The 139,283-nt window shown below is 52.7% G+C and overlaps 3 protein-coding genes, 1 long non-coding RNA gene, 2 other non-coding genes and 1 pseudogene across 8 annotated transcripts; 4 read left to right on the top strand and 3 right to left on the bottom strand.

Moving 5' to 3' along the window:
- Positions 1-8,963: 8,963 nt before the first annotated feature.
- Positions 8,964-19,216, top strand: SGCA (sarcoglycan alpha). 2 transcript variants are annotated; one of them, XM_045889115.3, is made up of 10 exons: positions 8,964-9,077; positions 10,173-10,292; positions 10,394-10,548; positions 10,706-10,778; positions 11,135-11,333; positions 11,723-11,885; positions 12,835-13,043; positions 13,246-13,272; positions 18,568-18,760; positions 19,063-19,216. In XM_045889115.3, the coding sequence occupies exons 1-9, from the start codon at positions 9,044-9,046 to the stop codon at positions 18,746-18,748; spliced, it is 1,161 nt and encodes a 386-aa protein (XP_045745071.1). In that variant the 5' UTR covers positions 8,964-9,043; the 3' UTR covers positions 18,749-18,760; positions 19,063-19,216. The 2 variants fall into 2 exon arrangements, with proteins under 2 accessions (XP_045745071.1, XP_045745070.1); XM_045889114.3 differs by having other exon boundaries at positions 19,037-19,216.
- Positions 19,217-26,277: 7,061 nt separating this feature from the next.
- COL1A1 (collagen type I alpha 1 chain) lies at positions 26,278-43,467 on the bottom strand. Its single transcript, XM_045889116.2, has 51 exons — positions 43,245-43,467; positions 41,538-41,732; positions 41,411-41,445; positions 41,272-41,307; positions 41,077-41,178; positions 40,192-40,263; positions 39,899-39,943; positions 39,681-39,734; positions 39,429-39,482; positions 38,845-38,898; positions 38,671-38,724; positions 38,307-38,360; positions 38,172-38,216; positions 38,002-38,055; positions 37,845-37,889; positions 37,627-37,680; positions 37,262-37,360; positions 37,126-37,170; positions 36,931-37,029; positions 36,744-36,797; positions 36,491-36,598; positions 36,357-36,410; positions 35,996-36,094; positions 35,797-35,850; positions 35,605-35,703; positions 34,961-35,014; positions 34,763-34,816; positions 34,605-34,658; positions 34,447-34,500; positions 33,962-34,006; positions 33,771-33,869; positions 33,389-33,496; positions 32,846-32,953; positions 32,590-32,643; positions 32,365-32,418; positions 32,020-32,127; positions 31,878-31,931; positions 31,704-31,757; positions 31,401-31,562; positions 31,203-31,310; positions 30,979-31,086; positions 30,820-30,873; positions 30,605-30,712; positions 30,173-30,226; positions 29,953-30,060; positions 29,593-29,646; positions 29,200-29,307; positions 28,826-29,108; positions 28,495-28,685; positions 27,938-28,180; positions 26,278-27,827 (listed from the first exon to the last, which is right to left on the bottom strand). Exons 1-51 carry the CDS (start codon positions 43,333-43,335, stop codon positions 27,681-27,683), a joined length of 4,383 nt encoding a protein of 1,460 aa, XP_045745072.1. The 5' UTR covers positions 43,336-43,467; the 3' UTR covers positions 26,278-27,680.
- Positions 43,468-48,552: 5,085 nt separating this feature from the next.
- On the bottom strand, positions 48,553-65,646 carry LOC123853516 (uncharacterized). Its single transcript, XR_006793159.3, has 3 exons — positions 65,536-65,646; positions 65,191-65,286; positions 48,553-49,346 (listed from the first exon to the last, which is right to left on the bottom strand). It is a non-coding gene; the product is annotated as an uncharacterized LOC123853516 (long non-coding RNA).
- Positions 65,647-71,028: 5,382 nt separating this feature from the next.
- On the bottom strand, positions 71,029-71,496 carry LOC123853517 (small nuclear ribonucleoprotein G-like; annotated as a pseudogene).
- Positions 71,497-77,986: 6,490 nt separating this feature from the next.
- LOC123854822 (small nucleolar RNA U2-19) lies at positions 77,987-78,066 on the top strand. The gene has a single exon (XR_006793380.1). It is a non-coding gene; the product is annotated as a small nucleolar RNA U2-19 (small nucleolar RNA).
- A 150-nt stretch (positions 78,067-78,216) lies between these two features.
- On the top strand, positions 78,217-78,286 carry LOC123854820 (small nucleolar RNA U2-30). Its single transcript, XR_006793378.1, has one exon. It is a non-coding gene; the product is annotated as a small nucleolar RNA U2-30 (small nucleolar RNA).
- A 19,492-nt stretch (positions 78,287-97,778) lies between these two features.
- On the top strand, positions 97,779-103,159 carry TMEM92 (transmembrane protein 92). Of its 2 annotated transcripts, XM_045888095.3 has the most exons (5): positions 97,786-97,974; positions 100,808-100,833; positions 101,926-102,000; positions 102,168-102,363; positions 102,591-103,159. In XM_045888095.3, the coding sequence occupies exons 1-5, from the start codon at positions 97,906-97,908 to the stop codon at positions 102,705-102,707; spliced, it is 483 nt and encodes a 160-aa protein (XP_045744051.1). In that variant the 5' UTR covers positions 97,786-97,905; the 3' UTR covers positions 102,708-103,159. The 2 variants fall into 2 exon arrangements, with proteins under 2 accessions (XP_064438220.1, XP_045744051.1); XM_064582150.1 differs by lacking the exon at positions 101,926-102,000 and having other exon boundaries at positions 97,779-97,974.
- Positions 103,160-139,283: the final 36,124 nt, after the last annotated feature.

The following is a 139,283-nucleotide window of genomic DNA, read 5'->3' as shown; positions in this document are numbered from 1 at the left end:
TCTCTTTGAGAAAACTTTTCTTCCTTTAAAAAAAAAAAGCATGCATATATATATACATATATATATACATGTATAATGTATATATATATGTTATATATGTCATTTTAGTTTGAAAAGTTTCTTCAAAAATAAGAAAAGTTCAGCAAATCACATAACAAACAGAATTTATAAATGCTGGGGCGCCTGGGTGGCTCAGTGGGTCCAGCATCTGCCTTTGGCTCAGGTCATGATCCTGGAGTCCTGGGATCGAGTCCCGCATCGGGCTCCCTGCTCTTCAAGGAGTCTGCTTCTCCCTCTGCCCCTCCCCCTGCTCGTGCTCTCTCTCTCTCTCTCTCTCCCAAATAAATAAATAAAATCTTAAAAAAAAGAATTTATAAATGCTAGCATTGTGTCATTTTTGCTTCAAGTTCTTTCATAGGAAAGGACATGAAAGTTGGTTCTTTCTCTTTCTCTCTGTCCCATTGCCCACTATACCCATTGTCACAAATTTGGGATGCACCCTTTATAGTCCATAATTTATTATTATTATTTAAAGATTATATTTATTATTTATGAGAGAGAGTGCGTGCGCACGAGTGGGGGAGGGGAAGAGGGACAAGCAGACTCCCCACTGAACAGGAAGCCCCACAAAATGAGGGCCTCCATCCCAGAACCCTGAGATTACACCTTGAGCTGAAGTCAGATACTTAACCGACCAAGCCATCTGGGTGCCCCTATTATAGTTATTTTTAATTGTAAGATACATAAAATTTGCTCTTTTAACCATTTTAAGTGTCCAGTTCAGGAGCACGAAGTACATTCACATTGTTGTGCAACCATCACCACCATCCATCTCCAGAACTTTCTCATCTTCCCAGCTGAAACTCCATCCCCGTTAAACACTAACTCCCCACGTCCTCCTCCCCGCCAGCCCCTGGCAACCACCATCCTACTTCCTGTGTCTATGAATGTGACAACTCTTGGTACTGCATGCAAGGGGAATCATACAGCATTTGTTCTTTTGTGCCTGGCTTATTTCACTTAGCATAATATCCTCAGGGTTCATTCGTGTTGTAGCATCAGAATTCTCTTCCTTTATAAGTCTAGCCCATAATTGGATTTTTTCCCTACACGTTGAAGTATTCATAAAATAGCAGACAGTAGGGCGCCTGGGTGGCTCAGTCGTTAAGCGTCTGCCTTCGGCTCAGGTCATGATCCCAGGGTCTCGGGATCGAGCCCCGCATCGGGCTCCCTGCTCCGTGGAGAGCCTGCTTCTCCCTCTGCCACTCCCCCTGCTTGTGTTCCCTCTCTTGCTGTGTCTCTCTCTGTCAAATAACTAAATAAAATCTTAAAAAAAAAAATAGCAGACAGTAATGCTTTCTGTATTATTAATACGTACAAAAGAACCATCCTCCTGTGTGGATCATCTTGCAACATTTTTTCCATTCGGTGTCTTTTTCACAAATGGAGCCACACGGATACATGTGGATTCCTTCACTTTAACTTCTGTTTGGTATTTCATCATAGGAATAAGCTACAATTTATTTATCAGTTCCTCTACTGAAGGGCATTTGAGGTGTTGCTGTGTTCTGCTATTATAAACAGGGGTGCGGTGAGCATCCTTGTATTGGTGTGAATCCACCGGGAGAGCAGATACCTCGGAGTAGAGAGAGCCAGGGCTGTGGGCAGGCACACTTTCTACTCCTCTCTTCCACTCCTCTAGTTCTGCCTGACTACTCTCTCCGGCTACAGCGCCACTTTATGCTCTCGCCACCAGCATTGTACAAGGTGTCCCTTCTGACCACATCCTTTCCAACATCTGCTCTTGTGAGACTTTATTTTTGCCAGTCTGATGGGTGTGAAGTGTGATACCTCATTTGAATCTGCATTCCCTGCCTATGAGGTCGAGCCTCCTCTCATGCTCAGGGGCCATCCGGGGTTCCTCTGGGCGAAATGCTTACGTCCATATCCTTTGCTAGCTGTTGCATCATTTTTTTTCTGGTGCACCTTTTGATATGAGTTATAGAAAGCCCAACTAAATGTGGTTTAAGCAAAAAAGAAATTTTATGATTTCACATAACAAGAAGTCTTAAGGTTCGTTAAATTCAGAATCTCAGCTGGGACCGTCAAGAACCATCTTTCCACAAAATCTTCCTCATCGTGTTGGCTTGCCTCTTAGACCGGCCCCCTCAAGGTCCACAATGGTGGCCTCCCCTCAGGTGTCTTTTGCAGACAAATGTCCAGATGTAGAAGAAAGTGGTCATTTTCTTCTCAGTGTCTCTTTCCCAGAGGCCCCACAGGAGATCTCCCTTCCCGTCTTGGTGGCCAGAATTCCATACATGTCCACACCTAAACCAACCACTGACCGGAGGAACTGAATTATCATGCTGTTTTTAGACCGATCATCATTTACCTGATGCAGCTGGGGAAGGCCCAACCTCCCCAAAAGCCTAGACTCCGGATTCCTGAATCAGACCAGGGTTCCATTAGCAGGGAAGAAGGGAAGGAATGCTATTTGGGGTGGCACGCAAAAGGTCTGTGCTTTCCTTATTGATTTGTAGGGCATCCTTTATATATCTTGGATACTAACCTTTTAGTTGTTTATTTATGTATTTTTAATTCTAACAATTTTTTTAGTACAGTTGACACATGTTACATTATTTTCGGGTCCTTTTATCTGTTTTACATGCTGCCAACATTGTCACCCAGGCTGTTGCTTGTCTTGTAACTTTGTTTATAATGTTACAGCAGAAAGCTTTTTCTTCTTCTTCTTCTTCTTTTTTTTTTTTTTGTAATGTAGTAAAATCAATCTTTTGTGAGTTGCATCTCTTCTTATCTGAGAAATCTTTTCGTATCCTGAGATCTCCTACATTTTCTTCTGAGTATTTTAAAGTTTTGTTTCTTTCACTTTTAGGTCTTTAATCCATCTGGAATTAATATTTATGGATAGTGCGAAGATTTTTCATTTGAAAAGCCAATTGTCACAACACTTTCTATTAGTCTGTCCCCTCTCACTGAGTCGCAGTGCCACGGACATCATAAATCACATTCCCACATATGCTTGGATCTGTTTCTGGGCACTCTGTTCTATTGATCTCTTTGTCTAGCCCAGCACCAATACCACATTGTTTTAATTACTATCGCTTCTAAATAGGTCTTGGTATCTGTTAGGGGCTTATTCTTTTTCAGAATTGTCTAGCCTCTTTTTGGTCCTTGGCTCTTCTGTATGAATTTTAGAATCGGCTTGCCTAACTCTCTGAAAAATCCTATTGGGATATTCATTGGACTCGCACTGAATCAGAAGATTAATATGGAGGGAATTACCTTCCTGACATTGAGGCTTCTCATCCCTAAACTGAATACATCTCTCCACTTATTCCTTTTAAACCTATAGTTTTTATACTTTTACAATCTATCATTTTGCTTCATAAGTATCTGTGAGTTTTTTCGGGGTTCTGTACAATTTTGTTATTGTTAATGATGTATTTTTAAAAAGATATTACAGTTTCTAATAACTTATTGTTAGTGTATAGAAACACTGTTGGATTTTGTATTTTATTTGTATTTGGACACTAAATTTTGTCCAGCAATCTTGCCAATCTCTCTTAACAACTCTAATAACATGCCTGTAGAATGTCTTGGATTTTCTATATAAATAATCATACCATCTGCAAAAAACTGTCAGAGATTTTGTTTCTTTTATTTTCCTAATCCTCCTATCACTGAGCGGTGGCTTCTAAATCGGACTTCTCCCAGCTCTCAGGCTGTGCCAGTGGCTTGGCCCTGGGCAGCTACAGTCTTGCACCTTCAGTTCTAAATAAATAAAAGACCCTTTACTTTCTCCAGAGCTTTACAGTTTACAAAGCACTTTTGTTTTTCATTATCTCATGGATCCTCATTACCCCCACTTTACAAAGACGGAGCGTCTCTTCTCCATGTCCAGAGATCTAGCTGGGCAGAATACTGTGCTGTGAGCCCTCTGACAGTCCCTCCCCTTCTCTGCTTCTCCTGTAAGCTAGAAAGTTTGGCCAGGGACGGTCTCTGGTATTCTCAGACTCATGATTGATTGCTCTGGGCGGTCACAAGGCTCAAGTAACCTCTTTGAGCGCTGAAGGCCAAAGATAAAAAAAAAGGGAGGAGGAATCTGGGTACACTTAGGTCCTCAGACTCGTGCCCTCAAACGTCGTGGAGGGTGGGGAAATAGGGACATGTCCTTGGAAGTCGGAGGGTTGACACAAATGATGGGGATGGTGGGAAAGAGGGCATTGTGTCCAGCCCCCCGCCTCCAGGCGGGTTCTCCTCCCCGCTTGGTAGGACATCCTCTGGACCCGGAAGGGGAGGACGAAGTAAGACTCGGGGCCGTGGGCCTCCTCCTGCGTCGCCCCCTCTAGCTACAGCGCTCAGCAAACACTTCTGACGCGCAACCCCAACCCGGGGCGGAGCGCTCCCACCCCTCCACCCAACCACCCCCCGCCCCGCCCCGCCCCAATGTTGCGCAGGCGCAGGTCCAGGCTGCGGCCGCGAACGCGCCCTCTCGTGGCTGACTGACAGATCGCATTCTTTGTTGCGGCACCGGGGGCGGCGAAGGGGGGGGAGGATGGGGGTGGAGTCTGGGAGGCAGATGCGACAATCAGATCACAATGATGAGAATCCCTTTCCTTTGTCCCTCATGACAACATATAATCCCCCGTTGTAGATGCAGATGAAGAAAATATGGCCCTCAGAAATCAGGAGGTTCATAGAGACAGAAGTGGAAGGAGAGAGTTGGGGAGATGATGCATTCATTCGATCAACCATTCATTCATTCAGCAGATATTCACTGAGTGGGAAGAGCCAGGGACAAAGGACCAGAGGAATTAAATTGGGACACTGACAGGCGGAAATCCGGCAGAAAGCTGGGGAGACAGGTATGGAGAGGCAGAGACCTGACCCACCTGTCCCCCCAGACGGATGCTCTGACTGGTGAGAGCCGCCTTGGGAGCTCAAGAAGGGGACAGCTTGAGGACCAGGAGGGACACTAGTCACAATGGACCAAAGCAATCAAATATGCTTAAAGCCATAAATTCATAATTATGCTACTGTTTTTGAAAAGCTAACAGGCTGAAGTTTGAGGGATGTTAGAGAATCAACTCATTATTTAGAAATTGGCAAATACAGGAAGAGAATCAAGTATTTATCCTATCTTTCCTATATGAGCTATAACACTCAGTAACCAAACAGTAAGTGAGGGGCAGTTTCTGTGTCGGGAATTATTCTGGCTAATAAAGGAAGGAATGATTGGATGTAAGTATCACCATTTGGGGTTGGAGGGGGAGACTGATGGATGAGGCACAAAGCATCCACGGTTGCTGTGCTTCTGGATGGAAGAAGCAATACCACCATCTGTGAAGTGGTCTTGCCAAAGAAAATAGAACCTACAACTGATCAGGACTTTCAATCCAACTACAATTTACAGGAAATAACAATGTACAGGAAATATAATTTACAGGAAGTGCAGAGGTCAGAAAGATGTGTTAAAGAACACCCTAGAGATGCAATCAGCAAAACCCAGACTGGAAAACTGCACGGCAAATGGTCTGGTTCTCTCAAGGAAAAAGACAGAGAGAGAGAGGTTTGGATGGGGAACCTATGGATTTAAAGGAGACGCATCAATCAGTTGCAGTGTGTGCGCCTTATTTGGATCCTCATTCAAACAAATACACTTTAAAAAAAAAAAGACGTTTATGAGAAATTGGAAATCTGAACACTATAGGTCTGATATTAAGGAATTATTATTAACTTTAAGGTATACTAACGGACTAGGTGTAACAATCGTGATTGTTTAAAAAAGAGTCATTCTATTAAAAATAATAAATAAATAAGTCATCATCTTTCAAAGATACATGCGAAAATATTGACAGAGGAAATGAAACAGGAGGGAAAGTTGGGGGGGAGGTACAGGTGACAGGAGATTGGCCAGAAGTTGCTGACTGTTGAAGCTGGGGGATGGATATATGGAGGTTTCATTCTTTTATTCTGTAGGCTTTGGTTTTGTTTAAAATTTGCAAACTAAGGGGCACCTGGGTGGCTCAGTCAGTTAAGCATCTGACTCTCGATCTCAGCTCAGGTCTTGATCTCAGGGTCGAGTTCAAGCCCCGCAATGGGCTCCACACGGTGTGTGGAGCCTACTTAAAATAAAATAAAATTTGCAAACTAAGAAGTTTAAGGGCCCTGTGACCCCACTCTTTATGCCCAGGCCCCAACGAACAGAGATGCTGAGTCTTCTAGCAGCAGCTTGCAATCTGGTCAGCTCTGAGGTGGGGACGTCCTCTAGTCGGCCACAGGGACTTCCAGGGGACTTCGGGCTGGCTGCTGGCACAGTCCCTGGTTGCAGGGAGGGGGAAAGAAGGATCCATAAGGAGACACGCCTCTGGGGGCCTGGTGGCACTGGGTTTGGGCACTTCTACCTTAAGACAGCTGGGGGTGTGAGTGGGGGACTCCAAAGAAGAGCAGGGGAGTCACATGGAGCCTCTGAGGGGCTGAGGCCTGGGCAGCCGGCCAGACTCTGGCAGCTCTGCCTGCTCCCTCAGCACCCTCTGACTCTCGCTCTGCCTTGAGAATTTTCCTCCCTCATGCCCTCCATCTCCGTCTCTGAGAAGGCGGAGAGGCGCCAAGGTGATTCTGGGACAAACCCTGCCCTGTCTGAGAGCCTGAGTGGATGCTGACTCTGGAATTTGGTGGCTCTCCAGGGATGGGTGGGATGGTCAGGCAGGGAGAGAGAAAAAAAGGTGAGGACTAAGTAACCTGCCCCTGGTCATTCCAGTTGGCAGGCCCACATCATGCTCCTCAGGCCCGACCAGAGCGGGTCCCAGGCGTCCATGTTTGGGGTGCTAGGTACGGTGGGGAGGTGGCGATGCCCAGGAGGGATGCTCACGCACACACCAGGAATTTTGGAATCCTGGCACCTGCGGGTCCCTGCTTCCTCCTCAGGACATCTAGGGAGAGTCCCCTCTGCCTGCTCTGAGTGAGAAGCCACCAAAGAGAAGGGCATCCCACCCCCTTCACACCTGGACCCAGATCCTTGACTGAGGCAAGAAGGAGGGGGCGGGCATCAAAAGGAATGAGATCTTGCCATTTGCAACGACGTGGATGGAACTGGAGGGTATTATGTTGAGTGAAATAAGTCAAACAGAGAAAGACATGTATCATATGATCTCACTGATATGAGGAATTCTTAATCGCAGGAAACAAACTGAGTGTTGTTGGAGTGGGGGGTGGGGTGGGAGGGATGGGGTGACTGGGTGATAGACACTGGGGAGGGTATGTGCTCTGGTAAGTGCTGTGAATTGTGCAAGACTGTTGAATCTCAGATCTGTACCTCTGAAACAAATAATGCAATATATGTTAAGAAAAAAAAAAGAAGAAGAAGAAGGTAGCGGGAGGGGAAGAATGAAGCGGGGGAGATCGGAGGGGTAGACGAACCATGAGAGACTCTGAAAAACAAACTGAGGGTTCTAGAGGGGAGGGTGGTGGGAGGATGGGTTAGCCTGGTGGTGGGTATTGAGGAGGGCACATTCTGCATGGAGCACTGGGTGTTATGCACAAACAATGAATCATGGAACACTTCATCTAAAACTAATGATGTAATGTATGGGGATTAACATAAGAATAAAAAAAATTAAATTAAATTAAATTAAAAAAAAAAAAGAAGGAGGGGGCGGGGTGCCCCGGCAGCCAGGGACTGGCCTCAGCTGGTCGGGAGGTAGTACGGCTTTGGGGGGAAGGGGGGGGTCACGAAGCACTGGTGCCTCACTCTTCTCATCTGAAAATGGGGAGGAAAGCACTCCTGGGAACTGCAGGGACGGAAGGAGTCACTGCACGTCCGTGAATGTAAAGCCCGGCGCACGGTGGCAGGCGGGGGTTTGGCAGTGCCCGCCCGCGTGCGAGCTCCGTGGGACAGGTGTCTGTCCCCCCCCACTTCCTCTGGGCCCGGCACACAGGGGGTGGCCTGTAAGTTCGCGCGGAGTTCATGAGGCTGTGGCTTTGTGACAAGCACATCGAGAGGTGAGCACTATCCTGCCAGGCTGTAGTTGTGGGAACAGAGCCAAGGCAGGGCCGTTGAGTTTTTCAAGGCCACGTCTCCAGCGAGGGGTCAAGGTGGGCTTTGTGTTGGGTTGGCTTACAGCCCTGGCTCTCCCTGGTTAGTCCTGTCCAGGGCCCGCTCTCTTCCCAGACCTGGGGTACACACTGGGGGTGCCTGCTCTGGGGATGAGGGCTGGGTGAATAGGCACCCGGCTGTTCTGTGTGCCATTAAGGAGGCTGTCGCCCAGGCCCCCCTACACCTGCGGGGTGCCGGGCCCTGTGCCAGGTCCGGGGACAGGAAGATAGTAAGATTCTAGACGCCCCGCCCTGCAGTGCTGGGCACAGGGGCCAAGCGGGCACCCAGCTCGGCCTAGCGGAGGAAGGCAGCACAGAAAGCCCGCAGGGCGGAGAGGAGGCCTGTGTTGAGTCTTGCCTGGTGAGTGGCAGTTGGCTGGGGGGATGAGAGCGGGAAGGGAACCCCAAGCAGAGGGAACAGCTTGTGCAAAGGACTTAGTGAGCATGTCAGTTGGGTGGGGGGTGGCCGCAGAGTGAGGCTGGGCAGGAGCCTGGGGTAGTGTGCGTGCGTGTGTGTGCGTGTGCGTGTGTGTGTGTGCGTGTGTGTGTGTTTGTGGTTGGCAGAGGTGAGAGGAGAGGATTCTGGACACGATGGCCAAGTCCAGGCAGGGTTGGAAAGCCATCAACAGCTGGGGACTCAGGGCAAGGGGATCCCTTAGTGTTTTCAGGGGGGACTGAGGTAGTCAGGTTGGTGGTTTACAGAACGTTCTCTGGCCACTGGGAGGGGATCACTGGAGAGACCCGGTCATGTGAGGAGAGTGTTCACACCAGATTCAGTGCCTGCTCTGGGTGGGGATGGGGAGGGACCCACTGGCAGAAGCTGGGGTCAGCTGCTCTGGGACACCTCCCCCGTCATCCCTCCCTCCCTCTCTCCTCCCCCCTGCTCCTGTCTCTGTCACTCACAGGGGCCGGGCAGGCTGGGGCAGCCATGGCTGAAGCTCTAATCTGGATTCTTCTTGTGGGCAAGTTGGGGCCTTCTTCTGGGAGAGGCCCAGAACAAAGGGACGGGATTTATGGGTGAAGAGGTGGACAGACAGAGGTCCCTCAGGGGAGGGGTCTGGGCCCAGGGCCCAGAAGGACTTTGGGGTGTTCATGCTGTATCCAGGGGGAGGTCCAGGGAAATGGGACTGGGAGCGGGGCTCTGGGATGTGGGGGACAGGGAGCTCTGAAGGGCGGGGTGTCCTAGGCCGAGGTGGGGCTGGCACAGGCCTGGAGTGTCGTTGGCCCTTTAATGGGCTGGCTGGTCTGCCTTCTTTCTAGGCCCAGGCTAAATTTGGCCTTGGGAGGGTGTGGGGGCCCGCTGGGGCGGGTCCTTTCCCTGGGGCTCAGGATCCCATTTGCTCAGCTTCTATTGGTTTCTACTGTGGGCCCCTTTCCCCCTGTGTATTAGGGGAGTTGGGAGGGAGTCCCAGAATGGCTACTCACCTCCTCCTTCACTCTCCCCCTCCCCTCCAAGCTTCCCAGACACTCAGCATTCTTTTTTAAAAATTGTTTTTATTTATTTATTTTGAGAGAGAGAAAGCAGGGAGAGCGACTGAGAGTGCCCTTAGGGGTGGGGAGGTGCAGAGGGAGAGAAAGAGAGAGAATCCTAAGCAAGCTCCATGCCCAGAGTGGCAGAAGCCGACCGGGGCTCGATCTCAAGACCCTGAGACCATGACCTGAACCGAAATCAAGAGTCAGATGCTTAACCGACTGAGCCTCCCAGGTGCCCCTAACACTGCATTCTTAAGGGTTCTGTTTTACAAGTGCCCATAACACGCATCCACCCCCACACACCCCACACCCTTCTCAGCCAGACAGCAGTCCCTGCCCGGGGTGACCCCTCAAAGGGAGCCTAAAATGAGGCCTGGAGGAGGGGGTTCCCATGAATCCAAACCCAACAAAGGTCTGGGACTTGTCACTGATCTAAGTTTGTGTGGCACAGCGAGGACCCCTCCACCTGTCCTTTCCTGGGAGCCCCCCACAACTTCTCCTCTCTCTTAGGGGCACCAGGAGCTTCTCCCCTGTCCAGGATTAAGGCTGAGGCATGTGTTTTGGGGGTTGTGGGGTCCCCACAGGTCTCTTGGCAGGGCTGGGGGACGCCGAGGCCCAGCAGACCACCCTACAGCCTCTTGTGGGCCACATCTTTGTGCACACCCTGGACCGGGAAACCGTCCTGCGTCGTCCCGAGCATGTCGGTGAGAGGGGCCTAAAGGCCATCAGCGGGCTGGCGGTGCCTGGCCAGGGGCCGGTGGAGCCTCCTGTCATTTCTCCAATCCCCTGTCCTCCCTTCCACCAGATGTGCCCCCCACCACCCCTGTCACCTACCACGCCCACCTCCAGGGACACCCAGACCTGCCTCGGTGGCTCCGCTACACCCAGCGCAGCCCCCACCAGCCTGGCTTCCTCTACGGCGCCCCCACCCCCGAAGATCGTGGGCGCCAGGTCATCGAGGTACAAGCAGGGACCCCAGTGGCTGTGTCCCATGTGGGCATTCGTGCATGTTCATTTACATAATTTAGATGCCTCTAATTGGAGGGTGTCTCAGTCCCCTCCACGTTTCTCCCCTCGCCCCATCCCTCAGCTCTCTTCTGCATCCTCCCCACCCCAGGTCACAGCCTACAATCGGGACAGCTTTGACACCACCCGACAGACGCTGGTGCTGTTGATTGGCGACCCAGAAGGTACCGTCAGCCCCGCCTAACCCCTGCCCCACCTCCACCCTCCCCCAACTCCAGTCTTGGGGGTTTCTCTTGGAAGGAGGGAGGGGGGTGTGAAGGGCATACTTGGGAGTAGCAGGAGCAGGGCGTCCTGGAAGGACTCTAGATTTGTATTCTTGGCCGTCCTACTGACAGTCTCTGGGGCCTTGGGAAGTTGTTGAGGCTGTGGGAAGGGCATTTGGGGCTGTGAGGGATGGGAAGTTAGGGAGGAAAGAAGAAGCCTGAGGGGGCGTGGGGAGGAGCTTGGGGGGGGGGAAGGCTTGGGAAGGATTCGTGCAGGACTCGGTGTGGAGCCTCAAGTGCCAACCTGGCATTTCCAGGCCCCCTGCTGCCATACCAAGCTGAATTCCTGGTGTGCAGCCATGATGTGGAGGAGGTGCTGCCCTCAACCCCTGCCAGTCGCTTCCTCACAGCCTTGGGGGCGCTCTGGGAGCCGGGAGAGCTCCAGCTACTCAACATTACCTCCGCCTTGGACCGTGGGGGCCGCGTCCCCCTTCCCATTGAGGGTCGCAAGGAAGGGTAAGCGTGCAACCCCGGAGTGCTTCCTGGAGGAGGTGGCGGCAGCTGGCCTGCTTGGGGGGTGGGCGGGCATGGAGCACCTTTGTGCACCTTCACACCATGTGTATCTCTCACATCACCGTCCACTTCCCTCCAGCCACCCCTTCATCTTCTTGCCCTTCCTGGGCCCAAACCCTAGTTACCCTGAACTCTATACTCCCTGATGCCCCGTGAGGACATAAAAGATCCAGCTATCAAAAGACATTCCTGGGAGTATAAGGCCCCCAGGAAGGCTGGGGTGTTCTGTGTACTTTCACCATAACCCAGGTCTCAAGGTGGTCCTGCAACCCCAAATCTCCAGTGCCCAGTGCCCCCCCCATATGTTAATGGTGGTTTCTATCTGGGCCCAGGGTTTACATCAAGGTGGGCTCTGCCTCACCCTTCTCCACCTGCCTGAAGATGGTGGCATCTCCCGACAGCCATGCTCGCTGTGCCCAGGGTCAGCCTCCACTTCTGTCCTGCTATGACACCTTGGCACCTCACTTCCGTGTTGACTGGTGCAATGTGTCCCTGGTGAGGAGGGACCCTGGATCCGGGTGTGGGGATGGGGCATGACCCCCATCACAGTCTCCTGCCTAGCCCTATTCCCACCCCATCCTGTTTCTTTCTCTGATTATGGTCAGGGTGGCGAGCACGCGCACACACACATACACACACACACACACGTGCGTGCTTGCGCGCTCTGAAGTTCCACCTCATCCCACAAGAGGGCGACAGAGTCCATAATCCAGAAAAGGGATCCCAGGGTCCAGAAGTCCTTGATGCGCACAACCCAACAGCTAGAACAATCACTCCAATAGGGCAGTTCTAAAAACCCTTTCCCCACCAGGGGACTCTTTAGGACAGCTCTGCTTCCTTCTAAGGTGTCACCTAGCAAATCTGCCTGCAATAAGGAACAGATACCTCTCACCTCCAAGTTATAAACCAAAGATGCTCACTACTGCTCTTTGGGATGTTGAGCACAATTATCTGGGGTCCCTAGAGACCCTGACTCCCCAGGTTGGGAACCCCTGGAGTACTCTGTTCCTGTGAATTGACCAACAGTGCAGCCAGGGACAGATCAACATCCTCGAGCACTTGCTGTGTGCTAGGCTCTAGCCAATCAACATGCTTTACCCTCACCACCACCCCAGAAACAGGGTCCACTATTAGCGTTCTGACATTCCAGGTGAGGGAAAGGAGGCACCTGGAGGGAAGACATCCAGCACAGCACTTGTCTGAATCGGGATTCAAACCCAGGCAGTCGGGCCCTAGAGATGCGCTCTAACCATTGTATGGACCTGCCTCTCCTCGTCCTTCTCTCTGGGTTCCTAGTCCAGTGCTTGTCCTGAGAGGTCACCCAAGCTGGGGGAGACAGGCAGGAGGAAACCCTGTGGTTGTATGGGCACCCCTGCCCCGTCCCCCCAGGGGGTCTCTGTGTCCAGCCAACGGCTCCTCAGTGAGCCCTGGGCTCTCTGAGCAGGTGGATAAGTCAGTGCCAGAGCCCGCAGATGAGGTGCCCACCCCAGGCGATGGGATCCTGGAGCATGACCCGTTCTTCTGCCCACCTACTGAGGCCACGGCCCGAGACTTCCTCACCGACGCGCTGGTCACCCTCCTGGTGCCCCTGCTGGTGGCTCTCCTGCTCACTCTGGGGCTGGCCTATGTCATGTGCTGCCGGCGGGAAGGACGGTGAGTGTGGGGGACAGATGGGCAGGGAGGGCACTGCTGCTCACCCCCATGGGGCTCTTTGGGGCGCTGTGCTTCCTGGGGACACAGACTCCTCAGGGAGCGGGGTCCTCAGCCAGGAAGGGGGTGGGGACCTCTTGCCTCGCCTGGCACCAGGAGGGAGGGGTGTGGATAATAGCTAACCCCCTCCCTCGATTTTCCACAGGCTGAAGAGAGACCTAGCCACCTCGGAGTAAGTAGGGGAAAGCTGGGGGGGGCTGGGTGGGAGCACCCCTAGACTGCCAAGCTAGACCCCCCTCCCTAACCTCCATGAGCAGCACAGACAAGCCAGATTACTCTGAGCTGATGGGGGCCACGCCTGGCCTCCGAGCTCCTGGTCTGGGCTGGCTGGTTGCTGGGTCTGACCTCTTCTGACCCGGCCTTCTCATTTTCTGCGTCTCCGTGGAGGACTCCAACCTGGGATGGGGCACAGGAGGGGACCCGGCCAGGTGTGGGGGCCTGCGGCCACCCTGGGGGAAAAGGTTCGAGAGGCCACTTAAGAGGCTGCGTGCACACGCACACACGCACACACACGCACACACACGCACACTTCCCTGAGTCAGACATTAGGTATGGCTCCAGCCTGGCTTCTGCCCCACAATCAGCATGATGCTCTCTGGCCCTGGTTTCTGATGACGGGGTCAGTGAACTAGCTAATGTCTGTGGATGCTTTCAATTCCTCCAGCCCTTTCCCCAAATCCATCTCACTCTTCCTTTGCTCAGGTTCCCACCCCCAACGGCCTTACTCCTCCTCTGTCCCCAGCTTCCTTCCACTCCCACTCCCCTGAGCTCCAAAGATTCCAGGAGGCAGGTGTGAGATAAGTTAGGCTCCCTTTATTTCCACTGCACTGAGCCTGTGGTGGGCCTGGCACCCTTGCCTGCTTGCCTGGCCTGCCTCGTTAACTGCGGCGGCATTTGGCCACCCTGCGAACCTCCTTGCGTAGCCGCTTGCGCCCCCTTCGGGAGCCCACTAGCAGTCGGCGCTGCCCAGGCCGGCCCTTCCGAGGCCGGCCCTTCCGAGGCCGGCGCTGCCCAGGCCGGCGCTTCCGAGGCCGGCGCTGCCCCGACTGGCGTTGTCTCTGGTCCCTGAGCTTGAACTTGGAGGCAAACTTCTTGCCCATGCGGAAGGAGCCCAAGGCCCCCTTGCCGGTCACCTGCTTGAGGACGCCCTTGTCCACCAGCCCCTTGAGCGCTCGCTTGAAGTGCCAGGCGTTCCGGGTCGTGTTGTAGCCCATGGCGGTGACCGCCTTCTTCAGGGTGGCTAGACTCACGCGGTTGTGCATGCCCTTGTCCGCCACAACCCCCAGGATCACCTTGGATATGCTGGGCTTCTGGCGGGTTTGGGGGCTGGTGCGGCGCCCACTCTCATTCTTGCTAGGGGCCCCAGGGGCGCTGGCCTGCCTGCCTGCACCCTGGGCAGTGTTCGAGACCAAGGGTGCAGATGGGGGAGAAGCCGAAGTGTCTTTCTGTATCTCTCCCTGGGGCGGTTGAAGGGAACTAGGTGCAGGGACCTCCAGGGTGGCGGCTGGAAGTCTCCACTGGGCTGCTCTTCGGTGGGTGAGGCGAGTCTCTGGTCCTGGTTCCCTCAGAGGCTTCCTCGGAGAGCTCCAGCCCCAGCCTCCCCCTGGGTGGCCAGAAGTAGGACCAAGGATGATCACCCACGGCTGGCCTCAGCAGACTTGTGCCTCAGGGGCAGGGGGTGGCAAGGTTACCTCTGTGGTGACCTCAGGGGGACATTGTGAGGCCACCAGAATCCTGTGAAGGTCACAGTGGTCCCATTGTTCCCTCCCGGGAGGTGCAGACAGGAGTTGCAGATAAGTGTGGGCATTTGACAAGCCAGGTACCTGGGAAGAAGGGCTGAGGCTGTGTGGGTGGATGGGTGGACTCATGTGGTGTGTTCATGCACGTGCATGTGTGTTTAGAAACGTATGCACCTGGACCAGCTGATTTCAGGGTGTTCTGAGACCCCAGTTTTTAAAAAAGATTTTATTTATTTATTTATTTATTTGAGAGAGAGAATGAGAGCAAGCGGTGGGGGGTGGGGAGAGAGGGGAGAGAGAGGGACAAGCTGACTCTGCACTGAGTGTGGAGTGTGACATGGGGCTCCATCTCAGGACCCCAAGCTCATGACCTGAGCTGAAATCGAGGGTCAGACACTTAACCGACTGAGCCACCCAGGTCCCCCCTGAGACCTCAGTTTTAAACCCACCATCTTGACCTATCTCAACCCATTGGGTTGAGGAATACAAATATTTTTAGCAACAGAATTATACCCACATTTCTGAATTGTTATGGGGAAAGTATTTTCCAGAGTGAACAAAACTATAATTCCTTGCTCTGCCCAGGTCGATTTGATTCCTGGGTCACCTTTGATCACAAAGCAATGGAAAGGCTCTGCTTTGCTTTTTTTTTTCCTATTTTCATTTTTATTTGATAGAATTCTTTTTCCCATCGGGATGAATGATTTTCCATGTCAGTTTTTCAAGGAACATTTCATTCCTCAATTTTTTTGGCCTGTGCCAAATTTGATCAATTATACCTTCTGCCATTGTGGAAATTCTCTTCTGACCAGTGATTTTGAGCACGGCCTGGTTCTGCTGGCTCAGTTTTGGAGCTTGGAAGCTCTCAGGAAAATCTGCTTCCTCCATCAATGTTGACTCAATCACCAGGCTTACCGTGTGCCATATTAGCCCTTGTTGGTTTGGATTTTGAGTGGACTTATTTCTACAGATTCCATTTTTTTTTTCTTGTTCAATGTCTACCATTTTTCAAATTATCCACAAATTGTGATTCTGCTGCCTGTATCAGAGTTTGCTGGTCAGAAGGTCCTCCAGCCTGACCCTTTACTGTGGTCTGTGTGTCAGAAACAGGGCTCAAGGGCTGTGTGTTGGTGGTGGAGAATGTGTGTGTGTGTGTGTGTGTGTGTGTAGGAATGCCCGCCTATTCGTTTGTCTGCCCAGGTGCTGATGTGGAAGGGCTGTAGGGGAAGGCAGCAGCGGGGCTGGCTTTTGCTCCTTCTGCTCCTGCTCTGGAAAAACATCCCCAGAACATTTTCCACCTGTGTGTGTCGCCAGAGTAATGAGACCCAGATGTGGGGCTGGGGGTGGGGAGGGGGCCTTCCCCTGCCAGGGCATTACCTGCCTGGCTGCCTCTGGCCCTAAGCATCCACATGCTTCTTGCTTCCTTACTCCCTCAGCCTCCTCTTGCCTGGGAATGGAAAATTGTGTTTTGGACAGCTCTGCTTGCCAAATTCCAGTCTCAAGAGCTCATCTTGATCCTCCCCTGGCCTTAGAGGCTGACTCCACCTCTTCCCGCCAACCAGACAGGACCTGGTCCTGCTCTCCGCCCCCACCAAGGAGTGTGGCCCATTCAGCAGGAAGCCAGAAAGTCTGACCTGTCATCTAATCTCTCAGGCTCTAGCTGGTGTTGGTATCCACTAACTGAGACTTGGACAGGGGTGGGGATCATTGCCCCTCCCCCATTTGATCAAGTCAACCCAGGCCCTGCCTTGGGCCCCCACCCCTTTAAGGAAATGAATTCTTTTTTTTTTTAAGACTATTTATTTGAGAGCAAGAGAGAGAGCGAGCACAAGCAGGGGGAGGAGCAGCCGGAGAGGGAGAAGCAGACTCCTTGCTGAGCAGAGAGCTCGATGTGGGACTCGATCCCACGACCCCGGGATCATGACCTGAGCCGAAGTCACACACTTAACCAACTGAGTCACCCAGGAGCCCTCTTTTTTTTTTAAGACTTTATTTATTTTGAGAGTTGGTCTGGTGGGGGGCTGGGCAGAGGAAGAGGGAGAGAAACAGACTCCCAGCTGAGCGTGGAGCCCCACTCGGGGCTCAATCTCAGGACCCTGAGTTGATGACCTGAGCAGAAATCAAGAGTCTGATGCTCAACCGAATGAGCCACCCAGGCGTCCCAAGGAAACTAATTCTTTTTTTTTTTTAAGATTTTTATTTATTTATTTGAGAGAGAGAGAGAGAGCATGAGAGAGGGGAGCGTCAGAAGGAGAAGCAGACTCCCTGTGGAGCAGGAAGCCCGATGTGGGACTCGATCCCAGGACTCCAGGACCATGACCTGAGCTGAAGGCAGTCGCTTAACTAACTGAGCCACCCAGGCACCCCCCAAGGAAACTAATTCTTATTGTTTGTAATGAAGAGTCCCTGCTATCTGTCTCACCTGGCAACCAGGTAGTCCGGGAAAATATCTCCAGGCTGGACCCACAAATGTGGGTGGGTTCATGTAAAGGGGCTTGGAAACATCCCACTACTGGAGGCCAAGTACATCAATGAACCTACTATAATAAAATAACACTGATGATGTTGATAGCCATGTCAGGCTCCCTGTAATATTAGCTACCACTTGCTGTGAGGCTGACCAGGAGACATCGAAGTATTTCCTGTATTAACTCATTTCATTTGTACAAAAACTGCATTGTAATTGAGGAAATAGTGGCACAGAGAAGTTAAGTGACTTGCATACGGTCACACAGGCAGTAAGTGGCAGAACTCACATTCAAACCCAAAGCAAGTCCTCCTGCTTGGTTACACTGTGCTACCCTACGTCCCAGAATGAACTGAAGCTTGCCCCCCACAGCAGAAAGCAAGCTCGTGAGGATCTCAAATGAGAATGCGGCTGAGCTTTCTGAGAAGAAAGAAGAAAATCTTCTTCTAGAAAGACTAGAACTCAGAAGGGACTTCCTGACTGCCCTGGGGATTTCAGGCCCACTGAGGGCGGAGCCAGGGGAGCTGTGGTCCGGAATAAAGCCAGAGAGCAAAGACTCAGTGTCCAGAGCTAGTCCTGGCGTCGGGTGGGAGAGGTCCAGGTACAAAGGCCAGGGAGGCCAGCTGGGAGAAGCAGGAAGATGAGACCGTAGAGGTCTGGCTGGAAACAGCAGGAGCCAAAGCAGGAGGTGGGAAGAGATGGAGGGGGGGAGGTTTGCCAGACTAAGACAGGCATGAGACAGGGAAGACTGGATGGTCAATGGTAGGAGAGAGTATTAGGGGAGGGAACTGAGTGCTAGAAGGGACCTAGAGGGTCATGGGAATATAAAGCCCAGCAAATGCTGGCCTCTGGAAATATGGATCCACTGTGGGTATCTATTCATGCCGAGTATCGCGGGAGCTCTTAGCATGCGCCAAGCACTTGTCTAAACATTTTTCTCATTTAATTCCCACCACAGTGCTAGGAGGTAGGTTCTAGTATTATGCCCATTTTACAGTTGAGCACACTGAGGCACAGAGTGGTTCAGTACCTTGCCAGGGACACACAGCTTTGAATCCAGGCTGTCTATACCCACAGCCTATGCCAGTCACTGGACGCTGAGCTGGCACCAAAGACCTTCCTGTCTGTCCTCCCCCCACGCATCATGTGTGTGAGTGTCCCCCTACCTAGCAGGTAGGGAGGACAGGCAGGGTCACCCTGGGTCTCGGTGGGGGGGGGTTGACTCCCAGAGCTGACGACTCTGCCGGCTCTGTGCACCCAGCATCCAGATGGTCCACCATTGCACCATCCGCGGGAACACAGAGGAGCTGCGGCAGATGGCATCCAGCCGGGAGGTGCCCCGGCCGCTGTCCACGCTGCCCATGTTCAACGTGCGCACAGGCGAGCGGCTGCCTCCACAAGTGGACAGCGCCCAGGTGCCCCTCATCCTGGACCAGCACTGAGGGCACAGCCAGGTGGGCCTGCGGGGCGGTGCCAGCCTCATTTCAGGGAACAAGGTGGCTTCTGGCTCGAGGCTGGGGCAGATGGTGGGGAGGGCGAGGTCCAGGGAAGGGGCACCAGCCCCGCCTGCTCCTCTGAGGCAGCTGTGGGGTTTGCTCAGCAGGGCCAGGGCTATGCCCCCCAGGGCCCAACACTCGGGGTCGGAGGGCTGGGCTGGGGAGGCAGGAGGACCAGTCGGAGGCCTGGGCATCACAGCCCCTCACACCCTCCCTCTGCTGTTCCGGTCCCAGACCCGGCCTCCTCCTCCTCCCGCCAGGCACAGAGCAGCTGGCCCACAGCCACATCCTTCCTCAGGATCCCGGGCCCTGGCCGGACGGCCCCAGGCTGGGAACAAGCAGAGAGATGGCAGCGGGGGAGGTGAGGGTGTCTGGGGTCAGGACCCCCAGAATAAATAGATGCCGCTCTGCTCACTTGTGGCTGTCAGCTCCTTCTTCTCAGCAGCCTCCCACCAGCACTCGCTGCCTCAGTTTCCCTTTCTGCCTCCGGGAGCCCTCAGAGGCAGCCAGGGGCTGCCAGCCTGCCCTTTGGACTCTTGGCATTTTGCTGTTTTCTCAACTTCTCTGGAAGAAAGAGCGAAGGACCTGCTATCTGCGGCCCTGGTCTTAATCCTCGGACAGAACCTGACAGTGAGGTATTACTGGCTCCTCATCCCCACTTTACAGAGGAGGAAACCGAGGCCCAAGGAGAGTAAGCAACTTACCCAAGGTCACAGAGCAAGCGAGTGGCAGAGCTTGGGTTAGAACCTGGTATGTCTACCTCCACGCTGCCAGGGCTGAAGGGTTCTGGAAGCAAGAGGTCCGGGCTCTTATCTGTCCGGATCCCCTAGAGGAAGAGCCCCTTTGTAACTCATGCTGTGAGGGAGTCCAGTCTGTATATGGAGAGAGGGGTTGGGATAGGGGACCCTGAATGCCTGGGCTCAGTGGCCCATTACTGGTGGGCTTCCCCAGGGGCCGGGCAGAGGTCAGGGGACACAGCACGACCTGGCACCCTTGTTGAGCTGAATGTCACTCACCAGCTTGGCCCTGGAGAGCTCAGCTGGCTAGGAAGACGCCCGAGCTTGTTTCTCCCAGGTGGATACAACCACACCAGACCAGCTGGGCCCCTGCCCACTGCCGTCCTGAGCCGCACCCAGTCTCACATCTGACCACTGCCTTGGGAGGCCAAGCCAGAGATCAGGCCCGAGAGGGGACCCAGATAAAGGAGGGATGGCAGAGGAGCTGGGATTTATGGCCTAGGTCTCAGGCCTCTAGATCTGGGTGGCAACTCCAAGAAAATCCAAACAAGGACAAGACGTGCTTCGTGGTGACCTCAAAATCGCTTTTTGAGTTTGACCCACCAGGCCTGGGATCCACCCACGGTCCTGGGGCTGACTCTCAACCATCCCTCTCCCTTCCCCCAGGGGGCAGTGGGCGGTGGAGATGGGGGGCTGCACATGGAATTTTCCCCCTTACCTGGAGACAGGGGCCCAGGCTTGGGGCTGATGGGGAGGGCAGCCCCCAGTCTGGTGGTGGCCCCTCCTAGGCCAAGGGCCTCTGAGGATGGCTAAGTTTCTGAATACTGCTTCCAGGTGTTCAGAAATGTACAGGCAAGGGGGTGGTGAGTGTCCCCTTGGACCCCTCCCCTTTCTCTCATTCCCCGGAATCCCCCCCCTTCGAGTACGGCCTGAATCCATCCACTTCTCACGGCCTCCACTCTGACCTTCCCTGTGCAGCACCAGGATCTGGCTCCTGGGCCCCTGCAACAGCTTCCCCGTGGCGCCCCATCCCTTCTGCCCCTCCAGTCTCAGCTCCAGCAGGAGCCGGGACCCATCCTTTCAGAAGAAAGATCGGGTATCACTCCCCCTGCTTTTGACCCTCCAATGCCTTCCGGTCACACTGAGAGTAAGATCCATGCTCTTGACTGGACGTGCCGGCCGTGCCCAGCCCTCTGATCTCCTTCCTACTCTTCACATGGCCACTGCAGCCTGCCTCATAACCCGGTCCTGCCTCAGGGCCTTTGCCCCTGCCCTTTCCTCTGCCGGGATCCCCCAGCCCCCTCCCCCCATCCACACAACCGCCCCCCCCCCACTGCCGTCGTTTTGGTCTTTGTCCAAGTGGCAGCTCCTCAGAGAGCCCCCTCCGGCCCCCCTGCTTCCAGGGCACCCTGCACCCCCCTCGTGCCCTGTTCAGGCTGGCTTCCCACCCTAGATAGAAGCTCCAGGAGGGCAGGTTTCTGGGGGCCCTCTGCAGATGGGGGCAGCACCTGAGCACAGGAGGTGCTCAGGAAGGATGCTCTGATGCTGGGGTCTGGTGTGCTCAGAGCTCTTACGGAAGTTGCTCCTCCTCTCTGAGCAAAGGGGGTGCACAAGGCCATTGCTAGAGCGTCTGCCGTTATATTGGGGTTGCCCTGCCTGCTGGGCATCCCATCCCTATTAGTTAGTTAGTTATCCCATAAGCATCTCCAGAGGCGGGCAGAGGCTCAGTGCTGGCACAGGGGAGGTGCTCAGTAGATGTTTTTGACCGAGTGTCTGTAGGGGTGGCCACCCCCCACCCACATGGGTCCTCTGACAAGATGGTGTCTCTGTCTCTTCATTTCCTCCTTTGCCTCGAGGCCCCTCATCTGGCCAAAATCTGGACTTGCACAGAGTCTGCCCTGGCTGGAGGCTCTGAGCCGCCAGCCTGCTCTCCGGGGTGCCCCTCCTCCATCCCCGCCCCCTTGAAGAGGGGGCTGCCCTCTCCATGTCTCTGCGCTCCTGCCCGGGGCAGCCAGGGCTGGGAGCGTTCCCGGCCGGCCCCGCGCTTCCCTCCGCCACACGGCTTTGCCTTGAGATCTTGGCTCCGAGGAGCACACGGGAGCCTGGCTGCTGGCCTGGGAGGAAGTGGCCCAGACAAGTAGCTGGGAGGATGGCGTGACTGCGGAGGACACGGAGCCTGGGCACACACACGCGCTCACCCAGGCGCCCTGGCAGTGCGTTGGACAGGCGCGGCCGGACGCAGCACCTCTCTCCTCGCTGAGGGGCGAGCTCCCACGGCAGTCACGCCCAACCCTCCACAGCCACGGGAAACCAGCCCCTGTGGCCCCCCAGTGCCCTCCACCCTGAGATGCGGCCTCATGCCCTGCCCCACCCTCGGCTCCTCCAGCCCCACGGCCAGCGCTGCCCGGAGACCCAGGGGCCTCCACCTTCACCCTAAACAGGGCCCCACCGTGGCCTGACTCTCAACCTTCCCTCAGCACCTCTCAGTCCGGGAGGAGGATGTCTGCCCAAGGGGAACACAGGGCCCTACCTACAGCTGGCTTCAGTCCCCACAGGGCCTGTGTCTCCCCGATTCTTCACACACACACACACACACACACATTTACAGGGTGGGTTTGTTGGGATTTGGGCTCAGAGCGAGCAGGACTCGAATTGCGGCTCTGATAGTTCCTTTAGTCGTAAGACATTAATCATAACTGCCTGGGGGCTGTTGGGAGGATTTGTGAGCCCCGGACGAGTGCCCAGCATCTGACAGCTCCCAAGAAAGGAGACATTATTACACATGAACCCTCGCGTGAGCACGGCCAAACCAGAGGCCCGTGGGGTCCCCCTGCCCCCTGAGGTCCAGCTTAAATGAGCTCCATTTACACCCTGTGCCCTGTGAAGGGTTCACGCTCTCCTTCTAAGTCTGGGGTGGAGGCTGAAATTCTCCTGCTTCCTGGTGCCGCTCTGCTGGCCAGTGAAGTGATGTTCTGAGGTATACTGGGTTAAATAAAACATGTTATTAAAATTAACTTCACCTGTTTCTTTTTATTGCCTTAATACGGCTGAAATGAAAAATTACATCTGTGGCTCGCATACTATTTTTACTGGGCAGCGCTGGTTTCACGGCTCTTCCTTTATCTCCACTCCAGATCGACCCAAACCCAGAACTCGGCCCCTATCCTCGCTTTCTCCAGAACACCTGCTTGTACCAGACCTCTGTGCATGCATGAATTTTCCAAAGCCTGGAGGAGTTGAGGGGGGTGGGGGTCTGCCCCACAGCAGTGAAGTCACCTAGAGTGTGAATATGTGGCCTCTGTTCTAAAATGTGCCATCCCGCCCCATCCTCCTCTTCCTCCCACTGCCTTCCGCCGAGAAAACCCTACTCTCCGGCACCTGCAGGCACCAAACTCACCTCCCTCCGGGGCTTGCTGCGCACGTGCTCTGCAAAGGCATTGAAATCTCCGCGTGCGGAAGGGTCTCATGACCCTGCTAGACCAGGGCCGTCCTTCTCCCCAGGTCTTGCCCCCTGGTCCGTGGACATCTCTCAGCTCTACTTGGAACCCTCTGGAGCGCGCAGCGGGAAGGGGACAGAGACACGTGCTCACCAGCGCTAGGGCTCCACGGGCCCTGACACTTTAGGACGGTGGTCTCTCCCCACACCCAGCCTCTCCTGGTTTTCCCCCCATATCCTCCCCGATCAGCTGCCCGCATTCACCCGCAGGCCCTCCCGTGCCTTCTGTCCCGCCTATGCACGCACACGTCCCTGCTGCTAGACCCTTACCTTCTCAGTTCACGCAGCATCTCTTGCGCCCCCATGTGTGTGGGGAAGCGGTCCCCTCGTACACAGACCCCCAACCCCGACCCATCCCCAACACACCCGCCCGCGTGGGGGGCCCCTTTGAACACGGCCACGTTTGTTTATGGGTGGGCAGACACATTCTCGCGCGCCTCACCCACTGACACAGCCTCCCACACTCACAGCCGCCGAGCAGCCTTCCCCTGTGGCTCCCGGTTTTAAGAGCAGCCCCACATTTCCTCTCCCGCCCTACACACGACCCCGCTTGTCCCCCTCACCTGAGGCTCCCACACTCTAGCTAGGCGGCCCCCCCAGCAACCTCTCCCCTCCTCACCCTCACCCATGTCCATCCAGGAAAGTCTTGGAGGCACCAGGGCAGCTGGGGGTAAAGAGCTGACCCCAAAGAGGAGGGGACATCTGCCACGTTTCAGTCAGGAAAAAATCCTGCCAGGAGATGGGCTCCCCCCACAAAAGGGACCCAGGATTCTGAGAGAGCAGCAACAATAAAAAAATCCAGAAGAAGCCTCCTTCCTTTCTAGAATTTTCCATCTGAAGTTGACTGAGAAATCCGCCCTAGGAATGTGGCCCATCTCGTCACAGAGAAGACAAAGGTGAGTCCCGTGGAGCCTCGGTGGGAGCGGGGGCGGCCGGGGTCTGGGGCAGCGGGTCCGGGCAGCTCTATTTAGGGCCGCCGTGATGTCAGCAGAGAGGAGGGCTTGAGTCGGGGATGTGGTACAATGGCCCCTTTGTCCCGCTCCCCTCCAGCCTGCACACACACCGAAATCGCATTCTGGCCTCGCACCACAGCACAGCCCGGCCACACGGTGTCACCTCATGTGCCCTCCCCCGGGCGTGCGCACACACACGCACGCACACGTTCGTGTCCCCGTGTGGAGATTTGTGCATACCTAGTAAGAGGCATATTCACTCATTTGTCTAGAGATGCCCGACACGGCGGCCACTAGCCGCTTGCAGCTATTGAAATTAATTACAGTGAGACACAATTTAAAGTTGCATTCCTCAGTGGCACTACCCACATGTCAAGTGCTCCCGAGCCATGTGTGGCTAGTGATTACGCTGCTGGGCCCCCGAGAGAGCACGCCACGCGGGGGCAGGAAGCACTGGCCTGGGGCCTTCCACCGCCGTCTGCTCCCCCAGGGGGGCTGCTTTTCATTGCTCCACCTCTCGCTCCTATTCCCAACGGCCTAGGAAGCCCCCCTTGCCACCTCACGCTCTCGCTTTAGTCTCCCGCTGGGCCCGGGGAGCATAACGGTGGAAAACGTGGAAAGCGGCGGGGAAATGAGGGGACACGTGGCCTGGAGTGTGGGGGGCTGAGCAGGCAGAGATAAGGGCTGTCAGCTCAGGCTGAGGAAGAGGCATAAAGAAAAGCCTGGACGTGGAGAGTGGGGTGCATACATGAGAACTGTGGTCACCCTTTCTGGCTGGTGTGATAGGTGTGGGTAAGGGAGGGGACAGTGAAAAGGGACAGGTGGGTAGCAGCCAGGTAGAGCCTCGGTTGCCCCCGGGGGCGGGGGGCGGCCTGCTGGAGGCCGGGGTCGATGGGGGTTACCAAGGCATCACCCACCCATCGCCGCACAGGTCGGGTAGTTCGCCTACGATGAAACCCTCATTTACGTGTCATAATTTCTTAACCACTCGAGACTAATTCCCTTTCTACACTGTCCAGATTGTGGTAGAAGAGCTAATGATGAATTATTAAAGCACAATTAATCGTTGTGGCCACTTGTTGACAACAATGGAATTAGCGTCACTGCCGATGGCCTCTTCCACCCCGTTTCCCCGAGACCCGAGGGAGGGATGAAGTGGGGGGGGGCCCTTCCTGCCTTGAATGTTTAGGCCCTGAGACCTTGGGTGAGTGGGTGGGTGGGGGCACAGCTCCAACGTCTCCCTGTCTCCAGGTCTCTGGGTGTCTGGTATGCTCCAGACTTCTGGAAACCTGTGTCCCCAATGACTGCTCACGGCTGTTCCCCTTCCCTGAGATTGGGGAGCTGGCCAGTCACCGTCCCTCCAGGGGCCTCAGGTTCTCAGGCAGGCAGAGGGGAAGGGAGAAGGGAAGGAAGGGAGAAGAAGGAGGCAGAGGAAGCAAGAATTTTTTAAAAAGATCAGGCATGGGCAGGAGGCGAGGCTGGGCAAAAGGACCTCCTAGGCCACCCGGCACCCAGGTGTTATGGGGACTTAGAAGGCCAAGAGGGACCTGGTACCTGCCCAGTAGGGTCAAGGCCTGTTGCTGGCAGGACAGCACCCTGTAAGTGCCTTGACTGCAGTTCTCCGAGAGCCCTGGGGAGGCTCCTCTGAGGGCAGGCCAGCTCCCTCCCTCCTTCCGTAGCTCCAGGCAGACTCAGGGAGGGACCCTTCTTGAGCTGTTCTGCTTATTGCTCCTTTGGGGGAGCTCAGAGTGAGCAAAGAGAGAGGAGAGGCCAGACGACCCTCCATGTATGCCCAGGGAGAGGCCTTGCTGAGGGGCTCCCGGGTGGTCCTCGCCAGTCCCACCTCCCTCAGCCATGGGCCGGCCTCCCGGTGCCCCCCCAACCCTGTGCCCCCACCAACCCTGCAGGGTGCCCACAGCCATGGAGAGCGGAGTTGATGGTGTTGATGGAGAGTGGGCCTGAGGTTTGGGCAGCCCAGGATCTGAAGCGAGGCGTGTGCGCACGTGCATGTTGCGGCCCGTGGGGGTGGTCTGTGTGGCACTGTGAGGAAGAAGGGCATTGGGGAGACATGCCAGGAAGACTGCATGAGGGAGGGGGAAAGGGTTAAGGCATAAGAAAGGCAAGAGGAAGGGGGGAGCCACTGTGGAGGGTGCTAGATGAAGAGGAGGAGGAGGGAAGGGGCAAGAACAGGAGAACCCGCCCGCCCCCAGCCAAAGTGCCCACCCCAGGCTCCCCACCCCGCACCCCCCAGACTCCAAGGCAGGAAATCAGGAGGCCACTGCAGATATGTTTGGGTCATTTCCACATGCTTTATTCCAGCAATCAAAATAATTAAAAACATCTCAAATTATTATACACATACAAAATAGGTACAGAGTCTTGCTTCCTCCCACCCCTAGGGGGAAAAACTGCTTTGTGCTTTGGGAAGTTGTGCTCTGAAACCCAGAGAAAGGACACAGGATAGAGAGGCCGTGAGGATGGGGTGCAGCTGAGGAGCGGGTTTCAGAGAGAGAGGTGGAGAGAGGCGGCAGGTGGGGGGGTGGCACGGAGAGGGGTGGAAGGGAGCACTGAGTTGCGACACTCTCTCCCCCCAAGTTAAGTAGCACCTTTAGAAAATTCACAAGTCCCCATCCGCAAGGAAAAACAAAACAAAACAACAAAAAAAACCCCAAAGAATAAAAAAAAGACTTTGAACAAAAAGGAACATTTGCTGGCCTGGGGGGTGGGGCGCCCCGACTTCTATAGCACCAGTCATCCTTCCCCACCCCACCCCATCACAGAGATGTAGCACCTTTGATATAAAATGGGGAGCCCCTTCGGCCCTGCCCCCACCCCGCCCCCACGCAGTTGCCCCGGTGACACAAGGAGACAAGAAGAGGTAGTCCTTCAGCAACACAATTACACAAGGAACAGAGCAGTCTCTCCCACCCAGCCCTGTCGCACGCATGGGGGAGGGGGGAACTGACACGTGTCCCCGAATGATCCGATGCTTCCTTCCGCTCTGTCGTGGCCCCTCCTGACTTCCCTCCAAACCCGGCAGGCAGCGAGGGGCCCGTGGTCCCCCAGCATGCCCCCTCAGAAACGAAGAGGGGTTGTTGCAGGAGCCACAGGGATGCCAGATGGTGAGGCTTCTTCGGCAGTCTGAGAACCTCAGGTCCCCCCAGGGTCTGGGGGTGCTGGGTGAGGGGAGTGGGCTGGGAGTGTGGGGGGTCACTTGGGTGTTTTAGCATTGCCTTTGGTTGCTAGGCAGACAATCCATTGTTTCCTGTGCCTTTTGGGGAGACTTAGATTTGGGGAGCAGTGGAGGGGAGGCCCCAAGGAGAGATGGAGAAAGGAGCAGAAAGGGCAGTGTTGGGGTATCATAAGCCCAACGGGCAGAAAAGGACTTACCCCCATATGGGTCTTCAAGCAAGTGGACCAAGCTTCCTTTTTTTAAAAAGTTATTTATTTATTCTTTTTTTTTTTTTGGTAAGGTTGAATGCGCTTTTGGTTTTTGGTCATGTTCGGTTGGTCAAAGATAAAAACTAAGTTTGAGAGATGAATGCAAAGGAAAAAAATATTTTCCAAAGTCCATGTGAAATTGTCTCCCATTTTTTGGCTTTTTGGGGGTTTCAGTTTGGGCTGTTTGTCTGTTTCCAGGGTCAAGGGTGAGGGGGTTGGGTGGGAGGGAGCCGGGTAGGGTGGGAGGGAGTTTACAAGAAGCAGACAGGGCCAACATCCATGCCGAATTCCTGGTCTGGGGCGCCAATGTCCAATGGTGCCACATCGATGATGGGCAAGCGGGAGGTCTTGGTGGTTTTGTATTCGATCACTGTCTTGCCCCAGGCTCCGGTGTGACTCTGGGGAGACAAGGGGGGAGGGGTGTCACCGGGCGGGAGCGGTGGGGTGAGGGCAAGTATGGCCTGCCAGGAAAGCCAGAGCCCAGACAGGGGCCCGGCCTGGGACTCACCGTGCAACCGTCGTAGGTGACGCTGTAGGTGAAGCGGCTGTTGCCCTCGGCCCGGATCTCAATCTCGTTGGAGCCCTGGAGGAGCAGGGCCTTCTTGAGGTTGCCAGTCTGCTGGTCCATGTAGGCCACGCTGTTCTTGCAGTGGTAGGTGATGTTCTGGGAAGCCTCGGTGGACATCAGGCGCAGGAACGTCAGCTGGATGGCCACATCGGCAGGATCGGAGCCCTGGCCACCATACTCGAACTGTAGGGGGGTGTGGGGCGGGGGGAGAAGCGAGTGAGCGACCATGCTGGAGCCTCTAGTCCCAGCCTCCCTCCCTGGAGTCCACTAAGAGCATCCCCGTGGCCCCTCTCCCATCCAGAAGTAGCACCCCTTGCTCATCCATGGGCACCCTGTGTCTGAGCCAGGATCAAGGACCCAGGACTCCTGCCTCCCAGCCCAGCTCTGTCCGTCCCCCTTAGCAGAGGTCTAGTCCACCCAGGACCTCCCCTCCTGCCCCTTCTGAGCTCTGGGTCAGCCCCATCTCGGGAGAGCGGCTCCAGGTCCAGCTGACGCACCTGGAATCCGTCAGTCATGCTCTCGCCGTACCAGACGTGCCTCTTGTCCTTGGGGTTCTTGCTGATGTACCAGTTCTTCTGGGCCACATGAGGCTGAGTGGGGTACACACAAGTCTCGCCTGTCTCCATGTTGCAGAAGACCTTGATGGCATCCAGGTTGCATCCTTGGTTGGGGTCAATCCAGTATTCTCCTGCAGTGGGACAGAGCAAGATGGAGTCAGGGGAGGTATGGGCAGTGGGGCACACGTGGGCATCTGGGCCCCTCAGGGCTCAGCGCTGTCATGGCAGCAGGAGGACGAGGAGGAGGGGCACCCTTGGGGCAGGCCCTCACCGCTCTTCCAGTCGGAGTGGCACATCTTGAGGTCGCGGCAGGTGCGGGCTGGGTTCTTGCGGCTTCCTTCAGGGCTCCGGATGTTCTCGATCTGCTGGCTCAGGCTCTTGAGGGTGGTGTCCACCTCGAGGTCACGGTCACGGACCACGTTGGCATCATCGGCCCGGTAGTAGCGGCCGCCATCGTGAGCCTTCTCTTGAGGTGGCTGGGGCAGGAAGCTGAAGTCGAAACCGCCGCTGGGAGGACCGGGGGGACCAGGGGGTCCAGGAGGGCCGGGGGGACCCTGCACAGAGAGCAAGAAGAGCCGGGATTACCAGGGTCCAAGTGCCCTTGGGGCTGAGGGCCACAGGTGGATGGGATGGGGGGCTACGTACAACAGGACCAGCATCACCAGTGCGACCACGAGGACCAGGGGGGCCGATGGGGCCTGGGAGACCGTTGAGTCCGTCTTTGCCAGGAGAACCAGCAGAGCCGGGGGGACCCTGAAAAGGGGAAGACGGTTGGAGGAAACCTGCTAGAAAGCACAGGGCCACCAGCCCAACTCTGTGGAGAAGCTCACCAACCTCCCTGCCTGGCTCGGCCTCCATGGCCTCATCCTTGTTCATTCTCACAGTCAGGCAAGATTGTCCAGCATTCTTCTTCCCTTCTCCCAACCCCTGCCCCCAGACCCTTCTAGAAAGAGATGGGGACACCTGTGTCCCAGGCAGAGGGCCCCGAAGTGAGCCTGGCCTTGGGCCCTAGCAAGGGAAGATAGAGGCATGACTTACTCGGGGACCAGCAGGACCAGAAGCTCCAGAAGGACCTTGTTCACCAGGAGAGCCCTGAAGGACAGATGCAAAGGCAGTAAGACCCCGTGTGGGTCAAACATGGCCAGCAACCTGCCCCCTGCCCCATTATTCTGGACCTCTAGTCCCAAGGTGTCCACAGGCTAAGACCTCCTCCACCCCCTCTTTGTGTCCCGCACCCTCCCAGAAGCCCCTTGGAAATGTCCATAAATCTTTATACCTCGGCCCCCGCTAGGGAGGAGTGAGAATGACTATCCAGAGGGGAAACTGAGGCAACATCCCCCCTCATTGTATAACAGGGCTCAATGGCAGCTGGGGCTGGGGGCTGCTGAGCATACTCACAGGAGGACCAGCGGGACCCTGGAGACCAGAGAAGCCACGGTGACCCTTTATGCCTCTGTCACCCTGTTCGCCTGTCTCACCCTTGTCACCACGTGGACCTTGGGGTCCCTAGAAGAGAAGAGGGACAGGCTGTCAGATGAAAGGTTCATTAGCACCGAGTGGGGTGTAGTCCATATCTGGGCCAAGTACGAGGACATGAGGGCCAGAGCTGGGCACTTACAGTGGGACCACGAGCACCAACGGGGCCGATTGGGCCGGCAGGACCAGCAGGACCCTGGGGAGAGCACAGAGCGTGTTAGATCCTGCTACGGCCTGAGCTGTGGGATGAAACCACCCCTCGGCCATGGCCATCCTTCCTCACATCCTTTCCCGCCACGTCCATCCCTCCTGAGCCCCAGCTGAACCTTCAGGTGAATTCAGGCTTCGTGTGAGCTGGGGCAAGCACCTGGGGACAAACCCCATTCCCCAGGGGAAGCGAGGGCCCATCTGGGAGAGGGGCCTTGAGGCCAGGCTGTGGCTCAGGTTTTCAGGAAGGCCAGAGGCCATCTTGCAAGACCCCCTTTCCTCCCCCAGCTTCAGTGAAGTCAGATGCCCATGGGCCGGCCCGGAGAGTGTCTGGCCCGAGACGGCCGGCTAGAGTCCAGCTACTTACAGTCTCGCCACGGTCGCCATTCTTGCCAGCAGGGCCAACGGGGCCAGGGGCACCAGGAGCACCAGGAGCACCAGGGGGTCCAGAAGGGCCGGTCTCACCACGGTCACCCTGAGAGCGGCAGAGGAGGGGACTAGGAGTCAGTCCCCGCTAAAGGGGACAGGCTGGGGCAGGGGAACGGCAGGTGGGCCCGTGGCCCTGGGGAGCAACCATCTCACCTTGGGGCCAGGAGAACCATCTCGTCCGGGGGAACCTTCAGCACCAGGAGATCCCTGCAGAGAGAGAGGGATGGGTGAGCATCAGCCAAGGAAGGGAGGCTCAGGCAAAGGCCAAAATGGCCTCGCTGAGGGCACTGGCAGGGGGTGGTGACTGCTCACCTCACGTCCAGACTCGCCAGGGGGTCCAGCCAATCCAGGGGGGCCCATGGGACCAGGGGGGCCACGCTCACCACTTGCTCCAGAAGGACCTTGTTTGCCAGGTTCACCCTGAGGGAGAAGAGAGAGTCAGGCCAGAGACGGGGTGGGGGAGGGCCCTGGGCCTCCATGTCCACAGTCCCAGTGATGGTTGTTCTCGGGGTTCCCCGAGGTGAGGGGGCACTCACAGAAGGGCCGGGAAGACCGGGGAAGCCTCTCTCTCCTCGCTGACCGGGCAGGCCCACCACACCACGCTGTCCAGCAATGCCTTGAGGTCCGGGAGTGCCGGGAGCACCCTGGGGGGGAGGGGGAGATGAAGGTGAGGCACCTTGCAGCCTCCAGAGAGCACCCCCCCCACTCGGGACCCCTGCAGAGTGCGCGCTTACAGCAGGTCCATCAGCACCAGGGGATCCCTTCTCGCCAGCGGGGCCGGGGGGACCGGGGGGCCCGACTTCACCGGGACGTCCGGCGGGGCCGGTCTCACCACGGGGGCCTTTGCCGCCTTCTTTGCCAGCAGGGCCAGGAGGGCCAGGGGGTCCAGCATTTCCCTGGGCAGGAAGAAGAGAGGCTGTCCGGTTCCAGTGGATTCTGGAGCACCACGGAGGCCCGCAGAGGCCCACCGCCCTCCCCTCACCTGGGCCCCTCACCGCCCCCACCAGAGCAGCGGCTTCTCCACCACAGTTACTTACAGAGGGGCCGGGGGGGCCGACTCGGCCAGCAGCACCAGGAAAACCAGTAGCACCCTGGCAGAAGAGGACAGAGAGGTCAGAGGGAGAACAGCCCGCTCAGCTGTCCCAGCCTCCCTCCCTCCCTCCGAACACAGGTTGGAAGGACCCCCGGGAGAGAAACAGTGAGATACTCACAGGGGGACCAGCACTGCCACGAGCACCTTTGGGTCCAGGAGCACCAACGTTACCCTGGAGGAGAGCACAGTGCCCTTAAGCCCGGGCCGGGCCCAGGCCCAGGCCTGCCTGCAGCTGGGGGCCCAGAGGGTGAGATACTCACAATGGCGCCAGGGGGGCCAGTGGGGCCGGCGGGGCCAGGGGGACCAGCGTCGCCTTTGGCACCCGCATCACCGGGTTCGCCTTTAGCACCGGGTTGGCCGTCGGCACCCTGGGGGAGGAGGGGGAGCGGTGAGTGGAGGAGGAGCGGGGGACGGCAGCGCGGGGAATCAGGTGGTTCCACGGGGCTTGGGAAGGGCCACCAGCCGGGAAGGAAGATGCTCAAATGGGACACCATGCCCTCCCCGCCCTCCTTCCCTGACTCCGGCCCACGCCTCTGTCCTTATGCAGCCTCCCAAGGTCCCGGTCCCATTGGGTGATCGAAAATAATGGGGGTCTTGGTACTCACAGGGGGGCCAGCGAAGCCAGCAGGGCCGGGGGGACCAGGCTCACCACGGTCTCCCTAGAAGAAAAGGAGGCAGATTGGAGTGGGGCCCTGGGCTGGGGTGGAACAGAGTTGGAGGGGAAGATGGGCCCTGAGGAGCATTCCCCAGGGCCCAGAGCAGGTGACAGTGAAGGTGGAAGAGGCAGGAAGTATGAAGCCCAGGGCAGAGCGTGGGTCCTCTGTACTTACGGGGGCACCACGAGCTCCAGTGGGACCAGCAGGGCCGCTCGGGCCAGCTTCACCCTGAGAGGGAGGACAAGAGGCTCAGGTCAGGGACACACCCTGAGTACTCCCAGCAGATGACCCCAGGAGAGCCTCCCCTCCCTTCTGGTCCTCCCACCTTTAGGTCACCAGCTCAGAATGGCAGGACCTGCCTCCCCCCAAGAGCCATGCCCAGGCTTGCTGGGAAGGCTGTGTGCTAGGGAAGATGGTGGGGCCACCTCACCTTGTCACCAGGGGCACCAGCAGGGCCAGGAGGACCAATGGGGCCAGTCAAACCACGGACACCATCCTTGCCAGGAGAACCATCAGCACCTTTGGGACCAGCATCACCCTAAAGACACAGGAAAGTCTGAGACTTCCAGTGGGGGACAGGGTGGTGACCTGGAGCATGTCTGGGACTCCTCCCCAGCTCTATCCTGCCCCGACCTGTGCTTGGAACTCAAGATCTTTCAGAGGACAAAGTTCCGGTGGGGCTCTGGTGGAACTTAGGGTAAGAGGCCCATGCCTTGTGTAGAGGGATGTATAAGGGATCCCCCATCCAGGAGGTCACCCTTCCTCCTGATCCCATGGTAAGTCACGGGGAGGGAAGAGCCTGGATAGGATGATAGAGGATTTATCAGCGAAGAGGCCAGAGGGGAAGAAGGGAGGATTAAGGAGACGAGGTAACGATCCCAGGGAGGGTAAAGAGAGAGAGGCCAGAGCATCCGAAGCAGAGGGAGACAGAGATGGGAGCCCTACACGGCTCAGGGGAAGGGGGTTAACTTACTCTGTCACCCTTAGGGCCGGGAAGACCAGCTGCGCCTCGTTCACCGGGCATTCCCTGAAGGCCAGGAGCGCCCTGGCTACCTGGGGCTCCGGGGGCGCCAGCATCACCCTAGGTGACAACCAAGAGGACTGGCATGAGGCATGGGGTCCCAGGAGTGGGTCACAGCCCCGAGCCCCCTCTCGATACCTCCCAGTCTCGGTGCCCAGGACAAAGATAAGCACCAGCTAAGAGGAAAGTCTCCCAGCCCAGAACTTTGGGCTGCACATGGACCCCATCCCGCCCTGTCCCCCTGCCACCCCTCACCCACATCTAGGGGGCTTTGGCCACAGCCGGGCACCCCCGCCTCAAGAGGGGCTGGACCTGGTCCCCCTGCTGCCCTCACCTTAGCACCGTCATTGCCAGGGGCGCCGTTAGCTCCCCGGGGACCTGCGGGGCCGGGGGGGCCTTGCACGCCGCGTTCACCGGGGAAACCTCTCTCGCCCTGGAAGGGAAGGACAGGGCGCGTGACGGCCGCTCCGGAGGCAGGGCCAGGCGCAGGGCATCTGGGCAGGAGCGGCAAGAGGCTCTACTTACTCTTGCTCCAGAGGGGCCGGGGGCGCCAAGGTCGCCAGGAACACCCTGAGGGGGAGGGAGGGACAGAGAGTGAGCCGACTGCACCTTGACCCTCCGCGCTAGAAAGCACTCTTGTTCTCCTGGGGGCTGGCCCTTGGGGACTGTCATTAGAGACCAACTCCTTCTCAGCACTGAACTGGGCTTATCCCTCTCGTCCTCCTGGGGATGTGCCAGAGACAGCCCCCTCCCCAAACTCTGGGCGGAGGGCAAAGTCAGAGTTATGCCTGTGGCTCTAAAAAAAGAAGAAGTCACCGGGACCAGCAGCCCTGCAGGGCCGTCCAGAATATCATGCAGAAGTTCTGCTCCCTGCCTCCCTCTGGGTGGCTCCCTCCATGACAGGAAGTCCTGCAGGGTATCTAACCTGGATCCCGTTTAGCTAGGAGGGCTGGCCTCTTCCTCTAAATGCCCTGCGTTCCCCATCTCTCTGGCTGCCTGCTCCCTCTTACCTGTTCACCGGGTTTGCCTGCTTCACCGGGAGGACCAGAGGGGCCAGGGAGACCCTGTAGGTGGGAAATGGGGGAGGCAGGGAGAGGGTGGGATTAGAATCTGAAAAAGAGCCAGGGGGACCCCAGCCCTTCAGCCTCTGCCCGGCGGGAGGCCTCACCTGGAATCCGGGCGAGCCAGCGGGGCCTTGTTCACCTCTCTCACCAGCAGGGCCCTGTCACAGAGAGCACACTGTGGTCACTGGAAGGGCGAGGAGCAAAGGGGGACGGGGTGTCTCCCCAGCGTCCCCTCCCCAGGCTGCCTGTCGGGGACACTTACAGCAGGGCCGGGGGCTCCCTGAGCTCCAGCTTCTCCGTCTTTGCCAGCAGGACCCTGTGGAGAGAGAGCAAAGGACTCAGGGTGGGGAGGGGGGCAGCTGCTAGCGGGGAGGGGCAGGTGGGGCGCTGGGCAGGGGACAGAGCAGAGGTGTCACGAGCAGGGGCAGCAAGGGGACAGGGACCACGGGGAGATACTTACAACAGCACCAGGGGGCCCAGGCACACCTCGCTCTCCGGCCTTGCCAGGCTCTCCCTGTGGGGAAAGAGAGTCAGGGTCAACGGGGCTTACGTGGGAGACCAGGCCTCCCGGGTCCTTCCGGTTTACCCCAAGTGACACTTTTTAAGGGGTTTTCTTTTCTCCCAGCTCTGGTCCTGGGGAAACACTTTGCTGGCTGTTACAGCTGGTCCCTTGGTGTCTCCCTGAGCCCCCTCCCCCAGACCATGTGTCCCTGACGCTGCTGCCCCCACCCCCACCCTTCCTTCTCGCCACCATACGCCTATGGTGACCTGAGCTGCAAAGGGCTTCCATGTCCTCCGGTACCTCCTTTTCAGCCTGAAAGAACCCACCAGGATTTGGGGGTGACTATCACATAAAAGGCCCATTCTACCCCTGTGGGGGGAGGGGCGGCTCCCACAATACTTATTTCCAAGGAGAGAGCAATGGGAGTAGAGTCGGGAGAGGTCTCTCATTTTATGGATAGGGACACTGAGGCCCAGAGAGGGGCAGTGAGTGGCCTGAGGCCACACAGCAAGTCAGTGGCAAAGCTGGGACTGGCGCCCAGGACTCTCATCTCCTAGGAGTGCCTGTCTCTGGCTCTGGAACGTTCCTCAGTGAATACTCACAGCAGCACCTTTAGGCCCAGGGAATCCCATCACACCAGCCTGACCACGGGCACCGGGGGGGCCTGGGGGTCCGGGGCGACCATCTTGACCAGCGGGACCCTAAGGACAGAAGGCACAGAATCAGAGGTGAGGACGGAGGGTGGGCGGTCAGGAGGGTGGGAGGGGCCCCCGGCGGGGGGGAGCAATACTTACAGGGGGGCCGGTTTTGCCATCCGGACCAGGACTGCCGGGACTTCCAGTCAGACCCTAAGGGGAGGCAGAGAGGTGTGAGCCAGGTGGGGAGAAGGGAACAGAGGAGGGGAGGGGGCCCCTCAGGAGGCAGATCCGAAGTCCTGCTCCAGGGTGCCCCATTTCAGACCTGCACAGGATGGGCAGAGGGGCCGGGGCTCACCTTGGCACCAGGCAGACCAGCTTCACCAGGGCGACCGGCTTCACCAGGAGAACCCTTGGGGCCAGCGGGGCCGGGGGAACCACGTTCACCAGCGGGGCCCTGGTTGGGGGAGTCACAGGGACAATCAGGGTCTCGGGTCTGGGCTTCTTTACCATGGGCCAGTGTCTTATTCCTCCCAGTGGGGAGGGCGGGGGGTGCTCTCCGGGGCGCTGGTAGCAGGGCGAAGGTCAAGGGGAAGCCCAGTGTGGAGAGAGAGTCTGCAGTCACAGCCTGGAGCAGTAATGACTGGGGCTGGACGTGAGAGAGGAAGGGAATGCTCGGGGCGCAGCAGGGGCGCAGCCCAGCCATGAGGGGAGCTTACCTTGGGACCAGCGACGCCGTCTGCCCCAGGGAAACCACGGCTACCAGGGCCCCCCTGCAGAAGGAGGAGAGGCCGGTGAGCCCCGACACGGGGGCGCCAGGCTGGCGCTGGGGGGCAAAGAAGGGAACACTTACACGCTCGCCGGGGGGTCCGGGCAGGCCAGTGGGTCCAGGTTCACCTCGGGTTCCTCGCTTTCCTTCTTCCCCGGCAGGGCCAGGGGGGCCTTGAATACCAGTGGGGCCCTGGAGAGGGCAGAGACCAGGGGGCAGCCCGCAGTGTGAGGCTGGGGCTCCCGCCCCCGGGGCGCCCATGCCCCCCCATCCGGGGTCTCCCTCCGGGGCTTCCCAGGGCAGAGCTGAGCTGCGGGAGGTGGGGGGAGACACTTACGGGCTCTCCCTTGGCGCCAGTGTCCCCTTTGTTCCCAGGAGCGCCAGGTTCACCCTGCACGCGGGAGGAAAAGAGGATGGGCCGAGAGTCGGGGGTACTCAGCTGGCCTGGGTCCTCCTGCTCCCCAGGGGAGGGCCCCACCGGAGCCAGCGCGTGGGGCGGGCCACAGTGACAGAGGGATACTTACGCTGTTACCCTTGGGACCAGGAGGACCGCTGGGGCCCTGGGGTCCAGAGGGGCCTCGGGCACCAGGGAAGCCGGGAGCACCAGCAATGCCAGGAGCGCCCTGTGGGAGGCAGAAGAGGTTGAGCCTGGGAGCCGGGGGCATGGGGCGTGCAGGAGGGGGGCACGGGGGCAGCTCTGAGACCCGCAGGGTACTTACATTAGCACCTTTAGCACCCGGCTGTCCGTCAGCACCAGGGTTTCCCTGTAGCACAGAGAGAGAGGGGCCAGTGAGTGACAGGCCAGGACTGGGAACTGGGGGGTGGCCCCGGGGGCACTGAGGAGGCGACACTCACAGCAGGACCAGCAGCACCAGCAGGGCCAGGGGGGCCGGGCTCACCACGCACACCCTGGGGACCTTCAGAGCCACGGGCTCCTTGGGGACCAGCTTCACCCTGGGTGGGAAAAAAAGGACATGTCAGGAGCCAGCCTGGGAGCCCAACCTCACCTTTGGATGTCGGGGTGTGTGTGTGTGTGTGTGTGTGTGTGTGTAGGGCAGGGACAGGAAGACCAAGAATCAGGACTCCCACATGGGAGAAGGGGATCCCGGGACAAAGGTATTGGGGAATAGGCCGCTCTGGGTTCCTCTGTTTGGGAGAGCAGGGAGATAGGCACCCCTTGGCCCGTGGGAGCTGTGCTCAGAGGAGGGCAGCGGGCTCACCTTAGCACCAACAGCACCAGGGAATCCAGGGGGACCGGCGGGGCCAGTGGGACCCTGGGAATGAAATGGAAATGTTAGCAAGAAGGAAGGGGGCAACTGCAAGTCACAGCCTGGGACAGAAGAGGTCCTGGGATTCCGAGCCCTAGGCCCGGCCCCCCCCGGCCCGAGCTGAGAGCCCTCCCCACTCTCAGACACTGGGGTCCAGAGGTCATACTCACGGGGGGCCCAGCTGCACCGGTAGCACCATCGTTTCCACGAGCACCCTGCCGGAGAGAGGGGAGCCCCAGTTACGTGCGCTGAGCACGGGCCACCCACGACTCATCAGGAACCTCTGCCAGAGCCCAGGCGTCCCCCCAAGGGGCCACGAGTACTTACGGCAGGGCCGGGGGCTCCGGGGCGACCTCTCTCACCAGGCAGACCACGGGGGCCCTGACAACAAAAGCCAGAAAAGCCACGTGAGATGGGAGACACACACTTTCCCCCCAAACCTCATATTGCCCCTATACCCTGCTCCCTCTCTTCCTTCTAGAACTGGACACACTCACCATCTGACCAGGAGCTCCGTTTTCACCAGGGCTACCGGGCTCACCCTAGAGAACGGAGAATAAAGTTAGGAATTCGTTCATGGGGTGGAGTGGGAGGGGCAGGAGGAGGCCCATGACATTCAGGCATCTTCTTACCTTAGGACCAGCAGGACCAGCATCTCCCTTGGCACCATCCAAACCACTGAAACCCTAAGATAGGAAGGGCCAAGGTGAGTACCGATGGAAGCCCCACTCTGACCTGAGAAGGTGCCTCAGGGGGTCACCCCACAGGCTCTGTCTCTGTGCCAGACTAAACCCCAACTGGGCCAAGAGCTCACCCAATCCCTTTATTGAGATTTCTTTCCCAATGGAGGGAAGTTCTTTTGGATGGCTACTCCCTATCCCTTGGGACTTCTGTAGCTTCCACCTTCCAGGGCGCACACAGGATCCTTTGGGGAAAGGGGCTGGAATTGTCAGATGCTGGGACTTGGGGAGCTTAGATGGCTCAAAGGGGACTTACTCTGTGTCCCTTCATTCCAGGAAGGCCAGCTGTTCCAGGCAATCCCCGAGCACCCTGGAGAGAAAAGAAAAGGAGGAGAAAGGCAGAGCCTTTAGAAGATGCCACGGAGGACCCAGCTCCCAAGCGAAGCCCACCTGTAGCGAAGTCCACGGCCAGCCACGCATCCCCGCTCACCTGAGGTCCAGGAGGTCCACGCTCACCAGGACGACCAGGCTTTCCAGCTTCACCCTGAAAGGGAGAGACAAGGCCATCATGCCCCTGCCCCCACCCCCCTCCGTGGGCTAGAAAAGCGTGGAAGGTCTGAGTTTTCTTTAGTACTGTTGAAAGTCAGGTTTAGGAGCCCAGAATCTTATCTTTGAATTTAGAGTTCAGCTTAAATCTACTGTAAAATCCTTGTTTGGTGAATTTTGAGTCCCTCCAAAGGTATTTCTGTTTATTTCTATAGATGGAGAGCAAATCTAATGCCCAGAGCCATTAAGCCTAAGGAAGTCATTCACCCCATCAGACGGGGCTGGGGAATGCTTTAAGGTGGCTGGGGTGAGGGGAGGGCCAGTCACCTCCACTGGGGAGATGGGGAAACATCCCACAAGGGGTGAAGATCATTGTTCAAGGGCAGTCCCGCGCATCAGGGAGAACTTGGCCTCCTTTCTCTGGGCATCACCCCCCGAAGGTGGTGGGGCACTGGGGTGGAGATTACAGGGACCTAGCTGATGGAGGTGTTGGGGGCTAGATGGGATCTTCTCGCCTGGGCTACTTACATCATCTCCGTTCTTGCCAGGGGGGCCAGGGGGACCACGGGGACCCATGGGACCCTAGAGGAAACAGGAAGAAAGGATATTAGAATAACCAGGATAAGGGAGAAAAAGAAAAGAAAGGGAAGGCTGGGATTAGAAGAAGGAGGTAGGGAAGACCCCAGACAGTAGGTGTGGAGGCGTCCTTCAATGGGAGAATCCACGTATTTGTAGAAAGAGCGTGTACCTGTATAGAGTACAAGTTGGGGAGGCACTTACTGAGGCTCCAGGCTCGCCGGGCTCACCAGGGGGGCCTTGGAAACCTTGGGGACCCTGGAGAACAAGGAAAGAGGGATTCAGTTAGAAGGACAGGTCCCTACCAATCTTTCCCCAGATCACTAAGAGATCTCTCAGAGCACCTTCTCTACCCTCATCCCGATCCTCCCTTCTAAAGACCAAAGCCCAGGGTGGTACATGATGACATCCTGGATACTCACAGGTGCACCAGGGGGGCCAGGGAGACCACGAGGACCAGAAGGACCCTACAGAAGGAAAAAAAAAAGGGGGCCATAGTGATACCTCTGTAGGAAAGTGCCATGTGGGTGTGGTCTTGCTATCTCCCAGTGGTTCCTGTTGAGACCACCCAGTTGTCTTCCTCTGTGGACTTCAGGTTCCGAAGGTCGTCTTGACCTCCTATAACACCCCCATATGCCACCACTGGCCCATCCTATCTGGATCCCCACTGGCTCTTCTGTCATCTCTGCCCCACCCCCACCCCCCAGTGGCTCACCATGGGGCCAGGCACGGAGATTCCTCCAGTTGATTTCTCATCGTAGCCATAAGACATTTGGGGAGCAAAGTTCTAGAAAAAACAAGAGAGAGTGTATGAGAAATCAGTGACTAGAAAGGCGGAAGATGTCACTGACAACAGGATATTGACATATGCCTCCTGATGTGATGCACTAAGAAGGACAACAACCTCACTTGTGAGATATTCCTGCCAAAAATGCAGGGCCCAACTCTAATTATGGGGACACATCCAGCCAACCCAAACTGAGGGACCGTCTTATAAAAACAATTGGCCTCTACAAAGCAACCGGCTTCTTAAAAAAATTTCCGTGTCGTGAAAGACAAAGAAAGTCTGAGGAATGTTCCAGAGTAAAGGAAACTGAAGACGCATGACAGTTAAATGAAATTCATGATCCTGGGTCAGGAGAAAAGATGCTATAAAGGGCATTATCGGGATATTGTTGAAATTTGGACAGGGACGGTATGTTAGATGATAGTTATGTATCAATGTCAGAATTTTGAAATGTAATCATTGTGCAACGGTCGCATAAGAGACAGTCCTTGTTCCCAGGAAATACACACTAAAGTATTTAGGAGCAAAGGACGTAACATCAGCAACGAACTCTGGCACAAATGGTTCAGAAGGAAAAATAGTGACAGTTCTATGTATACACAGAGACTGATAAAGCAAATGTGACAAACTGTGAAGTGTATGTGAGAGTTCTTGGCACCAGTCTCGAAACTTTACCCTGAGTTTGAAATCATTTCAAAATATAAAGTATGCCATCTGTCAAAAAACCCACAAAAAAAAAAAAAAAAAGAAGAAGAAGAACAGGAGGTGAGGGGCACACAGGGCCTGCCAGGGCTGTCTTAAGTCTTCACTTACTCCTCCGAGGCCAGGGGGTCCGGGGGGTCCGGGAGGCCCGGGGGGTCCGGGAAGTCCAGGCTGTCCGGGGATGCCATCTCGGCCAGGGGGGCCGGCAGGTCCCTGCAGCGGCGGGGGGGGGTCAGCGGTGAGCGCAGGCCTGGAGCCACGCCCACCTGCAGCCCCGAATGCCGAGCGAAGGCCACGCTAACTTACCCTTGGACCTCGGGGGCCAGTGTCTCCCTTGGGTCCCTATAGGGTTGTGGGGGGAGAAGAAACAAAAGAAGCCGGGTTAGAGACGGGAGGCGCTTGAGGACCCTGGGGCGGGTGGCAAAAGTCGAGGGCAGCGGATTACCTCAACTCCTGCGGTTTCTTGGTCGGTAGGAGACGCTAGGGGAGAAGAGACGCGGGTGAGCGGCGGGGTCTGCCCCGGGTACTCCCGGCGGCCCCGCCCTCCCCCAGCCCCAGGCCCCCGACCGTACCCTCGCCGTCGGGGCAGACGGGGCAGCACTCGCCCGGGGGGACTTGGGCGCCGGGACAGTTCTTGGTTTCGTCGCAGATCACGTCATCGCACAACACGTTGCCGTTGTCGCAGACACAGATCCGACAGGCCTCGGGTTTCCATACGTCTCGGTCATAGTACCTGAGGCCGTTCTGTACGCAGGTGACTGGTGGGACTGGGGCAAGAGGGGGAAGGAGGGGCTGTCAGCGGCGCCCGAGCCCCCCACCGCGGGGCTCCAGGGACCCCAGCCCTGCCCGCCGTTCCCGCCTCGTAAGGACACTTTTAGATTTTCCATTTCCCGCCTCCTCCACCCCGTGCCCGCTCCTTTCCCCAAATCCTTAAAAGCTCATCTGCTCCTCATCAGGGCCAGTGACAGCGCCGAGGCGCCTGGCCAGGGCGGCCCTAACTCTTTCCAGTCCTCAGGAATTTAAACAAAGCTTTAGGCCGGAGTTGCTTCCAACTCCAACCCCAGCCCATCGGCGCTGAAGCCAAGTGAAATAAAAAAGCCACGGGGTGGGGGAGGGGAGGTGGGGGACTGGGGAGGAGAGAGAACAGGAGGGGCCCCAACAAGCGGGCCGACTCGGGGGGCGTGGTATGGGTGGAGACAAGGGTGGGGTCGGGGGGGGCCGGTAGGAGGAGGGAAGGGAGGTCCAGCCCCCATTCTGCCCCATCCCAGGGCAGGTGGGATAGCGTGGGCGGGGCTAAGAGGATGGGGCGGGGCCTATTGGCCTGAGGTCCCGCCCAGAGACTTGAATTGTACCCCCAAAATAGGATACACCCTAACATCCAGCGCCCAGACATCTCAAAAGCCCTCTCTCGGGACAACCCCTCTTTCCTAAAGCTAGCCAGGGCCTCTGGGTCACTCCTTAGCCAGAGAACCAAAAAGTCCGCAAATAGTAATGAAGTTAGCTAACCACGCCCACCGCGCGAGCTTCTACTCAGATGGCCACTAGGTGGCGGGCAACACCAAGCAATTTCCAGGGACTGGCCACTTTCTTTTAGACACTGAGGCTACCCAGTCCCCAGCTTTATTTTCCAGGACTAGAGGTGGGGTCCACAAGCGGCAATAACGCCCGTGCACTCAGTGCAGGTCCTGCGCGGGGAAGCGCTGGACCGGGAGGCGCGGGGCCCAGTGTGGCTCAGCAGAGGGCGCAAGGACCCCGCCCTGCAAGTCCGCGCCAAAGTTTCTCATCCTCCAACCCGCCCACTCTCCGCGCCCCCTCCCCCCTCAGCCCAGCACCCCCGCGGCCCCAGGAACACTGTCTAGCCTGCAGAGAGGGCAAACAATCTTTCCTTATGAATCATCCCACAGCCTTCCCGATCGCTTTTACATCTCGGGCTCCAAACTCCCAGCACGGCGCCCCCGACCCATCTTCGACGTACTTTCCCCTCACTCGGCGCCCATTTCCCCCGTGGTACTCCACAGTGCGCGCTCAGGACTCCCTCCTGTGCCAACTCCCACGGCGCTCCATCCTCCCCTCTCACTACCCGGGGGCGTTCGTCTACACCCTCCACCCGGGGTGCACTGCCTTCTCTCCCACGGCGCCCAGGAAGAGCCCTCACCATCTCCCTCCCATCCCTGAGTCTCCGGAGCATCCCGAGTCTCAGTTTACGTCGTGGACCCCTGGGACCGAGCGCAGGGCAAGATACCAAGTAGCCCTGGACTCCCCGAAAGTTTGCGACTTACTGTCTTCTTCTTGGCCCTCCTCTTGGCCGCGCGTCAGGAGGGCGGTGGCCGCTAAGAAGAGCAGGAGCCGGAGGTCCACAAAGCTGAACATGTCTAGACCCTAGACATGTAGACTCTTTGCGGCTGGGGTGGGGGTTAGCGTCGGCTCATGCGTGGCCTCACACTCCGCGTGCCTCCTGCTCCGACCCCGAGGAGAAACTCCCGTCTGCTCCGACCACTGGCCCGGGCCCCTTTTATACCATCCTGACGGAGAGCGGGGAGGAACTCTGCCCCAGGGAGAGGGGGAGCCGGCGGCCCGTCCCCCAGCCAATCAGAGCTGCCTGGCCCGGCCCCCAATTTGGGAGTTGGAAGGGAGAGGGGGAGGGAGGAGGGAAGGGAAGGGAGTCCACCGCACATCTCCCCCCTTCGCTGCTCTGCCTCCCCAGCCCCCCAGCCCAGCCTGGGCCAGAGATGCTGCTGCCGAGGTGCGGCTAGGTCCTCAGTATAGTGTGGGCTAAAGAGTGGGTAGTGGTGCCCCTTGGGCTTTTGTTCCTAAGACTCTCCCATTGGGAGGAACTGGAACTGGGGAGCTAGGAGGGGAAGCTTCCAGAGGTAGAAGGAATGGGGGTGATCTGGCGAGGGTGGTCCTGGCCATGCCTCATTCACCTTACTGACATCCTTGGCAAGAGCTAAGGGATGGGTATGAAGAGGCCGGCTTCTCCTCTAAAACAGGAGAACCAGAGAATTTCAAAGATGTGCCTGTTTAGGGGTGTCTTCTGGTGTTAGCTTAGGCATATTTTGGGAACAAGTTAGAGATTCCTTTGCAGACATTAGGAGTGAGATACTTGGATGGGGGTTGTTGGCAAGAGGGGTTTATTTTGAGGACGTCAATTCTGCCTTGCTTGAGGTTCCAAGATGGACTCAAATGCTCTCCCCCAAACCCAAGGTGTGACTGAGAGAGATGGAGTAGGGAGGCTGAGATACTGGGTGAGAAAATTGACTGTGTGATCTCTCCAGGAGGAAGCTTGGGGGTTAAGTGGTAGGGCTGGAGAGTACTGGTGGGAAGTTGCTGGGACTCTTCCCCCCCCCCCGCGCCCCCCCCCCCCAGGGCGGTGAGGTTGTACAAGAGGGCTGGGATCACTAGTGACCTAGAAAAGGGTTTTGTGTGAGGGCCGGCCCAGGCGGTGGCCAGGGCCTGGTTAGAGACCCTCCGACCCCGCAGAGTCACACCAGCAGCACTTGGGTTGAAGACATTGGACCAGAGAGAGGGTGCTCCTTCTGGGAGCTGCAGAAAGCCCCTCCCTGGTTGTACCTGGACTCAAGGTTGGAGCATAGTGGGGAATTTGGGTGTCAGGGGGAGACTTGCCTTTGGGGGTTTGGGATGGAATTGCACGGACGGTTGAGTGACCTTATTTTAGAGGATGTTCCCCACTGCCCCACCTCTTTCTTGAAAACCCAGGGAATTGCTCTCAGCCCCTGGAACCAGGAGAGAATCATCTGTACCCTGAAAGGGGGTGGAGACCCCAAGAACAACAGGCTATATTTGGGGGATGCCCCCAGAAGTCAGTGTCCCCCCTTCCCCACCTCCCAACCTCCCAACAGCACTCTGCTCTTGGTCCTACTGAAATCTGTGGGCCCAAGAGAAGGCAGTTGGGGTCCCTTTGCAGTGTCCATCAACTCCTGTCCCTCCTGCCCAGTTCCCCCACCCCCATCACTCCAGAGCTGCAAACGTGGAAGCGGGGAGTCCCGCCTCCCCCAAACCATCCAAAATTCCATTGCCTCCCCCCAGCCCCCGCCCCTCTCCACGCCCTCCCCCAGCTGGTTTTGTGCAACGAAGGCAAAGGAAAAAAAAGACCAAGGGAACAGAAGGGGAGGGAGCCACGTAGACCGTGGGCAGCCAGGATGAGCGGTGCGGGTGGGGCGGCGGAGGGAGAGTGCAGGGGCTATAATTAAAGGGAAAATATAGAGTTTCCAGAGAGGCAGGGCTGCAGACAGCAATGGAGGGACGAGCCTTCATCAATTATCCCCACCATGTGGCAGCAACTTGTGGCCCAGGATTTGCCCCCGCCTAGTGCCAGCGACTGCAGGGCAGGACAGCGTTGGGCTGCTGAGATGGCAGTTACCCACCCCCCCACTCCACCTCCTGGGGGTCAGGGACAAGGGGGACAAGTGTCCTGTCCCTCTGCAGTGGCTGTCTGGGGCCGGGTGTCACAGGCTTGGGATGAGGGTGCTGTGACCTGCCCACCTCCCTGGCTGAGTTCTGGAAGCCAGGACTCCAGCCTCCAGTCCACTCCCTGGGTGCTCCTGGTCCAGGCATCCCAGGCCTATCTTAAAGAAGAGCTGGAGCCTCGGATGACAAGGAGGAGCTGCTATAGCTCAGGCCTGGGGTCCTGAAGGATGTTCGGGGAACCCTGGGGTTGGGGGGGTGGGTTTTGCGTATGTGTGGTGTGACAGCCACAGCCCCAACATCCAGTTTCAGACCTCTGTCCCAGGAGTCGTGGGCAGAGGCTTTCCAAGCATTCCTTACACGTGGCATAGAGCTGAGGCCCAGGGCCTCCTCTGCCACTTTCGACTTGAAACGCTTGGCGGGCGCCCAGCCCGAAGATGTGTCTTTAATTTCTGCAGCATGACAGTGAGAGGAAGAATGTGCTTGGGGTCTCCTCCCAGCCTGGCTGGGCCTCCTTGGGCTTGAGACTGGGGGGGGGGGAGGGATGAGGGAGGGCGCTGAGAGAGGGGAGGAGACGCCACCTCATCTTTAGGAAACTCTGAAGCTCTGGCTTCTTGTGGAATGTTAGACTTAGTCGGGCATTTGGAGTTGGGGGGGGAACAAAAGCCAAAATCTCCCCCCTACACACCCCCAAGCAATGGTAAAGTCATCAGCACTAAGGGAAAAAAATTCCTCAAGAAGAAAAACAGAAAGAGGAAAGTGCTGAGCTCTGAGTTCTCTCCCTCTCCAAATTTCCCCAAGTGCCCTCCCTCCATGAGAGATGGGGCAGGTCTGTGATCCCCAGTGCCCCCTCCCTCGGGAGCCCCCCAAGCCCCCAGTCTAGACTCTGTGATGTGGGACTAGGGAGAAGTAGGGCACTTGGTGGTGGGGGGGTGGAGATCAGCCCTTTCCAGCCGCTCTGAAGTTCCCTTGCCCTCCCTCCCCAGTCTTGACCTTCCAGAATGCTCATCTCCCCCCACCCTGGCCCCAAAGGGGGCTGTGGAGAGAGGGTCCCTGGGAGAGGGTTGAGGAGAGAGAAGGAGAGGGGGTCTGAGAGTGTGGCTCTCAGGGATGAGGCATGAGGACAGCTTGGTCTCCACACATCCCTGTCATGGAGGTCTGCTCTGGTCCTGTTGAGGGTCCCTGGGGGCAGAGTCAGGGGCAGACCCCAAGTGTATGCAGTCCTCCCTCCCTTCCTTTGCTCAGCATCACACTGGCTTGGCCCTTGGGTCCTCAGCTAAGTTCCTTAGCTTCCAGGCACAGCTCTGCTCTTTCTCAGCCTCAACCCAAGTCCCTCAGGCTTCAGAGATGTCCCTCTGTCTCTTCATCTTTTCCAGGTTTTCAGGGAAGATGAAGAATGAAGTTCGTCCATGTGGAGTGTTAGGTAGGTGCCTGTGAGACATCCAGGCAGAAAGGCGGGGGCAACCCTTGGGTGTCTGGGTCTAGAGCTCAGAGGAAAGACAAACATGGGCCCCCAGGACGATGGTGTGGAAGGACTTGTCTCCTGAGCTTGCATGGAGGGAGGACAGATGAAGGGCCGGGACAGAGCCTGAGGACCCTTGGGGGCTGAAGGGGTGGGAAGGGGAGCAGGAGCCCCTCCTTACAGGAGACAGGACAAGAGTGAGAGTAGAAGGGCAAGGAGAAGAGGGATGGTGGGTGTCATGTAAGGGAGGGGGAGATTGTTCTAGAAGGAGGGAGAATTAGATGCTGCAGAGAGAATTAGTACAATAAGGGGCAAAATGCTCCCTGGGTTTGGCAGCACGGTGGTGATGGATTAGTGCCCTAAGTTTTGGTGGAGTGATGGGTGAGGAAGCCAGACTGGAGGGGGCTGAGGAGCAGGTGGGAGGCCAGGAAATGGGGTCAGAGTGCACAGAGCTTGGAGGATGAGTTTAGCTGTGAGGGGAGGAGAGTGAGAAGATGCCCTATCCTCCCTCCTATCGGTCTTTCTTTCCCTGCTCTCCCCCACCCCCACTCCTGTCTGTCTGTCTGTCCCCTGCCCCCCTCCCCTTTCTCTCCCCTGGGACTCCGGTCCTTTCTCCACCCTTCCCTCGCCTGAGCTCTTCCTCTGGGCCCCCTGTGCTTTTGGATCCCCCTCCTCTCAGGTACAACTTCACATCCAGGCCCAGCCAGCAGCTCATTCTTTTCTAGAGAGTGCCCTCAGGCCAGGCTTTTGAAGAGAAGGCTTTATTTCTAGTCCTGGCAGGGTCCGCCCCATTCTTGGGGGTGGGCCGCGTAGTCCAAGAAGGGGAAAGTGGAGGCAGAGGAACCAGGGAAGGGGCTGGGACAACCCGGAGGAGAGAGGCTGGAGCGTGATCCATCAGTGACAGCAGGACTCCCTAGGCCCACTCCAGCCACCTCACCAGGTCCCCAGCGGGTCCCAAGTGAGAATAAGGTGCTGGATGGGCTCTTGCTTCTGCTCTGTGGTGCTTTCAAGTGAGGAGGCAACGCCCATCTTTCCTGCCTGGGCGTGAGCTCCCGGGTCAGGGATCTGGCAGGGGCTTGATTGCCTCTTTAGCCCTCACCTGGTCTGGGGGCAGAGCAGGTTTCGTTGAATTGCTATTTACCTCTTTCTGGTTTGGTTCTGTTCTGTACTTGCTTTAGCCCCGTTCTCTTTCCCCACTTCCCTCCTTTTCCCTATTCTTTTATCCCCCCACCACACGCCCATTTCTCCTGTTCATGTATTTTCCTTCCTTTTCTTAGATCTTTTCCTCCCCTTTCTTTCTCTCCTCTGCGTTGCCGGTCCCATTGTTCCAGCCCGCCCACCCACACTCTCCTCCTCCCTCCTTCTCTTTCTCTCATATTCTCTTCCGGTATCTCTGGCTCCTCCGTCCCTTCCTGGGGCTGTCTTCCGATGATGCTTCGATGCTGTGATGATGCTGCATGCAAGCCTCCCCCCGGGGCAAGCTGCTAGCCTAGGGGGCGGGGCCTAGGGGACCGAGGCTCTACCACAGCCAGATGTCAGGTCCAAGTGCCTAGGAGGTGGGTGCAAAGGCTCCTTTGAAGCTTGGATTTGAAAGGAAAAAAAGCAAGGGGTAGGGGGAACCTCTATGAGATAGAGGCACCTGTCCAGAGCCCAGCTGATCCCTTTATCTCTCCCCCCCCCTCACCCCCCCCCCACCACCACCACAGAGAAGCCTTGGCCACAGGTGTCTGGTGTCTTCCTGTTCTACCTCAGCCACAAAGTCTTCCTGGCAAACCTAGGATTCTGGAGTTTCTGGGGGTTGGGGTTGAGTGGGGATGGGGGATCCCAGTCTTCTCACTTGCACCAGTCCTGGGCAGAGCACCCCTTTGGACAGAGTGTGGCTTGGACAGAGAAAGGATCCAGAATTGCTCATTCAACCATATTTATCTGTCAAGCACTTTGCTCTGGGGCCTGGCCAGTCAGTGACTGCCCTCATGGAGCTTATGTCTGGTAGAGACAGACTTGAAATCACATAAATAAACACGTCATTGCGGCTGTAAAGGTCATGAAGGAAAGGAACATGGCGCTCTCAGTAGCAGGTACCCCAAGGAGTCTAGACCTGGGGGCCCAGTAAGGCTGTCCTGAAGAGGTTGGCAGATGAGCTAGGGACACCTTAGGTAAGGGGTAGGTGGCAGGGTGGGGGTTTGCAGTGAGTGTCATGGTACCACATATACAGAGGCTCTGGGGCAGAGGGGAACATGGCAAGTTCTAGATGCCCACGGAATCCAAGAAGGCCAGGGTGACTGGAGCACAGGAAGCAAAGGCCGGAAGGCCAACGAAGACACATCAGGGGGTTCAGTCCTGTCCGGAGAGGTCTGGGCCCCAGTAGAGGGTCTGAAGCAGGGAGGGGTGGAGTCAGGTCTGTGTTTGTAGAAGATGGCTGTTGTCACTCGGCGGGTGGGGTCTCTGGTAGAAGTCAGCCGCTGCGGGGCTGAGAGACACTGGGAGCCTGGACCTGGTTGAAGGGGATGGAAACAGAGAAGAGAATAGATTCAGGAGCACTTTGGGAGGCAGATTTTATAGGCGCCGGGGTGGGTGGATGTGGGAGTGTGGCAGTGAGGAGCAGGGATGACTCCCGGTCTTCTGAGAGGCTGGATGGTGTGGTTCCCTGGAAGGGGGAAGATTAGGTGAGGGCCCCGTGTAGGGAAGAACATCCTGAGTTTGGTGCCTATTGCAAACACTCTAGTCAATTCTATTTGGTGGATGGTTCCTGCAGACCGCCTGGGGCCAGCCCTGTGCTGAGGAGAGCTCTGGGGACCACAGTTCCTGTCCTTAGGGAATGGGAAGTCTGGATGGGGAATAAAAGAAAGACAGAAATGTCTCTCACCCAGGGCAGTGCTGGCTGCGTGATTTTGTATAAGTTTCTCCATCTCTCTGATCCTCATTTCCCCAGTCTGTGGAATGGGGTAGTAGTGAGACCACCTTGCTGGCCTGTGTCATGCTTGGTAAATGGAAGTCTCCAGGGAGATGCAAAGGTGATGAGAATGCCAATAGGAGGTAAGTCAGGTTTCAGGGAGGAGCTGCTTTGGAGCTGAGCCTTGGAGGTGAGTGACAGATTTTGAATGCAGGGTTGGAACGGGAGGGAGGGCCCCGCCAAACCTGGGAAACCTCCCCCTGACTCCAACAGAGACAGAGGTGGTGGGGAGAAGGTATTGGGCAGAGGAAACGTGGAAGATAAGGCTGGACAGATAGGCAGGGACCAACTTCTAGAGGCCTGGAATTCTGGCAGAATATTTTAAAATCTATTTGGTGGCCATAGAGAGCCAGTGACTGCTTTTGAGCAGGGTATGGTTATAAGCCTTTTGCCAAGGACTTGCTCAGAAAACCTCTACCTCAGTGACAGCAGAGCTCAAGTTAGAAGGCTGGAGCCCTTGGGGGAAAGGGGGAGATGCAAGGAAAGTGTGTGGGATCTATGGGTCTCAGACCATCCAGGAAACAGGACTTGGGAGCAGGCAAAGAGGTAGACCAGATGACCCCTCCAAAGCTGGTGTTCCATTGCTGCTAGATGTGGGAACTTTACATTTTTTTAAAGTGGGAATACAATACAACTGATGTTCAGGTAGAATGAAACTTTGAGCTCATTCTGCCCTGTTCTCCCCGCCCTCCCCCTCCTTGCCCAGATGAGAAAACTAAGGCTCAGAGTAGGGAATTGACCTGCTTGCAGTCACACAGCTGAGATGGAGGGGTCTGAGGTAAGATCCCTGGTGCACTTCAAGATCCTGAGTGGTGGCGGCTGCTGAAGAGCTGGAGGGGCCAGGAAAGGACCTGGGGTTGGCGTAAGGGGTCGACATGTGCAGGGATCCCACATGATACCAGTCCAGGCCTGGGGAGGACAGGGCAGGAGAGTTGTTCCCCGACTCTCCGCTGAGCCGTGTGGCCGAAGGGGGAAGGGAGCCTGGTGGGCAGGGTGGAGCTGCCACATGGAAGAGGCTTGATGGGAACCATCTGGCCTGGCTGGAGTGTGGGCTGCAAGGAGGGGAGGAGCCGGAGACAGGCCGTGGTGGGCGGGTGGATGGCGGGTTGGGGCTGGGAGTGGCCGACCCGGAGGCCCCTACCTTCCAGACTGCTGCAGCCCAGATGCCTTCACAGCCACAGCCTGGCCCATCCAACCCGCTGACCTCATTCCCAGCTCCCTTCCCTCGCAGGCCCCCCTCTGCCTGCCACGTAGACTAAAGGCTTTACTGCCTCTTCTGCTGGGGGGAGGAGGGACTGGACACAGGCACCCTGAGCCCAGAGCTCTGCCAGGTCAGGCAGACCTGGGAGGGAGCAGTTGTATGCCCTGTACCTCCAGACTGCTCTGGGCCTCAGTTTCCCCTCTCCAGAGAGGAGGCCCAGCAAATGGAGGGGTCACAGGAGGAGCATGGCAGTGAAGGAAGTTGGAGTGGGTAGGAACATGGGGGGACTCCGTGGAGATCATCAATGCCATCCCCCTGCCTCCTCAGGGCGGGAAGGTGTGATACTCAGTCCCAGGAAGGGGTAGGTGCAGAACGTTTTCCTCCTTTCAAGCCATTCTCCAGAGAGAGAGTTCCCTGAAGGCCAGGGAAGGGGGGTGTCTGGGGTAACAGCCAGCCTTCATTGTGCCTGCTGCAGCGGGAGCACCATCTGTGGCTAGGATGGAAGTGGGGAGGCCCAAGGTCGCTCTTCCCTAAGGCACCTCTCAGCGACCTTCCCTGAGCCTCTCCAGGGCTCTGCTTCTTGCCCTTCTGCCTTCCCCTCACCTCCCTGCCCCCCCACCCCCCCAACCCCCCCACCCCTGGGGCCTGGGTCTTCTCCGGCTGCCCCAGCTGAGCAGAGGGCTGTCCTGCCCCCTCTCGAGGCGTTCCGGGCCCGTGAGTCATCGGGAATGTCTGCTGTGGTTGCAGTTTCCCTTCCCTGGCTGCGGACCCTCTTTCCCCTCCTCCCTCAACCTAAGGACGGAGGGTGCTCCTCCCAGGCAGGGGGCTCTGGAGGAGGAGCAGGGAAGCCATATGCAAGAGCCGGTGAGGCCCTGCTCAGAGAGTCCTCCCCCCCCCCATTCCACTTCACCTCTCACAGATAGAATGTCCTGTCCTTTCTGCCATTGCCCAGGTAGGGGAAACTGAGGAGGGGCAGGGAGGAGAGGGCCAGAACTTTGGTGGGCTCAGGCTCCTCCCCACTCCATTTTAGACCTCAGCTTTGCCAAACTGGGAATGGGCCCAAACCTCTTTCTGAAGGGCCCTCCCCACATTTGAGGCTGGGTCAGTAGGAAGCTGGAGAGGCCACGGCTTCTGCCAGGGGCTCCAGGGGTGACACGTCCCAGCTGGCTGGGGTGGGGAGTCCACGTCTGCAGGAAAGGGGGAGGCCCGATGTTGGACCGCCCCCCCCAGGGGCCCTGCACCCTGTGAAGCTGCTGCCCGCCCCTGTCCTCTCCTGTCTTCTGGGGCAGCACTGGGGAGACTGAGGGCAAGCGCAGAAGTTAGGAAGAGTTCCCAATCTTCTCCCCCCAAAATGTGTCTCCCTGGCCGCCTTCCTCCTCATCTTCCCCCTCCATCCCCACCCCCCAGCCCTGGATTAGTTGTCTGGAGACCAAGGGTCTCGTTCCTGACTTGCCCAGGGACTGGGCATTTCATTCCTGAGCCCGCTTCCCCATCTGCGGCGCAGCAGTCTGGTCAGAAACGGTCCCTGCCGGTGGTGTGGGTCTGTGAATCTGTCTCTTCCCGGTCAGACGGACGCTCAGGCACACCGCCTGACACACATACACACCGCCTCACACCCATTCACTCACACGCTCTGGCAAACACACTTTCACACATCCGTCTGCGTGTGCACAGGACCCTCTGCCTACTTCGGTCTGGCCGACGCCCCATTTCTATTTCCCTCTCTCTGATGGCCCCGCATTGCCTCCCTCATTCCTATCAGCCCCCTCCCCACCAGCACCCTTTTACATTTTCCCACTCCTGGGTCTCCTCCTCCCGAGGTCACTGGCAGGGCAAGGGCAAAGCAGGAGCAGTGGGAAGGGAGATCTGACCCTGTCAAAGCCGATCCACACCGCCCCCTCAGGTCGCTCGCCTCCTTGTGAGGGTCTGGGTGAGACGGGGTCTGAGAGGGGGAGGAATGGAGCGCAGAAAAGCTTGCTTTTGTCCAGCCAGCTGGGGACCTGCAGAAGCCTGTCGCCCGCCTCTCTTTCCTGAAACTCACTGACATTCACTTTCAAAAATATCTGTCCCATCGACATCCTGGGCCTCCTGTAAATGTGATTATTTTAGCAGCTTGCGCTGGCTGCCATGCCTCAGGCTGCACCCTTCGAGGAACTTCTGCCTGAGGGAAACTGGTCGGAGCTCAGGAAGGACTGTTCCAGGGGATGACCTATCTGTTGGCCAGGAAAGACGTGGGAACTGGGCAGCAGAGCGCACCCCTCCGACCCGGTCCAACTCGGGAATAACCACAAACATCTGTACCAGCCTGGGCCGTAAGCACTTTGCACGTTTGAACTGTGTCCTCCTCACAAAGCTCTCTGAGGGGGCTGCTATTATTGTCTCCAGTTTCAGAGGAGGAAAGAGAAGCACAGAGAGGTTAAGTCATTTGCCTGGAGTCACAAAGCTAGGAGGTGGCTGAGCTGGGATTCACACCCAGGCAGCCTGGCTCCAGAGCCCCGCAGGCTTCACCACCACCGGACAGGTCCAAGAGACCCAGGGTGGATGCCAAGGGATGCCCTCCTGCCCTGCCCGGAGAAGTGGCTATTTGCACAAACACGCACACTCCATCTGTGCACATGTATGGGAAGGATCGCCGTGCCAGGTGGCTGGCAACTAGCCACGGGCACCCTGGCGGCTGAAAAGCTCTTGAGAAGTGCTGTTTGCTGGTGGCACCTCACACGTCATCTCATCGGATCCTTCTGACAGCTCTGGGAGGTCGGTCTTAACACCTCTCTTGTCCAGATGAAGAACCCGAGACCCAGAAGGATCGAGGCATGGCCCCGAGACACCCTTCCTAGAGCTAGGAGAGAACTCAGGTGCCCCGAACGCCAGATCAGCCTTCTTTCCATTGCCTCATGTCTCCCGTATTTGCAAATCCATGCAACCGCCAGACACGCATAGCCACGTACCACAGACGGGAAAGTACCACATACAATACAGGAAAGAAAAGGGCGCCTGGGTGGCTCAGTTGGTTGGGCGACTGCCTTCGGCTCAGGTCATGATCCTGGAGTCCCTGGATCGAGTCCCGCATCGGGCTCCCTGCTCGGCAGAGAGTCTGCTTCTCCCTCTGACCCTCCCCCCTCTCATGTGCTCTCTCTCATTCTCTCTCTCTCAAATAAATAAATAAAATCTTTAAAAAAGAAAAAAAACACAATACAGGAAAGAATGACAGCCCTCGGTCATGCTTCAAGAGGCAGTTGGCTCCTCCTCAGGGACAATCCCCCAAGGAAGGTCTTATGCCCATTCTGTATAAGGGGCTTCTAGAGAAGCCCCTTGCTGGGGACGCCCCCAGCCAAGAAGTGGTGAGGCTGTGACTAGATCCCACGCCTGCCCGGCCTGGCCACAGAGCTGGAACTCTTCCCCACTGCTCCCCATCGCCGCTGCCCTCACCATGATCCAGCCCAGAAGCACCCCTTGCACACAGCACATCCACACTGAACATGCACGCAGGTAACAGACGCAGGAAAATCATACACATGCTACAGGCTGAGTTATTTGCTGTTTTCTGCATGCCAGACACTGTCCTAAGGGCCCGATAGATGTGAGCTCACTGAATGGCCACAGCAATCCTATGACATGGGTTTTGTTAATGTCCTTAGCCTCATTTTACCGATGAAGAAACTGAGGCTCAGAGAGGTTAAGTAACTTGCTCAAGGCCACACAGCGAGGAAGTTGTGAAGCTGACATTTGACCCGAGGCTCTCACCACCATGCCTTAGCCTGTTCTCTAAGATTGGCCAGGTACGACTCATTCAGCCAGCCAGGAACCACTGCGGACTGCCCTGTTGTGCCCAGCGCTGGGCAGGGCCCTCGGCACATCGAGGTGAACAGGTCCTCCCCGCCTCCTCCACCTGTCCCTGCCCAGCACCACACAGTAGATGAGGGCTGTGCCTGATCTCACTCTCCTTCCTTCCCAGGGAGCCTCCTCCCCAGCCAGCCAGGACATGTGGATTTTGGCTCTAGGTTGCATTTGACACCTAGTGAGGGAAAACACTGGGGTGGTGCCAAAGCCTGAATGAGAGCACGGAGGCAGGAAGATGCAAATGGGGTCGGCCAGCTGGGGGCCAGGGCTGGGGTGGGGAGGGCAGGCGCAGGGGCGGGGTGGGGCGGGACAGGGGCTCTCTGCTTCTGCCTCTCTTTTGGTCTTATGCTCACATCTCTTCTGTATCTCCCCATCTCAGATCTTCTCCGGGAGTCTCTGGCTGATTTTATCCCTAGCTGTCTTTCTGTGTGTATTTCTCCCTTATCCCTCACCTGTCCTCTCCTGTCCCTTCACTGCTTGTCAACTGCTCTCAGTCCTTGTGAGGACAATGGATCAGAGGTTCGATTACCCACCATCTGAGCGGATATCCATGTCTGAGCAGGACCCACTTCCAGGGGACCCATCAGCTCAGTCCCAGGACCCTTCCTACTGGTTTCTTTCTTTTTTTTTTAAAGATTTTTTATTTATTTGACAGAGAGAGATACAGCGAGAGAGAGAACACAAGCAGCGGGAGTGGGAGAGGGAGAAGCAGGCTTCCCGCGGAGCAGGGAACCCGATGCGGGGCTCGATCCCAGGACCCTGGGATCATGACCTGAGCCAAAGGCAGACGCTTAACAACTGAGCCACCCAGGCGCCCCTACTGGTTTCTTTCTACAAAGGGCACAGTCCTCTCCTCTTCAAGCCTTCCTCCCAGGTTCTCCTGTCCCCGAATACCAATATCTGAAAGTCAGCCTAGACATCACTAGTCGGCATGTCTGGAATGTACCCTGCCTCCCCCTTCAGACTGTGTCCCTCCCATCAGACAGGAGGCTCCCAATGGTAGGGACTACATCTCCTCATTTAGACTGAGGGCTCCCTGAGGGCAGGCTCTGTGTTTCCCCACCACACTGCGGTTCCTTGAGGTCATAACTCAGGTTTCCTCCCTCAGACTGGGGGCCTGTGTCTCCTCCTTCCTCTGGCTTCTCCTGGGCTTAGCTTGGGCTCTGCTTTGGAGAGTATTTAGCTGGGATGAACAGACCGAAGCACAAACCAGCCTCTCGATCTCCCTTCAAAGTCTATTCAAACTTTAATGTTTCAATCGTCCCGTCTACTCGGGTGAGCCCAACTTCAGTTCCCTCCTTCCCAGATGGGTCCTTACTTTCCTGGAGAAGCTGGAGATAAGGAAGAACAGGAACATGAATATCCAACATTCCGCATAGAAATCTGTGGGCAAGAATCCTACCCAATCACTAATGTTCTGATATCCCAACCCCACCTAATATCCAAGTTTGGCCTCTTCCTGGGAGCCTTCCTGCATCAGCAAAGCCCATCCTTCTCCTCATCTCTGGAAATATTTAGAACTCCTCTGTCTGATGGGCTCCCAATGCAATTTTTAAAAACAACCTTTTTTATTTTGGGACAATTTTAGATTTACAGCAGAGTTGCAAAGGAACCATAGAGACTTTCCATATACCCCTCATCCAGTCCCTCCTAATGTTCATAGCCTACAGCACCATGGTACATTTGCCAGAACTAAGAAGCCAGTGTTGGTACCTTACTACTAACTAAGCTCCAGACTTTATTGGGATTTCACGAGTTTTTCTACTAATGTCCTTTCTCTTTCCCAGGATCCCACCCAGGATGTCACATCGTATTTGGTTTTGTCATGTCTCCTTGGTCTCCTCTGGCTTACGAAAGTTTCTCCGTATTTCCTTATTTGTCACCAGCTTGAGGAGTTCTGGTTAGGTGTTCTGTAAAATTGCCTAGTGTTATTTTTCAGCAGCAAAAGCCTTTCCGCAAACAAAACCTTGTGCAGAGCCCTAGCATATGCACAGATGAAGGTAGAGCTGTTCTGGTCACAGTAGTGAAGGGAAAGGGCATGGATGAACCTGAATATGACTTGCCATGCAGCCCCCTGAGAACGCTAAGAAACCCTTCAGGTGTCACGGAACCCCGTTTGAAAACCATCCATTGAGGCCAAGCTCTGCTTGGGCCATGCTTTTGTTCTGTAAAGCGCTGGACAGGTCATTATAGACTCAGGCTCACATACTTCCGGTGACGGGGCCATCACTACCTTTCAAAGAAGCTCTGGTGGCTGGAGAGGCCTTTGAAATCTGCCCTGCCCCCAGCCTCTGCTGTAGGCACCCCCAGGGTGTGCTGCCCTGATGCTTGCCACAGGACTGAGACACCCATTTCCCCCGCAGATAGCAACGCGGGAGGCTGCTGGCTCCCCAGGCCTCTCCAAGAATCACTGTCAGCCAAAGCGATGTTCTTCGCCAGAGGTCATGCTCCCTCCACAGAGGCAGTCAACCTATGACTATTGACGTGAGGGTACAAAAGCCCCAACCCCTTGTCTCAAGGGGGTCAACTCCTAAGGGCCACCTCAGCTCCAGAGCTCTTGGTGGGATCGGCTGAGGCTTCTGTTTGGAGTGTGTTCCAGTTAACGATCTCCCTCTGCTAAGTCCTGGTTCATTCACTCCCCGACAGATTCCTGCACATAAATTTCCATTACAGAGTCCATTTCCCAGGGACTTGTCCTAAAGACAGTTGGTACCAGGAATGGTCCAAGGAAGCAGACTTCTTTTTAAGATTTTCTTTTTTTTAGGTAATCTCTCCACCAAACGTGGGGTTTGAACTCACAACCCCGAGATCAAGAGTCACATGCTCTACTGACTGAGGCAGCCAGGAGCCCCAGGAAGCAGACTCTCTAACAGGATTTGGGACCTGGATCGACTGTGGGCCAACTTCACACTAAGTAAAGTAGAAATGTTAGAATTGCCATAGCAGACACATAGGGATCGAAAGGCGCAGGGAAGTGGGCATGCTAGACTGGATATGTCCTGTAAAACCAGAGAGTCCCAGATAGCTGCTGGAGGACCTCAGTGGACACTACCAAGTAATCCCATTGCAGCTGCTGGGCCAGGTGGGATAGCTTTACTAAAGCAGATGAGCTCACCTTGCGTGCATGGTATGTGGTCATTGATCCAGCAAGTGCATTCTTTCTCCTCCCTATCCGGAGCAGCAGAAACAATTTGCATTCACTTGGGATGGATGACGGTACACGTTTGAGGTCTTGTCCCAGAGTATACTACACTCCCACTCTCTGTGATAACAGTCTGAAGGGACCTGGATCATCTGGACATTCTACAGAATATCAGATTGATCTACTATTTTGATGATTTGATTTGATTCTACAATTAACATCATGTAGAGTGGACCAGACAGCAAGAAGCGGAGGAAGCTTTCATAAGACACGTGCATTCCAGGAGATGGGAAGGAAAAAACGCTGCCAAAGTGTAGAAGCTCACAACATCAGTGAAGTCCTTAGGGGGTTAGAGGTCTGGGGCATGCGTGGACATCCTTCCAAAGACAGGGAGAAATAATTGCATCTTGTACTTCTCAGCACAAATAAGAAAGCACATCTTTAGAGCTTTGCTGGTGCTGGAGAAGACATATTCTATATTTGGGAATACGGCTCCGACCCATTTACAGGTGACATGAAAGGCTCCCAAATTTAAGTGAGACCCAGAGCAGGAAAGAGCTCTGTAACAGTTCCAGGCGTGGCCACTGGCACAATCGGACCCTCAGACCCTATGGTATCAGAGGTATTTGTGACATCAAAAAAGACTTCGACACCCCAATAGGAGAATCACAGTGTAGCCCCCTAGGCTCTTGGAGAAAGGCCATCTGCATTGGAGGATTATACACTGTTTGAAAAACAGCTTCCTTTATGCCACAGGGCCCCAGTCAAGGCAGAGTACCTAAGCAGGGGCATCAGGTGACCATGTGGCAGGAACTGCCCATCACGAGCTGGGTTCTGACAGACACTTCCTGTTTCCATGAGTCTCCTTCAAACTGAGCTGCCCAGGTTTCTGGTCATTATATTGCCCTAGATCTCTCTTGGATGTCTGCTGATGTGTCCATCAGTGTTCCTCCCACGAAACATGTCACTCAGCCAAGGACACTCACTTCCAGCAGGAGGTGGCCAGAGACCAGTGGCCAGGACACCCCCACCCTCCATCCCATGACTCAGACAGTAGGCTTGCTGGCTATAGAAATTTTCCTAAAGTGTGGTCCATGGACCATTGGCAGGGTGGGGGGTCCCCTAAAAGTCTACAAGTGGTCTGCAGGTGGTGGAGATCTCCAAGGAAGGAAGGATGGAATTATTTTACTCATAACATTCAAGTGCAAAGTTGATTAAGATTTTCACAGCAATCCCATTATGTCCTTAATAGTTGTCACATTTTTCAACATGGTGCATGAGCTACAAGGTTTGCATTTGGTTGATCCATCTTGGCAGTTTGTCTCAGGTGATATATTTTCATGTCATTTATGGGTTTTGGTTATTAGTTTTGTGATGTGTAATATCCTCAACTCAAATAAGTCAATGGCTCAAAAGTGGCTAAGGAAAGCTTGAGAAGAGTGATGAAAATAGTAATCCAAATACTACAACTGAGCACAGTGTTATAAAAGTAAATAGTGAACAAGAGTTTAGTTTGAAAGAATGTAAATCTCTAAGAACCAGGGCACATGTGATGATTTCGCACAAGCAGCTGAGAAAGAAAAGTGTAAATAATGAGTATGATGTTGAATATCCAACACCGGACTTCACTGGACCATCTAACCAGCCCATCTTAATCCCTAGTGTGTTATGTGTTATGAAACTTTGTCAAATAGTGGCTTAAAGCCATCAAGACTTTAATATCATTTTTACACAAAGCACAGTGACCTTTCTGGTAAACCATTAGAGGTTTTTTTTTTTTTTTCCAGAACAAAGAGTAAAATAAGCTTTCCAGGACTAAACTGATGGATTCTTTTCCCCCACTAAAGGCAAGAAGAAAAACAAAATGACACATGCAGCATTTAGAATTGCACTCCTCTTAGTCAAACAGATACAAGTAATGTTATCTGAGAAGCTTGTGAAAGAACTGTTTATTCGTGACACATGTTTCTCAGAGAGAAAGCAGAACCAGCTTTTGGCAAACTTCCTTTCTCGAATGACGGTGTTGGACATCACATAGTACCAGATACATACATTAAAAAAATAATTTGGTTTTAATAAACCCAGCCATCGTATACTCCTCTCTAAAAATCGAACAATTTTTGCTCCTCTAAGGTTAGGTTTGGACTATCAAAAATGAACGTATCGCCATCTGAGCAAGCTGTTTAAGATCTTAGAACTGGTCTGAAGTGGCATGATCAATGATTTGAAGAAACAGTTTCAACTCATCTCTTTTTTCCAACGTTCATATGGGTCCGTGTGTGTGACATTGGCTTAGATCAATGATGTGCAGGGGCGCCTGGCTGGCTCAGTCGGAAGAGCGTGTGGCTCCTGATCCTGGGGTCGCAAGTTCGAGCCCCATGTTGGGTGTAGAGATTGCTTAAATAAATAAACTTAAAAAAAAAAAACAATTTAAAATCAATAATGTGCAGAATCCGACCACACTCAGCATGTGTGTGGTTCATATATCTGAGAAAAGCATTTGATAACTTTTAGTTTTATCACTAAAAATCCTTGCTTCAGGAAAAGATTCTTTGCTTACATGAATTATTTCATGAATCATGATATGAACTGAAAAGATGGTTTGAGGGCGCCTGGGTGGTTCAGTCGGTTAAGCATCTGCCTTCGGCTTGGGTCATGGTCCCACGGTCCTGGGATCGAGCCCCACATGGGGCTCTTTGCTCAGCGGGGAGCCTGCTTCTCCCTCTACCCCTCCCCCCTGCTCATGATCTCTCTCTCTCTCATGCTCTCTCTCTCTCTCTCTCAAATAAATAGATAAAATCTTAAAAAAAAGAAAAGAAAAGAAAAGATGGTTTGGCAATCACTACTGAGGGAGCACCAGGAAGGACACCCTTCCAAGGAAGAAAGAAGCTGTGCCTGAAAGCGAGTTTCTGTTTCCTGATTTCCCCCCACATTTTAGCAATGTCAGCTATTGTCCCCCAATATCCCTTGTCCCCTTCTCTCTCAATTTTTAGCAGGATGCCTGACCACTCAGAATAAAAACTATATTTCCCATCCTCCCTTTCAGCTAGATGTGGTCATGTGACAGTGTTCTGGCCAATGAAATGTGAGCTGAAGTATGACTTTCAGGTCTTTATAGGCACTGGGCATGCCTTTCCACTCCACTTTCCTTCAACTCCTGATTGGAATCTCATGTCATGGTGAGCCACCTTGGAGCATGCCAGTGAGGGCAAGACCTAAAGGTAGCAGAACAGTAAGATAGAAGATGGCTGTATCTTTGGACAAACTAATGGGGAATGACCACCTTCCCACCCTGGACCACCTATCTCTGGACTACCATCCAGAAGAGCAATTGATTGCTGTCTTGTTTAGGCCCCTGTTATTTTGGATCTCTGTAATGAATGGCCAAACCAAAATCCTCTCCAATACAGAGTTGAAGGAAATAGTCAAAATCGTGACTATGATCCAGTCTCATTCACTGACCATACTTCTTTTCAGCAGCTTATGCCAAGACAAGGGCAGCAAGTCCAAGAGTCTACTCTTCCACCCTGAGAGATTCTAGCTTTGGAGGAAAAGGTTCCCACAAGAAGTTTTGAAAAGAGTGATGAGATAAAACCATTTTCTCGTGTCGTTGATAATGCCACTTAAGACCCGTTGTAGGATTATTTTTTTTTACATTTTATTTATTTATTTGACAGAGAGAGACACAGCGAGAGAGGGAACACAAGCAGGGGGAGCAGGAGAGGGAGAAGCACGCTTCCTGCATAGCAGGGAGCCCGATGCAGGGCTCCATCCCAGGACCCTGGGATCATGACCTGAGCCGAAGGCAGACGCTTAACAACTGAGCCACCCAGGTGCCCCCCGTTCTAGGATCTTAAGCGTCCTGCTCACATGGCACTCTGTTCCATTTCTGTATTGCCGAGACATCACCAAACTATTATGACATTTCTTAAAACCAAACAGCAGTGTGACTGCTCCATTATGAGAGTTTGATTCTGTCTCAACACTTGGTGATTTTAGTTTCTGAGCAGGAGAATGGAATCAATGACATATAATTAAGATTAATATAAAACCACATCCAAATATTACATCAGAACTTAAAGAATTCTTTCTAGAGTCAAATTCAACCAAAGAGAAGATTACAACTCTGTCTGCTACTCTCTCTCTCTCTCTAGGTGAAATACTCAGTCTTCTAACTTTTAGAAGCTTTGTCCCTGTTGACCTAGTGTCCAGAAGAGTGGAAAACAGTCTGCAGGGAGAAATGGCTCTGTGATTTCTGGATTCTTGTTTGGTTCAAATCCACAACCATCTGACAGCCACCAAACATGTGCTGCCATTTCTAATGACCTGTAATTGTGGTTTAGGATTTTCTAATTTAGTACAAATGAGTAAGAAAAGAAACTGACAGGATGTGAAAACCCTTATGGCCTCTTTTTGTCAGGGCATAGATACACTGGTGGAGATTTTCAGAAGGTATCATCCCTCTCATGATACAAAACAGTTATCTTTCATATTACTTTTACAAAGTTGCATTTTTATTATTTTAGAAACACCACGTTCTTTTAAAATTTGCTTAAACGTGGTGGTTGGTGTGTGAGTTCAATGCCTATTAGGGGATTGCTGATGTAAGAGTGTGAGAAACATTCTTCCCTATTGCCTAAGACTGCCGGCACATTCCAGGGCAGATAAAGAAATCCCTAAAGCGAATGCAGGGAGGCCCCTAAGACCTGGCAGCCCAGCTTGTCCGGTGCAGGCCCGCGTGCCAGCTGGACCGACCATCCCAGTCTCTCCCAGTGGGTCACAAACTCCCGCTCACACAATGCCCCATCTGCTCTGCTCCAAGTCCAGGGTGGGAGGTATGAGTGTTCCCATTTTACAAAGGAGGACCCAGAAGCCCTGGGGAGCTTGCCTCGCAAACCCACCCAGCTTGTGGAGGAGGAGTGAGGACGAGAAGCTATGACTTTTTATGGTCCCCAAAAGGCTCTTTCTTGCAAAACCACCTAATCTACAGACTAAACATGGCTACGGTTTACTTGGGACTTACTGAGTACCAGGCCCCTTGCTTATGTTGCTCCAACCTTTACAACAGCTCTGTAAGATAAACAGATCGTTAGCTACACTTTCCAGACAAAGAAACTGAAGTTCAGAGAGGTTAGGTAACTTGCCCTGGGTTGCATTGCTGGGGAGTGGCAACATCGGTCTCAAACTGAGGTCTGACGGCCAAGAGCGGGCTTTTAACACCCCGCCCCCAGGCCGACATCTCTTGAGCTCGGGGTTCTTCTCCCTCTAAAATCTGGATCCCTGGGCTCTGATCCGCGCTGCGCTCTCCCTGGCCCTGGCCCGCCACCTCTGCGAATCCTCTTCGCAACAGCCTCCTATTCCTCTCTCGCTCCTGTCCAAGCCCTTCTCCAAAAGGCCTGGGTGGTCTGGGCGCGTGTCTGCTCTTTCCTCCCCGCTCTGCCCCGCCCCCCGCCAGTGGCCCCCCTCGCCTGGGCAGGGCCCTAGCCCTCGTTTCCCCAGGGCCCTGCCTCCCCAGCTCCCATGCCTCCAGCTCCCCGCTCCCAACGTGTGGGCCCCTGGGCACTGCTCCCCTTCCCCGCCCCATCCCTCCTGCCCGCGTCCCGCCCGCCTGGGTCCCTCCTGCTTGCGTCCTCCGCCAGATTCCCTCTGCCTGCATCCTGCCCAGCTGGATTCCCCACCCCATCCCCGCCTGGATCCCCCGTTTGGCCCTCAACCCCCCACCCCCGCCTGCATCCAGCCCACCTGGATCCCCCTCACCTCCCTGCCCTCCCTTCCTGGGTCCCCAAGGGCCCGAGGCCCAGGGAATGGCCTCTCGCGGACCCCTTGCACCTCTGGGGGGATGGCCCCTCCCGGTGAGCTCCCCATGGCCCCACTGGGCCCAGTTTTCCTTGGTTTGAATCTTGTGCCTAGACGGCTCCCTTGGCTCATCACACACACACACACACACACACACACAGGGTTCCACCACCGTCACCCCGCTCTGGCCAGTCACTGCCCAGTCACTTCTGTAGACTTGTTTTCTTCAGTGTCTCTAGAATCCGGGGCCCATCCTGCCTGTCCCCAGGCCCCCAGTGTCCAGCCTGCATTTTGGAAACCGGCACCCACCGCCCCCCAGGCCGGTTCTCAGGCAACGCGCCCTTGGCCTGGCTGCACACAGGGCTCCCAGGCCCTCGGGGTGAGGTCCAGGAGCCCCGAACCACCGAAACCCCATAACCTTGCCCACCCTCCAGGGCTTCAGGGGTGATTTGAGGCCGTCCTGCCTCCTGGAGCATTCTCCTCGCCACCTCCTGGACTCCTCATCCTTCAGAGACTCACCCTGGCTACCATCTCTGTAGGAAGCCGGCTCTGCGGAGCCCGCATCGGGCTTCCGCAGGACCCACACTCCCCCTAGAGAGCCCAGGCCCTGCCTGGCGGATTGCCCTCCCCCATCCCACCCTCCCCGCGGAGCCGCTCTGGGAGGACTGGGGCTCTCTGTCCTGTTCATCCTGGCTCCGCGGTAGCACAGGGCCTGGCGTGTAGTAGATGCTCAGTGAATCTGGTAGAATAGTGGAGCTCTTGAGAGCTTGGGCTCAGATTTCCAGTCCCAACACTAGCCCCTCCTTTAACAGCGGTGTGACTCAGTTTCCTCATCTCTAAAATGGAGATAATGATAGATCTTTCTGAAGGGGTTGCTGTGAGAAGTTAAAGCACTTAGAACAGTATCTGGCATAAGTAAGCATATGTCATACGTACATGTCTCTTCCACCAAACAGCAGGCTTCTTCCGTGTGGGGTCCAACCTAATTCTTTCTCAATTCCGGACTCCTCAGGGCCCTGCCCAGTTCATGGCATGGGGCTATACACCGAGTATTCTGTGAAGCTCCCCTACCCTGCCCCAGTCAGCATCCTGACCCCTGACAGTGTTCCCACTTGACTCCCCTCTCCTGAAAGTTCATGTGCCCCTGAAAGCCTGACCCCCTCCCCAATCACTCAAGGGCAGTCCCAAAATCTAATGGGAAAGTTTCTGTCTTCCAACACACCTCCAATACCAGGGTAGAGGTGCCATCCCTCAGCCCCAGCTCAGAAATTCCAAAGTTCAGAGAGCTCTAGAAAGAGCTATGGACTTGGAGAGAGGAGTCCTGTCCCCTAGTCCTGGCTCTGCCACTGAACAGCTGTGTGACTTTGGGCAGGTTGCTTTAGCTCTCTGAGCCTTACTTTCCATACCTGTAAAACGGAAATCATCTGCCCTGCCATCCTCGTAGGGTTGTCCCAATGCTCAATTGCACAAACCAGAGACAAGGTGCTTTGTAAATGGAGGCTCTGTGAAGAAATGCAAAGCAAAGTCACCATGGGGTTGGAAGTGGGGAGCAGGGCCAAGTCTGCAAGTGGCTCTGGTCGGGACTGTGCCAAGGGTGTGGCCACTGGGCTGTGGGCTGGGCAGCAAGCTCTTATGAGGTGGAGTTGATTGGGGATAAAGTCTTAAGCCCCAAAGCTTTGCCTAGAGTCACTGAAGGACTTCTGTTTGGCAATTGTCTCCCTACCACCTGCTCACCACTTCTCCAAACGTACCTTCAAGTGCGCCTGAAGTCCCCACACTCCCACTGAATCCTGATGCCCAGAGGCCCTGTCTTGTCTGGCTAGCAGCTCCAGCTCTCTCCCTTCCTCCCCCTGAACTCTAGCCCAGCTGAATTAGGAACTGCTAACATTAGTCATGATTATTTTAGTGGTAAGTGCCAAGAGCCTAACTCAAAGTGGCTTAAGCAGAAAATTAAAGCTATTTGGCTTACTGAACCCAGAAGTCCAAGTACAGCTGTGTCTGTAGGCTAAAATGAAATCAAGAGGACTTGGTTTCTCTATCTCTTCTTTTTCCTTTCCTCTAAAATGGCTTTCTGTGCCCTGAAACAGTCCGGCTCCATGTGGGGGTCTCAAGCAGTCCCAGGTTTATTTTCCAAAAGTTAAGCAACCCCCCAGGAGAAAAACGGCCTCTTTCACAATAGTTTCAGAAAAAAATCCCAGTGTTGACCTCTATTGGGCTGACTTGAGCCCTAAACCAATGACGGTGGCCAGGCAGATGAGATATGCTGGTTGACCTGGGCACGTGCCCACACCAGCAACACATGGACCGAGTGTGGGGGAGGGGTAGCTCCCCCAAATAAAATCTGGACGCTGTTTCTGGAGGAAGGAGGAATGAATGCAAGGGAAGGCAGACGCCGTAGATGTTGAAAACATCCCACCCCTTGGCTCCTAGCATATATACACGCACATACTTTTTCCATACACATAATTGTTATAAGCTTTTTTTGTCACCATTTTTTTTCTTCGTGTTTGGAAATAATTTCAAATTTACAGAGAAGTTCCAAGAATAGCACAAAGACATTTTTTCCCCCTAAAGCATCTGAGAACAAATTTTCAACATGATGTCCCATCACCCCCGAATAGTAAAAATCCTGCAAACAGTGACGTTCTCCTAAATAACCACGAGGCAACCACAGAAATTAGAGATGCATTGTTGTAATTTATTCATATTTCACCATTTTCCCCAATAATGTCATTGGTAGCCAAAAGATCCAATCCAGTATCACGATTTAGATTCAAGATGTGCATCTGGGGCAAGAGCATCACAGAAGGGGTGCTGGGGTCTCACTGCACCTTTTTGGGTGATGCATGATTTCACCTTCTCCCGTTACTGATGATGCTCACTTTGATGGCTTAAGATGTTGTCTGCCAGGTTTATCTATTGTAAGATTATCTCTTCTCCTATTTTAATTAATAAATTTTCTCACGGGGAGGTGCTTTGTAAAGTACTATGCAAACTCTCATTCGTCATCCAACTTGGACATTACTTTTAGTAACCATTGCTCTCTCTTGGCTGAAATATTGTTATTATGATAGTTGCCAAATGGTGACTATCTAGTCCCACCACCCCTTCTGTTATTCTACTCAATGGAAAGCCTCATCTTTTCTTCATTTATTCCTTCATTTCATATCAGTATTAATATGTTCAAATTGTCCAGATTCTGTCAGTGAGAACCTCTTCAAGCTGGCATCTGTGTCTTTTTGTCCCCGTTGTGGACTGAATTCTGTTCCCCCAAAGTTCTTACTGAAGCACACGAACACTCTCGCTCTCTCTCTCTCTCAAGAATAAATAAATAAATAAATAAATAAATAAATAAATAAATAAAGTGCACAAATCTTAAGAGCATACTTCATGAGCTTTTACAAAGTGGAATTTTACCAGCACCTTATAAGTCTCCCTCATACACCATCCAATTATTGCCCTCCCCAAGATAACTAACTTCTAGCACTATGGAATAACTTTGTTTATTTTTAAACATTATGTAAATGGAAACACATAGTATATTCTTTTGTTTGTGACTGACTTCAGTGACTCAGTGTTATGTTTGTGAGATTTGTCCATGTTTTTTCGTGTAGCAGTAGATTGTTCTTTGGCGTAGCTGTATAATATTCCATTGAATGAATATACCACTATTTATCTACCCATTCCATTACCGATGGCTACTTGGATTCTTTCTAGTTTTTTACCATTAAGAGTAATGTGGCTAAAATCAAACCTGCAATGCCCTTTTGCTGCATGTATGTGTGCACTTCTATTGGATATGTACTTGAGAGTGGAACTGTTGAATTATAATGAATGCATATGCTCAACTTTAGTAGTTATTGCCAGGGTTTTTGTAAAGTGATTGGACAAATTTACACTTCTCCCAGCAATGTGAGAATTCAGTGACCACATCTTTGCCAACACTTAGTATTATCAGTCTTTTAAATTTTAGTCATTCTGGTGAATGTGTAGTGGTATTTCATTGTGGTATTAATTTGCGTTTCTCTGATAACTCTGTTGAATGCCTTTACATGTATATATTAGCTATTTGTATACCTTCTTTTATGAAAAGTATGTTGTCTTTTCCCATTTAAAACAATCAAATTGTCTATCTTTTTCTCTCATTTTATAGGATAATTTTAATATATTCTAGATACAAGATCTTTGTCAGATACATATAAATTTTTTTTCTTTTCTTTTTTTTAGATACATATAAATTTTAGAACAATTTCATCACCCTTCAAGAAAAACCCCAAGCCCATTAGCAGTCACTCCTCCCCACTCCAACCCTAGGCAATCATTAATTCTATTTTCTGTCTTTATAGACTTGCCTATTATGGCCATTTCACATAAATGGGATCATAAAATATGTGGTCTTTCATAACTTGCTTCTTTCACTTAGTGTAATGTTTACAAAGTTCATCCATTTTGTAACATGTGTCAGTATTTCATTCTTTTTTAATGGCCAAATAATATTTCATTGTACAGATGTACCACATTTTATTCATCTATTCATTAGTTGGTGGTCATTTGGGCTGTTTCCATATTTGAGCTTTTATGAATAATGCCACTATGAACATTCATGTGCAAGTTTTTGTGTGGACATAGTTTTATTTTTAAGATTTTATTTATTTATTTATTTGTCAGAGAAAGAGAGAGCACAAGCAGGGAGAGTGGCAGGCAGAGCAGGCAGAGGGAGAAGCAGGATCCCCGCTGAGCAAGGAGCCTGATGTGGGACTCGATCCCAGGACCCTGGGATCATGACCTGAGCTGAAGGCAGATGCTTAACCATCTGAGCTACCCAGGCGTCTCTGTGTGGACATGTTTTAATTTCTCTTGGGCATATACCTAGGATTGGAATTGCTGGATCACATAGTAACATTATATTTATCCTTCGTAGAAACTGACCAACTGTTTCTAACCAACCGTTTTCCAAAGAGGTCTCACCATTTTTAATTGTTACCAGCAGTGTATTAGGTTTTATTAAGGTTGAATTGAATCTGTTGGACAGTTGGGAGAAGAACTGACCACTTTACAATATTGACACTACCAATTTATGAACATAGTATATCCCTATTTCTTTTTTTTAAAAAGTCTCTTTTCTGGGGTGCCTGGGTGGCTCAGTTGATTAAGCATCCAACTCTTGATCTCAGCTCAGGTCTCAATCTCAGGGTTGTGAGTTCAAGCCCCATGTTGGGCTCCACAATGGGTGTGGAGCCTACGTAAAATAATAAATAAATAAATAAATAAATAAATAAATAAATAAATAGTCTCTTTTTCTCTCCATAATACTCTGTAGAATTATAAACATATTTTGTCAGATTTTATTCCTAAATATTTAGGGTTTTTTTAATCTAAAGAATGCTATTGTCAATGAAATCTTTTTTCATTTTCTAATTGCGTATTGTCAACTTATAAAAACACAACTGGTTTTTTTGTATTGCTCTTGCTCCCAATAACCTTGCTAAATTTATTCTTTCTTCTAGCATACCTATAGATTTTTTAAGATTCTCAGCATACATAATCATGCCATCAACAAATGACCACAGGTTTCTTTTTTTTCCTTTTCAAATCTTACATCTTATTTCTTTTTCTTGCCTTGTTGCAATGGCTAGGACTTCCCATAAAATTAAGTAGAAGTGGTGGTGGTGGACATCCTCATTTGTTCCAGTCTCAAAAAGATAGCTTCTAATACCTTACCATTAAGTGTGATATTTGTTATAGCTTTTTTTGTTTGATATGATCAGATTAAGAAAATTCCCTTTTATTCCTAGTTTGCTAAGAAATTTTTATCATGAATAAATGTTGAATTTTTATTGAATGCTTTTTTATATCTATTGAAATATGACTTTATTCCTTTATACTTTTAATGTAGTAAATTACATAATTGGCTATCAAATGTAGAGGCAACTTCACATTCCTATAATGAGCTCAAATTTGTCATGATGTATTATCATCTTTATATAACACTGGATATGATTGCTATTATTTTGTTTAGAATTTATATCCATGTTTTAACAGATATTATTCTGTAGTTATTCTTTTGGTAATGTCCTAGTTGGGTTTTAATATCAATATTATGTCACCCTCATCCAAAAAGTTAGGAAGTTCTCTCTCTCTCTCTCTCCCTCTCTCTTCTCTCCCCTGTAAGAGTTTGTGTAAAACTGGTGTAATTTCTTTCTTTAATGTTTGGAAAAATTCACCAGTGAAGCCATCTAGACTTACAGTTTTCATTGTAGGAAAATGTTTAATTACTGACCAATATTTCTAATAGATACAGGACTATTCTTTATGTTGTCTTCTGTAAGATTGGTAAGTCATGTTTTTCAATGAATTTACCCATTTCATCAAAATTTTCAAGCTTATTGGCATAGAGTGATTAAAATATCCTCATAATATTTTAATTGTCTGTAAGATTTATAGTGATGACCTCTTACTCTTTATTTTTTTAATTAATTTATTTTTTATTCTTATGTTAATCCCCATACATTACATCATTAGTTTTAGATGAAGTGTTCCATGATTCATTGTTTGTGCATAACACCCAGTGCTCCATGCAGAATGTGCCCTCCTCAATACCCACCACCAGGCTAACCCATCCTCCCACCCCCCTCCCCTCTAGAACCCTCAGTTTGTTTTTCAGAGTCCATCGTCTCTCATGGTTCGTCTACCCCTCCGATTTCCCCTGCTTCATCCTTCCCCTCCCGCTACCTTCTTCTTCTTCTTTTTTTTTTTTTCTTAACATATATTGCATTATTTGTTTCAGAGGTACAGATCTGAGATTCAACAGTCTTGCACAATTCACAGCGCTTACCAGAGCACATACCCTCCCCAGTGTCTATCACCCAGTCACCCCATCCCTCCCACCCCACCCCCCACTCCAACAACACTCAGTTTGTTTCCTGCGATTAAGAATTCCTCATATCAGTGAGATCATATGATACATGTCTTTCTCTGTTTGACTTATTTCACTCAACATAATACCCTCCAGTTCCATCCACGTTTTTGCAAATGGCAAGATCTCATTCCTTTTGATGGCTGCATAATATTACATTGCATATATATACCACATCTCCTCTTACTCTTAATGTTGGTAATTGGTGCCCTTTATTTCTTTCATGATCATTCTTGGTCTTTATCATTTCTCCCTTCTGTTTTATTAGGTTTGTTTTGTTAGGGGGTTTATTTTGTTATTTTATTTTATTTATTTATTTTTTGACTATTATAAAAGTTTATTTAACAAAAAAAAGTTCAATATGAAAATGCACATGGCCTGATTTTTATATTATAGTAAAACAGGTACTATGGAAGGGACATGTGGAAGCAGTTGATTTCTTCTGATGAACACACCCATTGTTTATACTCGCTCCAAGGCTTCTAACATGATGATACTGTTTCCTCTAATGTTACCACCATTCCCATATTGTTCTGTTGCCCACTAGTTGCCATCTCCACACATTCATCTATCACAAGATTCACAAACGGATCGAACCCCCACAACATTCCTTGGACATGTCTGCCACCATTTAATTTCAATGATAATTTCTTGTCCATAAATTTTTTCAACTCAGGAGGGTGAGCTTTGCTCATGGTGTCTACTCGGCAAGCTCAAAGATGCCTCCAAACGGAATTCGTGGCGTCCCTCATGTTCCCCCGGTAGGCCCGGCGTCTATTTTGTTATTTTATTTTTTATTTTTTATTTATTTATTTATTTTTTTAAGATTTTTTTTTTTTGAGAGAGAGAGAATGAGAGACAGAGAGCATGAGAGGGAGGAGGGTCAGAGGGAGAAGCAGACTCCCTGCCGAGCAGGGAGCCCGATGCGGGACTCGATCCCGGGACTCCAGGATCATGACCCTCATGAGCCGAAGGCAGTCGCTTAACCAACTGAGCCACCCAGGCGCCCCTATTTTGTTATTTTAAATGACTTTTCAGACTTTCTTCTTTTCTAATGTATGTATGTATGTCCATAAATTTCCCTCTAAGAACTGTTTTAGTTACATCCCAAAGTTTTAATATACTTCATTATAATTAATAAATTGAGATAAAAAATAATCCATCTGCTTCTATCTTCTGGAAGAGATTGTAGAGAATGGGTATAATTTCTTCCTTAAATTCTTGGTAGATTTCACCAGAAAGCCCATCTGGGCTTGGTGCTTTCTGTTTGGGAAGGTTATGAATTATCAGTTCAATTTCTTTAACAGATATACGCCCATTCAAATTGTCTATTTTTCCTTGTGTGAGTTTTGGCAGATTGTGTCAAGAAATTGGTCCATTTCATCTAGGTTGTCAGATTTGTGGGCATAGAGTTTTTCATCATATTCCCTTATTATCCTTTTAATGTACACAAGATATTTCACAATGGTTTCTTTCTTCTTCTCCTTCCTGGAAGCATGAGGGGATTTTTCTCTGATTGAACCCTTTTGGAGCTCTTGGAAGTAAAATTCACAGAAGTGTCGGGTTCCTCTATACCTGGGTCCCTCTGAAATTTTTAACTTTGAGGATTTCCACACTGAGCCTTCTGAAATTCATCAGTTATAGCTCAGGTTTTCCTACCTTGGCACTGGTCCCTGCATAGATTTCTGCTCAGGTAGGTTGTGATTCTCGGTATCAGCCTATCTGTCTATCAAGTATTGGAACAGGAGTTTACCCTGTCATGGATCTGAGAAGAACTGTTGATTTTTTTCAGTTTGTTCAGCTTTTTAGTTGTTTTTAGGATGGGATTATGACTTCCAAGCTTCTCACATGCCAGATGGGAATCAACTTTATCTTTTAAAGATATTTTCACTTGTGGGCGCCTGGGTGGCTCAGTCGTTAAGCGTCTGCCTTCAGCTCAGGTCATGGTCCCAGGGTCCCGGGATCGAGTCCCGCATCGGGCTCCCTGCTCTGCGGGGAGCCTGCTTCTCCCTCTCCCACTCCCCCTGCTTGTGTTCCCTCTCTCGCTGTGTCTCTCTCTGTCAAATAAATAAATAAAATCTTTAAAAAAAAAAAAAGATATTTTCACTTGTTTGCCAGTTATTTTGCAGTGCTTCAAATATGTCATTTCATTGTTTTCTCATTTCCATCATTTCTACGGAAATATTAGGTGTCAGTCTTACGTCTTAAAGATAGCATATAGTTGGGGCTTGATTTTTAAAGATCCAATCTGATAATCTGTCTTGGAGTATTTAGATCATTTACCGTGATGTAATGATCAGTATGGTTGGGTCTAAATCTACCACCTTGTTATATTTTTTCTTTTTTAAAAATTTTATTTAAATTCAATTAATTAATATATAGTGCATTATTCGTTTCAGAGGTAGAGTTCAGTGATTCATCAGTTGCATATAACACCCAGTGCTCATTACATCACATGACCCCCTTAATGCCCATCACCCAGTTAGCCCATCTCCCCACCCACCTCCCCTCCAGTAACCCTCCGTTTGTTTCCTATAGTTAAGAGTCTCTTATGGTTTGTCTCCCTCTCTGAGTTCATCCTATTTTATTTTTCCCTCCCTTCCCTTATGATCCTCTGTTTTGTTTCTTAAATTCCACATAGGAGTGAGATCATATGATAATTGTCTTTCTCTGACCGACTTATTTCACTTAGCATAATCCCCTCCAGTTCCATCCATTGTTATTTGTTTTGAGTCCCAGGTATTTTTTATTTCTTTTCTCTTCTTTTCTTGCCTTTTTAAAAATTAATTGATTATTTAAAAATATTCTTTTGATCTTTACAAATGCCTTTACAAGTATCTATATTTTAAATATTTTTAGTGGTTGTTTCAGGGCAAAGGGAGCATATGGCCCATGGACTGTTTTTTATGGCCCATGAAATAATTCTTTTTAATAACAAACTTTATTTTTTAGAACAGTTGTAGATGTATAGAAAATTGTGAAGGAAGTATGGAGTTTCCATATATCCTGTGTTCAGTCTCCTCTATTATTAGCATCTTATGTTATAGTATGGTCCATTTGTTACAATTAATGAACCAATACTGATACATTATTATTAACTAAGGTCCATGCTTTATTCAGATTTTCTTAGTTTTTAAAAACTGTGATAAAATAAGGGGCGCCTGGGTGACTCCGTTGGTTAAGTGTCTGACTCTTGATTTTGCTCAGGTCATGATCTCTGAGTTGTGGGATTGAGCCCCACATCGGGCTCCACACTCAGTGCAGAGTCTACTTGGGATTCTCTCTCTCCATCTCCCTCTGCTCCTCCCCCTGCTTGTACACTCTCTCTTTCTCTCTCTAAAATAAATACATAAATAAATAATAAAACCTAAAAAAAATTGTAATAAAATACACAAAAGAAAATTTACCATGTTAGCCATTTTTAAGTGTTCAGTAGTGCTAAGTATATTCACATCATTGTGCAACAAATCTCCAGAAGTCTTTTCATCTTGCAAAACTGAAACTCTATACCCATTAAACAACATCTCCCCATTTATCCCTCTTCCATCCCCTAGCAATCACCATTTTGCTTTCTATGTTTATGAATTTGACTACTCTAGATACCTTATATAAGTGGAACCACATAGTATCTACCTTTTCATGACCAGTTTATTTCACTTAGCCTAATGTCCTCCAGGTTCATCCATGTTGTAACTGTGTCCGAATTTCCTTCCTTTTTAAGCTTGATTAATATCCCATTGTATGTATATTCTACATTTTGTTACCCACTCATCCATCAGTGATTACTTGGGAGATCTCCTTAGTTTTTATCTAATGTCCTTCTGTCAGTCCAGAATCCAATCCAGGATGCCACGCTACATTAAATCATCATGTTTTCTCAGGCTCCTCTGGGCGGTAACAGTTTCTCAGACTTTCGTTTTTCTTTTTTCTCTTCATTCTTTCTCTCTTTTCTTTTTCATTCATTCATTTTTTTATAAGTTGGACAATATTGAAGAGTACTGGTCAGATATTTTGTGTAATACTCTTTTTTTTTTAAGATTTTTATTTATTTATTTGACAAAGAGAGACACGACACAGCAAGAGAGGGAACACAAGCAGGGGGAGTGGGAGAGGGAGAAGCAGGCTACCCGCTTGGAGCAGGGAGACCGATGTGGGGTTTGATCCCAGGACCCCGGGATCATGACCCGAGCCGAAGGCAGACGCTCAATGACTGAGCCACCCAGGTGCCCCTGTATAATATTCTTTTATTTGGATTTGTCTGATGTTTTTCTCATGCTTTGACTAGGGTTGTGGTTTTTTTAAGGAAGACTACACAGGTGAAGTGTCATTTTATTTATTTATTTATTTTTAGAGATTTTATTTATTTATTAGAGAGAGAGAGAGCACAAGAGGAGGGAGGGTCAGAAGGCGAAGCAGGCTCCCTGCTAAGCAGGCAGCCTGATGTGGGACTCGATCCTAGGACTCCAGGATCATGACCTGAGCCAAAGGCAGTCGCTTAACCAACTGAGCCACCCAGGCACCCCTGAAGTGTCATTTAATTGCATCACGTCAATAGTACCTACTATCAACATGACTTACCATTGTTTAGATGCATCTTGATCATCTGGCTGAGGTAGTGTTTGTCAGGATTCTCTAGCATTACCCTTTCATCCCTTTCCATATTGTACTGTTTGGAGGGAAGTCACCATGCCCAGCCCACATGTAAGGAGTGGAGAGTTATGATCACCTTGAGAACAGAGTATCTACATAAATTATCTGGGGTTCTTCTGCCTGGGCAATTTGTTAAGAATAGTTTTTACATTTTTCAAAGGTTGAAAAATTCAAAAGAAGAATAATATTTTATGATATATGAAAATTGTTTGAAATTCAGATTTCAGAGTCCACAAGTAAAGTTTTATTGGAACACAACTCTGCTCACTCATTTACATATTGTCTATGGCTGCTTTTATATGACAACAATAGAGTTGATTAGTTGTAACAGAGATTGTATAGCCTCTGACGTCTAAGATATTCACTATTTGGCCCTTTACAGGAAACTTTTGCCAACACTTGATCTAAGGTTTATAATATGGATCTTTAACTTATAACAGTTTTCCTTCAAATAACATTATATCACGTCGTGTAAAAGTTAGAAACTTAAAATAGTATAGTCCCATTTTCCCCTCTAATACTTTGTGTCGTTGTTATACATTTCATTTCTACACATTATAAACGCTATAATACATTTTACTCTTTTTTTATTTTTTTATTTTTTATTTTTTATTTTTATTTTTTTTAAAGATTTTATTTATTTATTTGAGACAGAGAGAATGAGAGAGACAGAGAGCACATGAGAGGGGGGAGGGTCAGAGGGAGAAGCAGACTCCCCGCCGAGCAGGGAGCCCAATGCGGGACTCGATCCAGGGACTCCAGGATCATGACCTGAGCCGAAGGCAGTCGCTTAACCAACTGAGCCACCCAGGCGCCCTTTCTTCTTCTTTTTTTTTTTTTTTCATTTTACTCTTTTTTTAAAGTCAGTTGTCTATTAAACAAATTTTTAAGTGTGAAAAATATATTTTATATTTAACCACATATTTTCCATTTCAGATTCTATTTATTCCTTTGTGTAGATCCAAATTTCCATCTGGCATCCTGTTCCTTCTGCCTATAAAACTTTTGTTGTTGTTTTTTTTAAAGATTTTATTTATTTATTTGAGAGAGAGAATGAGATAGAGAGCATGAGAGGGGGGAGGGTCAGAGAGAGAGGCAGACTCCCTGCTGAGCAGGGAGCCCGACGTGGAACTCGATCCTGGGACTCAATCCCGGGACTCCAGGATCATGACCTGAGCTGAAGGCAGTCGCTTAACCAACTGAGCCACCCAGGCGCCCCCTATAAAACTTTGTTATAGTGCAGGCAGACTAATGATAAATTCCTTCACTTTTGTGTGTGTGTGGAAAAGTTTTTATTTCACCTTCCTTTTTAAGATATTTTCACTAAGCTTAGAGATTTAGGTTGATACTACCGTTTTTACTCACAACTTAAAAAATTATAGTCTATTGTCTTCTGGCTTGTGTAGTCTCTGACAATAAGGCTGTGATAATTTTATCTCTCTGTATGTAATGTCTTTTTCCGCTCTTGTTTCTTTTAAGATTTTCTCATTATCACAGACTTTCAGCTACTTGATTATAATGGACCTCACTATCATTCTGTGGTGAGTGCTGAGATTCTTGGATCTTTGTTTCTAGTTTTTGTCAGATTTGGAAAATTTGGGGTCACTATTGTTCCATTTTCCCCTCTCTTTCAGCGCTTCCACTATAAGTATGTTAGAGCACTTGATAGCCTCTCATAGGTCACTGGTTCTCTTATGTTTTCCGTGTGCTTCTTTTTTTTTTTTTATTAAAGATTTTATTTATTTATTTGACAGAGAGAGACACAGCGAGAGACGGAACACAAGCAGGGCGAGTGGGAGAGGGAGAAGCAGGCTTCCCGCTGAGCAGGGAACCCGATGCGGGGCTCGATCCCAGGACCCTGGGATCACGACCTGAGCCGAAGGCAGATGCTTAACGACTGAGCCACCCAGGCGCCCTTCTGTGTGCTTCTTTTTTTTCTCTCTGTGCTTCCTTTCAGAAACATTCCACTGATATGTCATCATATGGCTCCAAGTCTACCAATCTCTTCTTCTGCAATGTCTAATATGCTGTTAATCCCATGTGTTCAAACTATATTCAAAACACATTTAGATTGCGTATGTTTCATCTCTTCAATTTGTCAGTCTTAGGGTTGTTTCCTTGAAGTAATGTGCCTCTTAAAACTTATCTCTGTTTTTAATTTTTAGCAAGTTAGCTACAAATGTGCTTGAGTATGGTTTCTTTGTAATTACCTTATTTAGTTTGATTCTTATGTCAAGTATAGAGTATTTTTGGCTAGTATATTTTGGCCAGTAATATTATTTCTACCCCATTATCTCTCTCTTCTCCTTTTTGGGTACTCCAGAAACATATGTTAGAACTTTTATTGTGTTGCATGTAACATTAGTGTTATTGTCTGTGTTCTCCGTCTTTTTTATTTTCTGTCTGTGCTTCAGTCTAGGTATTTCCTACTGAACTCTCTTCCAGCTCACCAATTCTCTCTTTTGCTCCATCTACAATGCCTTTAGATCTGTGTGATAAATTCTTAATTTTAGTTATTGTATCTTTTCCATTCTAGAATTCCATTTGATTCTTTATTGTTCATTAATCCCATTTCTTTTATGAAACCCTACAGCTTTTTATCCATTTTGTTACACAGTATAATCTTATTTTAAAAATGTGTCGTATGAAAATAGCCAAATGTGAACATCAGAAGACCTTCCAGTCTACCTAATACATGATCTCTGGAGTTCTGAGAAGCAAATATATAAAGTAATTTAAAACAATAAGGCTTATGTCTGTTGGGGGGGGTGTGTTTGTAAAGATGACAGTGGAAAACTGAGGACTTGCTGATGGTTGAATGAGAATTGGGGGTGGAATGTGTGTATATAAAAGGCTAATCAGTTCTGAGCAATGATGAAAAGGATTTACTACTGACCTTTATAACTGTGAAGGTTTCTACATTTGATCTGAGCTCAGAATTGAAAAACAACAACAACAACAACAAACAAACTGTGTCTGATAACTCCAACATCTGGATCTCCTGTGAGGTTGTATTTTCTATGAGCTCTTTTTCTCTTAGATTTCAGGCATTAGTCCAGTTTCTTCACATACGTGATAATTAATTTTATTTAATTTGAAGCAATCTCAAACTTATAGAATGGTCCTTAATATAGTACAAAAAACTATTTCCCTGACTCATCTGGGAGTAAGTTGCCACCATCTCCCAAACACTTCAGTGTGTGATTCCTATGAAGAAGGACATTCTCCTGGATAACCACAATGCCATCATCAAAGTCAGGAAATTAACACTGGGACATTACTACCATCCAACCCACACCTCCCATTCACGTTTCACCAGTGATCCCAATAATGTCCTTGTAGCAAAAGGATCCGGGACAGAATCACATGTTACACGTGGTTCTCAGATATTTCTAGTTTCCTTCCATTTGGAATGGTGTTTCAGTCCCTCCTTAACTTTGATGACACTCTTGTAGATTATAGGTCCCCATTGTTTTGTAGACCGTCTCTTAACTTGGACTTGCCCAATGTTTCCTCATGATTAAATTCAGCTTGAGTATTTCATGTAGGAATGTCGCAGAAATGATACTACGTCTCTCTCCCATTGCACCCTATTGGGTAGTGCATGATTGTCATTTGTCCCATTACTGTGATGTTCACTTTGACTACTTGATTAAGTTGGTGTCTGCCAGCCTTCTCCACTGTAAAGTTACCCTTTTCCCTTTACAATTGATAAATATTTTGTAGGAAAGTACTTTGAGAATGTGTAAATATCTCATTCCTCAACAGACTTCCCATGTATTCATTTATTTATGTCAGTATGGAGTCATGGATTCCCATTTTATTCAATAAGTTAGAATCTATTCATATCATTAATTATTTTGGTGCTCAAAAGAACCATATCCAGCCAATGAAAGTCCTTTCCAGCTGGCTTCTATACTCTTTTGACATGTCTCCATCATTCTTTGAGTACTTATTTTTAGAAGAGCTTTATTGAGTATAATTCACATACCATACAATTCACCCATTTAAAGTGTACAATTCAGTGGTTTTTAGTACATTCGCAGATGTGTGCCACCATCACCACTGTCAATTTTAGAACAGTTTCATTGTCTCAAAAGTAAACCTTGTAATCTTTAGCCATCTTCCTCGTATCCTCCTGTCCCCACTTCAGCCCTAGGCAACCACTAATCTACTTTCTGTCTCTATACAGCTCCCTATTCTGGACTTTCCTGTGAATGGAATCATATAATATGTGGTGTTTTGTGACTGGCTTTTTTTCACTTAGCATAATGTTTTCAAGGCTCACCCAAGGTGTAGCATGTGTAATTATTCTATTCTTCTTTATGGCTGAATAATACTCCATTGTATGGATACACCATGTTTTGTTTGTTTTCATCAGTTGATGGGCATCTGAGCTGTTTCCACCTTTTGACTGTTACGAACAGTGTTGCTGTAAACATTCCTGCATAAGTCTTTGTGTAGACATGTGGTTTTATTTCTCTTGGATATGCTTAGAAATGGAATTGCTGGGTCATATGGTAACTCTATTTAATCATTTCTGAGTACTTCTTTATTTTCTGGCACAAGATGATTCAGGCTGTCTTGTACTTTCCTTGCCCCAGCCCTGTAATCAGCCATTTCCTGAAAGGAGTCCCGGTTTCTTCTGGTGGACAGTGGTATTTAGAAATCAAGACTCGAGCATAGCATAATGTATAGAGTTGTTGAATCACTGTGTTGTACATCTGAAACTAATGTTAACTTTGTGTGTCAACTATACTTCAGTTAAAAAAAAGGAAAGAAATTAAGACTCAGGTGCTAGCTATGCTCATTATTATTAAGATGTCACTGCTCCCAAGCCCTCTCAGTGGGTGAAGAAGCTAGGAAATATATGCATGTATATACATAAATATACATGCAATGACACATACACACAACATAAACACCTATATACACACTTACATCATTCTACATTACATCGTAGGGTTCATTCTAGTTTTCTCCCTTCCTATATTTCTAACATCCTTTGCCAACGTTGAGAAACATGGCTCATTCCCTCAATAGATTTCCTTATTGGATTGGTCCCACTATGGGTAACCAATGGCCCATTGCTCCTGCTCCTTATGCGGACCCCTCCTGAGCCCTCCGGGGCTCCAACACTCTGCCCCAGGCCACCACCACCACCCTCTCCCCCACATGCACGTGCTCTTCACCTCAACAGGCTCTGACATCCCACACCCTTTGGATGCCCTGCCCCCCCCCTTTTCAGGGATGCCCTTCTCATCCCCTGTGGACTCCCCTTCTTGGTGCTTGGCCACTAGCTTGGTCAAATGCCCCTTCAGGGTCCAACCAATCTCCCTCCCAGAGCTGGCCCCCACATGGATATCTTCCTTATCTTGTTTGGGCTTTAACATCTCACTCCAGGTTGCCTTCCTCCTTGGATGCCTTCCTTTTTCTGCTTGAGCTCTGACATCTGGGTGAGGCTATCTGCTTGCATGATTGAGCTTTGACTCTCTTCTTTTTCTCTCTCTCTCCCCTGCCTCACTGCTGGTCCTGCTCTGGCTGTCCCCCCAAGCGGAGAAGCCCTCCTTACTTCACTTGAGCTCTAAAACCATTGTTGGACCACTGCATTCCCCATCCCCACTCCCACGCCCAGGGACATCTACCTTGCTTGGCCTATCTAAAGTCTTCTGGATGGAATTGTTCTTGAAGGGAAGGGAACCGAAGGGAAGAGGAAAAGAAAGAGGAGGGCAAGGAGGAGGAGGAGGAGGAAGACAGCGGCCTGGTAGTCTTTTATCGAAAGGTGGACGTTGTGTGTGACAGGTTGTAGGGGCTCCAGTTGATGTCATCTTCTTCCACAGAGAACTTCATTTCCTTCTGCAGACAGAGTCCCTTCCAGGTTCCCAAAGGTAAGCCAGATTGGAGCAGGTTGAGGAGTGAGCTCACTAGCCACTGAGACAGCCCTTATAAGAAGTATGCTGACAAGGGAGGAGAGGGCCAGGAAGGTGATGTGAGGGTTCAGGAGCGCAGGGTGGTGAGAGACACTAGCCTGTGTCTGTGGGCAGATGGCAAGGAAGCCCGTCCAGTGGGAGATGTGGGCAGCACCCGGAGAACCAGGGAGGAGAGTGGGGGCAGGAGTGCGGGGGCCCTGAGCCCCAGGGAGGCGGGCTTTGGCCAGGAGAGGGGACCACCTCATAGGGTGAGGAGAGGAAAGGCTCAGGCCTCCCAGGTGTCCAGGACTTTGGCTGGGACCTGCCTGCATCTCTGTGCGTCTCTGTGGGGCTGCTGTTTCCTGGAGTGGCTGAGGTAAGCTCCCTGCAGAGAAGGGTAGCCCAGGGTGGGGGAAGGAGGGAGAAGGAACAGGATGCAGTGGGGGGAGAGCGACTCAGTGAGGGGGGTGTCAGGGAGGGAGGGGAGCTTGGGTGCAGGAGGGAGCTCAATGAGGGGAAGAGCCTGGGGGAGGTTATTCATTGGAAAGGGGGCTTGGAAGTCCCATCTCTTTGTCTAGACAGGGAGCACCTGAGAGCAGTAACTGTCCCTTCCCCTCTGATACTTGTCCCAATGTACAGCCTCAGAATGGGAAGTGAAGAGGTGGCCTCTTTTCTCATTCTTTTCCAGGGCGGGGAGGGGGGGCAGCGAGAGTGTGAGTCCAACTTTCTGCCTCATGGTGGGTGTGGGGAAGTGAGGGTCCCTCCCCACCTCTCTCCTCCCCTCCTTAGTTAGGCCTTTGGCCCCAGGATCCTGGAGCAGCTCAGTGTCCTGGGTGGGGAGATAGGAGTGGCGGTAGGGAAGGGGCTGGGGGCTTTCTCTCTGCCTCCCTCCATCCCCCACGGGTCAGGCAGGGGGACCAGGCTGGATTTGTTTCCCATTTGCTCTTGGCTCTTCTGGTGGAAAAATCGAAGCACTCCCCTTGGTACAGCTGAGGCGGAGAGGAGAAGGCTAGAGCGTGGCTGGGACATTGAGGGGCAGGCGGGGCCTGGCTGGGAGACACTGCCCCCCCTTCTCAGCCCCCTTGTTCTACGTGGCTCTCCAGGCCCAGGCTTCAGTCCTACAAGGCTGAGGTGGAGGGGGTGGGGCCTGGGAAGAGGCCAGCCTGGCTTGGGTTCAGCCTCAGGCCCATAGTACCCTCTCCCCAGGTTTATCGCCAAAACAGCCTCCAAAGGGTGACTTAAAGTCCCCTTGGGGTCCTAGAAGGAACCACTGGGCAACTGCAGCAAGAGGGCGCCTGGTCAGGATAGTCCAGGGCTTTTTCCTAAGGGGGAGGCAAGCTGTGTGCTCAGAGGGTCCCCCAGGCAGCCCTTGGGCACGTCTGGACACCTGGAGACTTGGGAAGCCTTTCTGTCCATGAGCCATGTCACCTTCACGACCACACCAAGCAGCATTAGTCATCCCCATTTTATAGGGGAGGAAACGGAGGCTCTAGGAAGTCAAGGTTTGCAGGGCCTCGAAGTGGCAGAGTCAGGATTTGTGTCTGGCTCATTGGATGGTGTTCTTTCCCCAGCACTGGAAACCCTGGAAAGCCTTCCTCCCCCGGGCCCAGACTCCCCTGAACAGCTCTTGGTGGGCTGCCCCATCGGGGAAAGAACCTGCAGGAAGCCACGAGGTGCTTTGGGCTGCGCCCCAGCCTCCACGCAGCCTCTCAGTCTCTCCCACTGACCCCAGCGCCTTATCTGGCAGAGAGGAGCCCAGGGAGATCTCCCACCCTCCTCTTGTGGAGCTTGCGCCACCCCCACTCCCCACTCCATTTTTCCAGCCACCCCTGTCCCTCACCCAGGCCCCCTCTCCAGCCTGATGGAAAGGGGACAGAGAGGAGCCCAACCACTTTCCCTCAGAATCTGCTGCCTCGGCTTTCGGCTTTTGGATGGAGAAACCATCTGGAGTGTATTACGGGTGGTAGAGAAAGCCGAGAGCAGGAAAATGTGAGTTGGCCCCCGAGGCTCCCGTCTACAGGAAGAAGGGGCTCAGTGCTCTTCAGAGGATGGGCCAGCAGCTTCCCCACTTCCCCAGTCCCTGGAGGGGGCAGATAAGATGGGCCCGGGAGAGGATGGCCTGCAGAAGACAGTGCCCGGGCCTCTGGACACCAACATGCTTATCTTACCTACCCTCCCATTTCACAGATGAAACTGAGGTCCAGAGAGGGATAGTAACTTCCCCAGGATCACACAGCAAGTCATGAGGAACAAGATGTGGGGGAGAGCCCTTCCATATCTACTTACATGTCAACAGATTGGACATCCCCAGAGTTGGGGTGGGGGGCAAAAGTTGGAACAAGGAGGGAAACAGCCTAGAGGCTGGAGGATTTTTTTTCTCCCTCAGTTGCAAATGAGTGAAGTGAAGGGGCAAAGGCCAATGAAAACAGGAAGGAATATCCTTCACTCTTTCAGGGTCTCCACTCCTTGCCTCCCAGTCCCACTCCTGCCCCACTTGCTGCCCTCCCCTGTGCCTCGTGGGTCCTGGGGGTGAGGGTCCTCCAGGCTCTTCCTTGGGGCCCCAGGAGCCCCTCCCCTGCGCGGGCCCCAGCTCCAGACGTGGCAGGGCCCGCAGGAGTGCGGTTTCTCAGCTCCCCCCAAGTGCTGTGCTGGCGCTCCCGAAATAAAAATCAAATGTGGGCTTGGCAGAGGGAGCGGGGTGAGCCGGCAGCGAGTGGCGGCAAAGCTGGGCTTCATTCTTTCCATTGTAACTTCACCTCCTAACCTCTGGCATTTTAATTATTCTCCTACCCGCTCTCTTCTGCCGGGGCCAGAGGGTGAGCTCACCCTTTCCTCCAGCCGGCGAGGGGGCGGCCGCTGCCTGGACCCCCAGCCCCCAGCCTGCTCCCTGGAAGCTGGGGTGGGGGGCAGGCCAGGGGCACGGGCTTACATGCGCCCTGCTGCTTCTGCCGGTCCCTGAGGGGGCCTGGAAAGGGCCAGCCTGGCACCCAAGGTTCCACCGGGTCTTCACACCCACTGCCCCACTGAATGGTGGCCACGGTCTTCAGCCAACGCGTGACCGGCCCACCGCCCACTGTGTGAGCGCTGCAGACATGCTCAGTGCGTGCAGAGCAGGGCTTAGGACCTGGGCCACAGCTCCTGGTCTGCATTCTTGCCAAACCCACGAAGAGGGCAAGAACAGCTCAGGCCTGATCATTTGCCTCATCTCCCCAGAATGTCCATTTCCCCCCTCAGTGGTAAGTGATTTAAAGCATTATTTTCAGGGCGCCTGGGTGGCTCAGTTGGTTAAGCGACTGCCTTCAGCTCAGGTCATGATCCTGGAGTCCCTGGATCGAGTCCCGCATCAGGCTCCCTGCTCGGCGGGGAGTCTGCTTCTCCCTCTGACCCTCCCCCCTCTCATGTGCTCTCTCTCTCCTCTCATCCTCTCTCTCAAATAAATAAATAAATAAATAAATCTTTTAAAAAAATAAAATAATAAAATAATAAAGCATTATTTTCATATTAAAACATACAAGGACATAGCATGGGGTAGGGAGTAAAATGGCCTCGGAATTTTTTTACAAGTTCTCAGAAAAGATCTCCACTTGGGACTGTCCACGATGCCAGGGAGCAGCATCTCCCCCCACCCCAGCCCCCGGACCTGGCCTCAAAGTAGGAGGAGACACTGGGCATATCTGTGTGTGGCCAGTTTGTTCGGACCCCAGGCTGAAGATGCTTCTGGGTGAGGTGGGCAGCCTCGGCCCATCCTGGGTGGCAGAGGCCCAGAGCGGGAGCCCTCTGCTGAGTCTCATGTCTCCCAAGGAGGTCCGTTTCCACACGACAAGTAGCACAGTCCCAGGGCAGCCTCCCCTTGGACCCCAGGGCCAGCACCCCAACCAAGGCCTCCTGCTCGTCGCCAGGTCCTGGGAGCTCCCCCACCCCACCGCCTCACGGCCCCGCTCTGGGAGGAAGCCCTCTGCCTTTGTCCTTCTTGCCCTGTCAGCCTCCCCTGAATGAATGTCCCACCGACAAGCAATTCCTGGGCCTCCACGAGCCTGTGCCCGGCCTTGTCGTGGGCAGTGATGGTCTCTGCCCCAGGAGAGCTTCTGGAAGCAAGGAGTGCAGTGCAGTGCCATGCACTCAATAAAAATCAAATGTGGGCTTGGCAGAGGGAGCGGGGTGGGAGAGCCAAGGGAGACCCCTGGGAGAGCAGTCCTGACCTGAGCTCGGGGAGCAGAGCATCAGGAAAGACTTCCCGGATTGGAGCCCCGAGGGGGAGCGTGGCTGGCTTCAGAAGCAGCCCCTGCAAGGGCCCAGCATGAGAGAGACCCCAGTACAGAAGCTGCAGGTGTAGAGGCTGCAGGGGGAGAGCGGGGGAAGGGAGCAGGGGAGGAGGGAGATGCAGGAGTGCTTAGGGTGGTGGGGGGTCAGATGACATGATCAAATATGCATTTCAGGAAGATTTCAGGAGGACTGGCTGGAAAGTGATCAGAATGGAGGAGGGACGGCCCCTAGGAGGCTGCCACTAGAGGGCCAGGTGGGAGATGACAGCAGCCAGGCCCAGGCCAGTGGCGGCAAGGTGGAAAGAGGAAGCCAGATTGATTTAGGAGGCAGAAGTCACAGGACTCGGTGACAGATGGGCAGAGGGATAAGGGCTGGCTCCTGGCTTTCTGGTTTGAACATCTGGCCGGGCGTTTTTCTGCCCAACGTGGGGACTTGGATACACCTGCGCAGCATCCAAGTGGGGCTACTCACCAGGCAGGCTGGAGGTGTGAAGGGCCCCTGGAGAGAGTGCAGAGAGGAGGCCAGGCCCAAGCCCAAGGGAAGACAGAGAAGACAGAGTCTGCTGAGGAGCTGGAGAAGGAGTAGCCAGAGAGGGAGGCAGGAAACCAGGAGAGGAGGGGGCCCCTAAAGCCCCGAAAGGAGGAGGTCTTCTTAAAGGCCAACAATGTCGACGGCCACAGAGGTAAAGCAGGCTGAGGCCTGAGAAGGGACACACGGTCTAGGGACCAAGAAGCCTTTGCCTTTTTCAGAGCCTTGGTCATGCCTTCTCCCTGACCCCAGCCTCCCCAACTCTCCGTTTCCAGATCTCCCATCCTCTCCATCCCCCAGCCTACCCCACCCTTCATTGCCCCTCACTCTTCCCCAGGTGCCCTCTTCCACCTCACTCCTTCTCTCTGACCCAAGGCTCCACATCTTTCTAAGAGGAACTCCATGCCCCCCCTTCCCCACTTGGGTCCTGGCTGCCATCCCTGGTTCCTGAATTCACCCACTACCACCACCACCAATAACATATCACGTACACCTCTCACCAGAGAATCACCCAGATCCAGAAGCTGGGCCGGAGAGGAGCACACACCCCACCTCTGGCCTCCTGGGTGGCTCACAGTCTCCAAGATTAGACCCTGGTGGGCTGCCAGGCTCCAGGACAGCTCCAGGCCAGCCTGGCCCCCAGGGGCTTCTGGCCTAAAGGAGAGAGGAGCGATAACCCCAGCGGGCCCATGCAGATTGAGAGGAGAGGCCCAGAGAACAAGCTCTGGGGGTTTGGATCCAGCGGAGGGACCCTAGCAGACTTCACAGAAAAGGTGACTGACTCTGCCCGGGGCCTGAAAGGACTAGCGGGATTTGGTCAAGTGGCCATGGCAGCAAAAGGAATCACAGGAGGAGGGGAGGCTGAGAAAGGGTACGCACGTGGAAAGGGGCCCACGTTTGCACGGCAGCCCGCAGCTCAGGGTGGCTGCTGGCCCCAAAGAGGGGACAGGAGGCTGTGAGCTGAAGGGGCCAGAGCACGGGGGTGTGGGGTACCAAGGGAGACCTCTGACCGTGTCCACCGCTGCATCTTGACCTGGGGCTCTCCCACCTGGCGCTGTTTCCCTCCTCATCCATCCATCCATCCATCCATCCATCCATCCATCCATCCATCCATCCATTCATTCATTCGGGAAGTAGTTATTGTGCTCCTACTCAGTGCCAGGCAAGTGCTGAAGACACTGCAGGGCCAGAATAAAGTCCCTGCAGTCCCAGAGTTTAAGTTCCAGGTTGAGACACAGACTCTAAAGCCATAAACAAATACAGACTAAAAATGAAGATCATGATAGGGGTTGCAAAGACAATAATGACCGGCCACTGGGAGTTGAGCCTGTGACCCAGGGCTCTGTGCGGGCAGAGCTTGTGACTCCTCCATCCATCACACCGGGAGCCCTGCACCCTTGAGGAAGGACAGAGAAGGGAGCATCAGGGAGCAGGAGCTGAGCTGCCAGGACAGGCTGCTTCCCCAGCCCCACGAGCCCCCAGCAGGGCCCTCTCCGGCAGGCAGCACTCACGTGCTAACTGCTGCCGTCACCCCTTCCTTCAGCTGCCCTGCTCTGGGTGCCTGGTGGCTCGAGGAGGGCTGAGGCCCATGAGCCCGAGCCCCGGCTAGCAGGTGCAGGGGGTCCAGGGAGGGCTCCGCAGACGGACCCGGGATCCGAGGGTGGCGGCAATCTTGGAAAGGAGCCCCCATTCCCAGACAGGCCTGAGGGGGAAGGCTTCTCTCCCCACTCCCCTCTAACCCCCCACCCCATTAAACCCTTAAATTAACCTCAGCCCCACCCAAGCTGGAGAGAGTGCCCCAAAATAAATCTTAAATTACATGCTGCCTGGGGGCAACCACAACTCTCCTTCTTCCCTCTCCAGCAAGTAGATCCACCCTGCCCAATGCTGGGGGCCTCCCCCCAAAATGGCTATTTATACAGCTCCCCTCTTTGCTGTCTGGCCCTGCTGTCGTTGGGTGGGTGAGGCCCAAGCAGGCTACACAGCTCTCCCAGGAGGTTGAAGTGGGTGGGGGAGGCTGTGAGACTCCCCAGGGTCTGACCAGGCATGGGGATATTTATAGTCCCTGTCAGGATACTTTGGGGGTGCTGCTAACAATTACACCCAAGCAAGGGCATAGATCTGGATCTTGGGCACACTGGGCATCTGGTCACCCAGGAATGGGGCCCAGACTGCACTCTCCCTGAATGCAGGTTTCTCAGGAATGAGAGAGAGAGAGAGAGAGAGAGAGAGAGAGAGGGAGGTGCCTTCACTGCCTGGTTGCCAAGTGAGCAGTTCTGAAGATGGGCAGCCCCTTCCCCCACCCCAACCTGGCAAGGACAAGACTGCTCTGGCTCCAAGGACCCCAAGCACTGGGGGATCCTGGGGGGGGGGGGCTGGGCAAAGAAAGTGGGAAGCTGGACATGGTTATTTTGAGACCACAGGGCGAGGCCAAGGACCTCCCTGGAAAAGCCACCTGCCATTCTGGGAACTCAGCTCCGGATTGGAGCTGCTCCTCTCAGGGAGTACAGAGAAGGGAGGGGAGGGAAAAGGCAAGAGAAAAGGAACTTGAGAAGAAAGTGGGAGATAGAGAGAGATGTGCACACACAGAGGAACAGAAGGAAGGAAAGACACAGACCCAGAAACACCAAGGTGCGTGACAACACGGAGGCCGGGAGGACAGGGCAGGCACCGGCAGCACCCGGCCTCTCCTGCGTGGCCCCTGTGGGCCTGGATGCCTGGCCCCTGCCCCCCTGGGCCCCTCTGCCCTGCTCTCCAGGAGGGTGGGTGAAGGGCCTCCAGGCTGCCCAGGACGGAGACTCTCCTGCTGCTCCTCCCTGCCCCACCCCTGCCCTGGGCTCCCTCCCTTCCACCCCCACTGCCTGCCCCTCAGAGGGCTTCGTGGCGGCTGAGGCTTCTCCTGCCTCTCCATTGCCCTGCAGGTGGGGGCAGCAGTGAGTTCCGAAGGTGGACAGGTACATAAGTGCCCCCTCTCACCCTTAGCCTCAACCCCAGAGGAGGGGAGGGGATGGGTGCTGAAGGAGGGGGCCGAAGGGGGTAAGGAAGTGGGGAGGCCAGGAGAACCCACCCCAGAGGAGCTGGCTTGCAGGCCTGAGTCCCAGGAGGAGAGAGTGAGATGGCCCAGGGTTCGGGCGGTGAGTGTGGTACGGCTGTGTCTGGAGGATCAGGTACACATCCAAGTTCATACCTCATGCATGTGATTTAGGGGACAGGGCTCACCCACGGACTGAGAAGAGAGCAAACAGAACAGCACAAAAGGAGCGGGCCAGGGGGCCACCCCTGAGGGGATATTTGCATTCACAAATAAAATGGGTGCCAAGAACTGTGCTGAGATCCTAGAGGAGCGGGTAGGCGAGGGAGGGGGTGGGGAATAGAAGATTCCACCAGTACTGCCTGGGAGGGGTGAGGACTCCTACAGCGTGGTGGGTGCCAGTTACAAGACCCCCCCCACCCCCGCCTTATAGGGGCTAACATGTCGTCTCGCTATTAAACTTGATCATCCGGCCGCTCACCAGGTCCCCATAACCCCTACCTGCCCAGAGCACCCTTTTTACAGGGCCTGGGGCATCGGACCTGCCATTCAGCTGGAGGAGGCAACCCAACCCTCAGCAGAGCCTGGAGTGGAGAGGCAGTGCCCAGACACTTAGTGCCCTGTTTACTCTGGCATGGGCAGCTGACACAAGTGGGGCTCTCAGCGAGCAGCCGGAGGCTCGGCCAGCGGACCCACCTGGAGGCCAGAAAGGAGGCCAGCGCTGCGGAGCGGGGCGGGGGTGGGGGGTGCGGTGTGCAGGGAGGCACATCAGCACAGCTGCAAACCTGGGGCGCTAGCCCCCCCAAAGCTCAGCGGCCGCTCAGTGCTGCAAGAGATGGTCTCACCGGCCTGGCAGGGGCCCAGGGAGTGGGGAGGCCGGAGGAGGTGGAGGAAGCCCCAGGACTTCGGAGACCTGCTCCGGTGTGCCTGGACACCTCCTGACTCCCCAGCTCCGAGGGACTGGCCCACCCACCACACCCAAAGGCACATGGAGCTTCACTTAAGCACCGTCCCCGTGCCCCGCCCCGCCAGTCACCACGCAGATACCGTCTCCATGTTCTCTCTCCATCACACAGCCCACCGCACCCGGCATGCACGGGGTCTTCTAATACTCAGCTCACAAATACAGCTTGCAGGTGTCAGACACATGATGCTCACCCCGATACCCCCTACCCCTCATAGAACCTACACTCCAGCAGCGAGGTCTCACACACACACACACACACACACCCCTCCTCCCAGCACCACACCCCCAAATGAGCCAAGAGGGGTCTAACATTTCAGTCCTGAGCTTCTCCCTGCCTCTCCCCCATCTCTCTCCTTCCCCCCACCTCTTCTACCCACCCCCTCCCCACTGACTGCTCCCCCCCCCCCCCGCTTCTGCCTCTGTCTCTGGGGCTCTGGGCGACCTCCTAGCTGGGCCCCTTGCCCTGGAGCCTCATTCTCTCCTCTCACCATCTGCACACAGGTTGCACACCGGGCAGCTCCGGGCAGCTCCAGAGCCGAGTCTGGGGGCTCCAGAGGAAGGGGAGCAGGAACTGGCAGTTGCTGGGGGGGCCTCACTGCCCCCTGCTTGTCATCCCCCCCCCCCCCCCCCGGCATGGACCGCTCATCCCTCCCCATTCCGGGCTGAGTCATCCCCACATCTGGAGCCTCAGCACATCTGGAAGCGCTGAAGCCTGTGCAGCCAGCTCCACGTGGACACCCCTCCCCCAAACTGCATTTCACTCCCACCCCTCACAGAAGCTGGGGTCCGGCCCCCCCATCCCCACCTGGGCCGGGCCGATCACCTAGCAGGCAGGCAAGCCCCCCCAGTGCCAGTCTCAGCAACCACCAGCTCTCTCCCAAGCTGCAGGCCCCTCGGCCCCTTGGTGCCCACTGCACTGGGCAGGCAGGGCGGCGCTGGCCTTGGGGGAGGCAGGCCCCAGGCTGGGGGAGGCAGGCGAGCCGGGCAGTGAGGAGGCAGCGGTTTGGCCCAGCAGGCAGCGGGAGTTTATCCTGGCGCTGGGCCCTGAAGCCAAACATCCTTCGCTAACCTCGCAGACACATCAAAGCCGGCCAGGAAGGGGCCCTTCAGTAGAGGAAACCTGCAGTCCTGGCGGCCTGACAGCCTGGCTCCGGGCGCAGACCACCCTGTCCCACTCAGCAGCCCGGGCTCAGCTGGGCCACAGCCGGCCCGGAGCCCCGGGGCCGAGGAGGACGTCGCTCCTACCCCCTCTCCGCCTCCCCCAGTGCTGCAGACAGGCTGGGCATTGGCCCTGGGGAGGGGGGCACCACGGGCACCCGGGCTTAGCATTGGTCCCTAGAACCGGGCTCCCTCCCAAACTTGCCCCTTTGCACCCAGCAGGCGGGACCGGCCGCCGGACTCCCGGGGTGGCACAGCCTGGAGGAGGAGGGCGGCCTCCACTGTCGGGGCCCTGCCTTCATCCCCCAGCTCCCCTGTTCGGGGAAGGGACCTCTCCACGTGGATGAGAGAGGATGGAGAGGGCAGGGGGCTTCAGCGTTGGGAGAAGAAGGGAAATAGCAGCCCAAGAGGAGTGGGAAGACGAGAACTGGGCTGCAAGCCATAGGGCCTCTCTCCAGGGATGGCAGGGGCCGCAGGCGGAAGAGGGGCTGGGAGGTGCTAACAAGGGAGGGAGGAGGTGCTAACAGGTCCACTGGGGTGAGGGGGATCCTGGAGGCCGCCCCCTAACGGCTGGCCTGGTGATAAGGCGGGGAGGGGGGCCACCACATCAGCAGGGGAGGCGGGGAGGGGTGCATACACACAGGCAGACCCACTGCACGCGCCCACACATGGGTGCGCGCACACAGCTGGGGCCCAGTTTGCCCTGGGCCGGGGGCCAGATGATGTGGCTACTGAGAGGAGCTATGGCTTGCGGAAGAATGTGACCTCTGCCCACCTCACTTCTGCCGCCCCTCTGCTTGCCCTCATTCTTTGCCTGACCCCCAGGTCCCTAAGAAGTGATCCGCTTCAGGGGTGTCTAAAGCCGTGTGTTCTCTGCACTTCAGCCTGAGCCCCCAGACCCATGAGAGGCTCTCCCGCCGATGCGCCCAGCCCGCGGAGGGGCTCCTCTTTTCCCTGGCCGCCGGAACTCCCATCTTCTTTGGGACTGGGAAGTTCTTCTGAAGTCTGACTACAATGCCCCGTAACATCTGGATCTGACACAAAGGCACCCACAAGCAGGGTGCAGGAGGGTCCTCTTTCAAGGGGTCAACTAGAGCAGAGCTAGAAAGTGGGAGATACTAGGGGATTCCCAACCCCTTTTTTTTCCCCTCTGGCTACAGGGCTCTACAACAGTCAACACAAGGCTGAGGGTGGGAGTGGGGCTGCCGAGAAGGGGAGGGGCAGGGAAGCCTTGGGGAGAAGGAGCCCCAGAGAGAGGGGACCAGGGCTGGCAAGGGGTGGGGGGGTGGGGGGGGTGGTCTGGCCTCAGCCGCTCCCACCTGGGGCTCAGCGGCTCTGCTCCAGCTGCCAGCCCGCTAGATCAACCTCCCCCTGCCCTGCCACCCCACCCCTGCCCCGACTCTCTCCCACCTCTTGGAGGTGTTTCTCTCTCTCTCCACCCCTGGCTGTGCCCCGGAAACCTACACTTTGGAAGGATAATGGCTCCCAAATGCCGTTTTTTGTCTCTGCTAAGCCTCTGGGAAGGTGAGTGTTAGTGGAGCTCCTCCAGCCGCTCATTAGGATAATAAGCTCCCTGCAGCGTTAACTGTCAGGTGGCCCGCCTCCCTCCACCCTCCTGACCCACAGGTTGGTGGCTCAGACTTGGGATCAACTCTAGAAGTCACCTCCCCACCCCGTGCCCATCACCCCGAGAATGAGTGAGGGACCGGTGGACTTCAGTTTCCAAAGCAGTGCTGGGAAGGAGGCTCAGATCCTGGTCCCATGGCCAAGAATTCCTGTTGGCAACTCAACATGCATCCTGCCTCCTCCTGGAAGGTGGACAGTGAGCCAAGCATTCCTTGCAGCTCGCTCCGTAGGAGTTGCTCCATCCCTAGGGAGACATCTTACTCACTTAGAGGGTATGTGTCCACTTGAGCGGGGGTGGGAAGCAGAAGAGATGGATTTCCCCAAAACACACAGCCGGTGGAGATGAGAAGCCCAGTGAGCCTGGGACAACCCCCCCCCCAAAATGAGAGCCCCCCACCCAACCAAGGATTTTGAGAATTCATTCCCTATCTCCTCAGAGAAATCTGGCCCCTGACCCTGGGAGGCCCCTGACCCTGGGAGGCCCCCAACCAGTTTCAATTCAGTGACAACAGAGTCAGTGTTTACTTGGGACAAAGCATCATGGGGAAATGAAAGATGAATCAGAACTGGGCCAGCCCCCTCAGCCTGGTGGGAACACTAGAACATGTATACACATCTTCTAGGGAGAATGGCCCAGGGCCAGCCGAGAGGCCCAGAGGAAAGGCCTGGGTGTGAAGATCTGAATCCTGGAAGGCTTTCTGGAGGAGATGGTACTTGAGCTGAGCCTCTCACATTGAAGAATGTGTGAGAATTTCTTAGGTTTCAGGGAGGGGCCTGGGGACAGGCGTTCTAGGTGGGGAGAACTGCCCACGCAGGGGGAAGAAGGGCAAGAGGGGGGCCGCAGGGGTCTGCTGGGTGGCTGGCAGGACACAGAGAGCACCCACTGCAAGGCAGGTGGGGGAGCCACTGTGCATGAAGGCGGTGACAGGGGAGACACCTGTGACAAGCACAGGCGTAGTCCACCCAGGCTCTGAGCCTGAGGGAGAGGGGGGCACCCGCCAGGAAGCCAACGCAGGCAGTGCTCAGCCGGCAGGGGGAGAGCAGAAGCGGAGAAGCGGGGGACAGCTGGGAACAGAGAGAATTGCTCAAATCTCTGGTCCCAGCACCACCGCTACAACCGGTCCCCCGTGGCTCCCTGACACCAGGTCGCTCTCTGAGGCAAGTCACGGGCCCTGCCCTCCCTTACCTGGCCCTTGCGTGGGGCCCAGACTCACTTCAGGCGCAGCAGAGGGGGCTGCGCTGCAGGGGCCCATCCAGAGAGAGGGTCTCAGACGGAAGCAAGGCCCATCACTCCTGGGCACCTCACTCAGCCTCAACGTGAAATGGAGAGAAGGAGCTTTGGGCCCCTTTCCTCTGCCGGGAGTTAAACATTTATTGCTTGTTATGATTAAGCTAACATTTATTTACCATCACCGTATGCCAACACTGGACAGTTTATGTCATCCTCACGATGACCCCCTGTGACGAAGGAGGTGGTGTTCTCCACCCCCAACGCCCTCCACAGAGGGTCTAAGAGGCAGAGAGAGGGTGAGTTTCTTGACTAAGATCACACAGCGCACCGCAGTAAGGGACACGCTTAACCAACACAACACTGTCCCTCCCTGTATGCAGAGCGGGGCTGAGGCAGAACAGCATTCCTCGGACTTTGAAAAGAAAGATCCAGCCCCACAGCCATAAGTCATTATGGATATCAGCGTCCACCACAGCGCCGGGGAGGGCCTGAGAGGCACAGAATTCGGCCTGGCTCTTCCGCTCACTCAGGACTGGGCAGACCTCCCCCACCCCAACCCCCTGTGAGGAGTCCCTCCCTCCACCGCAGCAAGCAGGCAGCTTTCTCCTCCGAGGCTGCCTGTGGGTGTGGGGTCGTGAGGCCTGCATGGTTCTGGTCCTGACTCAGCGCCAGCGTCCCCTGTGACTTGGCCTTCCCACCCCTCCGGGCCCCGCGTGGCTTCTCTAAGAAGGGAGCAAGTGGACCAGCTGACCTCAGGACCCTTGCAGCTGGGCCCTCGTAGGATGCAGACAATCGGCTCGTTCTCCACTCTTCAGCGACTGGGCGAATGGGGAGGCAGCTAGCGAGTATGAAGACATTCCGACTTCGCTGCTCTTGGGAAACCCCAGATGGAATCTGGCACGGAATCTAGAGGGACCCACGGACTGCCTGAGGCCCCTGGGCCTCCCCTCCCACGTGCCTAAGCACACACATCCGTGCATACTCACACTTCCCTCCGTAGCCAGATTCAGTGTCAGACAGAAGATGGTGTCCCTGTGCAGGAACTCCTTGCCTCCGGACAAGAATGTCCCCTGTCTCCTCGGCCTGGGCCCCCACGGTGCCCCCTACCCCGACCTCACCCAGCAAGAATGCTGGGGCCCCGGGAGCCACGATGGATGTTGACAGTGAGGTTTGGTGTTCTTGGCCTGAGTGAGCTGGGACCGCCCACCTCCAGGTCCCTCACCCTGTCCCCAATTGCAGGAAGGCGCAGAGAAAGGCAGGTTGGTGTCACGAAAAAAAAACTGGGGACCAAGAGGCAGGTGCCAGGGGCTCTCTGGACTCTGCCCCGTGAGCCTCCCTCTCCCCCTGGGGAGATGTGGGACAAGGCATGGAGTAGCTGTTCTCAAATGTCTGCGTCTATGACATTTTTAGGAACATGGGTAGGGTTGCCAGGTTTAACAAATAAAAATACAGGACACCTAGTTACATTCGAATTCCAGATAAGCAACACATAAATTTTAGTGTAAGTATGTTCCAAATATTGCATGGGAATATTTAATATATTCATACTAAAACATTATTCAGTTTATCTGAAACTCCAGTCTAACTGGGTATCCTGTGTTTTGTCTGGCAACGGACAACAGATCTGTGTCAGGTGGGTGCCAGAGAGCCAGAGGGGAGTAATGCCAGCCTCCTGCCCTCCACCTGCCCCTCCTCAGGGCCCTGGCACCTGCCTGGTCCCTTCACCTCGTCAGTCCTCCCAGCCTTCCACGTCCACCCCTCAAACTCCTCCATCCCCTTCTCAGCTCCATCATTTCACTCCCCAAGATACCCTCTTCCCCTAAGCTCACCCATCTTCCTCTCCCCTAAAGGCCACGTCTCTGTAGGACTGCAGGTCTGCGCAGGGTGGCAGGAGATCCCAGCCATGGGTGTTGGTGCGACAGGGCAGGGGCAGGAGGGAAGCCCAAGTCAGCAGCAGCCTCACCAAGGAGACAGCAGTGTGGGTGTTGCTGGGAGAAGGTTCCAGCACTCTCTGTTTTAACCCCCTTGGGAGAAGGGCCAGCTGGGGCCAGAGCCAGCTGCATGGGCAGGAGGGAAGAGAGGCCCATGATCTTCTCCAAACTCAGAGTCACCAGGAACTGGAAATAGAGGCCATTTTGTGCGGCCAGACACTGATTTCACTTGGATCAGGAGAATGGAAGATTCTGTCCTTAGGGGCAAAAAAAAGGCCAACAGATAATGAGAAACAGAGACAGGGAAAGAGGAACAGAGAGAGACCAGGGAGTCGGTGAGAAATTCAGTCAGGGAGACACAGGACCAAATCAGAGACAAAGGAAATAGAAACACACACACAGAGAAACAGACTCCAAGGGAGACAGTGATTCACAACAGAGAAGGGAAAACAAGCAAACACGCAGATGGAGAGGAACCGCGTGGACACAGCGATGGGGAGAACAAACAGGAGGACGGACCGGGAGGAATGGGGAGAGACAAGGAGAGGTTGCACAAGCCAGAGACGAAGACAGAGATAAACAGAAAGCGGTGAGAGAAAAAGAAAAGACAGCCAGAGGAGGAAGTCGGTCCATCCCTACTAAGTTGGGGATCTTTTTCAGTGGCAAAGTCAGATTTGAGACGCGGCAAGAGACGCCTAACCAGCTGGTTGCTGAGCCTCTCCGGGAGCCCTCCCCTGTCTCCCCGGGCCGGGAGCAGCACCCCACCCACCATCCCCCCTGCGTCCCCTTCCCAGGGGTCCGGGCTCCATCTCTCCAGCTCCGGCACGGGACCCACACGTCTCCTCCGCGTTTGGGCATCTGGCTCTCGCCCGGCGCCTATGGCCCCCACCCCGCCCCGGGGCGGCCTTCCACCCCGCGCACCAGCCAGCTCCCTCCCCCAGCGGGAGCGCGGGGAGACCCGGCCCCAGGTCCCGTCGGCGCGCCGCCCGGCTCCGTGGGAATCCGGCGTTGGGCGATGCTGCCACCTGCCGGCCGGATCCGGGAAGCACAGCGCGCCTGGAGGGCTGGGGCGCGGCCGCCGAGGGTCGGAATCCGGCCCTCCCAGCTGGGACCGCCTCCGCGGGGTCTTTCCAGGAATCCGGATGGGCCCGCTCGGCCGCGCCCCTGCTCGCCTAGCTTCCGCTTTTCCCCCCAGCTGCCGAGCCAGGGGGCAAGTCTCTGAACCCTGGGCCTTAATTTCCCCTAGAGGCAAATGGAGGCAGTGTACCAACACATCCTCCCAGGATTGCAGGGGACCCTGGGGGGGACACGAATGTACTAATGCTGTGCTCCTGAAATCAACCAGGCCGTCAGTCCCTCTCTTCTTGGCCAAAAAAAAAAAAAAAAAAGGTGACCCCCCCCCTCCCCTGTACAATGCCCTCAATCCACTCCCGGGCCTCCCCCTCCCTCTCCCTCAACCACAGTGCCCCGCAAGCCCAGATGGGAAGGGGCTTGCAGTGGGCGGCTCGCTCTGCCCGCATCCTTTCCCTCAGCGCCCGCCACCCCATTCCCAGCCCCGCGCAGCACTGCCTCCCTCAAGCCCGAGGCCACTTAAGGGTGGAGGAGCGGGTACTGGCAAGGAGTAGCTCTAGAACTGACCCCACGTTTTTTTTGTTTTTGTTTTTTGGGGTTTTTTTTTACCAGTTAATCTCTTCTACCTCCCAACTCCCTAGACCCAATACCGATCTTTTCCCTTCTCCTCCCCCCTCCTCCCCACCCCCTTCCTGCCCCAAGTCCGGCCCTTCGCGGGTGCATAAGCTCCGCCCCCATCCCGAGGCGGGGCCCCATAGGTGGAGAGACGTGGGAGAGGTCGCGGCCCCGCCTCTCCCCTCCTCCCCCTACACACGGAAGCTCCTTGGCCCCCGTGCCAGGATGTCCGACACCTGGGTCCCCGGCCTCGTACCCACCTTGCTGCTCGGCCTGCTGGCCGGCCCCCAACAGGTGAGCGCTTGGGAGGTAAAGCTATAGAACTTTCAGGGCCCTACCCTTGTGGGTCAGGGGCCTACTTCTGGAGCTCGGTCACCACCTTCCATTGTCAGGATTTCCTCGTGACTGTACGCAATTAGCGACTTCCTTTCTCTTTTTGCCGGGGAGGTGGAGGTGGGGGCGGCGGAGGGAGGCCCTGAGAAGGCCTGGGTTCTTACGCCTGCGGGGGGGACCTCGTAGGGACCCGGCCCCCGCCCACCACCATCTGACACCTAGTGCCTCTCTGTGAGTGGGGACTTTGACCCTCCTATTAGCCTGGGCTCGTCCTTCCCGCTTCTTCCCGCTGCGTCAGAAAGCGGGGACTAGCGGGGACTGAGGGCTGGACACCTGACCAGCCTGTCACCCTAACTCTCTTCCTCCAGTGCTGGGTGACCTTGGAGGAAGCTCTGGCCCTCTCTGAGACTGTGTCTCAGCTTGTGCCTTAGGGGAGAGAAGGCTCCTTCCACCCCTCCTGGGAGTGGGAGTAGGATTCCAGCCTGTGCAGGATTTGATCTGGCTGCTTGACCCAAGGCTGGGTTGACCTCTGAAGTCCATGATTCTCACCGGGGCGCAGGCTTTATGCGCCCCCTCATTCCTCCCGTTCCTCCATTAAACTCTCAAAATGTTGGGGGAGATCTGTCCAGTCCTGGGATGGGAGATCATGCTGGCAACTCACATGGGCCTAGAACAGGGATTTTTCCCTTCTGTTTAAGAATGCGACATCCCGGGCGCCTGGGTGGCTCAGTCGTTAAGCGTCTGCCTTCGGCTCAGGTCATGATCCCAGGGTCCTGGGATCGAACCCCACATCGGGCTCCCTGTTTGGTGGGAAGCCTCTTCTCCCTCTCCCACTCCCCCTGCTTGTGTTCCCTCTCTCGCTGTGTATCTCTCTGTCAAATAAATAAATAAAATCTTAAAAAAAAAAAAAAGTGCGACATCCCGGGCCCCCTCCCCAGAACAGGGCACAGTCACACGACTGTGTTGCCTCGCGGGACTCTGCTCCCGAAGCCTTGGTGCTACTCCTTAGCCACTAGGCAAGCTGGTGGTGCCAGCACTAAGCTGAGCATCCTCTTGATTGCTCCCAGCGACTTCAGGCGGCAGGTGCTGATATATCCCCGCTGCACGGGTCAGTAAGCTGCGGTTCTCCATGACCACACGGACGCTCAATAAAACTCAGACTGAGCCACTGCAGACAAGACCACCCCCCAGTTAAAGCGGGGGAAGAGAATTTTGGAGATCAACCCTCCCAAACAGCACAACTCAGGATTAATTTATTGAAGCTGTTCGTTTTCAGTCCTTCTTAGTTGGGGGCCTGGAGAGCGGGGAGAGGGTGCCCCTGAGTGCCTGGACCCCTTGACCTGTCCCCTTCTCTGCAGTTGCCTCTGTGTGCTGTGAAGCTCCCACCCTTGCTGGGCCAGGTTTCGGGGGTTCATTCCTGCTCTAGTCCCCAGGGGCTAAGGCTTGTGGCAGGGAGGAGGAGCGGAATCAGCCAGGTGGAGCGGAATCAGCCCACCTGTTACTGGCTGTCGTCGTAGGTTTTCTTGGCTTTACTGTTGTTAGTAATTGAAAGGTGATTGAGTTATTTCAAGTGAAGGTATGAAGACGTGGTAGTCTTGCCAAAGTTGGCATCTTATTCTTAGGGGGACGAAGGCGGCCGTTGTTCGTCCCCCGAGGCTGGGGCGGAGTGACAGGTAACCTCCCATTCCCTCCCGTGTTCCCACCCCTGCATTCCCACCCCAGACCCCTCACCCCACTGTCTGGGAGGAAATGAAACTGGGTAATCAGCGAATGCTCTTTCATTCATTCTGCAAATATTGTGGTGGTTGGGTTTTTCACCAGTGATGACAGACAAAAATGCCTGCCTTCCTGGAGTTTACATTCTTCTGATGAGACAGACAATGAACAAGACAAAGGGAAACATATAGTATGCTAGATGTGGGTAGGAGCTGCAGAAAAGCGTGGTGAGGGGTGCTGTGGGGGAGTAGATGTAGTTCTCAGTAAGATGGGCAGAGAGGGAGGGGCGGGCGCCAGCCTTGCAGATACCTGGGGTAAGAATGTTCCAAGCAGGGCTTATACACATCATTGCTATTCATCCGGTTAAATTCTGGACCAGTACCCTAGATTCCCTGCAGAACTGGTGCAGAAGAGGAAGGGAGGGAGGGTGAAGCTGGGCCCGGAGAGGAGAGTCCTGGCTCCCAAGAGCAAGGAACCCACCCACCCCACCCCAGGCAGAGATCCAAAAGATGAATGGGGGTTTGGCAGACCATGAAGGATGAAGGCAGGAGGAAGAGGGCCTGCCCTTGCACACAGGTGTAAAACAGCCAGGAGTGTTCAGGGAACTCCCAGGGGGTGCGTGTGCAAGAGGGCAAGGGGTAAAGAGGCTGGTCGCTGGGGGTCCAGGCACCAGGGAGCCACTGAAGGGGGCCTCCAACGAATTTTTGGATGATCAGATTTGCTGGATAGGAACTTGCCTGAGGTATGGGGAGTGATTGGGGTGAGCAGGAGAGAGTTGCTGATGTCCCTGATTGTAGGTGAGGCATGGAAAGGAGACAGACTGGAGGGGTGGTCAGAAGCGTGAGCTTACAGGTCTGGGGGTGAGCTGGTGTGTGGAGAGAAAGGAGAGCTGGGGGGCGCCCGCTGTCAGCTGGGGCTCCAGTCACAGACCTGGAGTGAGGTGGACAGCAGGCTCAGGGGAGGATGCTGGGCCATTGGGAACCCGTTGCAGGCTCTCAGGTACCGGGGCTGCAGGTGGGTAGAGATGCCGCCCCCCTGGTTTATGATCCCCCTAACCTCTGCCTCTTTTCTTCCACAGGCTGCAGCCAAATGTGGACTCTTCTTGTAAGTCTGGGATTTGGGCTATAACGTCCAGTCTGGGGAGGAGACACCCCAAGTCCTTCCTTGTCTGCCTTCATGGGGGAGGTGCAGAAAGTCACCACTGCCTTTCTAGCCAAGGAGGTTTTCCCACTCCCCCACTCCCCGCCCACTTCCTCCAGCCGAGCGGGACGGAGCCGCACTTGTGGGCGTGTCTGAAGTCTAATCCCCGCCCCTCTTTCGGCCCTCTGGGTCTCAGGCGTCTCTCCTCCGAGGGTACCCCCCCCCGGGGGGTGGGGCGTGCAAACGGCCTGTGTCGATCTTTTTTTTTATTTTTATTTATTTATTTATTTATTTATTTATTTATTTATTTATTTATTTATTTTTTAAAGATTTTATTTATTCATTTGAGACACAGAGATATATATATAGAGAGAGCATGAGCAGTGGGAGAAGCAGAGGAAGAGGGAGAAGCAGACTCCCCGCTGAGCCAGGAGCCCGATGTGGGGCTCGATCCCAGGACCCTGGGATCATGACCCGAGCCGAAGGCAGACGCTTAACCATCTGAGCCACCCAGGTGCCCCGGCCTGTGTCGATCTTAATATATAAATGCCAAAAGGCCTGAGCGCGATGAGGAGGGGCTGAGGGGGGTGGTCCCTGAGCAGACGAATGTTTCCATCAAGTCAGCCCTGGATGTTCCAGGAACACCCTCTCCTTCCCACCTCGTAGTCCACGGGCGCCAACCAAGGGCCCCTCGAGTTAGCTCCCACTGCCCCCTTCCCTGTCCATCTCCTTCGAGGGCTCTTGTAGCCACTGCAACACGCCGCGCCCACACCTGCCCAGTGAAGTCGACAGGACATTCATTACACCCATTTCATAGATGAGGAGAGTGAGACCCAGAAAGGAGTGTAACTTGGCACAAGCAGTGAGATGAGCCTAGAATCCAGCTCCTGGGTCCCAGCCCCAGCTCGCCCACAGGGCCCAAGGAGGGCCCCTACTCCCCACCCTGCGGGGGCGTGGCTCCTGCCCTGAGGATATGGGTGAGTTTTGGGGAGGGTGGGATCTTCTTGCCACCTTGGGACCAACAGACCCTCTTTGCCCGCCCCCCCCCCCCCCCAGCACCTGCCCCAAAGGATTCAAATGCTGTGGTGATAACTGCTGCCAAGAGTATGAGCTCTTCTCTGGTCCCCTGAGGTGAGCCCAGGGCCAGCTCCTCCAGCACACTCCACACTCGTCGGGGGGCGGGGTGGGGGGGGACGGGGACCGGGACTTCCTGCCCAAGGGCTGGTCTAGGTTGGGGTGGGAGGGGCGGTGGGGACAGCCCAGGGACTCAGGGAGATGTCGGTGGTTCCTCATCCCAGGATCTTCGTCATCACCTTACTCATCATCCTACCCCTTTTATGCATCTGCTGCCTGGCTAAGCGGTTCTGTCGCAGCTGTGGAGATCAGGAGCAGGACCCCCCAGTGGATCACCAGGGGCCCCCGGAGCCGCCCTCCATTGCCCCCCCAGAGAGGGTCAGGACGCCCACCTCTGAGCCCCCGCCCCCCTACAGCGAGGTGGGTATCCCCGTCCCACTCCTTGCTCTGTTCCTCAGCTGGTCCTACCTCCCTATTGTCCAGATTTTTCGAGCAACAGGTAACAGTTACACCTCCTTACACCAGGACTCTGGACCTAGAGAGGGCTCTGCAGCCACCGTTGGGTCGCCCCTGTCCAGCCAGCGCTTGGGTGGTGATGGCTGGTGCCGGGCCCTGAAAAGTCTCTGTGTCCCCTCTTTTCCCTGCAGATTATTCTGAAGCCTGTCCTGCCCCCCACGGAGCCGCCCCCTCCCTACAGCTTCAGTCCCGAAGAATATGCTGGGATGCACCGACAGCCCAGGGGCATCGATAACCCAGCCTTCTGAGCCCCCACCTGCCTGCAACTTCAGCGTCAGCCCCTCCTCTCCAACGCCGCCTCCATTAAGCCAGAGACTTGGGACCCCTGTGATGCCCCCACCTATCCTGCCATGTCTCGGGCTGTTCTTGGTTTTAACTTATTGCTTTTCCTGTCCCGGTTCCACCCCAGCTGCTCTCATCCTGAGAGCTGGTCTGGAGGGTCAGCGTCCCCCCTACCCCCACCCCATCCACATCAGAGGCTGCCAGGAGGAACATGTCAACACCCGAGGTGCCTGACGGTGGAATGGGCTGCTCTGAGAACCCTGTTTCTGTGGGGTATACACATCTTGACTGGACAGCCAGCTCCGAGATATTCTAAAGGGCACTCCTGTTCCGTGGGAGATTGGACTGCATGGGCTCTGAGGTCTACCTGAATAGAGAAGACCCCATTGTACCCCCCCCAACATGTGTCCTCACTAAATTTTAGCTGATTGTCACTTGAGAGTCTGCCTCTGGCTGTGTGGGGAGGTAATGGGGAGTGAGCCCAGGCGCTGCTGGGGGATGGTAGGGGGGTGGCGGGGGTAGGTCACTGCACCCAAAATCCCACCATTGATGTGTTGATGATGAGCCTGGGCAGACGGTACATCTGTGAACCACTCTCTGGGGGAGAATCTTTGCAGATGCTTTGACCCAGACTCAGGGCTCAGGGTGCTAAAGAGCCTGGACGGGGAACTAGGGATGGTGTGAGAGTGACTGTTCTTTTCTTCCCCATCCCATCCTCCCACTGCTCTGCCCAGGGGATGTGGAGCTTAGCTCCCTGCCTTTCTCACCATGGCGGTGGGAAGGGGGCAAAGGAGAGGGGTGTGGGGGAGGCTGGCCATCTATGGGGCAGGACCTCCGGAGACCTTGATCTGCCCCACCCTGGAGTCTCCTGGAGGGAAGTGAGGAAAGGACAGATTCTCCCTACTCTTCCAGCCCCTTCTGGTTCCGGGCGCTCCCACCCGAGCTCATCTGTGGGGTTAACCCCTAAGAGGAAAGAAGCATTCACTGTTGAATGATGGGAGAGAGTCTTCATGGGGGCATCAGTCCCCATGGGGCCTGCAGCAAAGTGTGGAGCTGGGGGACTTGCATGGGGAACGCAGAATGAGAGACCCCCTCACCATGCTGGTGTCTTGGGGCTCAGGCAGGGCTGGGCTCCTCCACCATGACCCTGCCTTTGCCCTGCTCCCCTGCAGCCCACGAATGCCACCAGCCCAGCCTTCCTTCCCAGACAGGGGGCACAGCAACAACACGGGCCGAAGCTCCTGGGAAGATCGGAGGTAGGACTGGCCCTCTGTGCGGGTGGGAATGCCTCCTCCAGCACTCTCTTAATAATACCCAGCCTTAGAGTATCACCACCCAGGCAGGTGGCAGGGCCAGGGGCAGGGAAATGGCACAGCCAGCCCTGAAGATGCTAGGAACGGGGGCTGCCTGGCTGGGGCTGGGGACAGAGCTCCAGAGGGGCAATAGTAGTTAGGGACAATATCGTGTCAGAGTTGGCAGTTAGGAGAATGAGCACAGTCACAAGAAGTTTCCCTTGAGTTTCAGGGATTGATCTGGAGGAGCAGAAGGAAGATAGGTCTGCTTTGTGCAAGTGTGGCTGTCCCCAGGTAGAGAAGTCCCAGGGCTGATGCTGCCCTTGCTGGGGAAACACCCACCTGGGTGGGAGGACGTTAAGCAATGGGCTTTGCAGACCCGGAGGAGGATCCCCTTCAGCTTGGACGCCACCTTCTTTTCATCAAAGATGGCATGAGGCCTTTCAGCCCCCCACAGCAGCAGAGTGGCTGGAGAGATAGTCAGTGGTCATCCTGAAACCCAGCATTGCTGGGACCTGGTGGCAGACACCGCCAGTTCTAGGTCTCTCTGCTTGTTGGTGGGAGGGGAAATAGTGTGACTCTGGAGGGCAATCTAGCAGCATCCTTTCCTGCCACGGAATGTTACAAAGCTCCTACTATGTGTTGGGCACTCTGCCTGGCACTGGGTAGCCGTTCAAATTGAAAATGCACATGACCCAGCAGTTCCACTTTTGGGAATGAGCCTTCAGAAAAGCTCAGACAGAGGAACTCAGAAAGATGTCCATTGCAGCATTGTAGCTGGGGGGGGGGGTGTGTAAATCAAAACACCCTACGTGTCCGTTGACGGGAGCCAATTAAATATGCCAGGTCCATCCATAGTGTGAATGCAGTGCAACTTTTAAAGAGGATGAAGGAGATCTGCAGCACCAACCTGTCACAACGCTCATCACCTACTGTCACAGAGAAAATGCAAGTTGCAGAATAATAGCTTATGATCTCAATTTGTAAATACATACTCGATCATGCATATTTATATATATATTTATATTTATTTATTTATTTATTTATTTTATTCATGAGAGATAGAGAGGCAGAGACAGAGGGAGAAGCAGGCTCCCCGCAGAGCAGGGAGCCCGATGTGGGACTCGACCCCAGGACTCTGGGATCATGACCTGAGCTGAAGGCAGACGCTTAACCGACTGAGCCACCCAGGCGTCCCAATATATATATATATTTTTTCCTTTGCAAATGTATAGAAAAGATCTAGAAAGATACAAACCAAACCACACCCACTGCCCCACTTCTAACAGTGGTTGGCACTGTGGGATGGAGGGACGGAGGTAGCCAATTGTAAGGGAGGTTTTTTACTTTGTATGCTTTGTCGTATTTTTTTACAATAAGCAAGCATTGCTTCCTCGAATCAAAAAAAAAAAAATAATGGAAATAGAGGCAGCTTTAGAAGTTTATGAAGACTCACCTTGTGGACTTTGACCGACAGCTGTTCATATATTATCAGCCCTGCTATGAGGGAGAGGCGGGAAGGGCTCCGACATTTGGCACACATATGACGTATGCAGTTAGGGACGAGATCGGCAGCGGGCGGGGGAAAGCCTGGACACCCGCCAGACGTTTGAGGACCTGTGATGCCCACATGTTAACCAATGCAGCTCTGTGACTGGCAGGCACTCCGGGCGTCTGGCTGGTTGGTTGGGTGGATGACAATTTCACAGTGACTGAGAGCTCATCCTTTGCACTTGGTTTAACAGCTTGAACCAAGTGAAAGAATCACCAAATGAATGAACGAACGAATGAATGAACGAATGACGAATGATTAACTGAGTGGGAGAACGAACGACAGAACAAGTGTGCAGATCTGCCACTGGCGTTTGTAAGGGCCCGTGGGGTGTGGTTAACAAGAAGGCGCTCCTTGTGGCTGTGGGTTTCTGTCTGCAGGAGACTCTCCCCAGAGGATGGGGAGTGCAGGGGAAAGCTACGGGGCAGGGGGCAGGCTGGGGGATGCGGGGAGGGATGACACCAACAAGAATCTCCCCTCACTCTGGGGCTGAGATTCAGAACACTGGCTTCCGACCTGGAAGTTTCTGCACCCGGCATCTCCAGGTCTCAGTTTCTCTGTACAGTGAAGATGTCCCCCGTTCCAGCTCTGGTAGGATGTAGCTGTCAGACCCCCACATGGGGAGGGCTAAGGAGGTAAGAGAATTCAGGATCCCCCTTGACTGCCACAGCCTTGCCTCCACCCCCATATCAGCCACACACTCCCGCGTGTCATCCCTCAAACCTCCCGCCCCCTGAACTTCACCTCCTCTTCTTCCAGCTCAGACACTGCATCAGCCCTGTGGCAGCAATTCTCTGAGCCCAGGAGCCCTCCAAGGCTTAGCCCCCCTGCAGTGCCATCCACCACGTCCTCACTGGCCTCCTTACCCAGCCTGGAGCCCTTGATCCAGCCTGATCATCACTGTCCTGGTTCTAACGCCTCGACCCCCTTCTCCATCCATCGTTCTCACCCGGCAAAACCCCAGACTCTGGTTGGGTCCAGCTTTTGCTCAAGAAGCAGCACAGCTGTGCCGCTGGACTCACTTTAGAATCAAAACTGCAGATCCCGAGCGGGCCCTCAACTCCTCCAACATGCCTTCGAAGTTTCCCATCCTCACTCTTGAGATGACCAATTTATACCTTCTACTCTCTTTGAATCTTCCACACCCCCAGCCTCAATTTCAGCTGGTGATGGTGCCACAGACTTCAGAGACAAAAATGGATACAGTCACAGGAGAACCACCTGACACCTGACATCCCCCCGCTGGGCTCCACCCCTCGTACCCTCTCAGGACCTGGTTCCCAAAGTGATGCTGCATCAGCCATTTTTCCCTCATGAGTGGACCTTTGTCATTATCCTCTGGGCATAAGTACGCCTCATTGCCCATCTTAGAGAAGCCCTGCCCTGAGACCCTCATTCCCGGGCCTGCTGTTCCATGGCCCTCCCCCACCCCATCCCATCCTGCTCCAGCCAGCCCTTTGTCCCCGTCATTGACCTGCAGTGGCTCTTGTCCACATCACCACTGACCTACATTTTGCCGAAGTCAAAAGTCAATTCTCTAGCCTCATGTACTCAGTCTGTCCGTGACACTTGACACAGTTGGTTGCTTCCTCCTTCTCGAAAAACTTTCTTTTCTGGACTTTCCTAACACCACCCTCCCTGGGTTTCCTCCTACTCGCCCACAGCTCCCTCTCGGGCTCCTTCGCTTTCCCCTCCTCCTCCACCATCTCTGAATGATAGTTGGCATGAGGGACCCAAGTTGACTTTGGCTCCGTCCTTATCTTCACTCCCTCCCGTAGTGGCTCTCATCCGGTTCTGTGCCTTCAGAGACCATCTACTGTCCGACGGATCTCAAATCTTCATCTCTGGCCAAGGCTTCTCCCTTGAACTACAGACTTCTGCCTTTAACTTCTGTTCAACTACCTGACACCTCCACTTGGACACCGAAGGAACATACCACAGCCGCCGCTAGGTTCTAACTTCCTTCCACCCCGCCCCAAATCCGAGTCCTTGCCAAGTTGTCCCACCCTAAATAGATAGATGGCAGCCGGCCCACTGCTCAGGCCAAAAACCAGTGATTGTGACTTCCCTCTGTCTCTTACCCTCTCATCCTGCCTCCAAATTAGACCCATATGACTTTTCACCATTTCACTGTTCTAGCCCTAGCCTGAGACATGGTCAAGTCTAGCCTAGGCCATCCCAGTGACATTCCAACTGGCATCCTGCCTCTGCTGCTCTTGCGTCCATCTTGCCCCTGCTGTTCATCCTACACACTGAAGTCAGGGAGATCTTTCTAAAGCCAAACAGGACACTTCATTCCCCTGCTTGGAAGCTGCTGCTGGTTGCCCACTGCAGTCAGAATAAACTCCAAATCCCTGACTGTGGCCTGCAGGACTTACCAGGTGTGGCCCCTCGCATACCCTCCAAAATCACCTCTTCTCCCCCTCCCTCCTCACTGCATTCCCTCTCTCTGAGCCTTGACTGTCCCAAATCAGCTTGGCTCAGGGCCTTTGATGGCCTTTCTGCTTAGAATTGTCCCCCTTCCCTTAGCCTCTCCCCCACTCTTCACATGGCGGCCACCTTTTCATCATCTTCATTCCAGTTCAGCTGTCACCTTCTCCAAGAAGCCTTCCCTGACCACCCCACTCTGTTACACTCACAGCGCCCCACTCTCCTCCTTACCATGCTTCCCAGTACTGGAAGCCTCTTATTTATCTGTGTGCCTATGTGTTTACACATAGAGACATATTGTCTCTTTTTTCTCTCTCTTTTTTCCTCCTTTTAAAAAAAGATTTTGTTTATTTATTTGACAGAGAGAGAGAGAGAGAGCACAAGCAGGTGGAGTGGCAGGCAGAGGGAGAGGGAGAAGTAAGCTCCCTGCTGAGCAAAAAGTCGGATGCAGGGCTCGATCCCAGGATCCTGGGGTCATGACTGGAGCTGAAGGCAGATGCCTAACTGACTGAGCCCCCCAGGCACCCCAATATTTTCTCTTTTTTTTAGATTTTATTTATTTACTTGACAGAGAGAGAGATAGCAAGAGCAGGAACACAAGCAGGGGGAGTGAGAGAGGGAGAAGCAGGATTCCCACCAAGCAGGGAGACTGATGTGGGGCTCGATTCCAGGACTCTGGGATCATGACCTGAGCTGAAGGCAGACACTTAATGACTGAGCCACCCAGGTGCCTCCCAATATTGTCTTTTTTTTTTAAGATTTTATTTATTTATTTGACAAAGAGAGAGACAGCGAGAGAGGGAACACAAGCAGGGGGAGTGGGAGAGGGAGAACCAATATTGTCTTTTGATACACAAAAAATGTTAATTGTCAGGAAGTTCACTTTGTTTATTTTTCTCTTGTTGTTTGTACCTTTAAAGTCCTATCCAAGAAATCATTACCAAAGCCAATGTCGGGACGCTTTTTCTTTATGCTTTCTTCTAAGAGTTTTACAGTTTTAGGTCTTACATTTAGGTCTTTCCTCCATTTGGACTTAATTTTTGCACATGATGTTAAGTATGACTCCAACTTCATTCATTTGCATGTGCAGATCCAGTTTTTCAGCACCATTTGTTGAAAGACTATCCTTTCCCCCATTGAAAGGTCTTGGCAGCCTCCTCAAAAATCATTTGACCCTGTATGTGAGGGTTTATTTCTGGGCTCTCTACTCCTTTCCATTGGTCTATATGTCTGTCTTTATGCCAGTATCACACTGGTTTGATGACTATAGCTTTGTAGTAGGTTTGGAAATGAGGAAGTGTGAGTTCTCCAGGGTTGTCCTTGGTTTTCAAGACTATTTTGGCTCTTTAGAGTCCCTTGAAATTCTGTGTGAATTTTGGGATGGGTTTTTCTATTTCTGAAAACAACAACAACAACAAAAAACAAACCATAATTGGGATTTTAAAATTTATTTGAGAGAGAGAGAGAGAGACAGTGAGCACAGGGGGAGGGGCAGAAGGAGAGGGAGAGAGAGTGTCCCAAGCAGACTCCATGCTAAGTGCTGAGCCCAACACAGGGCTCCATCCCACGACCCTAAGATCAAGACTTGAGCTGAAACCAAGAATCTGGCCACTTAACCAACTGCACCACCCAGGCGCCTCAACATCATTGGGATTTTTATAGGGATTGTGTTGAGTCTGCAGATTGAGTAGTACAGATATTTGTCTTCCAACTCATGAACGTGGGATGTATTTCCATTTATTGATATCTTCTTTAAATTCTCTCAGGAATGTTTTGTAGTTTTCATTGTACAAGTATTTCACCTCCTTGGTTAAATTAATTCCTAAGTATTTTATTCTTCTTGATATTGTTATAAATGGAACTGTTTTTGTAATGTCCTTTTCAGATTGTTCATTGCTAGTGTATAGAAATGTTACCGGTTTTTTGTGTATTGACTTTTATCCTGCTACTTTGCTGAATTCCTTTATTAGTTATAATCATTTTTGTGAAATCTTCAGGGTTTTCTACGTATAAGATCCTGTCATCTGTGAACAGAGATAATTTTACTTCTTTTCCAGGTTGGGTGCCTTTTACTTCTTTTTCTTCCCTAATTTCTCTGGCTAGACCTTCTAGTACTATGTTGAATGGAAGTGGTAAAGGCAGACATCCTTGACGTCTTCCTGATCTTAAAGGAAAAGCTTTCAGTCTTTCACCATTGAATATGATATTCCCTGTGGGTTCTTTTTTTCCCAAACTCAACTGATTTGATAAAACTATTTGACAATAAAAGGAACAAAAGCATCATACTTCATTTCAGGATGCAGCTATAAATTTAGACTCAATTCTGTGTTTGTGACATCACCACCCAAGCTTCAGTATAAAGAAAGCCTCAATGTAATAGTGGGTTTTTTGGCACTTTTAATCCCCTTCACCTATTTTACCATCCCCCCACCCATCTCTCCTCTGGTAACCACCAGTTTGCTCTTTACATTTAAGAGTCTGGTTTTTTTGTTTGTCTCTTTTTTATTTGTTCATTTATTTTGTTTCTTAAATTCAAAAGAGTGAAATCATATAGCATTTGTTTTTCTGACTGACTTATTTTGCTTAGCATTATACCCTCTAGATCCATCCATGTTGTTGCAAATGGCAAGATTTCATTCTTTTTTATGGCTGAGTAATATTCCATTGTGTGTCTATACCACATCTTCTTTATCCTATCATCTATCGATGGACACTTGGGTTGCTTCCATAATTTGGCTATTGTAAATAATGTTGCAATAAACAGAGGGGTGCATATATTCTTGTGAATAGTGTTTTTGTATTATTTGGGTAAATACCCAGTAGTGGAATTATTGGATCCTATGATAATTCTATTTTTAATTCTTTATTTATTTTTTTAAAGATTTTATTTATTTATTCATGAGAGAGAGAGAGAGAGAGAGGCAGAGGCAGAGGGAGAAGCAGGCTCCCCGCAGAGCGGGGAGCCCGATGCAGGACTCGATCCCAGGACCCTGGGATCATGACCTGAGCTGAAGGCAGACGCTTAACCGACTGAGCCACCCAGGCGTCCCTATTTTTAATTCTTTAAAGAGCCTCCATACTGTTGTCTACAGTGGCTGCACCAGTTTGCATTCCCACCAACAGTGCATGAGGGTCCTTTTTCTCCATATCCTTGCCAACACTTGTTGTTTCTTGGGTTTTGTATTTTAGCCATTCTGCCAGTTTTGAGGTGATGTCTCATCATAGTTTTGATTTGCATTTCCCTGATGATTAATGATGTTGAGTATCATTTTATGTGTTTGTTGACCATCTATAAGTCTTCTTTGGAGAAATGTCTGTTCATGTCTTCTGCCCACTTTTTAATTGGATTTTTTGGTTTTTTGGTATTGAGTTGTAAAATTCTTTATATATTTTGGATACTAATCCCTTATTTTCTATGTAATTTGCAAATATCTTCTCCCATTCAGTAAGTTGTCTTTTTGTTGTGTTGATTATTTCCTTTGCTGTGTGGAAGCTTTTAATTTTGATGTAATCCAAATAGGTTTTTTTTTAATCCCTTGCCTTAAGAGACATATCTAGAAAAGCATTGCTTCAGCTGATGTCAGAGAAATTACTGCCTATGCTCTCTTCTAGGATGTTTATGATTTCAGGCCTCACATTTAGGTCTTTAATCCGTTTGGAGTTTATTTTTGTGTATGGTGTAAGAAGTGGTCCAGATTCTTTTGCATGTTGCTGTCCAGTTTCCCAGCACCATTTGTTGAAGAGACTGTCTTTTTCCCATTGCATAGTCTTGCCTCCTTTGTCAAAGATTAACTGACCATATAATCATCGGTTTATTTCTGGGCTTTCTATCCTGTCCCTCTGATCTATTTCTACCCTACTGTTTTGATTACTACAGCTTTGTTGTGTATCTTGAAATCTGGGATTATGATGCCTCCAGTTTTGCTCTTCTTTTTCAAGATTGCTTTAACTATTTGGGGTCTTTTGTGGTTCCATACAAATTTTAGGATCATTTTGTTCTAGTTCTGTGAATCCTGTGGGTTTTAATATATAGCTTTTATTGTGCTGAGGTCGTTTCCTTTAATCCAATTTGTTGCAGGTTTTTATCATGAAAAACTGTTGAATTTTGTCACATTCTTTTTCTGCAACAGCAGAAATAATTATGTATGTTTTTCCCTTCATTCTGTTAATGTGGTGTATGACATCAATCCATCTTCATATGTTGATGTATCCTTGCACTCCAGGAATAAATCCCACTTGGTCGTGGTGTAAAATCTTTTTAATATGCTGCTCAGTTAAGTTTGCTAATATTTCATTGAGGATTTTTGCATCAATGTCCATAAGATGTTGGTCTGTAGTTTTCTTACAGTGTCTCTGTCTGGCTTTGGTATCAGGGTAATGCTGACTTCAGAGAATGACTTAGGAAGTGTTCCCTCCTCGTCATTGCTTTTGGAAATTTTTGAGAAGAATTGGTGTTAGTTATTCTTTGAGTATGGGATAGAATTCACCAGTGAAGCCATCAGGTCCAGAGCTTTTTTTTTTGCCTGAAGATTTTTTTTATTCTTATGTTAATCCCCATACATTACATCATTAGTTTTAGATGAAGTGTTCCATGATTCATTGTTTGTGCATAACACCCAGTGCTCCATGCAGAATGTGCCCTCCTCAATACCCACCACCAGGCTAACCCATCCTCCCACCCCTCTCCCCTCTAGAACCCTCAGTTTGTTTTTCAGAGTCCATCATCTCTCATGGTTCGTCTACCCCTCCGATTTCCCCCGCTTCATTCTTCCCCTCCCGCTACCTTCTTCTTTTTTTTTTCTTAACATATATTGCATTATTTGTTTCAGAGGTACAGATCTGAGATTCAACAGTCTTGCACAATTCACAGTGCTTTCCAGAGCACATACCCTCCCCAGTGTCTATCACCCAGTCACCCCATCCCTCCCACCCCACCCCCCACTCCAGCAACCCTCAGTTTGTTTCCTGCAATTAAGAATTCCTCATATCAGTGAGGTCATATGATACATGTCTTTCTCTGTTTGACTTATTTCGCTCAACATAATACCCTCCAGTTCCATCCACATCATTGCAAATAGCAAGATCTCATTCCTTTTGATGGCTGCATACTATGCCATTGTATATATATACCACATCTTCTTTATGCATTCATCTGTCGATTTGCCTGAAGATTTTTGATTACTGATTCAAACTCCTTACTAGTCAGATCTATTCAAAGTTTCTACTTCTTCATGATTTCATTTTAGTAGGTTTTGTGTTACTAGGAGGGGCCCTCTTTGTGCCTCTGAGATCAGACTCAGCAATCAGCAGTCAGAGCACAGATCTCTGATATTTGGAGGACAGGGTCCTTTTTGCCCACCGGGATTCCCACAAGCTGTGTGCAAGCCACTCTGGGAACACATGCACAGCTGCCTGCCACCTGGATGGGGGTGGGGATGAGCAGCTGCTACTGTGCTAAGAGCTGAAATTGACTGAAATTAACTGCAATTTACTGCCTGAGCCTTCCCCTGGAACTTACAAGCCTTTAATGGACTCCAGAGTTCCAAAACAGTTACATCAGACAGCGGTTGGCAGCCCAGTTGTCTAGGTGAAGAGATAGATTTCTGTTGCTTCCTGTTCCATGATCTTCCCAGAATCCTCTCAGCAGGATTATATTTTAATTGTATCCGTTTGAGAAAATCAGCTGTGTTAGCTGAGATTTGACCAATAACTTATTTAAAACTTGCTTAGTTTCCTGCCAACATTTTCTCAGACCAAAGGTGGTTAAGAACTTTGAGACTCAAGAGAACAGTTTTTGCTGTGTTGACACAGCAATAACAGAACTTTCATTAACAAACTGCAAATTTATTATACTGCATATTTTCCCATATGTCCCATCCCCTAGATTTTCTTGAATCTGTCTCCACCTGCACCTCCTTCCCCATTCACATCATCACCGTGAGACTAGGAAGCAGCCATTTTTTTCACTAAGTGGCTCTGCCTCTCTGGCCACAGCTGACCAGTTCAGGGTGGGCACTGATCCAGTCTGGGCCCATGAGAATTTTGGATTTGAAATTCAGTGCTGTCTCTCTAATTTCTGGATTGCTCAGCTGTTAGCTGGAGGACCTGGAACCACGGGGCCCATGTTGGCCGCTACGTGAAGAAACCTGGTGAGTAGGAAAGAGAGAAGTCAACATTCAAAAGAAAATGGAGACAGGAGACAGAGAGAAAGTCCTGATGACCATTAAATGCTCGGCTCCATTTGTTCTTGAGGTCCAGCTGCCTTCCCATAGCCTGGCTACTTCATTCTTCTTTGGCAACCAATAGCTAATAGTCCCCACTTTGCTCAAGCTAGTGTGAGTTGGTTTATTGTCACTTGCAACCCAAAGAGCCCAGAGTAACCTACTGGACCCACTCCCTCATTTTACAGATGAAGAAACAGATTCTGAGAAAGGCTCTGACATCCCAAAGGCCACGAGGTGAGTGAGTGGCTGGGCTAGAATTAAATCTTGAGTTTCCAGACTGTATCTCCCATGTGTTTCTGCCCAGCTGCTCCTACTGCAGTGTCATGAGACATTTCTAAAGCCTGTAGGAGAGTTCCAAAGCCCTCAGTTGGAGGGAGATGCCTCTGTACCTCCTCCTATCGGCAGAACAAAGGGAAAAGGATAAAAATAGAAGACCACCCAAACATAACTAGAGACCTAGGACCTGGAGGGTCGGCACAGGAAATTGAGAATGGGAAGAACAAAGTCAGCCTTGTCAGAGGTAGGAACTAAAGCGACACCACACTATTTGTGGCTGAACTCTCACACAAGGAAGACGGATCAAAGGAGAGCTTTATCTCTTTGCAAAACTCTCAGGCAGGATTCAGCTTAAACTGAGCCAATAAATAGCCTCCTAACCAGGTTTACAGGAGATGCGAGACCCACTCAAGGGTCGGCTGCTCATGGGTCCCCAAGCCTTCCAGGCTTCTGAGGTCACCCTTATAAGATGGCTTGAGGGGGGAGGTCCAGATGCCTGTCTCTGCATGATGGCACCACCTCGCCAGCTCTGTGAGGTCCTGTAGTTGGCGCTCTCCTCCTGTTCCTTCACCTCACCCTCGACAAGCTCCCACCTGCTTCCCACCTCCCAAGCCCCACTGACAAAGTCATGTGTATGCGACGTTCCCTGAAGGTTTGGGGTAACAAGGGTGATGGGCCCTGGCAGGTCACGTGATATATATGCGGGAACACAGGGGTCACTGCTACATAGATGACCTAGGAGCCTGGACTGGAAACGTGTGGCAAGATGGTGGGTGTAGACAAGCAAGAATTTGTCTCCAGAACCACCTGTTAGTTCCATCCTAGGGACCTTGCTGGAAGCAGCCTTTACAGTCCCATGAGGCAGTTGTGCCGGGGGGGCAGGGGAGGGGTTCAGGAAGAAGTGGCTGGAAGGACAAGTTGCTTGGTGAGCCTCACTTAAAGCTACTGAGGACATGGCAGATGTTTACCCAGGACAGGCAGAATCCCTTGGCCAACACTCCGGTAATTCGGGGTGCCCCGAGAAGCCACAATCCCTGAAATCTCCCAGCCCGCTGGCCTCGGGTGCTCTCTGAGCCTGCCACAGTCACATGGTACTTTGATGGGTTCCTAGGGCAGAGGGCAAGTTCTGGGCAGCCCTAATCCGCCCCCCTACCCCGCAGAACCTGCCCAGAGGGTTACATTTCAAACACGTACATGATGCGTATCAATCATCCCTGACCTCGAGACTCCAGCCCTCCCAGCTCGGGTCTGCCTCACGTGGGGTTTCCCTGGGCCCCACCTGCAGCTGGGTCTCTCTTCTCCTTGTGTTCCCAAAAGAGCCCAAACTGCAGCCTGCAGCCCACTCTGAAGAGCATTTAATTCTTTTTATCTAAGACTCTCCGTTACTCTGAGGTCTTGCTTTCCATGAACAAAAATGTCAAGGTGCTTTTCCTAATCCAGGGAGTAATTGTCTCTATAAAAGTGATTCTGCTTGATTCTGGACCAACAGATACAATTCACAAAACCGAGCAAAAGTTTTCATATAGCAAAACAAATGTCCCCCATCTCCAAAACATTAACCTGATCCATGTGTGTGGTTACTGCACTTCCCATACCCAAAAGTGGGACATATATTCTTTTTTAAAAATTTATTTAAATTAAATTAATTAACGTATAATGTATTATTAGTTTCAGAGGTAGAGGTCAGTGATTCATCAGTCTTATATAATACCCAGTGCTCATTACATCACTTGCCCTCCTTACTGCCCATCACCCAGTTACCCCATCCCCCAACCCCCTTCCCTCTAGCAACCCTCAGTTTGTTTCCTATCTTTAAGGGTCTCTTTGAACCGTGAGAGACTGTGGACTCTGAGAAACAAACTGAGGGTTCTAGAGGGGAGGGGAGTGGGGGGATGGGTTAGCCTGGTGATGGGTATTAAAGAGGGCACGTATTGAATGGAGCACTGGGTGTTACATGCAAACAATGAATCATGGAACACTACATTAAAAAATTAATTAATTAAAAAAAAAGAGTCTCTTAAAGTTTGTCTCCCTCTCTGATTTCATCTTGTTTTATTTTTCCCTCTGTTCTCCTATGCTCCTCTGTTTTGTTTCTTAAATTTCACCTATGAGTGAAATCATATGATAATTGTCTTTCTCTGATTGACTTATTTCGCTTAGCATAATACCCTCTAGTTCCATCCATGTCGTTGCAAATGGCAAGATGTCATTTTCTGATGGCTGAGTAATATTCCATTATATATATACCCCATCTTCTTTATCCATTCATCTGTGGGACGTAGATTCTGATAATGGCACGCAATCTACACCAGCAGAACTCTCCTAGAAAATCCAGGATGGACTGTCATATTTATTTTTCCATGGATCACACCATGCTCACACCAGAAATGGGAATGGATCAATTGCACAACTCTCCTTTCACCTGGGAAACATCGGGACTCCCCAGGGCAGCTTCTCAGTCCCAGACACAGGAGAAAGGCTTGGGGAGCCTCTGGAATCCTAACAATGAGCTGTGAGAACCGGATGGGTTCAATGTCAAGAGCGCTTGGCAGTCCCTCAGAACTCCTCAGTGACAGTGATCTGTTCCAGCCAGGTTCCCCAGAGCACCTGGACACAACCTGCCAGGCTGACCATCTTCCTCCTGGGGCTTCCCCTCCTTTGTAGCTCTGCTCTGATGTCACTTCACCAGGCCCTCTGTACTAGACCCACAAGGCTCATGGAGGACTCCAGCTCAGTCTCCATGGGGGGGCCCTTCCCAATCCTGGCCACAAGGGGTAGGCTGCCCCCCACTGGCTCTGGCCTCCCGCCGTGATCAGGGTCCACAGCTCGCAAGCAGATGGCAAAATGCCTGACTGGTGATGAAGACCTTCTGTTTCTTCCTCCTTCCAGACCCAGCCAGAATCAAGCCTTGCCGGTATGCCGCTCTTCTTCACCAAGATTTAAACCTTTTACCTCCTCGATGGGAAAGAGTCTTAAAGCCGAATTCCGAGAGCCAGGATGGACTATTTCCACAAGCTGCCTACGGTTCCGTAAGGTGGCTGGAAGGCAGGTTTGAACAATGAGGTCCACGGACCCCCAATAGTTTCCTGGGTGGAATTCTGGGAATCTGCGAACTGAAATGGGAAAGCTGTTATACCTTGATTTTCACAAACCTCCACCCGCAATTTGTCATGAAGGTAGGCCACGAGCCATGGAGATATTAACACGGCAGGACCTGTGGATGTGTCTGTCCCACAGAAACCACAGAGGCTGTGTCTCTCCAGGCATTGCCAGTGTCTTGAAATATCATTTATACTCAGAACTACTTTAAGATTAAGTTAGTTATGAGACTCACTGCTAGATCTCTTTATTTAGTATTTTTATAAAGAGGCATATGCATTATTTTATTACAGTTTTTTCCAAATATTTTGGTTATTGCATCTTAATACAATCTGTTTCTTTGTTCCAACGTCTTTTATGTTACACATTCAAAGTGCATTTATGTATTTTTCTGACAAGGGGTCCATAGACTTCCACAGATTGCCAAAAAGGCCCAGAGCAAAAATAAAATGAAAATGAAAAAATAAAAATAAAATCTCTGAACTCTGGGAAGAAGGTCCAGGCATAAGAGATTTCGGGGGTGGGGGGGTGGAATTCTGTTTTTTGAAGAGAAAGTGAAAGCTGTTTGGGAAGGGCATCTGTTTCTGCGAGGTGATGAAGACAGCTCTGAGGTATGGGCAGTGGCATTCCTGCGGGGCTGCAACGAGCCTCTCTCTCTCCATGTATCTGCCCCCTGCCCCCTCTGATCCGTCACGTGTCCCTCGGTGGACTCGACCTGGGCCACCCCCTTCCCCTCCCATGTCTTTTATGTCCTGCCATTTGATTTACATGTGCCCGCACACGCACTGCATGCTCCCTCTGTCATGTTTTGGTCCAGCGCCCGCCAGCATGGGTGACACATCCCGCACGTGCTGGCCACATGTGCTCATACAAATTTCACATGTGAGTCACTTGTCCACTGGGCAGTATTTCCCTGATAGGTCTAGTGTGTGTCTGACATGTAACTATCAGGGTAACTCATTCATTCATTCATTCATTCATTCATTCATTCATTCATTGTTGAGTTCCTACTCAACGTGGCAGTCACTGTTTTAGGCTCAGTGAATACAACAGGGAACAAAATACCAAAAAGCCCTACCTTCTTGAAGGCAAGACAATAAATGGCAATCACTAAAGATTCGATTGCAAATTATTATTATTCAATAGAATCCTAACAGCAACAGAGTAAGCATATGAATAAATAAGTAGGCATTGCACGTAAATAAATAGTATAGTATGCTACCAGCTGATGAGCACTGGGAAAGCGTAGGGCAAGGGCAGGGGGACCGGGGTTGTGGGGCCTGGGGGTACAACTGTTAATCAGAAGGTGCGGGCAGGCCCCTTGAAGACTCCTTAGAGCCAAGAAGACTTGAAGGAGGTGAAGACAGGAGCTTTGATGTTATCAAGGAAATGCGTCCCGGCAAGACAGCAGGTGTGAAAGCCCAGGGGTAGGAGCGCGTCTGGAATGTTGGAGGAACGTCCAGGAGGCCAGTGTGGCCAGAGGGGAGGAAACCATCGGAAAACAAGAGGACTGAACCAGTTTCTCTCAGTCTCCAGGAATTCCAAGTTGGCTTGTTATCCTCGGCCCTTGACGCCATGTGCCACACGCCCATCCGTACGACCATTGGGCAAACCACCGCTCATTGTGAGGCTGAGTCATTGGACACACTCCGATGAGTGTATGCTCAAGGAATAAAAACAAAAACCAAAAAACCTTTCTGCAAGGGTGGGTATGGCCGCTGGACCAGAAAATGAATATCGTGTCCCTAGAGGGAGACAGAGGGAGGTAGGGGAGAGGTCCCCGCTCTGCCACTTAAGCTGAGGGTCCCATGGTCACCATGCTGGCCTCGCTGGATCTGTTCCCGCCTTTGTAAAATGAGAAACGAGCTAAGAATCCCCTGGATTGTGAGGCCAGCAAGCAAAAATGAGCCTCCCTGTCCCAGCCTGGCTGTGACTCAGGCCGGCTCGCCCCGTGCGGTCACCCCCTCCACTCCTGGCCCCGAAGGCCCCGTGCTTCTCCTTTGGCCTCACCTTCCGTGAAACTCAGAACTAACTTGAGGACCCGAGGGTCAGCTCAAGGGCAAGGTGAGATCTGTCTGCCTGGCTTCTGTTCTATTTTTAATCTTGAATTCTCCCACTTAGCATAATGCTTCAATCCTAAACAAATAAAAATGTGAATTAGAACTGGCACGGTTAGTCTCGTAAGCATTTGAGAGAACATGGAAAAACGTTTCAAAAGCCCACTTGTCATCGGTTGGCAGGATGCCACCCTCTGGGGCTCCTTGTCCTCTGCTGCCATCGTCTGGAGGGAGGAGGGACTGCGGGGACACAGGGGGACAGAGACCCCTGGGCCAGGTGGGGAGGTGGGACAGCAGGAACCGAGCCCCCTTCCCACTGACTGGGAGACCCAGGGCCTACTCCAGCGAGGCCAGCCATGCACCTCACATGAAGAGGCAGGGAGCCTGGCTTGAAAAGCTGGTTTCTAGGCCGATTTCAGGCCCAAAGAGGGCCCAATGTCAAAGGAGGAAGTCCCAACAATGACAGTTGTACCCTCCTTTCCTTCTACAAAAGAGGAAACCAAGGCAGTTATGTGTTTTTCTCAAGGTTGAACTACACCTTAGGGACAGAGTCAGCATTCGAACCCGGAGCCCTGAGCAAAATCCAGGGTTGCTTTAATTTTTTTTTTTTTTAAGATTTTATTTATTTATTTGAGACAGAGAGAATGAGAGAGAGGAGGGTCAGAGGGAGAAGCAGACTCCCTGCCGAGCAGGGAGCCCGATGCGGGACTCGATGCGGGACTCGATCCCGGGACTCCAGGATCATGACCTGAGCCGAAGGCAGTCGCTTAACCAACTGAGCCACCCAGGCGCCCTCCAGGGTTGCTTTAGAGCCTGGCCACTCAGAGGATAGTCTGAGCCCGGCAGCCTCCACATCCCATGGGAGCTTGCTAGAATAATGCAGGATCTCAGGCCCCACTGGAAGCTTACTGAATCAGGCTCAGCTTTTTAACAGATCCCCCCGGACAACCGGTAATGTGTGTCAGAGTATGTGAAGTGCTGATGTTGAACACACGGGCTTCTGACTTTCCTAGGAAATCCCCAGGGTCTACACGTTCACTGTAAAGAAACCCAGACAATATAAGAAAATCTAAAGTAGAAAGTGATACACATCGTGGTGTATAAATATCCTTCTGCACACACCATGTTTATGCAAATCAGATTGTATTCCCCATGCTATCCTGTGTGCTTTGCTTCTTAAGTATGATTTCCGTTTTGAAATAGTAGTTGTTCAATGAGGATTTGCTAAATGAAAAAAAAAATGCCTAAAAGAATAGTCAGGAGTGGGGCGCCTGGGTGGCTCAGTTGGTTAAGCGACTGCTTTCGGCTCAGGTCATGATCCTGGAGTCCTGGGATCGAGTCCCGCATCGGGCTCCCTGCTCGGCGGGGAGTCTGCTTCTCCCTCTGACCCTCCCCCCCTCTCATGTGCTCTCTGCCTCTCATTCTCTCTGTCTCAAATAAATAAATAAAATCTTAAAAAAAAAAAAAAAGAATAGTCAGGGGTGTATTCTTTCCCTACCGCTGCATTCAAAATTACTCCCAAACCGAGCACTTTCAACCAACAAATCTTTATTACCTATCAGTGTTTCTGAGGGTCCAAATCTGGGAGTGGCTTGGTGGGTAATTCTGGCTCGGAGTCTCTCGTGACATGGCCTGCCTGTTGCAGATGCGGCCTCTTGAAGGCTACGTCACCTGCTCCAGGCCAGCACTGTCACCTGCCTGACCTCATACAACTGCCATTTGTCCATTTGTCCTGTCAAGCCTCCCCCCTCCATCCCTACGCTGCTCTCCACTGTCCATCCAGTTACCAGCCACGGTGAGCTTGGAAAAACGCAAATCCAACCTTGTTGCTCCTGCTTAAAATCCACCCAGGGTTTATCATGGCTCTTAGAATAAAGTATAAAAAATAAAAGAAGGGGCGCCTGGGTGGCTCAGTTGGTTAAGCGTCCGACTCTTGGGTTCGGCTCAGGTCCTGATCTCATGGGTCATGAGACTGAGCTCCGTGTCAGGCTCTCCACTCAGCAGGGGTCTGCTTGAGGATTCTCCCTCTGCTCATTCCCCCTCTCATGCTCTCTCTCTCAAATAAATAAATAAAATCTTAAAAAAAAAAAAAAAGAATTGAAGGACCAAGTAGTAGTTTATTAGATACAGGCTCTGAGTGTGTGTGTGTGTTTGTGTGTGTGTTCACATGCCTAAATGTGTCTGAGAGAGGTTTCAGGCGGAGAACAGTATCTCTGAAGAGCCCAAGCTGGGATGTGTTCAGATGGTCTTCATTAGGTCCCCAAAGAGACGGCAATCACCTGCTGTCATCCCAAACACACCGATGGGGCAAGCAGAGGGTGTTCCTGATCAGATGTGTGGCCGTGTTCTTGAGAGCCTCAGCCTAGCCTGGCTTTCCACCGAGGACAGGCCCAGCCAGGGCTGGTCCTCCCATGCTCCTCCACACCCCTGCCGGGAGAATTACGCGCAACGCCATCAGGGCGCCACGGCAGCTGTCCTCGCGAAGCCCTCGTCCGCGGACGACCTTGGCTCCTGGCTGTCTCACCCTTGGCTGTGAGAAGGGGCTGCCTTCTGGAGTGTGTGTACACTAGTGGGGTGGGAATGTCAATAAAGGTGCAGCTCAGGCCCGTCCAGCCCTCAGCCCTAGGCGACACGAGGAGGGGAGGCTCTAGAACGGTCGGCTGAGGACAAATCAGAATGTAGGGGTGATACTATGACTCCCAGCTTTGGCAGGAGCCCGGCCCTGTGTCCTCCTTCCTATGACGGTAGGTAGTAGGTGTAACTCTTATCTCCACCCTACAGATAAGAACCGCGCTCAGAGAGGTTCTGTCATTCCTTCAAGGTCACTCAGCTGCGCCTGGAAGATCAGGACCCACGTCGCCTGGCTCCAGAGCCCATGAGGGGAACCTGGGTGCCCTGTGGCCTCCCAAACCAATGTGGAGCTCAGGTGCCCATGGGCTGGGGATGGGCACACAGGAGGCAGGCCCAGGACCTCGGTGTCTGGCAGCTGGGGTAGGAGCCTGATGCTGGGGGACGGACTTTGATTCCAAACAGCAAGAGCTTCTTGGGGAGGTGGGGGTGTGGCTCTTCAGACATTTCTTATAAGACGAGTCCCTCCCCTGCCCCGTGGCGGAGCTGGAAGAGGACTATTTTAGTGGCAGTAAGCTCCGTGGACTCCAAACGGTTGCAGGGAGCCGGCTAGGCCAGGTACGGACAGAGCTGGGAAACACTGGAAACCGTGCCTGTGAGAACAAAATGTTACCCACGAGGAAAGCCGATGGGGTTTGGGCTGCGTGACAGGCGTGACACGCCAAGGACACAGGCCAAGGCGCCGATCCGGGCTGGGAGAGGCACTGGCAGGCTGATGAAGAACAGAGAGGGGCTGCCCGCCCTTGCGGGGAGACCCCTGCTGCCTGCCTGGAGGGGGCCCTGCAATGTGGGCTGGAGGTAAGGCGGTGGGGGAGCAGTGGGGAGAAGCAGCTCAGGCAGAGACCCCAGACTCCCTCCCTGGTGGTCCACCCCTCCCCATCCCAGGAACCCCGTCAAAATGGTGCCTCACAGACAACCTCAAAAGCCTAAGACTCCAGGAAGCGTGAGTCTGTGGGTCTGTGTTCTGTGTGTGTCTATAAACTTCCCCACTTCCAAGTTGGAACCAAGACTTATTTGGCAAAGAATGTCATCCTGGGGAAGGAGACTGACCGCCCCGAAACAGGAACATGTAGGTGGCTTCGTTTCTCAGAGCTCCAGACACGGCTTATTTATCCAAGGCTCTGGGATTTTTCTAAGATAAATAACGGAATTGTTCAAACTGTGAAAATGTGTACTTGTGCAAACTTTGAGGGATTCTGCACGTGTAAGTCCGGGGTCTGTGTCAGTTCAAGCTTGTGTGTGTGTATATATATATATAACTGATGGGAAGTGTGAGAAAACTGGGGCTTATCTCAGTTTTTTCTTTTTTTTTTTTTTTGCAGAGAAGAGTCATGTGTTCTGAGTTTTCATTTGAAGGGATTAGAAATATGACTTTGTGCTAGTAGATCTGTTTTGTTTCAATTAATAGACTTTATTTTTTTAGAGCAGTTTTAGGTTTACAGAAACATGTAACGGAAAATACGGACTTCCCCCATACCCTGCTCCCCTCACACCCACTTTCCCCTTTTATTGCTCTCTTGCATTAGTGTGGTAAATTTGTTACAGTTGAGCCAATATTGATGTGTCATTATTAACTACAGTCCGTATTTACATTAGAGATCACTCTGCGTGTTGTACGTTCTATGGCTTTTGGCAAATGTATAATGACGTCAGTCCACCACTCTAATAGCAAACAGAATAGTTTCACTGCCCTAAAAATCCCCTGTTGTGTTTCCTACTATTAATAGATTTTTTTTAAAGGAAGATTTTAGATTTAAGGGATCCCTCCCCCCACTTTCTTCTAGAAAGTAGAAGTTATATTGTGTGCCTTCCCTCCCCATGTCCACCCCCTCTCCGTTCCTGAAAGCCAGTCAAAAAGAGTTCCTCCTGACATCCTCAGAAGAGGTGGCCGGGAAACATTCGGCCCCCCAATTCGATGTGGTGATGCGGCGGGCCCCTGAGGAATTGAGGGGCCGTTCACATGATTGTCCCCTGACATTGCAGTGGGATGTAGCTCTCCGCAGTCCCAGCTCAGGAGTTTCTGGATGGATTCCATTCAGTTCATCCCCACGCCAATGCCGCTTCCAGTTGGAAATAACAGAAACCCCACCCTAATTAAGCAGCAGAAGGAATTTAAAACCCACAACAAGGACAGTACTTAGATCTGGTCCCGTACCAGGCAGACAACACTTAGGGGTTGTCCCCACAGGCTCCTCGATCTTGCTGAGGGGATGACGCCTTTTCTCTTTCATTGTTGGTGGGTGGGGGTGGGGGCTGTTGTGTTTGTTTTTTTTTTTTAAGATTTTATTTATTTCTTCATGAGAGACAGAGAGAGAAGGAGAGAGAGAAGCAGGCTCCCTGCTGAGCAGGGAACCTGACACAGGGCTCGATTCCAGGACCCTGGGATCATGACCCGAGCCGAAGGCAGACGCTTCACCGACTGAGCCACCCAGGCACCCAGGTGTGCAAATACAAAATCAGGTTCTCCCCTCCCTCCTTCCTCTTATACCTGCTCCAGTCACAGGCGCAGCCCCTCACTGGATCTCTGTGGGGTGAGCTGTCTTGCAGGCAGGGACTGGTGGGCTGGCTCCAGCATGGTTCCCTAAGGGCACTGTGGGTTTTGATCCAAGGGCCTCTCACTCATCACAGGTTTACCTTTTAAACCGAATAAGTGGGGGTGCCCATGGAACCACCATTCTAAAGCAGCTTTATAGTGGTTTCCACTGCCTCTCTGTCCTGCCTTGGCTGAAAACCCACTCGGGCCCCCTGGCAACTCTGGTCATCCCCTTCTCCAGCCCCTTCAAGTCACAAAACAGTGTCACGCTAGTCATTAAACAGCAAATTCCACAAAATAGTGGAAATATGGATCTGCCTTTGGAGGACACTGCTCTCCCACCTGGGGCCCCAACCTGGAGAAAGCCGGGAGGGGACGGAGGCCCTCCACCAGCTTCTGCTCCCGAAGGGACTTGCGGCCCAGGTGCTGGGAGCGTGGTCCTTTCCCGCAGGGGCTGCCCCGCTGCAAAGTTCTGCCTCCGCCACAGCTCGTCCCCACATCCAGTGACCGGCCAGAGGCCCGCAGGCCCCCTGGGAGACATCACACCTCACCTGGCCCCTCTGCCCACTCTGGCTCCTGCCCTTGGCCTTGTTCAGGCATCCTTCCCTGATAAATGTCTCTAAGAAATGTCCTGCAGGCCAAACTCCCACACGGCGTCTGCTTCCGGAGAAGCTACCCTGGGAAGCCCTCCCCACCTCTCCGCTTCTGCTGGCAGAGGCTCTGGACTGTCCAGGGCCAGGGCTCAAGGAAGAAAGGAAGGGAGCATGAGGGCTCTTCCTTCCCTGCTGCTGTCACGCTGAGCCACCCGCCGCGCTCTCTGGACCTGGGACGGATCTCAAGGCAACCCTCTCGCTGGCACTTAACACGGGTTTTGGGGGATGGGGTTCTACCCCCTCCCCATCTACGGGAATCTCCCTTATTAGTGTCAAACGTTGGCTCCCCGAACACTAGCATTACCGATATTGTTGAGAAGACAAAGCTAAGATTGCTCACTGTGGCTGGTCATCACAACCAGCTCACCACCTTGCAAAACCCGGTAGTGTCTCCAAGAAGGAAAGGTAAGGCCGGGAGGTACTGAGAGTTGTAAGCTTGGTTTAAAGCAGGCCTGGCGGGGGGGTGGGAGCTGGGGGCTTGATTAAGCCTGGGTAAGGGGGCACCTGGGTGGCGCAGTTGGTTAAGCATCTGACTCCTGATTTTGGCTCAAGTCGTGATCTCAGTGTTGTGCAATCGAGCCCTCGTCGGGCTCCATGCTTAGCTTGCCGTCTGCTTGAGTTTCTCTCTCTCCCTCTCCCTCTGCTCCTCTCCACTGCGTTCTCTCTCTCTCTCTCAAATAAATAAATATATCTTAAAAAAAAAAAAAAGACTGGGAAAGAATCGTGATACAACAATCCAGGATTGGTGGGGACAGCCAGGCTAGGATTTTGAACCATGGAGTCTTAGGGCACAGAGGTTGATGCTTCCCATTGGAGAGCCGATAGGTTTTTCTGGAAGCTCCTGTAACAAATCAACTATTTGCTTGGGCAGCACAGTCCCAGGAGAGCAGAGAAACGTGAATGAAGGCTGTGGGTAGCCATATCCTATTAATGGAGATCGGCATCCAGGCTGAGTGTGGGGGAGACAGTTTGGGTTCTGATTAGCTCCCTCAACAAGGCAGATGCAACTCAGCCCCAGCCCTGGGCCTCTTCTATCTCTAGCATCTCTTGGCCAAGATGTGTTTGCCCCCTTGGACTGGACTGCAGCAACCCCCCTGCAGCAGCTTCATCTGATCCACGGGAAACACTCACCCTTCCTTTCCCCCAGTAAACCCTGCAAGCTGCCACCTCTTCCTGGCCCCACCCTTTAGGTCTTCCATCCAGGAGTTCGATGCCCTGGACTCTGAATTCCAGTGGACACGTACTAAGCATTCAAAGGGGCTGGCCTCTAAGCTCAAGGTAAGGGGCAGGCACCCCTCACCTACCACCTTCGTGGGGGTGTGGATGGGGGGGCTCATGGCATACCAAAGCTTTCTCTAAAATGCTTTCTCAATCAGCTTCCAATCCCTTCATATACACCCTTAGGAATCATGCCGCTGTGTTGGTATCTTGGTCAAACCCCTAACTCTGAATCGAAGCATCTATTTGCTTCAACCAGAACTCCCTTCTGATATCCTTTTAATGGCATCAGGACCTCGTGCCTAAGTGGCATTAAACTCATACCAACTTTTTTACTATGGGTGTTCTCGAAGGCCTCTCAGTCCAACAATGCTAACACCTGCTCTCAGTCCTCCCTCACCCAGATGCCCACCCTCAGAGAACCCCTGGAAGCAGGGTCCAGAGAAAGATTCATAATGTCTACCATTTTGATGGTAATATCTACCATTTAGCAAGACATTATGCTGGTCGTTTTATATGTATCATTTCAAATAGTCCTCATAGCAATGCTGTGAGATGGGTATTATTATTATTCTCATTTTACAGGAAAGGAAACAGGAAACTCAGAGAGGTTAAGTAACTTACCCAAGATCACACAGCCAGGGATCAGAAGGTCAGGATAGGAAGCAGGCTCACGGGACTGTGGCGGACATGCTTCCTAGGATCCATTCCCCTCTTCTCCCAGCCCCAGCCCCTGTTTTCATTTTGGGATCCATCCCTCCTCCCCCGTCAGCCCTCATGGTCCTGGGGGGCACTACCACCCTGCAGGGGAGGAGCACGAGACCAGCAGAGTGCACTCCCCAGAATTCAATCCTCGGTCCAGGAGACAGATGTGTCTGAGGCTATGGAATTAGAGCACCGCCTGGGATGTGTTGTTTTCAGCTGGACTTGAACTTGCAATATAGGGCCTGGTTGCAGCTAGGAGCCACCCAGAGGGGAGAGCTGCCTGAGAATGTGGTCAACACAGAGGAGAGAGAAACATAGTGACCTGAAGAGGGGTGCTGATCACCACCAAGCTCCTGTGCCCCTGAGTTCAGCTCCACCCACATTGGTCAGACTCTCCTCCCCCTACTAAACTCAACTGAGTCAAGGTTTCTCCTATCAAGAGCAAATGAAGAATCCTGAGGCCCTAACAAGGCGCCAGTGCTCTCAATCCCATTGCCCTACTGGGCATTTGCCTGGAGGGGCCTGAGACAGAGAGCAGGGCTCCAGCAATATTCCAGTATCTGTTGGGATTTGGAGGGTCCCAATAAATTAGACTCCATGACCCTCCCTCCCCCAGTTCTGAGCCAAATGAGGGGCGGGCAAAGAAATTAGATGGTGACCAAGACACCAGTTTTGTGGCTGGTGTAGGTCAGCAATGACAACCGGTTTTCTCACACGGCACCCCAGTCATGCGCGCGCGGCCCATGGTCCTCCCCAGCCAGGGGCCGAGCCTGACGGGGTGTAGTATAGGGTCCAGAGGAACTAAGCAGAACATGCCCCTCCCCTGGGCGCTGGCTCCCAAGGAGGAGGGAAGGAGCTGAGAAGGCATCCTGCCCACCCCACCACACCCACGCACCCCCCGCAATCAGAGAAATCACAGCTCCTCCCTTGGGAGGAACGAGGAAAGGAGGGTGGAGAGAGAGGCCAGGGAGGTCAGCCTAACAAGCTCCTTCCATATGGAAGCCCAAGCAAGATCTGAGGAGCCCTCCCGTTACCTCCCTGGAACAACTAAAAACCCAACGGAAGATTAAGTCTTAAGTCCGAAGTGGTATTACGTTAGCTCTGAGTTCTGGACCTTCGCACTACTGATATTTTGGATCAGATAATTCGGGGGCGGGCAGGGGGAGCCGTCCTGCGCATTGGAGGAAATTTATTTACAGTATCCCTAGCACCTCACCTCCCCCACTTCCAATCATGACCATCATAAATGTCTCCGGACATTGCCAGCTATCCCCTGGGGATAGAACTGCCCCAGCTTAAGAAGCCCCATGTAACCTGATCATAAAGATGAAGAAGAACTGCCATCCTAGATGCTCCAGCTTCAAAAGCTAAGGGAATGCACTGAGATTGGAAAGGGAGGGGCCGGGGGCAGAAGGAGAGTGAGGCTGTCTCTCCCAGAGATGCTTCTGGTGGCCAGGAGTTGGGGGCGATGTAGTTCAGAGCTGGTGGAGCAAAGAGGAATAAATGTGGGAGTACCTGCTGAATCAGGCAGGATGTTGATCCAACAGGGCAGCCGGGGGGACTTCGATGATGGATGGGCAGCATCCGGAGATACCAATAAGGGACAGCAAAGCACCTTCAGAATAGCATTCACTGGGAGCTGTTACCTCCCTGGTGCCTGAGGGAGAGAGGGCAGGAAGTGGCCTCTGGACATGAGCCGTGGCCTGTTGCCATGGGTAAAGGAATTCAGCCACTGCTCCCCCAGCCCATCAGATCAAGTAAACATCCTGACCTCACCCTCTGCCTATCCTCTCATCTCCTGATGGTGCCTCCCGAAGGCCAAACCCAACTGGAAGCTGAAAGAAGAGAGAACATGGTAGTTACAACACATAGATTTCCAGCTCCCAGAACACTGAGCAAGGTGGAAAGTGGGTCTGGGGGCAAGTGGGGAGTCCCCAGCACACACACCAGGGAGACCATTGCAGGGTTAGAAGTGATGGGTAAGATGCACACAGAGCCACATGGACAGATCTCAAAAACATAGTACTGGGAGAGACAAAAAAGAGTCAGGACTAGATATATAACCTAACACTGTTTGTGAACATTTAAAACGTATGCACAAAAAAATTCAAAATCCAGGGGCGCCTGGGGGGCTCAGTCGTTAGGCGTCTGCCTCCGGCTTGGGTCATGATCCCAGGGTCCTGGGATCGAGCCCCGCATCGGGCTCCCTGTTCTGCGGGAAGCCTGCTTCTCCCTCTCCCACTCCCCCTGCTTGTGTTCCCTCTCTCGCTGTGTTTCTGTCAAATAAATAAATAAAAATCTTTAAAAAAAAATACAAAATCCAAAGCAGCAATATTCTTTTTATAAGGACACCCATAAAGAAAAGATTCACTTGCTAGAATATTTGCCTATGGCAGGACAGGAGGTACAGAATGGCAAAGGGACTGTGGATAAAAGAGAATAAATGTTCACAAACAAAAGAGGGGCCTTGCATGGACTAGAGAGAATGGAACAACATGAATTAAGCATATGATAAACTCAAATTTTTGCACAGGAAGTTGAAATGGGGCGGGGGTGGGTGGGGACGTAAAAGCAAAGGAGGGAGGAAAGAGGACAGGAGGGAAGCAAGGTGGTCCAGGAAGGAGGCGGGCGGGTGTGAGCAGGGGCTGCCCAAGAGTGCCCACCCCTGCTTCCGAGGGGCCCCAGCGCAGATGGGGAAACTTCTTCACATTTCTATGAAAATGGAAGACACGTCAAGCGATTGTACAAGGTTCTCATTTCCCAAAATGATTCCAGAATTTTAAGGCCACTAAGCTTGACACCTTTGATTCTGGAATGAATTCAAGTCCAAAGACCCAAATCGAGCCCCGACTTTGCTTCCAGCCAGGCGTGAATCATCCAACAGATGGTGGGTGTACATTTAGAAATGAGCCGGGCAAGTCCTGGGAGCTAGAGAGGCTCCCAAGACGAGCCTGCCAAGCTAAGCAGCAGTCCTCTTCTGACAGGTGTGGTGGGACCAGGGGCCGTGTGGGTCCCACTCTTTCTGGCTGCAGGGAGTTGTGACTCTGCATGTTCAAGCGGTGGGTGGTAGGGGGAGGAGTGGCATCTGTCAGACAAGGAAGGCAGGCTGGGGTCTAGCTCAGCTTCTCTTCCCTTTCCGTCTTTCAGGGCCTTCTCCAGCACCTCTTTTTGTCTGCTTCTCACCTTCAACCTTCCCAAGGAAAAAGGGTTTCATTGGCTCGACCAGTCACCATCCAGACTCTTGATCGCGTAGCTTCCATTGGCTCCGCCATTGTTAGCATCCAGGGCAAACTGGTTCTCTTGCAACGCAGGGCTTGGTGGCACTGGGCCTTTGCACCTGCCGAAGCGCCAGGTGGCAGATAGAGTGGGTCTTAATTTTGCAAGCGTCACCGCATTAGTCCTGTGCCAGACGCTGGGACACCACTCCTCTGAAGGGCCGCTTAGCACAGATGACCCATGAACAACACTCATATGGCTCCACTCATACATGGATGTTTTTACAGTACAGTTTTGGAAATGTATTTTATCTTCCTTATGATTTTCTTAATAGCATTTTCTTTTTTCTAGCTTACTTTATTGTTAAGAACAGAGTATGCAATACCTATACAAAATATGTCAATCAACTGTTTATGTTATTGGTAAGTCTGCCGGTCAAGAGTAGGCTATTAGTAGTTAACTTTTGGAGGAGTGAAAAGTTACGCACAGATTTTCGACTGTATGGGAGTCGGCGCCCCTTACCCCCACATTGTGCAAGGGTCAACTGTATCAGATAAACATGAGCCCCTTGCCCCATGGCTGGGCCCCACCAAGATGGCCAACACACCATCCCCTCCTACCCCTGGTGCCAGTCTCAGAGGGGAAGGCTCACAAGGTCCTCCTGGTCCCTGCTTGGGCGCAGAGTTCGGTGCCAGGCCCTTCTCTTTTAATCCCGTCTAGGCGGAACCAGACTGTTCCATCTAATGTTTCATATCATTACAGGTTCAGACTTTATTGATTCCTACCTAAATACTGTCCTCGAAGCCCCCAGGGGAAGAACAAGGTAAAGACAATTTTGCCCAACAATGTCCAGGATGACTTGGCAACCAGTGCCCTTCGGACTGGTCTCTCTGGGGGGGATACAAGCAGGGGAACAAAAAGCAAGCCCTCCCCAGAGCCTCCCCCTTCCAACCCTGCCAACTGCGTCACCTTCTTCAGGGCAAAGGACAGGACCTCCAGAACCATAGCAAATAATAACAGTAAAAATGTTCCCTTGAACTATGGTGTTGCCTGTGGTTTTCAAATGGATGAGATTGAGACTGTTAAGAAAGGAGGCTTCTGGTCAGATTTTGTGGGTGCTAGAGGTTACCGCAGAGATATCAGCTGCCCTGGTAAGCAGTCCCTGCTGTTGCTCCCGGCATAGCAAACTCTTCAGATTCCTTGTTGCCCATGTCTCTTCCCGGTCCCTGGTCAGGGGGTCCCCACAGCTCTCTTCTTCATGCAGGCCCTGGTGGTGCTCAGTCCCCCACTTCCTGCTCCTTTGGTCCTTCCTTGTTTGTTTGTTTCTCTAACCTTCATGAAAGCTAGGTCTTCCCGCTGACCGATCTGGGGCCGAGCACCAGGGGCGTGCCAGAGGGGATGGGCCTGGGGTCAGGGCCTGGCCATGCAGGGTGAAGCTGGAGATGCCCCAGCCCTCCCAGCCCACCTTGCCCTTAGCCCTTTCTGGGGCTTCTGTCCCACTAGGAGAGGAGAGAAACCAGGGACAGAGAGAGCATCACCCAGCCCTCCTGTTGCCTCCCTGGGACCCCTGTTCCCCCTCACCACCCCACCCTACCCAGTTACCTCACTCTTTTCCTGCCAGTCCTGACTCTTCCCATGGACCTCCCTCCAGTGCTCTCCTTCCTTTTGTGGAATAGTCTGGCTTCTGTCTGGGCTTCTAACCATAATCCTGCCTACTTCCCTTTCCATCATATTGCTCAGGAAACCCCACTTAGGAAGATCAGCCTTTAGACCCAGCTCTTAGGTCTTCAGAGGGAAGGCCTCTGATTGGCCACTATTTGTCACATGTCCACCTCTTGGAACAATCACTGGGTCCAGAAGGATGTACTGCTAAGTTAGGTCCCCCAGCTTTGCAGGAGTGGGAGGGGCCTAGTGATTGACAGCACCCCCACAAGGGGGACAAGGAATCAGGTGCATTTGCTCCAAAACAAAGGGATGCTACTAGCAGGAGAAGGCTGGTGAGCACAGAAAACCAATAGTTAACCAGCTCTCCGCGTCCCCTTGGAAGTGGAAGTAGGATAAGAGAGAGGGGAGGAAGAACTCCCCTTCTTACTTTGCCCCCATCACCCTCTCCGCTGGATTTATTATCACTTGCAATCAAAAGAATCTATCCTGTTCCAGAAGCATTGCAGGAAAAATAATATCATTTTTGCTTTTATTTTTAATATCCATCTGCTTTGCTAAAAATGTTTTTTAAGAATGTTAAACTATGTGAAAGTTCATTTGCTTTGAAATTCCGCAGGTTAATTCTTAACTTGACATGCATTGAAAGATAGGCTTTCTGGGGCGCCTGGGTGGCTCAGTCAATTAAACGTCCGACTCTTGGTTTCGGCTCAGGTCATGATCTCAGGGTGGTGAGATCAAGCCCCGTGTCAGGCTCTGTGCTCAGCAGGGAGTCTGCTTGAGATTCTTTCTCTCCCTCTCCTTCTGCCCTCCCCCCCAATAATAAATAAATAAATCTTTTTTGTTTTTTAAAGATTTCATCTATTTATTTGACAGAGAGAGCGCACAAGCAGGCAGAGCGGCAGGGAAAGGGAGAAGCAGACTCCCTGCTGAGCAGAGAGTCTGACTCAGGGCTCGATCCCAGGACTCTGGGATCATGACCTGAGCCGAAGGCAGACGCCTAACCAACCGAGCCACCCAGTCGCCCATAAATAAATCTTTAAAAAAAAAGATATGCTTTCAGTGGTTTATCCTCTCTTATGTCTTCCACATAAAACTTCTGAATGACTTACCTTTAAAGATTTTTTTTTTATTTATTTATTTGAGAGAGAGAGAGTGAGAGAGAGAGAGCACAAGAGGGGGGAGCGGGAGAGGGAGAAGCAGACTCCCTGCCGAGCAGGGAGCCCGATGCGGGACTCGATCCAGGGCCTCCAGGATCATGACCTGAGCCGAAGGCAGTCGCTTAACCAACTGAGCCACCCAGGCGCCCTGAATGACTTACCTTTTAAATGTGACTTGCTTAAAAGAGTTAACTTGGTGGCTCTCCAGGAAGTAGATGCAGCATGACAGCCTGACCACAGAATTACCGGCCACTGGAAGAATTTAGGTCCTTGCCACCCTGACAAACATGTCTTGCCCCAGTTCCCACAAGGAAACTTCTTGCTTCATCTGATGACCTTGCTTTATGGTTTCATTTTAGCCGCAAGCACTTGTCTGAGCAAGCCTGTTTTTTCATGGATGGCTGAAGCCCTTTGTGAAGAGGTGCACTTCACAGAGTTAATACCAAAAAGCACTGTGTCAGAATCCGAGACATGAATGTAATTAAAATCACATTGTATTTCCTGTTAACTGCTGAAGCAAACATTAAGAAAGTCTTATCTTCAATAGTACATTTAGAATGCCCTGTCATAGAAAATTAGTTTAAAATGATAGCTCAGACAAGAAATATAAAAAGCTCTCATGCCATTTATTATTAATGTGATTTATGTTAAGTCTCTCAGTGGAATGCTGAAAATGTGCCAATAAATTAGTTCAAGAAATGGTGCAAAATTAAATATTAATGAAGTGCTCAAACAAGCACCAATTATACTACAGTATAAGTTTGTAAATATTTCCATAAGTAATTCCCACAGCATGTACAGGTAACACTGCAGTCCAAAAAAAAAAAGAAAGAAAGAAAGAAAGAATCCTCATGAATTTATACCAAAACCTCTTTTTTTTTTAACTAATAAATTTTCCAATTCAAAAATTTAATCTTAGCTTCTGGTGTCTAAAAAGGCAATAAGCTGTTAGTGTTTGCACGCGGATCCATAGAGCACGGATCGGCTCTACGTTGTGAGTGACAGAAAGCTCGAGTCACTTTGCTTAAACTAAAAGGAGAATTTGCTTGCATGTTTAACTGAAAAGTACAAAGTAAATGTGACTTCAGGCAAGGTTCCATGCAGCAGCTCGAAGGATGTCACCAAGAACCTGGTATCTTTCTGCCTCTCCCCTCCTGGGGGTTGTAATACTGAGAGCCCTACCTCTCGCCCCACTGCGGGACCAGGGCACTCAGGCACCCAGCTGTCCGGTGGCTTGACCCGTGATGGCTCACAGCTGAGGCATTGTTTCATCCTAGTAAGCACTCAGATACCTCGCATCCAAGTACTATCCTCTGCCTCGCCCAGGAATATGCAGCCTCCCAATGAATGGTCAGGGCGGGGGTACAATGCCAAGTCCTCTTGCCTCAATTTGAGACAGCTGCAGGACCAGCTAAGCCCTCTGCTACAACCCTATGGCAGTTCACCTTCTTCCTCTGCTCAATCCTCCCTGGTTTACCCTCTTACTGTTTCCGGAGACCACTGTCGTTTCTGAGACCACACCCCACTCGATTTCTGACATGCAAATCTCCACCACAGAATCTGTTTCCAGGGCCCCAGACCTGTGATAGTTGAGGCTAGGGAAGATTTTAGGAAGGAGATGCTAACACCAGTTGGGAGCTGGAAGGTGGAGCATAGCAGGCTGAAGTGCTGCAATTGTTAAAACTTTCACTGAGTTAGCCAAGATGCCCATCGACAGATGAATGGATAAAGAAGAGGTGGTATATATATACAATGGAATATTATGCAGCCATCAAAAGGAATGAGATCTTGCCTTTTGCAACGACGTGGTTGGAACTGGAGGGTATTATGTTGAGTGAAATAAGTCAAACAAAGAAAGACATGTATCATATGATCTCACTGATATGAGGAATTCTTAATCGCAGGAAACAAACTGAGGGTTCCTGGAGTGGGGGGTGGGGTGGGAGGGATGGGGTGACTGGGTGATAGACACTGGGGAGGGTCTGTGCTCTGGTAAGCGCTGTGAATTGTGCAAAACTGTTGAATCTCAGATCTGTACCTCTGAAACAAATAATGCAATATATGTTAAGAAAAAAAAAAAGAAGAGAAAGGTAGCGGGAGGGGAAGAATGAAGGGGGGGAAATCGGAGGGGGAGACAAACCATGAGAGACGATGGACTCTGAAAAACAAACTGAGGGTTCTAGAGGGGAGGGGGGGTGGGAGGATGGGTTAGCCTGGTGATGGGTATTAAAAAGGGCATGTTCTGCATGGAGCACTGGGTGTTATGCACAAACAATGAATCATGGAACACTACACCAAAAACTAATGATGTAATGTATGGTGATTAACATAACCATAAAAAAAATTAAAAATAAAAATAATCAGCCACCCTAATAAAAAGTCATGATCCTTTGTCCAGTTCCCAGGCTAAGGTAAGACCTAGAACCTCCTGAATGAAGAAGGACCCAGCATCACCTGGCATGCGTGTAAGGTGAGCACCCCCCACCCTTCCAGAAGAACCTGGGTGATTACTTGAGAAATCATACACTGGGGAAAATGGACTACGTAGACATTTTGGGAACTCTTGGACACAAAGTCTAAGTGGACATTTACCCAGGGGCCTGAGGCATCATCATGGCCCCTGGCAGAGGGAGGACATGGAAGTCAGGTAATAAGTGCAGTCCTAGCCCATAACCAGCTTTACACTGGGTCCACCAGGTAGGTGGACTACCCACCTAATAGGTGTCTTCCTGGCCTCTCAATATATAATTGGGATCGACATAGCTGAGAGTTGACAGAATCCTGGCATTGGTTCCTTGGCCTGTGGAGTAAGGGCCATGATAGGGAGGCAGGAGAAGGGGAAGCCCACCGCAGCCAATCAATAATCCTGTCTCATTGGGGCAATGGCAGAGATGAGTGTCACCCTTCAAGACCTAAAGGATGGTCTCATCATTTCTCCCATTTAGTTCCCCAGTCTGACCCTCTGGCATCCACCACTGTTAGATCCATGCCTCCTGCTTCTACCACATCCATAGCCACCTTGGGGTGGAGGCCATGGGCTTACAGCCAGCTGACGGGAGAAGAAAAAGACAATGTTCGGTTCATGGATGAGTTGGCTTGGCGTGTGGGGGAAAGCCACAAAGGACTAGGGCTGCCCTAGAGCTCTGCTCAGGGGTGGCGCTGGAATTGCAGAGAGGAGAAATCCTCCCCATGGGCAGACCTTCAGGTGGTACATCTGGTCATCCACTTTGTGCACAAAGAAGTGGCAGGAAGTAGGGATATATGTGGATTCCGGGGCAGGGGGGTCGGGGAGTGGCACATGGTTTTGCTGGTCAGTCAGGGACCTAGAAGGAGGAGCATTCAAAGATTGGGAAAAAGGAGGTCTTGGGAAAGGCATGTGAATGGACCCATGGGAGGGGGCACAAGGTGTGAAAATTTTCTAGCACTCGTTAATGTGATCACCGAGAGCCACACGGGGGCTGGGGTGAAGCCAATCCTTCTCAGGCCAGAGAGAAGGGAAAGAGGGCAGTGGGAGGCAGAAACAGCAGATGCCCAGTACAGAGACAGGTTTGTTTGGGAAACAAGTGGCCAAGAAAAATGTCCCTAGATTCTTACTTCTAGGACAGAGCTGAGAGATCATTGCGTCCAATCTCTCACCAGAAAAGTAATTAACCAGCTTCCATTTGGACACTTTCAAGCAGGATGTTCATTACCTCTCCCTGTTTCTCTTTAGGACATCTACAGCCATTCAGTAGTGTTTCCTTAGGTGGCGGGTCAGGGTTTTCTCTTCTGAAGCCCCAAGGGAGGGCACCCCCTGCTTTAGGCCCTGTGCCAAGCTAGGATATACAAGAAAGTACTTTGGTAAGACAGAGAGAGGTGACAGATACTTCATTAGCAGAATCACTCAGTGAAGTCCCCTGCAAGAAGTGATCCCCTGTAGCCAGAGAAAGGATTGTTCCACTGCTCAGAGTTTTGCTCAGAGGGAACTAAAACCCTCGCCCTCACACACAAACCACCTCCACTTCCATTAAGAGAAAAACCAGAAAGAACCATCTGATGGAGATCCTGGAATGGGGAAGCACATGGATAAAATAAAATGGCCCGGGACTGGTTGGGGCGGGGGCTGGGACGGGAGGAAAAGAATAAGGAGAAACCAGAGAGGATGAGCTCCACAAAAAATAGAGTAACTTGGGACGCCTGGGTGTCTCAGTCGGTTAAGCGTCTGCTTTCAGCTCAGGTCATGATCCCACGGTCCTGGGATCGAGTCCCGCATCGGGCTCCCTGCTCGGCGGAGAGCCTGCTTCTCCCTCTCCCTCTGTTGCTCCCCCTGCTTGTGCTCTCTCTCTCTCTTTCTCTCTGATAAATGAATAAATAAAATATTTTTTAGGGCGCCTGGGTGGCTCAGTTGTTAAGTGTCTGCCTTTGGCTCAGGTCATGATCCCAGGGTCCTGGGATCGAGTCCCACATCGGGCTCCCTGCTCGGCAGGAAGCCTGCTTCTCGCTCTCCCACTCCCCCTGCTTGTGTTCCTGCTCTCGCCATCTCTCTGTCAAATCAATAAATAAAATCTTTAAAAAAATAAAATAAAATAAAATATTTTTTAAAAATGGAGTAACTTTTCTGAACCATTCTTGAGTCTCGGACTCTAGGGTTGATTGTCTCATGAGAGGGTTTTTCTTTCTCATCTTCCCAAATGTGAAGGGTTATACTTACCTTTAGCTTAACCTGGTACTAATTATGTCTGAATATAACCCAATGTCTCCTGGTAGGGCCAGTTTCAGAGGGAGGCCAGCATGGCAGTTGCTGGGGGTGGGGTGGGGGGTGGAGGGGGAACCCCTTGGCCTTAATCAGAAAAGCAGTGTCAGCTAACTCAGATGTCCACCAGAGACCCCACACCTTAGAGGCAGGATCTAAAGGATCCCCACTCCTGCCAGAGTGGGCAACGCCCTTGGCACAAATTTTAAAATCCTGTCCATCAGCCCCAAACCATTTCTGTGAAGTATTTCTTCCAACACGTAAATTTCAAGGTGCAGCCTCGGCTCAGCACCAACTCGACACTGGATGGCTCCGATGTACTTCCCCGAAGACAGCAGCTGCAGTCAGCTGAAATTATGAAACCGAATCACGCGAGGGGAAGGCTGCTTACCCAGGAGGCGAGATTTATTTTATTGTCTAATATTTAAACAGTTTAATATGCCTCCGAACGCATGGTCTGAATGGTTCGGAAAAGAGCATGTGGCAGATAGAGGCATACGTCCCTCGTTTTTAACGTTAAGGAATTCAGATACAGATTTTATTGACAGAGCATCTGTTTCTCCCCATCTACAATTAATGTGTTTAGAGAATGTCGGTTTGAAGGGGCGCCCACAGTTCTCGGGCCCCCCCCCCCGGCCCCTGGCCTCAATAGCCTGTGGGTACAAATTATCACTAATGTCCAAACCACAAAAGCTCTTTGCTCTGGCTTGCAGCACCCCAGATGCCCAGCCACCCCCTCCCCAGTGTCTCTGAGTGAGGGACCGCTCTGTGCCCAAGGACAAGCCTCCCTGTCTGAGCCTCCTCCCCAGCCAGCCACTGCCCACATGTCTCCTGGAAGCTGGGCCCCGCACTGCATCTGCTTCCAGAACTCTGCAGCCGGGAGGCCTTGCCCCCTGCCGGCTGGTCTTTGCTGGGGCGCCCAGAGCCATCAGGCTGGGAAGCGCCAAGGCTTGGGGAGACCCGGAGGCGGAGGAGGAGAGGGAGAACGGCCCCTCCACAGCTCCACACCACATCCTGTCACCCGAGGTCCCAGAGGGACAGAGGCGTGTGCCGTCTCCCCATATCCTGCAGCTTCCCGCCCTGCGCCTGTCACCATCAAGGTTCT

This window comes from Mirounga angustirostris, unplaced genomic scaffold, assembly GCF_029215605.1.
Source record: "Mirounga angustirostris isolate CCGP_5_RB_7025 unplaced genomic scaffold, mMirAng1.0.hap1 SCAF_17, whole genome shotgun sequence".
Taxonomy (NCBI): domain Eukaryota; kingdom Metazoa; phylum Chordata; class Mammalia; order Carnivora; family Phocidae; genus Mirounga; species Mirounga angustirostris.
The sequence above is the reverse complement of the archived record's forward strand: the minus strand, read 5'-3'. Positions and strand labels throughout refer to the sequence as shown.

Coding starts and splice junctions, on each gene's coding strand:
- TMEM92 (XM_045888095.3), top strand. CDS start 97,906: ATGTCCGACACCTGGGTCCCCGGCCTCGTACCCACCTTGCTGCTCGGC. Junction 97,975..100,807: donor TGCTGGCCGGCCCCCAACAG/GTGAGCGCTTGG, acceptor TTTCTTCCACAG/GCTGCAGCCAAATGTGGACT. Junction 102,001..102,167: donor CTCTTCTCTGGTCCCCTGAG/GTGAGCCCAGGG, acceptor TCCTCATCCCAG/GATCTTCGTCATCACCTTAC.
- COL1A1 (XM_045889116.2), bottom strand. CDS start 43,335: ATGTTCAGCTTTGTGGACCTCCGGCTCCTGCTCTTCTTAGCGGCCACC. Junction 37,681..37,844: donor CCGGTGCAGCTGGGCCCCCC/GTGAGTATGACC, acceptor TTTCATTCCCAG/GGTCCCACTGGCCCCGCCGG. Junction 33,870..33,961: donor CCGGCCCCTCTGGAGCAAGA/GTAAGTAGAGCC, acceptor CTTCCCTTCCAG/GGCGAGAGAGGTTTCCCCGG.
- SGCA (XM_045889115.3), top strand. CDS start 9,044: ATGGCTGAAGCTCTAATCTGGATTCTTCTTGTGG. Junction 10,549..10,705: donor GTGGGCGCCAGGTCATCGAG/GTACAAGCAGGG, acceptor TCCCCACCCCAG/GTCACAGCCTACAATCGGGA. Junction 13,273..18,567: donor AGAGACCTAGCCACCTCGGA/GTAAGTAGGGGA, acceptor CTGTGCACCCAG/CATCCAGATGGTCCACCATT.